We start from the raw sequence: 140,236 nt of genomic DNA, 5'->3' as shown, positions 1-140,236 counted from the left end.
TTATGTTTGTACAGAGCCTCACTGCAAGGGATATATGGAACAAATATGCCTTGATTGATTAATAACTACTGATTCCTTCTGGCCCTTAAAAATTGGAAAAGCTGTCCACCACTGTTTATCCTAAAATAAGGTCCACCTAGGAAGACAATAAGAAAATGGTTCACATCATGCGAGACACTTTGTCTAAGGACCCACAGTCAAAATCAGGAATTCCAATTAAAATGATTAAATGAGAAATATTGTTACATCTAGGCAAGAATCTCTCATAATTTGCATATGGATAAAACCTCTTTCTCCCTCCCAACCTACCTAAAAAGAACTTCAAGTTACCACATAAGGGTGACCCGCTGCTTTCTTATGCAAAGTGACCCATTGCACATTATGAGTGGATCAAGAAATGGTTGGGGAAGATGCACGGTAAGCAAATTAGAAATGTTGCTGTAAGACTGAAGGTCAAATTGAACAAAATAACTGTTACACCAAGAAATCCAAGCAAAATGTTCACCCCAAACCAGGGGTGGCCAACCTGAGCCTGAGAAGGAGCCAGAATTTACCAATGTACATTGCCAAAGAGCCACAGTAATACATCGGCAGCCCCCTATCAGCTCCCACCCCCGCTCCCAGCGCCTCCCACCCACCGGCAGACCTGTCAATCAGTGCCTCCCTGCACCTCCAGATCAGCTGTTTCGTGGCATGCAGGAGGCTCTGGGGAGGGGCGGGGAGGAGCGAGGGCATGGCAGGCTCAGGGGAGGGGGCGGGAAGGGGTGGAGTTGGGGCAGGGCCTGTGGCAGGGCCAGGGATTGAGCGGTGAGCACCTCCCCCCCCCCAGCACATTGGAAAGTTGGCGCCTGTAGCTCCAGCCCCGGAGTCGGTGCCGATACAAGGAGCCGCATATTAACCTCTGAAGAGCCGCATGTGGCTCCGGAGCCACAGGTTGGCCAGCCCTGCCCCAAACTATACATTGTTTTCTTTGTAACTCAAATATACTGTCAATAATCTGTCTTTCACCCCATATCAGAATTTGCCCATTTGTTTGCCTTGTGAGTCAGATCTACATCCTTCTATATGTGGAAAATGTAGGGTTACCATACGTCTGTATTTTCCCGGACATGTCCGGCTTTTTGGTTTTTAAATCGCCATCTGGGTGGAATTTTTAAATATCTAAAAATGTCCGGGATTTTGCCACATCGGTCGGGATACCCTTTGTTCCGATATTGGGAACCGCTCACCTCACTGTGCACACCAAAGTCCCGGGGCTGGCGGCGCTTCCTGGGGCAGCTCCCGGCGCCCGCCCGCTGGCAGGAGCCTGCATTGTGGGCGGCCCCTAGGCACAGAGGCGGAGCGGCTCTCCACGTGCTACACCGGCTCCCTCCTGCCCAATCAGAGCTGCGGGGGCGGGGCTTGCAGGCACTGGCAGCGGGCAGAGAGCCCTCCGCCCCCCGCCTCCCCCCACTCCAACCCTAGGAGCTGGAGGGACCTGCCAGATGCTTCCCGGGAGCCGCCCCAGGTAAGCACCGCCGGGACTCCCCACCTCGTCCCCCGGCAGGTCCCTCTGGCTCTTAGGGTCAGGTCGGGGGGAAGTTGGTAGATACTGGTGCAGGTACCCCCCACACCCCCGGGAGTGTCCTCTTTTTTGAATGTTCAAATATGGTAACCCTAAAAAATGTCTCTTGTTCTATGCCAAGTCCAAAATAATGTAAACTGCTCATGTACAATCAAAGAGTGTACGGAGTATGTCCTCCAAATTTAAAAGATTAAGGATTTTGTTGGTTTTCATTGTAAATAACTGTTGCACTTTACAACTAATAGGAATTGTCTGGCACAAGGAAAAAATATCAAAAAATATAAACCAGGGTATAACGTAAGAGCTGGAGGGGGGACATGCCGCTGCTTCTGGGAGCTGCTTGAGGTAAGCGCCGCCCAAAGCCTGCACCCCTGACCCCCCCCCTGCACCCCAACCCCCTGCCTCAGTCCTGATCCCCCGCCCACCCTCTGAACCCCTCGATCCCAGCCTGGAGCCCCCTCCTACACCCCAAGCCCCTAATCCCTGGCCCCACCCCAGAGCCAGCAACCCCAACCCAGAGCCCTCACCCCCTCCCGCACCCCAACCCCCTGCCCCAGCTCGATGAAAATGAGCGTGGGAATGAGGGTGGGGAGAGCGAGTGACAGAGGGAGGGGAGATGGAGTGAGTGGGAAGCAGGGCCTCGGAGAAGGGACGGGGTAGGGGTGGGGCCTCGGAGGAGGGACAGGGCAAGGGTGATTGGTTTTGTGCAAGTAGAAAGATGGCAACCCTACCCACTCCCTGGGTGGGTCGGGAGGGACTTGCCTGTGGAGCCAGGGCGGGGAGCTGCAGCCGCCCAACGCAGGTAGGAGGAGGCCCCAGCTGAGTAGAGGCTGGCGCCGGTGATGATTTGGCACCTTCCCCACCCGCAGTAACTGGACTTTAAGTGTCCAGTCAGTAGATCTGACCGAACACCATCAGGTCCCCTTTTCAACTGGACTTTCAGGTCAAAAACCGGACAGGTGGCCACGCTAGTCCTGGGGGGTGACATTAAGAGCAGCCCAAGCGCAGAGGGCAAGGGGCACTAGGACATTCCGGGGTGCAATCCAGACCAGTGAGGGGCTGTGTCACCACTGCCCTGCAACTTGGGGTGCCTCACAAAGCTTCACTGCTGTAGCTCCCCCGGGCTGCTCACAACCAGCCTGCCAGCATGCAGGTTGTAGTAGAAAGGGAGCCTGAGGGTATGTCTACACTACGAAATTAGGTCGAATTAATAGAAGCCGGTTTTATAGAAATCGGTTGTATACAGCCGATTGTGTGTGTCCCCACATAAAATGCTCTAAGTGCTCTAGTCGGCGGACCGCGTCCACAGTACCGAGGCTAGCATCGACTTCCGGAGCATTGCACTATGGGTAGCTATCCCACAGTTCCCGCAGTCTCCGCCACCCATTGGAATTCTGGGTTGAGATCCCAATGCCCGAATGATGCAAAACAGTGTCGCGGGGGGTTCTGGGTACATGTCATCAGGCCCCTCCCCCTCCGTCAGAGCAACGGCAGACAATAGATTCGCGCCTTTTTACCTGGGTTACCTGTGCAGACAACATACCACGGCAAGCATGGAGCCCGCTCAGCTCAGCTCACCGTCACCATATGTCATCTGGGTGCCGACAGACGTGGGACTGCATTGCTACACAGCAGCAGCAGCTACCTGCCTTTTGGTGGTAGATGGTGCAGCATGACTGGTAGCCTTCATTGGTGATCTGGGTGCTGGCAGCCGTAGGGCTGCATTGCACCAGCCCTTGCCTTTTGGCAGTAGATGGTTTATTACGACTGATATCTGTCGTCATTGTACTGCAGTGGGTGTCAATCATGGGCACCTGGGCAGACATGCTCAGTCCTATCGAACTGTCTTGACAATGATGGCTATCAGTCGTAGTATGCTATTTTCTGCCAAGCGCCCAGTATTTTCTGCTAAGCACCCAGAAGAGGCCGAGGGCGATCTGGGTGCTGGCAGCTGTGGGGCTGGCAGACGTGGGGCTGCATTGCTACACAGCAGCAGCCCCTTGCCTTTTGGCAGTAGATAGTATATTACGACTGGTATCCATTGTCGTCATACTGCAGTGGCTATCAGTCTTAGTACACTAACTGCCAAGCGCCCAGTATTTGCTGCCAAGCACCCAGAAGATGCCGAGGGCTATCAGTCATGCTGCACCGTCGTCTGCCAGCTTAAGATGTAAAAAATATATTTGTTCTGTATTCATTTGCTTCCCCCTCCCTCTGTCAAATCAACGGCCTGCTAAACCCAGGCTTTTGAGTTCAATCTTTGGGGGGGGCCATTCTGTGTGACAGTTGTTTGTGTTTCTCCCTGATGCACAGCCACCTTTGTTGATTTTAATTCCCTGTACCTGTACGCCATGTCATCACTCGCCCCTCCCTCCCTCCCTCCCTCCCCTGGTCCGTCAGATACTAGTTTCGCGCCTTTTTTCAGACCAGACGCCATAGCTAGCACTGGGATCATGGAGCCCGCTCAGATCACCGCGGCAATTATGAGCACTATGAACACCACGCGCATTGTCCTGGAGTATATGCAGAGCCAGAACATGCCAAAGCAAAACCAGGACCAGCCGAGGAGGCGATTGCAGCGCGGCGACGAGAGTGATGAGGAAATTGACATGGACATAGACCTCTCACAAGGCACAGGCCCCAGCAATGTGGAAATCATGGTGTTACTGGGGCAGGTTCATGCCGTGGAACGCCGATTCTGGGCCCGGGAAACAAGCACAGACTGGTGGGACCGCATCGTGCTGCAGGTGTGGGACGATTGCCAGTGGCTGCGAAACTTTCGCATGCGTAAGGGCACTTTCATGGAACTTTGTGACTTGCTTTCCCCTGCCCTGAAGTGCCAGAATACCAGGATGAGAGCAGCCCTCACAGTTGAGAAGCGAGTGGCGATAGCCCTGTGGAAGCTTGCAACGCCAGACAGCTACCGGTCAGTCGGGAATCAATTTGGAGTGGGCAAATCTACTGTGGGGGCTGCTGTGATCCAAGTTGCCAGGGCAATGAAAGACCTGGTGATATCAAGGGTAGTGACTCTGGGAAACGTGCAGGCCATAGTGGATGGCTTTGCTGCAATGGGATTCCCAAACTGTGGTGGGGCCATAGACGGAACCCATATCCCTATCTTGGCACCGGAGCACCAAGCCACCGAGTACATAAACCGCAAGGGGAACTTTTCAATGCTGCTGCAAGCCCTGGTGGATCACAAGGGACGTTTCACCAACATCAACGTGGGATGGCCGGGAAAGGTACATGATGCTCGCGTCTTCAGGCACTCTGCTCTGTTTCGAAAGCTGGAGGAAGGGACTTTCTTCCCGGACCAGAAAATAACCGTTGGGGATGTTGAAATGCCTATCGTGATCCTTGGGGACCCAGCCTACCCCTTAATGCCATGGCTCATGAAGCCGTACACAGGCAGCCTGGACAGTAGTCAGGACCTGTTCAACTACAGGCTGAGCAAGTGCCGAATGGTGGTGGAATGTGCATTTGGACGTTTAAAAGCGCGCTGGCGCAGCTTACTGACTCACTCAGACCTCAGCGAAAAGAATATCCCCATTGTTATTGCTGCTTGCTGTGCACTCCACAATATCTGTGAGAGTAAGGGGGAGACATTTATGGCGAGGTGGGAGGTTGAGGCAAATCGCCTGGCCGCTGATTACGCGCAGCCAGACACCAGGGCGGTTAGAGGAGCACAGCAGGGCGCGGTGCGCATCAGAGAAGCTTTGAAAACCAGTTTTCTGACTGGCCAGGCTACGGTGTGAAACTTCTGTTTGTTTCTCCTTGATGAACCCTCCGCCCCCCCCACCCGGTTCACTCTACTTCCCTGTACACCAAACACCCCACCCTCCCCTCCCCCCTTCGAGCACCGCTTGCAGAGGCAATAAAGTCATTGTTACTTCACATTCATGCATTCTTTATTAATTCATCACACAACTAGGGGGATAATTGCCAAGGTAGCCCGGGATGGGTGGGGGAGGAGGGAAGGAAAAGGACACACTGCAGTTTAAAACTTTAACTCTTATTGAAGGCCAGCCTTCTGATGCTCGGGCAATCATCTGGGGTGGAGTGACTGGGTGGCCGGAGGCCCCCCCACCGTGTTCTTGGGCGTCTGGGTGAGGAGGCTATGGAACTTGGAGAGGAAGGCTGTTGGTTACACAGGGGCTGTAGCGGCGGTCTCTGCTCCTGCTGCCTTTCCTGAAGCTCAACCATACGCTGGAGCATATCAGTTTGATGCTCCAGCAGCCGGAGCATCGACTCTTGCCTTCTGTCTGCAAGCTGACGCCACCTATCATCTTCAGCCCGCAACTTGCTCTGTTCATCCCGCGATTCAGCCCGCCACCTCTCCTCTCGTTCATATTGTGCTTTTCTGTAGTCTGACATTGACTGCCTCCACGCATTCTGCTGTGCTCTGTCAGCGTGGGAGGACATCTGGAGTTCCGTGAACATATCGTCCCGTGTCCTCCGTTTTCTCTTTCTAATCTTCACTAGCCTCTGTGAAGGAGAAACATTTGCAGCTGGTGGAGGAGAAGGGAGAGGTGGTTAAAAAAGACATATTTTAGAGAACAATGGGTACACTCTTTCACGTTAAATTTTGCTGTTCACATTACACAGCACATGTGCTTTCGTTACAAGGTCGCATTTTTCCTCTTATATTGAGGGCCTGCCGGTTTGGTGTGAGAGATCACTCACGCAGTGCCAGGCAACAGATTTCGGCTTGCAGGCAGCCATGGTAAGCCACAGTCTTTTGGCTTTTTTAACCCTCATAACATGTGGGAATGGTTTCAAACAGCAGCGCCCTCATTTCCCAGATCAAGCACCCATTGGGTTGGCCATTTAAAATGGGTTTGCAATGTAAAAGGAGGGGCTGCGGTTTCCGGGTTAACATGCAGCACAAACCCAACTAACCCCCCTCCCCCCACACACCCAATTCTCTGGGATGATCACTTCACCCCTCCCCCCACCGCGTGGCTAACAGCGGGGAACATTTCTGTTCAGCAGAGCAGGAACGGGCACCTCTGAATGTCCCCTTAATAAAATCACCCCATTTCAACCAGGTGACCGTGAATGATATCACTCTCCTGAGGATAACAAAGAGCGATAAGGAATGGATGTTGTCTGCATGCCAGCAAACACCGGGACCATACGCTGCCATGCTTTGTTATGCAATGATTCCAGACTACGTGCTACTGGCCTGGCGTGGTAAAGTGTCCTACCATGGCGGATGGGATAAGGCAGCCCTCCCCAGAAACCTTTTGCAAAGGCTTTGGGAGTACATGAAGGAGAGCTTTCTGGAGATGTCCCTGGAGGATTTCCGCTCCATCCCCATACACGTTAACAGACTTTTCCAGTAGCTGTACTGGCCGCGATTGCCAGGGCAAATTAATCATTAATCATTAAACACGCTTGCTTTTAAACCATGTGTAATATTTACAAAGGTACACTCACCAGAGGTCCCCTGTGTGCCCTCAGGGTCTGGGAGCATGCCTTGGGTGAGTTCGGGGGTTACTGGTTCCAGGTCCAGGGTGATAAACATATCCTGGCTGTTGGGGAAACCGGTTTCTCTGCTTCCTTGCTGCTGTGAGCTATCTACATTATCTCCATCCTCATCTTCCTCGTACCCCGAACCCGCTTCCCTGTGTGTTTCTCCAGTGAGGGAGTCATAGCACACGGTTGGGGTAGTGGGTCGATTAGAGTTTAAACATGGAAGAACTTTGGTTCATTTAGGCCTAGTGCAGGAAGGCTTCATCGACACTCATGGTCTTCCACCCTCCCGAGTTACCTAGGGTTATGCCTAATGACACCAACAAACTGCTGAGAAATAGGGCAAACACAACCCAAAATTTGTGGTTATTTTTTTATAAGATTTACTAGGGTTACCATATTTAAAAAATAAAAAAAGAGGACACTCCACGGGGCCCTGGCCCCGCCCCTTTCCCACCCCGGCCCTGCCCCAACTCCGCCCCTTCCCCAAAGTCCCCGCCCTAACTCCCCCTCCTCCCTCCCAGCCACGCGAAAAGGGCTGCCCAAGCACTACCGGCTTCACGGTTTGCCGGGCAGCCCCCAGACCCTGCGCCCCCGGCCGGCGCTTCCCCAGTGCAGCTGGAGCCCGGGAGGGGAAGCGCCCAGCCTGGGGTGCAGGGTCTGGAGGCTGCCCGGCAAACTGTGAAGCCGGTAGCACTCGGGCTTCGGGCAGCCCCCATGCCTCCGTACCCTGCGCCCCCGGCCGGGCACTTCCCCTCCCGGGCTCCAGCTGCTCTGCTCCTCCCCTGACTCTTCGGCTCTGTTTAAGAGCCGAGCTGCCCGAGCGCTACCGGCTTCGGGCAGCCCCCGTGCCTCCGGACCCTGCGCCGCCGGAGCAGAGCAGCTGGAGCCCGGGAGGGGAAGTGCCCGGCCGGGGGCGCAGGGTCCGGAGGCAAGGGGGCTGCCCGAAGCCAGAGCACTCGGGCAGCTCGGCTCTTAAACAGAGCCGAAGAGTCAGGGGAGGAGCAGAGCAGCCGCGGGAGGGGAAGTGCCCGGCCGGTATTTTTCCCGGACATGTTCAGCTTTTTGGCAATTCCCCCCGGACGGGGGTTTGATTACCAAAAAGCCGGACATGTCCGGGAAAAACTGGATGTATGGTAACCCTAGATTTACCAAACAAACCACAAAAGTAAACTCCTGTTTCACCACGCTGGCTAACAAGAAAACATAAAGGCAGTTTCCTCAGGCATTCCAGTTCTTATATCACCACCAAAAACACTGGATTCAGAGATGAGTGGTCCTTTACAACCAGTCTCATCAAATAATAGGTCCTTCTGATCCCAAAGGACCAGCCACACACCCAGGTCAATATGTAACTTAGATCTTACCCAAAAATCATGCTGGTGCCAATCCTTTAGCATCTAAAATCTAAAGGTTTATTCGTAGAAAGAAAGAAAGAAAGAAAGAAAGAAAGAAAGAAAGAAAGAAAGAAAGAAAGATGAGCGTTAAAATTGGTTAAAGGAATCAGTTGCATACAGTGATGGCAAAGTTCTTGGTTCAAGCTTGTAGCAGTGATGGAATAAACTGCTGGCTTAAGTCAAGTCTCTGGAGTATATCCACAGCTTGGATGGGTCATTCAGTCCTTTGTTCTGAGCTTTGGTTTGTAGCAAAGTTCCTCCAGAGGTAAGAAGCAGGATTGTAGACAAAATGGAGGTGTTTCCAGGGCCTTTTATAACTTTTGCAATGTGGTGGGCATCCCATTGTTCTTACTGTGGAAAATTACAGCAACAAGATGGAGTTTGAAGTCACATGGGCAAGTCACATGTTCATGCCCAATTTTCCTCAGCTATTGCTGGAAGCCATTACCTACACTCCAGACAGCACGTTTACATGACAGTCCACTCAGGGTAGATGGGCGTCTCCCATGGTCCATCGTCAACCAAGTGTTTCTTGAGGAACCACTTAATTTGAATAGTCCCTCCAAGATATGCTGGCTAGCTACCTTGTGGGCGGTACCCCAGGAGCCAACATTTGAAATCCAGATATAGAGCCAATACTTATAACTTCAAATACAAAAATGATACATGCATACACGGAGCATAATCATAACCAGCAAATCATAACCTTTTCATAGACACCTCACTTGACAAACTTCGTACAATATTTGCTGCAAATATAGAACAGTGATTGCAACAATGATCTATAGGGTCATATTTTAATCAGATAACATCACACAGGGGCAAGGGGGGAGAGAGTCAGGGGTGCACAGCGAGCCCACCATAGTCCCAGACTGCACACCGGGGGGATCTAGTCACATAGAGTGTTGGGGGTTCTTAAGAATTGGCTTGTTTTGGCCTTGTTTTGAAATGGGATTGAAGCTTGATTTTTGGCTTATTGTGAAAGTCAGGGTGCTTATTACCGCGCGAAAGTTGGCAACTGTGGGCTGGTATTGCAAAAACACACACATTCCTAGGAAGTGCTAGGCACCAGATACTCACACAAACACATTCCAGAAGGGTGGTACCAGAACACCCTGACACCAAGTATGGTACAAACACCCTCCCCAAAGATAACAGGGACACGTGGTCAAGATAAGGTCAAGATGACAGGGTGATGAATAGAGATGTTTTGAGTGATCGAACATGTAATGCAAAGCTAACCATGTCAGGGGGCAACACTTGTATCGGTATATAAAGAGGGAATGTCTTTGGCCAGCCAATCACTGAGCTGAGGCTATTGTCTGTGGCATACATGTATGAAGTGTACTTGTAGCAGTAGAAGCTCAGCGTTACGAACACCTCGGGAAAGGAGGTTGCTCATAACGCTGAACATAAGGTTGTGCTTTCAAAAGTTGACAACTGAACATTGACTTAATGCAGCTTTGAAACTTTACTATGCAGAAGAAAAATGCTGCTTTTAACCATCTTCATTTAAATGAAACAAGCACAGAAACAGTTTCCTCACCTGGTCGAATCTTTTTCTTTAAACGTTCCCTTTTTTTTTTTTTTTTAGTAGTTTATTTTTAAAACAGTACTGTACAGTATTTGCTTTTTTTGTGTGGTCTCTGCCGCCTGATTGCGTACTTCCAGTTCCAAGTGAGGTGTGTGCTTGACCGGTCGTTTCGTAACCCTGAGGTTCTCCTGTATAGGGCGCTAATACGGTGCTTCGTTGACAATAAACCAGTCTGGGTGCAGGGCCGCCCCGGGGGGGGGGGGGGCAAGTGGGGCAGTTTGCCCCGGGCCCCGCAGGGGCTCCCACGAGAATATACTATTCTATAGTATTGCAACTTTCTTTTATGGAAGGGGCCCCCGGACTTGCTTTGCCCCAGGCCCCCTGAATCCTCTGGGCGACCCTGTCTGGGTGCTGTCGCTGCAAACCAAGTCTGGTGGTCGTATTGGGCAGTTCGATCGGTGCCTGCTGTACGGGCTAGCTGGTTAGAGCCAGTGCAGCACCTTCCTCCTGCACCCCCGCCCCAGCCTCACCCCCTCCTGTACCCCCACCCCCTGCCCCAGCCCAGAGCCTGCATCCAAACTCCGTCCCAGAGCCTGCACCCCTCACCCCCTCCTGCACCCCTAGCCAGGAGCCTGCACCCAGCACCCAAACTCCATCCCAGAGCCTGCACCCCAGACCCCCTACCCCATGACAGTGCCTCATGTGCTGGGGTTGCTGGACTGCCCCGCCCCCCAGAGCTGCACCAGTGCCAGACGCAGCGATTTACGGGTTGTGGTTCACCGTGTCCAAGTTCACAAGACGTTCTGGGCAAATTTGCCTGCCCCTTGGCCAGTCCCCAAGATTCCCAGGGCGCTAGTCCAGAATCCCACACTGCTTCCTGGAGTCTATGCTGTTATCAGAGGCAACAGCCCTGCCGTTTGCACAGCCCAGAAACAGCCAGGGCCAGCAACTTCCCTTCGCAAATGGAGCACTTGCCTTTGCAAAGAAAATTGAGGCCCCTCTGATAGCAAGGCCCAGCGATAAGGGCAATCCAGACCAGAAAATGCTCCACAGGGTTTATACTGCCCACCACTGTTACCAGATTTGCCCGTTACTTTGGGATACGCTCATTTATTAGGTTTCAGAGTAGCAGCCGTGTTAGTCTGTATCCGCAAAAAGAACAGGAGTACTTGTGGCACCTTAGAGACTAACACATTTATTTGAGCATAAGCTTTCGTGGGCTAAAACCCACTTCATCGGATGCATGCAGTGGAAAATACAGTAGGAAGATATATATATATACACACAGAGAGAACATGAAACAATGGGTGTTACCATACACACTATAACGAGAGTGATCAGTTAAGGTGAGCTATTACCAGCAGGAGAGAAAAAAAACTTTTTGTCATGGTAATCAAAATGGCCCATTTCCAGCAGTTGACAAGAAGGTGTGAGGAACCATAGGGGGGAAGCAGGGCAGCGTGGCAGGGGAGGGTGCCGAGCCCGGCCGCGGGCCCGCAATCCCCGACCGGCCGGAGCACCGGGGGGAGGGCGGAGAGCCCCCGGCGGCCAGAGTGCCGGGGCGAGGGCGGCGAGCCCGGCCGGGGCCCCGCCGTGCCGCCCTCCTCCAGGCGCCGCCCCAAGCACATGCTGGGTGGGCTGGTGCCTGGAGCCGGCCCTGGGGGGAAGAATAAACACACCTTCTTGTCAACTGCTGGAAATGGGCCATTTTGATTACCACTACAAAACGTTTTTTTTCTCTCCTGCTGGTAATAGCTCACCTTAACTGATCACTCTCGTTATAGTGTGTATGGTAACACCCATTGTTTCATGTTCTCTGTGTGTGTATATATATATTTTCCTACTGTATTTTCCACTGCATGCATCCGATGAAGTGGGTTTTAGTCCACGAAAGCTTATGCTCAAATACATTTGTTAGTCTCTAAGGTGCCACAAGTACTCCTGTTCATTTATTAGGGTTACTTTCCTGGGGGGGAGGTTTCTGTATTTCTATCCATGTACTGCTTGTGTCACTTGTGTTCTCATACGGAGCTCTACTCCTCCCTACTGCAAGTCCCCTCCCAATGGCGCTCTCCTGCAGGACCTAGGTTCCCCAGGGCTCCGTTCTTCCAGCCCCTGAATCAGCCAAACACCCCCACACACATTAACAGAGCGTGGCTGAGAGGATCGGGTTAATCAGCACTCCCAAGCTGGCCCCTTATATGTCCCTGGACTCAGTAGGCTGGGTCGAGCAGCACTTCCAAGCTGCTACCCTCATATGTCCCAGGTTCAGCACGTCCCTATGCCCACTGTCACGTTACAATTGTTCTGGCAGTAACCCACTTGATGAGCAAACCCCACCGGATTTTTGGCCGCTGCAGGGATCTTTAGCTTAGGTACGAGGAGCGTTGCTGCAGAGCAAATGGGGAAGCCAAAAAAACACCAACGAGGGGGAGAGAAGCAACCAGCTTAACCATGAAAGTGATTTATTGCCAGGTAATAACCATAGGGGAGCCAACCAAACAAAACAGTTATAATATTAAATCTAACTTACATTTGATTATAAAAGTCAGGTTTAGAAAACTATAAGTGATCACACAAGTCAGGTCAGAAGGCTACACCTAAAGAGAGAGAGAGCTGGGTTCTCACCACTCCGTGAAGCTTGACTCGATCGGGGTTCCCAGGTGCGGTGGTAGCTGAGGGTCCAGAGTGCTGGAGACAGGCAGAGCCCCCAGCACGATCAGTCAGGAGCAGGGGTGGCAGGTTTGTAGAAATTTTGGTGGTGCCTAGAACACCCAGAGCCTGCCCCCCCAAACTCTGCCCCCCACCTGCCTAAGGCTCTGGGAGGGAGCTTGGGTGGGGGGAGGAGGTCTGGGGTGCAGGCCCTGGACTGGGGCAGGGGATTGGGGTGCAGGCTCTGAGAGGGAGTTTGGGTGCAGAAGGGGTGAGAGGTTGGGCTCTGGGAGGGAGTTTGGGTGGGGGAGGGTATCTGGGGTGCAGGCTCTGGGATGGAGTTTGGGTGCTGGGTGCAGGCTCTGGGCTGGGGGTGCAGAAGGGGGTGGGGTGCAGGCTCTGGGATGGAGTTTGGGTGCAGGATCTGGGCTAGGGTGGGGGGTGCAGGCTCTGGGATGGAATTTGGGGATGGGAGGGGTGCGGAGGGCTGGGGTGCAGGCTCTGGGAGGGAGTTTGGGGACAGGAGGGGGTATGTGGGAAGGCGGTGGGGGTGCAGGCTCTGGGCTGGGGCAAGGGGTGGGGGTGCAGGAGGGGGTGAGGGGTGCAGGCACCAGGCTGGGGCAGGGGGTGGGGGTGCAAGGGGAGGGATTGAGGGGTGCAGGCTCTGGGATGGAGTTTAGGTACAGGCTCTGGGCTGGGGGTGGGAGTGCAGGCTCTGGGAGGGAGTTTGGGGACAAGAGGGGGTGTGGGAAGGGGGAGGGGGTGCAGGCTCTGGGAGGGAGTTTGGGAGTGGGAGGGGGTGCAGGCTCTGAGAGGGAGTTTGGGGGTGGGAGGGGGTGTGTGGGAAAGGGGTGAGGGTGCAGGTTCTGGGAGGGGGTGGGGGATGCAGCGCTTACCTGGGGCTCCTAGGCAGGGTGGGCCGGGGGGGGGCCTCCATGCGCTGCTACCCCCAGGCACTGCTCCTGCATTTCCTATTGGCCGCAGGGGCACTTGGGGTGGGACACAGACCCACCCCGCCCAGGGGCCACAGGGAGGGGCCGGCAGCCACGTGGAGCAAGCAGGCAGGAAGCTGCTCAGCTCCGGTGGTGGGTGGGGGCCCCAGGCCGTTTTAAATCGCCCGGGGGATGCGCGGGGGTGGGGGGGAGCGCCCGGGGGCGGAAGGTGGGGCCGAGGGAGAGCCCCGGCCTCAAACATTGCTGAATATTCCCGGTGCCCAGGCACCACGGGCCCATGGAACTCGCCGCCCATGGTCAGAAGATGAAGTCCCAGTGGAACTGATGCATATTTTAGATCCAGGCATCAGAACACTTACTTGAGCATGGATGGGGGGAAAGGAGGGGGGTTTGGAGGGAAACAACAATGGTTGGAGGGAAAACACTAGATTTGTTTATGGCTGATGGCTCCAGGGAGAATACCAAAGTTGTTTTGTTCAGGCTAGACAAAACTGCTCATTCCTGGCTTTGGGCGGTGTTCCTTGGAGGGAGCTCACAATGCAATTATGTAGCTTCAGTATTTTGGATACCAATACAGGATTCATTACGAGAATTGGTCTGATAAGTGCTGAGCTGGGTGTGTGCAGGCGTGGGTTCATTAACATCTGGAGCAGAGATCCCCCAGAGTTCAGTGCAGTTCTTGCCTTGGAATCTCTGTTCTCCATTCTGTAAGCTAATGGGGATGTCTCTCTGTCCCATTCTTGATGCAACTGAGCCTAGGGGAGTTGCCTTAATCCTGCCACCCTTGTCCGGAGGGGTTTAGGTGTTTCTCCCATGGCCTTTTCATTGCTTTTTGTAAGTCTTTCTTCTGATCAGCTTTGGTTCAAGCAGAGGCTGGGGCGGGGAAGGTCTTTCGTGAGTCAGACAGGCCGGGTATTGCGCCCTGGTTCCCCAAGAACACAGAGCTGACAGGGAACACCATGGCGGACGCACAACGAGGGAATTTGGGAGTAAACGGACCATTTAAAAAGAATTTTATAAATACAGACATTACAGATAAAGACCCAGATCACCAGCCAGCCCCAAGCGAGGCCCCGGTTGCTGACCCTCAGTCCTCCAGGCCACGGAAAGCGTTCTGCATTTCCTCATTCAGTTGGGCATAATCGGCCTTAATCTTTGCTTCGCCATCCTTTACCGGATCCTTGGAAAGGAGAGAGGTGGAGAGACGAGCGTGGGTTGTTAGAAAACCCCTTCAACTCAAGCCAGACCGGAAAGGCCAGGGAAGGAGCAAAGGGACCTTGGGGCTTAGCTGTTGGGTCTCCATTTACTATTAGTACAGTAACTTCTCACTTAACGTCATCCCGGTCAGGGGCGGCTCTAGGCACCAGCAAAGCAAGCACATGCTTGGGGCAGCCCATTTGCAGGGGCGGCAGGGATCCAGCATGGGAGCTGAGAACCAACAGGGGGCCCTGGGAGCTGTAGTTCCTTGGTTAGCTCCCTGCCTATAGAGCCAGCCCAGGAGCAGGGAAAGAACTACATTTCCCAGCATTCCCTTGGCCACTACCAACAGGAAAGAGGGAGAGGGAGTGAGGAAGCTGAGACCTCATGCTGCAGCCTGCTGTGAATGGAGAGCTGCACTGTGAGTAGGGATACCATATTTTAACATTGAAAAAATAGGACACTCCACAGGGAGGGAGGGTAGCCCCACCCTGCCACCATCCACCCCCTCCGACTGCCCCCCACAGAAACCCCAAGCCATCCGACCCTTGCCCCAACTGCCCCCCAGGACCCCACCCCCTATCTAAGCCCCACTGGTCCTTGTCCCCTGATTGCCCCCTCCCGGGACCCTACCCCCTATCTAAGCCTCCCTTCTCCTTGTCCCCAACTGCCCCCTCCTGAGACCCCCCCAACTTCCCCTCTAGGACCCCACCCCCTACCTGTCCCCTGACAAACCCCTGGGACTCCCATGCCTATCCAACTGCTGCCTGTCCCCCTGACTGCCCCCCCCAAACCCCTGACCCATCTAACCCCCCTTCTCCCTGTCCCTGACTGGCCCCCCGAACCTCCCCCCCATCCAACCCCCCCTGCTCCCTGTCCCTTGACTGCCCCTCCCCGGAACCCCCTACCCCTTCTCCAGCCCCCCAGCCCCCTTACCGTGCCACTCAGACCAGCGTGTCTGGCTTTGCGCAGCGCCAGACACACTGCTGCATACATGCTGCCGTGCTCCCCTGCGGAGCCACCGCCCCCCCCCCACGCCCCCAGCACCAGCCTTCCAGATTTGAACACCTCAAAATTCAGGAGTGCTCAAGCTCAGTTTGGGCGGCTGTTACTTCATTTCTCCCAAATCAAATATACTGACCCACTGTAACTTGCTGTAGAAAAAGTAGGATAAAATTGAGCAAGAAATGCTTCCTAGTAGTTATTAGGACTGGAATTGCTATTTTCAACAGCCATTGCCTTGTTTGTTTGTTTGTTTGTTTGTTTGTTTGTTTGTTTGTTTGTTTGTTTGTTTGTTTAAAAGGAAGACAGTGATATTGCATTGGCAAATTCCCCATAGAAAGAAAGAGTGGAACAAAAGAATCATAAAGGCACCTCAACTTTTCCTCATTTATGTAGGACAGTCTTATAATATGCATCCAGATATCCTCCAATCACACAAGCTGAAAATTGTTCCACTTTACTGCAGTTCTGTAACCGTATGGGAACCAATCCTGTCTGTGTTCTGTGCACACCTAAAATTCCTGCTGAATGACCTGCCCTGGGAGCGAGTTACCAGTGACCCAGGGCTGTGATGGAAGGAGGATGCAGGTGGGGGCAGGCGAGAGCCCAGGGCTGGGGTGGCAGGAGGTGTGTGTGTGGGGCAATGGCGGGGGGGTAGGGGGGAGCCCAGAGCTGGGGCGGCAGGGTGTGTGTGTGTGGGGGGGAGCCCAGGGCTGGGGCGGCAGGGGGGTGCAGGTGGTGGGGGAGAGCCCAGGGCTGGGACGGCAGGGGGGTGCGGCGAGGAGCCCAGGGCTGGGATGGGGGGCAGCCAAAATTTTTTTTGCTTGGGGCGGCAAAAAACCTAGAGCCGGCCCTGATCCCGGTTAACGTTGTTTCGTTGTTACTGATCAATTTGAGAACATGCGCGTTTAAAGTTGGGCAATGCTGCCTTATAACGTTGTTTGGCAGCCACTTGCTTTGTCCACTGCTTGCAGGAAGAGCAGCCGGTTGGAGCTTGCTGGGGGGCTTGGAACCAGGGTGTACCGGCAGCCCCCCATCAACTCCCCTAAGTTCCCTGTGCAGCTGCCGTCCAACAGACCATCAATTGCCGGGCAGTTCAGGTGGCCCTCCCGACCAGGGCCGGCTCCAGGTTTTCTGCCGCCCCAAGTGGCGGAAAAATAAAATAAAATAAAAAGCCGATCGGCGGCACTTCGGCGGCAGCTCAAAGAGGAAGAGAGGGACTGAGGGACCCGCCGCCGAATTGCCACCGAAGACTCGGACGTGCCGCCCCTTTGTATTGGCCGCCCCAAGCACCTGCTTTCTTAGCTGGTGCCTGGAGCCGGCCCTGCTCCCAGACACACTTTCATCAGGTTCTGCTGGCGAGGTGCTGACAGGCCCCTTCCCTGAACTCTGCTTAGGTGGGTGCGGGGTTGGGTCCTCCCTCCTCTGGGACAGACCCAACTGCCTGGAGCCAGGGAGGATGGTCTGGGGGGGGGGGGGGAGACCTTGGTTGCCCAAACAGGGGAAGTGAGAGAACCCCGAGTCCAGCATGCGGCTCTTGTACATGTGCCCCACCCCCAACTTCCTAAAGCAGGACTAGGCCATGGCTTTGAGGTGGGGCCACAGCAAAGAGGCGGGGCCAAAGGGAACTCCCCCCATGTGGGGGGTGTGACTGAGGCCTTGGATGGCATCTCTGTCCTGGGAGGTGACAGTCCAGTCACGCAGCACTGGACTGAGTGACTCCAGCATGTCAGCAGGGAAGCGAGAGCGCGGTTCCTCAGGTCACCTGGTAGTGAGTGATCTGGAGTCACAGCCGGACCTCGCAGTGCTCAGACAGCAAGGGGATGGCTAAGTACAGAAACTGCAGGTGGAAGGAAGGGGGGTGCATGCAAGAGGAGTGGGAGGTGGAAGGGTAAGTGGGTGAAGGGCTGGCTGGCTGGATGGGTGGGTAGATGGTTGGATGGATGGGTGGAAGAATGGATGGACAGGTCAGTGGATGGACAGATAGGTTGGTGGATAGCTGGATGGATTGATGGAGTGTAGGTGGATGGATGGAAGGATCGATGGATGGATGAGCTGATTGGTGGAAGGATGCATGAATGGTCAGGCCAGTGGCTAGATGGATGGATTGATGGAGGGTGGATGGATGCAGTGTAGGTGAATGATGGGTGGAAGGATGGATGGAGGATGGGTGGACAGAAGGATGAGTTGGTCAATGGATGGATGGATGAATCAATGAAGTATGGATGGATGGAAGGATGGATGGATGAATGGAGGATGAGTGGATGGAAGGATGAGCTGGTCAGTGAATGGATGGATGAATCGATGAAATGTGGGTGATGGATGGAAGGATGGAGCGTGGATGGATGGATCTGAAAGCCATGCAGCACCAGCCCTTATGGAGCAGTTTAATTAGCTAACACACTGTTAACCCCTTCAGCCCCAGAGCCAACTGCCCATGCAGTAACATGCCGGCACAGAGCTAGGGCTGCCCAGTGCCTCACCTTGAACTTCATGGAGCTCAGCTTGTACATGATGTCCCCAAGGCTCTCACGGATCACGGCCCAGGTGATCTTGTTCTCAGACTGGGCCGTGGACTCCACTGCATGCCGGGCCATGTCATAGAAGGCGATCATGTTCTGCAGCATCCCCACCGTCTTGTAGAAGGGGCAGAACCTGCCACGGCAGAGACAGGAACGGCCCAGGGGTGTCAGGGAGCCTCTGGAGCAGCCCCCATGGACACAGCACCAGAGCTGCTCCCTGATGTCAGCCTTGCCCCAGAGCACGGCCGTCCTGGAGCAGCGAGCAGCTCGTGGGGTGGGCGGGGGTCAATCAACAACAGAGCGTGCTCAAGGTGGGGAGGGAGCTAGAGAAGGAGGCTCCCATCTGCAGTGAGGGACCCCATGGAGATCTTGGGGGGGCACCTCTGCCAGCCTGGGCTCCAGGGCTACCACAGGTGGGCCATACTCAACTCCCAGTTCCTCCCCCAGATCAGAGCCCTCCCCGGTCAACATGAGCCCATCACGGCCTCTCTCATCACCCCAGTGGGTCCCTTGGCCCCGGTCCCTGCTTCACCCCTCACACCCATTTCCACCCCATCCGTGCCAGTGGAAGCAAGAGGAGAGTCGCTCCCTCTCTGCTAAACCCAGCTGACTCTGGGGTGCGGCACATCAACGCCTGGCAGTCATTTAGGACAGGAAGTGAAGAATGCCTTCTTCAGCTGGAACCGCTGGGCCACCTGAGGTAGGGCAAAGGCAGCGAGCTCTAGAGATAACCCAGTGAGCCAGTGCCCAGGCGCTACTGTGACAGATGGAGGTAGGGCATGGGGAGAGAGCAAGAGATGGGGGGATACAGGGACAGAGAGCAATGGAGGTGTATGGGATGGACGGAGCACGATGGAGGTGGACGGGGATGGACAGAGCGCGATGGGGGTGGACGGGGACGGAAGGAGTGCGATGGAGGTGGACGGGGACGGACGGAGCGCAATGTGGGACAGAAGAAGCGCGATGGGGGTGGACGGGGACGGACGGAGCGCGATGGGGGTGGACGGGGAGGGATGGAGCGCGATGGAGGTGGACGGGGACGGACGGAGCGTGATGGGGGTGGATGGGGACGGACAGAACACGATGGGAGTGGACGGGGATGGACGGAGCATGATGGGGGTGGACGGGGACGAATGGAATGTGAAGGGGTGGACGGGGACGGACAGAGAGCGATGGAGGTGCACGGGGACAGACAGAGCACGATGGGGGTGGACGGGGATGGACGGAGCATGATGGGGGTGGATGGGGACGGATGGAACGTGAAGGGGGTGGACAGGGACGGACGGAGCGCGATGGGGGTGGACGGGGACGGACGGAGCACGATGGGGGTGGACGGGGACGGACGGAGCGCGATGGGGGTGAACCGGGACAGAGAGAGAGCAATGGGGGTGGACGGGGATGAATGTAGAGTGGCCAGGGGCTGTGGCTGTGGGGCAGGCTGGGGGCCGTGGCTGTGGGGCAAGCCAGGGGCCGGGGCAGCTGGTACCTGTCGTAGGAGGAGTAGCCATTCTGCTGCAGGAAGTCGTCCTTAATCAGCTTGGCCACCTCCAGCGTGATCTTGTCAGACTCAGCCAGGGAGGCCTGTGGGGACAGCATGGGGGGCATGATGGGCACAGCTCGGCCCTCCTCTCCCCCCATTCCCCTCCCCCATCCCTTCCCCTCTCCTCCCCCCTTTGCTCTCCTTTCCCCATCCCTACTCCTCCTGTCTCCCCCTCAGTCCCTGTCCCGGTGTGATGCTGCACTCCATATGTTTATGGAAATATGTTTATGAGTGTAAATATAATGTAAGTGGAATATGCTTGATGGCAAAAGGTCTCTTGTAAGGTTTCATTACAAAGCTTATAATCTACTGAGTGTGGTCATCCTAGTTGTAAGAATGTATCATTCTTGTATCTGAAGCTAGAAATATGAAGTATTACTCTGAAGTCCTACTGTAACTATGCAAAGTGTGGGCCATTAATGATGGCTTGGAATCTTGATGGCTCCCATTGACTAGGACAATTGGTTGTACACGGCTCTGTTTACTTGTAAGCCTTCCTGTGTTCCTGTGAGTCAGGCCGGGAAGAATGGAGGCTTGGGGTCTACCAGGACATGTGACCATGTCACCTGGTACTGAATCCATCTTAAACCTGGTGCTTTTCCATTTAGAAGGAAGGGAGGGGACCCAGAGAGACAAAGGATTCCCACCTTGTGCCAAAACTATAAAAGGGGGTGGAGCAGGACAAAGGGGCTGCCAGTCATGAGAAATCCCCTAGTTAGCACCTGAGCTGGAACTAACAAGGACTGTACCAGGGGAAAGGATTGGGCCCAGACTAGGAAGGAGTCTAGTCTGTGAAAGAAGCTTATTGGAACATCTCTGAGGGTGAGATTTACCTGTAATCAGTTTCTTAATGTATTAGGCTTAGACTTGCGTATTTTGTTTTATTTTGCCTGGTAACTTACTTTGTTCTGTCTGTTATTACTTGAAAACACTTAAATCCTACTTTTTATACTTGTTAAAATCACTTTTGTTTATTATTGAACCCAGAGTAAGTGATTAATACCTGGGGGAGCAAACAGCTGTGCAGATCTCTCTATCAGTGTTATAGAAGGGGACAATTTATGTGTTTACGCTGTATACATTTTATACAGAGTAAAACGGATTTATTTGGGGTTTGGATCCCATTGGAAACTAGGTGTCTGGGTGCTGGAGATAGGTGACATGCTGAGCAGTTTTTGGTTAAAGTCTGCAGCTTTGGGGGCGTGGCCCGGACCCTGGGGCTGTGTTGCAGCAGGCTAGCATGTCTGGCTCAACAAGGCAGGGTTCTGGAGTCCCAAGCTGGCAGGGAAAACGGGCTCAGAGGTAATTCCAGCACGTCAGGTGACAGCCTCAAGGGGGTTTCTGTGACCGAACCCGTCACACCCGGTCCCTGCCCCCTCACCTTGCCCACCAGCTGCACGATCTCGGCCAGGTCCTCCTCCTCCTGCAGGATCTCCTTGGCCTTGGTGCGCAGGGCGGTGAACTCAGGGTGGTGGCGCTCGTAGTGCTCGTCCAGCGCCCGCATGTACTTGCTGTAGCTGATGAGCCAGTTCACGGAGGGGAAGTGCTTCCGCTGGGCCAGCTTCTTGTCTAGCCCCCAGAAGACCTGGGTGGGGGAGGAGAGACGCCGCGGGGGAGGGGGGATGAGAACAGGACAGGACCGGGGGTGGGGGCGATTCCCAAGGGGGTCAAAGGCCCCAGGGAGACTCACCTGGACAATCCCCAGGGTCGCAGAGGTCACAGGGTCGGAGAAGTCACCTCCCGGAGGGGACACCCTGGGATGACATGGAGATGGGCTTAGTCTGAGCAACTGGCCAGTACGGACGCTAATCCACAGCCGGATTGTGCTGGCGCTAAGCCCCCCGGTGAGGCTAATGTACCACAGCGATGAGTGGGGGACAGACATGGGGATGGATGGGTGGACGGATGCAGGGATGAGTGGACGGATGCTGAGGTGGGTGGATGGAGGAATAGGTAGATAGATGTATAGGTGGATGGACGGATGCAGGGGTAGGCAGACCGATGGACAGATGGATGCAAGCATGGACAGATGCAGAGATAGATGGATGGATGGGGGTGTTGGGGGAGCAGGTGGTTTGGGGGTATTGGGCAGTATGGGGCTGTCGGGAATGTTGGAGGTGTCGGGGTTGTGGGGGTGTCAGGAGGTTGTGAGGTTGTCAGAGGTTGTGGGGGTGTCGTGGGGGGGTGTCGGCTGACATGGGGTGTTGGATGTTGTGGGGGTGCCGGGAGTCATGGAGGGTGTCAGCTGGCATGGGGGTGTCAGGGGCTGTGGGTGTGTCAGGGAGTTGTGGGGTTCTCGAGGGTTGTGGGGGTGTCATGGGTTGTGCGGGGGTGTCGGCAGGTGTGGGGGTGTCGGGGGTTGTGGGGGTGTCAGGATGTTGGGGGTGTCAGGAATCGTGGGGGGTGTTGGCTGGCATGGGGGTGTTGGGATGTTGGGGCTGTCAGGGGGTTGTGGGAGTGTCAGGAGTGGTGGGGGGTGTTGTCTGGCATGGGGGTGTCGGGGTTGTGGGGGTGTCATGGGTTGTGCAGGGATGTCGGCTGGCATGGGGTGTGGGGGTGTTGGGATGTTGGGGGGTTGTGGGGATATCAGGAGTGGTGGGGGGTGTCGGCAGGTGTGGGGTGTCGGAGGTTGTGGGTGTGTCGGGATGTTGGGGATGTCAGGGGGGTTCGGGAGTCATGGGGGGTGTCGGCTGGTGTGGGGGTGTCGGGGATTGTGGGTGTGTCAGGATGTTGGGGGTGTCAGGAGTCGTGGGGGGTGTTGGCTGGCATGGGGGTGTTGGGATGTTGGGGCTGGCATGGGATTGTGGGGGTGTCAGGAGTGGTGGGGGGTGTTGGCTGGCATTGGGGTGTCGGGGATTGTGGGGGTGTCGGGTTGTTGGGGGTGTCAGGAGTCGTGGGGGGGGTTGGCCGGTAGGGGGTGTCAGGGGCCTTTCCCCATATCGGCTCTGACTCCCCGCCTTGTCAGCGTCACGGCTGGCCACTCGGGGAAGGCAGGAAGGACTCACGCGCCGACGATGCTGACGCTCCCCTCCCGCTCCGGGCTGCCCAGGCACTTGACCCGTCCTGCACGCTCGTAGAAGGACGCCAGGCGGGCGCCGAGGTAGGCCGGGTACCCACTGTCTGGAAAGCAAAGCCACTGTGTGCCTGGGGGTGCTCGGAGCAGGGCGGGTCCCAGTGGCACCAGCAGGGGGAGCCCTCTGGACCAGGCTGAGTCAGGGGGGCAGGAGGTGGGGGATCCCAAGCCAATGGGCGGACAGCATGGGGGGCTGCAGAGCAGCCTGGCCAGCGATGTGCCTGGGGTCCCTCTCACGAGGGGGAGGGGGCTCCATCTCGGCACAGCCTCGCCCCTCGCAGTGCACTCGGCCCCCCACAGCCCAGGGCTGTAACCTCACCGGTCCCCACACCGGAGCTGGGAGCCCCTTTGCCCCCCCACAGCCTGAGCACACTGGGACCAGGGGGTGCCCCCGGGGACAGGACGACATCAATTGGGGGCTGCCTGGGGATGGCACCAATCAGTGCAGCAAGTGGGGGGGGGTGACCATGGAAAAGGGATAGAACCAATCATGGGCAGTGGAGGGGGGAAGACACGTCAGAACACCCATCAAGGCAGCACCCGTGGTCAGTGAAGAGGGCAGAAGAGAGAGACAGAGTCATAGGCCCTGCCAATGGAGCGGGAACATGCCTGGCCCCATGCCCCAGCGCTGGGAACCAGCTGTCCCAGGGAACGTGGCTGGATTCGGGGGGACGCAGACTCGTTGGGCCCCATTCTGCTTTCCGAGAGGGGTTCAGAGTTGGGGTTAATCCTGCCCTGCCCCCCTTCGGTCCCCCAGCCGCCCTCGGTGCAGGACCTCGGTTGCACAGCGGGCAGAGCATCACCTGCAGGCATCTCCGCCAGCCGGCCGGAGATCTCACGCAGCGCCTCGGCCCAGCGAGAGGTGGAGTCGGCCATCATGCTGACGTGGTAGCCCATGTCGCGGAAATACTCCGAGAGCGTGATCCCTGCGGGACACGAGCATCGGAAATATGAATCCCACGGACCCTGCCAGCTCCCCGCAGCTCTGCCGGTGCCCCTCAATCCCGACCCAGAGCCCCCTGCTATGCCAGCCCTGGGCTCCCCCTTCCACTGCTCTGCCAGTGCCCCTCAATCCTGACCCGCTGCCCCCTGCTAGCCAGCCCTGGGCTCCCCCTTCCACAGCTCTGCCGGTGCCCCTCAATCCCGACCCACAGCCCCCTGCTATGCCAGCCCTGGGCTCCCCCTTCCACAGCTCTGCCGGTGCCCCTCAATCCCGACGTACAGCCCCCTGCTATGCCTGTTCTGGGTTCCCCTTTCCACAGCTCTGCAGTGCCCCTCAATCCCAACCCACCCCCCCCTGCTATGCCAGTTCTGGGTTCCCCTTTCCACAGCTCTGCCAGTGCCCCTCAATCCCAACCCAGTGCCCCCCAGCCCCAAGGGCAGGGCAGGTACTCACCTGTGTAGATGGAGGCCTCCCGGGCAGCCACGGGCATGTTGGACGTGTTGGCCACCAGCGCGGTGCGCTTCATGATGGTCTCCGTCTTCCCATCCACCTCCATGGTGAGCTGGGGACAGAGCGCAGCACGGTCAGTTCCAGGGAGGGACTCTCGGCGCAGACACAACCCAGGCCCAGGAGACTTGGAGAACCCCTGGGAGATGTTCCCGTCCAGGGACAAGTGGGATGGACAGAAACAGACGCCTGTCTCAGCCCGGCCTTGACTCCCCCAGCCAGGGGGCTCCTAGCTGGGATAGGCCCAGTACACCACTACTGAACCAGCCAGGGAGCTCCCAGCTGGGACAGTCCCAGTACACCCCTACCGAACCGGCCAGGGAGCTCCCAACAAGGACCCGCCCAATACACCCCTACGGAACCGGCCAAGGGCTTCGAACTGGGACTGGCCCAATATACCCCTACCGAACAGGCCAGGTGGCTCCCATCCGGGACTGGCCCAGTACACCCCTACCGAACCGGCCAGGGGTCCCAGCTGGGACCAGCCCAGCCCAGCCCCTACCTGCCGGGCCAGGGGTCCCAGCTGGGACCAGCCCAGAGCCAGGAGAGTCATGACATCGCCCCAGGGGAGCCGCAGGTGTTGGTGACAGGAGGGAAACGGCTCCTGAGCCCCAAGCTTAACTGGAGAAGCCCAGAAAACCCATGATCCCCCCCAAGCCCACAGCACCCCCGGCTCATGAGCTGCCCCCAGCATAAGAAGAGGCCCCGCCATGGGCCAGGGTTCCCACCCCCACGCCTCCCATCATCCATGGCTCACAACCTCATCAGTGAGATACCGCCCATGTTCCATGATTCCCGGCCCCCCCAACTGGATTCACCCCCATGGCTCCCCCCCAGCTAGATTCACCCCCATGGCTCCCGCCCCCCCAGCTGGGTTCAGCCCCCACGCCCCCCACCCAGCTGGGTTCATCCCCATGACTTCCGCCCCCCTCCCCCCCACAGCTGGGTTCACCCCCATGACTTCCGCACCCCCCAGCTGGGTTCACCCCCATGACTTCTGCCCCCTCCCCCCCACAGCTGGGTTCACCCCCATGACTTCCGCCCCCCCCCCAGCTGGGTTCACCCCCATGGCTCCCACCCCCCAGCTGGGTCCACCCCCCGGACCCCCCCCCCCAGCTCACCTCAGGGAAGTCCCGCAGCACCTCTGACATCTCGTTGCCGCGCTCACCGCAGCCCACGTAGATGATGACGTCGCTGTTGGAGTACTTGGACAGCGACTGCGAGATGACCGTCTTGCCGCAGCCAAAGGCCCCCGGGATGGCCGTGGTCCCGCCCTGAACACACCTGGGGGACAAAGGGGCCCTGAGCCAGCAGCACAGGAGGTGCCTTGGGGCACAGCCCCCCCCACCCCCCCGCCCGGGGAGCTCAGAGCTTCGGCAGCTCCCCCCGCAGGCAGGGCACGTTCCCGGCCCGCACCTCCCTGTGGTCACTCAGGGCAGCCCCATGCTAGCTGGGAGGAGGTGACCAGGGCGCCCACTGGTGGCCAGTGACTATAAAAGCCTCCTCCTTATCCCTAAGCACCAAAGGGGGTGGGGGGCTATAGATGCCACGGCAGATCTCTTAGCAACCTAGCTTCCGATTGCTACCCTAGCCGGGACTCCAGCTGATGCTGGCTGGGGGCACATCAGGCTCACAGCTGTCTGCTTAGCCCCGTGAGCTCTCCAGCTGCAGCAGGGTCACTGGCCCCGGGGGCAAAGCGCGTGTGAAACGCAACAGGCTCTGTGTTTTACGCTGTGTAAACACCAAGAGCGGGGCAGGAGGAGTCAGGCCTGTGGGGTGGGGCACGGGGCTAGAAGCGGGAGCGACAAGGGGGGAGCGAAGGAAGAGAAAGGTCTGCCGTGCTGGCAAGAGGAGAAATTGGCATCGCCCCAAAATACCGAAGAGTGGGTGGAAAGTGATCTATATTCCCCCAGACTCTCTGTGGGACGGGGAGGAGGGAGCTGCTGGCCCAGGGAGCGGTGGCGGGGGGCGGGGGAGTGTCAAGGCATCAGAGAAAACCAAAGCCACGAAAATACATCCCGCGCTTTTATCGGTTATTGAGGTTCCAACTCTCCAACTGACCGAGGCAGGGCCAGGAGCTCCCCCCACAGCCAGCGCTCCTGCCCCACTCCTCACAGCGCCCCCTGCTGGGAGAGTCTGGGCCTGGAGTAGCCGGGAGCTCCCCGCACAGCCAGCGCTCCTGCCCCACTCCTCACAGCGCCCCCTGCTGGGAGAGTCTGGGCCTGGAGTAGCCGGGAGCTCCCCGCACAGCCAGCGCTCCTGCCCCACTCCTCACAGCGCCCCCTGCTGGGAGAGTCTGGGCCTGGAGTAGCCGGGAGCTCCCCGCACAGCCAGCGCTCCTGCCCCACTCCTCACAGCGCCCCCTGCTGCTGGACACTGGCAGACATCCACTTCCCATTGCTCTCCCTTGTCTTTGCCTTCGGTGGCAGGGGAGGTGGCGAAAGAGCCCCAACCCCACCATCTCCCTGAGGTCTCTCCTCCACCCCCACCTGCTGGCAGAGCTGAGAGTGGGGCCGGGGGCGTCACTCACGGGAAGAGGGCGTCCAGGACCCTCTGGCCAGTCAGCAGCGGGTAGTTGGCGGGGAGCTTCTCCGTCACAGGACGGATCTGCCGCACAGGCCACACCTGCAGCATGGTGAGCCGCTCCGCCACGCCCTCGAAGTCCAGCTCCAGCACCACATCCTGGGGGCAGGCAGACACGGCTGAGCGGGGCCCAGAGCCAGCCGCCACGGGGGGTGGGAGGCCCCAGGGCTGATTCTCAGCTACCCCATCCCTGCACTGGGGGGGAGAGGGCTAAGGGGTTTTAATCATCTTTGTGCTCCCTGTATTCTGGGCCCTGCCCAGCCGCTGGTGTCTCAGTGTGCCCACTCTATGCCTCAGTTTCCCTATCTGTAAGTGGGGGACAATACTGCCCATGAGCTGCCAGTGGGATTGTGTGGGCAGGGCGGGCACGGGCCATGAGTTGCCTGCAGAGGATTCCCTTGGAGAGAGGGACATTAGACCCTCGAGTGAGAGAACCACATGTCCAAGGGCTACAACTGATTGGACGAGCCAATTGCTGGGAGAGGAATGCAAACGGCTCATGAAATATAGGGGCTCTGGCTCAGTAATAAGCAAACAGGAAGTGACCGTCTGATTATGTCGTTTGAGACACAGGAAGCGCAACTCTGGACTCACCAAAAAAAAAAAAAAATCTAAAAATAAAACCAAAATACAACTGGCTGGAGATGAGCCCGAGCCCGACTCCTGGGTCCTCCAAACCCCCTCAAAACTTGACCCGGAGCCAAACTTCACACCTTAGGACCAACTGGATGAGAAGCACAAGCCCAGCCTCAAATCCCCCTTGAGCTCCAAGGCAGCTCAGATCCAGAAGCCCCATTGGTGTGGCGCTGGCCGGTCAGGCCGCCCTTTGCACCAGCGCTAAAGCCGCAGCTCCGGCATCAGCAGCACCCAGCACGATGGGAGAGCACCCACGGCCCTGGCGCCCCGCGGCTGCTGTATGAATAATGGGGAATACTCGCTGCCCACACCAGCCCCCGCCCCCAGCAGCGACCCTACCGAGATGTCATAGTGCCCCGGCGGGGCGACATAAGTCACGGTGCCCAGGCTCCGGGGTGGCACCATGATCTTGTGCTTGATGAGGGAGTTCTCGGCCACCAGGGCGTAGATGTCCCCACCGGTCACATGACTCCCGACCTGGAAAGGGGGAAGAGAAGCGTGAGTTACAGGACGGTGCCTCCCGGGAGACTGCAGGGCCAAAACAGAATCATGGAATCATAGGACTGGAGGGGACTTCGAGAGGTCATCTAGTCCTGTCCCCTGAACTTGTGGCAGGACTAATTATTATCCATCCCTGACAGGGGTTTGTCCAACCTACTCTTTAAAATCTTCAGTGATGGAGATTCCGCAACCTCCCTAGTCAATTTATTCCAGTGCTTAACTACCCTGACAGTCAGGAAGTTTTTCTTAATGTCCAACCTAAAGCGCCCTGTCTGCAATTTAAGCCCATTGCTTGTTGTCCTATCCTCAGCGCTTAAGGAGAACAATGTTTCTCCCTCCTCCTTGTAATAACCTTTTATGTACTTGAAAACTGTTACCATGTCCCCTCTCAGTCTTCTCTTCTCCAGACTAAGCGTACCCAGTTTTTTCAATCGTCCCTCACAGGTCATGTTTTCTAGACCTGTAATCATTTTTGTTGCTCTTCTCTGGACTTTCTCCAATTTGTCCACATCTTTCCTGAAATGCGGTGCCCAGAACTGGACACAATACTCCAACTGAGGCCTAATCACTGCGGAGTAGAGCGGAAGAATTACTTCTCGTGTCTTGCTTACAACACTCCTGCTAATACAGCCCAGAATGATGTCTGCTTTTTTTTTTTTTTTTTTTGCAAGTGTTGACTCATTTAGATTATGATCCACTATGACCCCCAGATCCCTTTCCGCAGTACCCCTTCCTAGGCAGTTGTTTCCCATTTTGTATGTGTGCAACTGATTGTTCCTTCCTATATGGAGTACTTTGCATTTGTCTTTATTGAATTTCATGCTATTTACTTCAGACAATTTCTCCAGTTTGTCCAGATCATTTTGAATTTTAATCCTATTCTCCAAAGCACTTGCAACCCCTCCCAGCTTGGTATCATCCGCAGACTTTGTAGGTGTACTCTGTATGCCATTATCTAAATCAGAGGTGGGCAAACTACGGCCCACGGGCCACATCCGGCCCACGGGACCATCCTGCCCAGCCCTTGAGCTCCTGGCCGGGGAGGCTAGCCCCCCCGCCCCCCGCTGTTCCCCCTCCCCCGCAGCCACACCACCGCTGGCTGCAAGCTCCTGCTGCTCTGAGCTGCATGGTAAGGTGGGGGTGTTGGATAAGGGGCAGGGGATTCTGGGGGGCAGTCAGGGGACAGGGAGCAGGGGGCGGTTGGATGGGGGTGGGGCCTGTCAGGGGGCGGGGGCGTGGATAGGGGTCAGGGCAGTCAGGGGACGTGGAACAGGGGGGGTTGGATAGGGGGTGGGGTCCTGGGGGGGGCGGTTTGTGGCATTGGGTCCCAGTAGGGGGCGGTCAGGGGACAAGGAGCAGGGGGGTGGATGGGTCCGGAGTTCTGAAGTGGGAGGGGGTGGATGGGGGTGGGGGCCAGGCTGTTTGGGGAGGCACAGCCCTCCATACACTTTCGCACCCCAATGTGGCCCTCAGGCCAAAAAGTTTGCCCACCCCTGATCTAAATCATTGATGAAGATATTGAACAGAACCGGACCCAGAACTGATCCCTGCGGGACCCCACTCGTTGTGCCCTTCCAGCTTGACTGTGAACCACTGATAACTACTCTCTGGGAATGGTTTTCCAATCAGTTATGCGTCTACTTTATAGTAGCTCCATCTAGGTTGTATTTCCCTAGTTTGTGTATGAGAAGATCATGCGAGACAGTATCAAAAGCCCTACTAAAGTCAAGATATACCACGTCTACCGCTTCCCCCCATCCACAAGGCTTGTTACCCTGTCAAAGAAAGCTACCGGGTTGGTTTGACGTGATTTGTTCTTGCACATGTCTGACCTGTAGGAGGTGCTGCTTGGCACAGACCCTCATAAGATTTCCAAGAGCTGCCTGCCTCCTATGGGGAGCATCCCCAACCAAGGCCGGATTCCCTGTGTCTCTCCTCACAGCTCTTCGCTCCTTTCCAACCCCCGGTCCTGGCTTATCCTCAGGGATTCGTCTGCCCCCGCAGCCCCTTCCCCACAGGAGGTCTCTGGCTGGGGCGTCATGGTGACAGACCCCAGTCGTGATGAGCTGGGGGGTGGGAAGGAGCAGCAGAAGCAGACAAAAGTGCTGGTTTACTTGCGTCCCTCGAGGCAGAGGAGTTTAGGAAACGCAGAAGCCAAATTTCAAGTTTTTCCAAGTTTTCACTAGTGGACGCTGGCCCCAGGCAGTCAGGGCTGAGCCCAACATCCCAGAGTAGCACTAGGGCATGCTGGGCTGCAGGGAGTGAGGGGGTCACTAGGGGGCGCTCTCCCCTGGCAGTCAGATACTAGGGGGTGCTGTGCTGCAAAGAAAGAGGTGGGAGCTCAGCAGGGGGCGCTGTGCTGAAGGGAGCAGGGTGGGGGCACGGTAGGGGCACTGAGCTGCAGGGGGCAGGGTGGAGGGACAGTAAGGGGGCGCTGTGCTGCAGGAGGTGGGGTGGGAGCTTAGTAAGGAGCACTGTACTTCAGGGAGCAGGGGGACACGGTAGGGGGCGCTGTGCTGAAGGGGGCGGGGTGAGGGCTCAGTAGGGGGCGCTGTGCTGAAGGGAGCAGGGTGAGGGCTCAGTAGGGGGCGCTGTGTTGCAGGGAGCAGGGTGAGGGCTCAGTAGGGGGCGCTGTGCCGAAGGGGGCGGGGTGGGAGCTCAGTAGGGGGCACTGTGCTGAAGGGGGCGGGGTGAGGGCTCAGTAGGGGGTGCTGTGCTGAAGGGGGCAGGGTGAGGGCTCAGTAGGGGGCGCTGTGCTGAAGGGGGCGGGGTGAGGGCTCAGTAGGGGGCGCTGTGCTGCAGGGAGCGGGGTGAGGGCTCAGTAGGGGGCGCTGTGCTGCAGGGAGCGGGGTGAGGGCTCTGTAGGGGGCGCTGTGTTGCAGGGAGCAGGGTGAGGGCTCTGTAGGGGGCGCTGTGCTGTAGGGAGGGAGGGTGTCACTAAGGGTTGCTCTCCCTAGCAGCAGGGGGCACTGTGCAGCTGGAGTGCCAGCCTGTGCCTGAGTCCCCAGGGCATGTTCCCCAGGAGCTGGTGCATGAGTGTTGTTGCCCTGCTGGGGTATTTTGGCATCTTCTGCCTCTGCACCTCTACGCAAGGCCAGACCCTTCTGGTCTCCTGGGTTCTCTCCTCCACCGGGCGAGCCTGCCGCAGCCTGAGCTGGGCGCAGCCGTGCCTGGAGCTGCAGAGACCCCTGCGGGGGGCTCTGGCTGGGTGCCTGGGAACCGGCTCGGAGAGGGCGAGACTCCTGCTGACAAAGCCTCCCTCACACCAGGCACTGCCCCTACCCGGATGCTCTGGCTTGGGGCGAAGTCCCACTTGACGTCCTGGGACAGGGCGGGGATGTTGATGCCACGGGGGATGTAAATGCTCTGGGTCAGCTCCGTGATGTCCTTCAAGGGGCGCTGGATGCCGTCAAAGATGGAGCCCATGATGCCCGGGCCCAGCTCCACCGAGAGCGGCTTCCCCGTCCGCAGCACTGGGTCCCCCACGCAGACCCCCGCTGCACCAGCGTTCAGGAGAGGGCTCCAGGCCCAGAGACATGTACAGGGGTGGGAGTGGGAATGAGCTCAAACATATTCAGGGTCCCCCCATGATAGATAGATAGAGGGGGGTGCAGATAGATAGGCATGGCCAGGTGATGAGGGAGATCAGGGGGTGTGAGGTGCAGGCCTGGCAGGGGGCACAACCGGGGGGGTCGGGGGGGAAGGTTCAGGGTACACGGCCTGGCGGGGGAGGGCAGGGAACGTGGCCTGGTGGGGGGGTTCAGAGGACACGGCCTGGGGGATTAGGGGGCACAGCCTGGGGGGGGGTTCAGAGGACATGGTCTGGGGGTTAGGGCAGGGAACGTGGCCTGGGGGGGTTCAGGGTACATGGCCTGGGGGGGGAGGGCAGGGAACGTGGCCTGGGGGGGCGGTTCAAGGCACACGGCCTGGGGAGGTTCAGGGTACACGGCCGGAGGGGGAGGGCAGGGAACGTGGCCTGGGGGAGGGGGGTTCAGGGTACATGGCCTGGCGGGGAGGGCAGGGAATGTGGCCTGGGGGGTGGGGTTCAGGGCACACAGCCTGCGGGGGAGGGCAGGGAACGTGGCCTGGGGCGGGTTCAGAGGCTACGGTCTGGGGGGGATCCGGGGGCATGGCCTGGCAGGAAGGATACAGGTCTCTTCGTACACCTGGATGGTGGCCAGGTCTCCCTCGAGACGAATGATTTCACCCACCAGCTCGGCGTGCCCCACGCGCACCAGCTCGTACATGGCGGCCCCGGCCATGCTGCTGGCGGTGACCACTGAGGGGAGAGACAGGAGGTTAGACCCCGGGGCGGCGCCCAGGGCTGGGCTAGGGGAGGGGAGACGCCTCTGACCCAGGGGCATGCATGGCCCTTAGCATCCGGTCCTCTCAGCAGAGCTCACCTGGCCCACCCTCTCCCTCACCCCTTGTATCCCCTGCACCCACCCCCTGTATCTCCCTACCCCCACCCCTCTCCCCGGCCCTACCCCTCTCTTACCCAAATGATCACTTGTGACTGCTGTGGGTTGTTATCGGGGCAGGAGTAATAAAGGGTTGTTATCCTTGTTGTGTGAACCGAGGGCAGCAGAACGGTACCTGGCCTACCCCAATGGAGGGACTCACCCTCAACTGAACAGCACTCGCTAGGCAGGGGACATGGGTTCCAAAGCCCAATGACCTGAGAGAGGGTTGGGACAGGTACTTGTACCTGGGGGTGTGGGCCCTGTTTAGGGGTCTCAGAGACCCCTTCACCCTGCCTCTCTCCACTGTGTAATAACAGAGCTAATTTAGACTCAACTGAGAGTCTTGTTACATGCTGCAGGTCTAAGGAGTAGACCTACTTCAGGACAGTCTCTCTCTTGTAAGAGACTGCCCAGTGTGCACCAGCAGTGAGGTTCCCCCACTAACAGCTGAATTCACCGAGAGCTGAAATCACTGACAGCTGTGTTAAGTGGGGGGCCCTGGAGACATCTTGGTGAGTGGCCAGCAGGGCCGGCTCTAGGCACCAGCGTTCCAAGCATGTGCTTGGGGCAGCACTTTTCAAGGGGTGGCATTCCGGCCCTTTGGGGGTGGCACTCTTTAAGGGGCGGCACGCCGGCTTTTTTTTTTTTTTTTTTTCTTGGGGCGGCAAAAAACCTAGAGCCGGCCCTGGTGGCCAGCCAGGTGGCTGGTGGAGAGGGCCAGAGCAGAGCCCTGCAGAGGGGGGCAGCAATCGGCAGTTGGGGCGACAAGCGAGTGCCCGAGCAGCGGAGCGTGTAAGGTGCCTCCTTACCCCTTCCACCCAGGGTGAGAGGTGAACTCTGCAGATGAACCTCTGAACTCTGGGGCTGCACTGGCCAAGGACAGCAACTGTGAGTGGGGTGCAGAAAAGGGACGGGCACATTAAAGGGACTTTTGGGTTGCTGGAGTTAAGACCCTGAGGGGAAAAGGACACTGCCCAACTTACTTGGAGGTGGGCCGTTTGCTCATGGTTTATGTTTATGAGACCTAGTTGCAGTGTTTTCCCAAATGAATGCTGAGTTACTTCCCTCCTTTTATTAAAGGTTTTTGCTACACTCACTCTGTGCTTGCGAGAGGGGAAGTATTGTCTCATAGCAGCACCGAGGGGGTGGTGTGTAATTGTCCCAGGTCACTGGGTGGGGGCTCGAGCCTGGCCTTTGTTGCTGCTGGCCCCATCTGGCAGAAAGGTCACATGTACTTAAAATTAAACCCATGGATAATTAAATCCAGGATAAGCGCCTGAAGCTGCAACTGGATTTTTACTAAAGATTTTCCATGAGCGGCATAAAATCTTTATCGCTTCCAACCAAAACTGCTTCCACATGGGCCGTGAAGAGCGCTGGGGACTCTCGACACGTTAACAGAGTTACTGGGAACGTTTTTAGACCCACAGGCTGGCTATCGGAAGGCAGAGCTGCCTGTCACCAGAGCAGGGGCTGCGTGGCTATCCAGGGAGTGGCGGGGGGGAAAGGGGGTGCGGTTGTCACAGGAGGACTGCTGATGTGTCAAACTTCTTGGTCCAGAAAAAAAAAAAAAGCAAATGACCTCTGAGAAATCTGAAATCTCGCTAACAGCTGGGAAAGTATTTAAAGGAACAGGTCGAAAATATCCACCGTAGCTACGGACAATGGGAAGAAAGTCAAAAATCACCCACGGGGAAGTAAATAACTGGATAGACATTTAAACCAGCCCTTTAAATTACATAATATTAATAATAAATGCTTAAAATTGTATTTTAAAAAAAGGAAAAAATCCAGATTTCTTTCCTCTCCCCTTGTTTCGTGGCCAGACGTGCTTCTTCCCCAGCGTGCCCAGGAAATGAGTTTGCAGCCAAGCCTCGTGGCCGGCATCCCAGACCCTCGGGTAGATTGTCCTCAGATTGTCCCAGTTGGGCCTGCCAGGCCTGGATTGCTAGCACCGTATGGGCCATGGCTGCACCCTGCCAATGTCTGCCTGCCCCTTGGAGCTGCATCCCGGTCACCTACCTGGCCCGGAGACGCCATGGACAAACCCCAGCACGCTCTCCTTCTCCACATCCTCTATCCTGGGCAGCTTGGAGAACTCCATGGATCCGGTGTGGCAGGGAACCAGCTCCGGAGTTTGGTGGCAGCTGAGTTTCCAAACAGAGACACGTTTAAACCAAACCAGTCACTGGCTCTGCGGGTGCCCTGCAGACCCAGCCGGCTGCCCGCATGGGCACCAGTACCAATGTCCCTACCTGGACTTATTGCCACAAAACGCAGCATGGTTGGTTTAGAACTCACACCCTTCTGGGCAAGAGGGCAGAGCAGGCCCCGTAATGCGGAGGGGAAGGCTGGGCAGCTGGGACTGGAACAGGTTTTAAATCCCTGCTTCTGAGCTGGGCAACCCAGAGGCAAACAGCCAAGGATTCTGGGTACGTAGCGCCCAAAGGGATGGGCACCCCCCTAACGTCAGTACTACCAATCCCAGACCGGCCGCCCCTTTGGCTGATTCAAACCCCTTGAGAAACGCACTGCGCCCTCAACTCCTGTCCAGGAAGAAAGGACAGGAGGTGGAGGGGGGGCTGAAAAAGCACTCAATTTTAGTGGGACCCACTGGAGAGAGACACATGAGTGCCCCCTGCTGGTTCGGCAGCAGATTACTGCATCCTGCTCAAGGCCAGAAGGAACCATTATGATCATCCATTCCTAGGGCTCAGCTCTTCATTCTTGTTCTCCGGGAACTCACCTCTCTGGGGAGGGAGGGGGCAATCTCACGGAGAGGGGATTTTCCAGCCCCAAATGCCAGAGCCGCCTAACGGAGTAACAGCCAGGAGATAGCACGTAGTCGACTGTATCGGCGAGTCCTCTTTGCTCCAACCACTAGGCCCCACTCCCCTCTCAGAGCTGGGAACAGAATCCAGGAGCCCTGACTCCCAGGATAGGAAAGGGGGGTGGCAATGGAGGTGTGTCACTGGATGAAGTCAGTGTCTGGGGACGGTAAAGGAACCCAAAGGAAAGGACGTTTCTGCCCGTGCATCCTGGGGAACTCCCTGCTGCAGGTGCCTGAGTACCACACTCTGCGACCGGGACTGGGAAATTGGGTGATGTTTACAGCTGTGCTAATGCAGACGAGGCCATAGGTGCTGGAACTAGGGGTACTGGGGATGCTGCCGCACCCCCGGCTTGAAGTGGTTCCCATCATATACAGGGTTTACAGTTTGGTTCAATGGCTCTCAGCACCCCCACTGTACACACTGCTCCAGCACCCCTGGACGAGGCTGATCAACCCTCAGGCTTCAGGGCACGATCATGCCAGTCAGGTCAGGAAGGGGACACAGAGTATTGCACAACTGTTCTGTGATGCGCTGTAGGACCAGGGTCACCTTCCCCTGAAGCACCAGCTGTGGCCCGCTGCCAGGGGCACCAGTCTGGGGTTGACAGGCTAGCTGCCTGGTTTTCACAAACTTTGCACCCACCTCCACACTGCCCTGCATGGACACCCCCACCCCCAGGTGTGGTGAGCTCAGTCTCTATGGCCCATCCATTCCTTGGCCAGCCAGGGCAGGACCAACAATGCCGAGGTGCTTCGGGACCCATGGATACCCTGTTGCTGCGCCGAGAACCCACCAGCTCGTTTCACACAAGCCCCATCACCCCCTGCACTATGCAGCGGAGGGCAGGAGGGGCAGCTCAGGGCACTTTGCTGGTAGTCCAGGTGGGCAGGGCCGTGCCCCGGGCCGATTGTGTCGAACCTGCACTGTGGCACGCCAGCCCCCTCTAGTGGTGGCTGGAACACGCACTCAGTGGGTGAGGAGAGCCTGGGCTAACAGAAGGGAGTGTTTTAGCTCAGGCCGCGGAGCCTCGGGTGTTTCACATCAGCCGGCCCCTGTTCTGCTCTCATTGCTGGCGATGCACAGGCAGCCTGGGCTGGCAGGGACCTGTCATGGGCAGACGCAGCAAAGGGCATGTTTGGGTTTCATTTGCCTGCTGGGCGGGGAGGAACCAACCTCTGTGCCAGCCCGTGCGGGGAGCCCTGCCCTGCAGAGAGGGGAGCTGCAGCTGCCAAAACCCCTGCGAAGCACAATCCCTGCTAATCAGAGACTGTGCAGAGCTAGGAGCCAGCCCAGTGCGGCCTCTTTCCTGGAGCCCCAGGCAGCCGTGGAGAAGGAGGCTGACTGGATGTGCCGGAAATCTGCTAGCCAAGCTCTGGGGTGGCTCGGTGGGTTTGCACCGCCTCAGCTTCCCAATGGCTCAGCTTCAGAGCCCATGTCCTCATGCAAACCTGAGCCGGTGGGGTTATCCAGGAACCCAGAGGCAGCGAACGAGCAGTCAGAGCACCTGGGTCCCAGCCGCTCCCAGTCAAACACCTATCGCCCAGGGCAGGGCTGCAGATAGAGTCATAGACTTTAAGGTCAGAAGGGACCATCATGATCGTCTAGTCTGACCCCCTGCACAACGCAGGCCGTAGAATCTCACCCACCCACTCCCGCAACAAACCCCTAACCTATGTCTAAGCCACTGAAGTCCTCAAATCATGGTTTAAAGACTTCAAGATGCAGAGAACCCTCCAGCAAGTGACCCGTGCCCCACGCTGCAGAGGAAGGCGAAAACCCGCCAGGGCCTCTGCCAATCTGCCCTGGAGGAAAATTCCTTCCCGACCCCAAATATGGCGATCGGCTAAACCCTGAGCATGTGAGCAAGACTCACCAGCCAGACACCCAGATGAGTGCGGGGTGGCGTGAAGTGAGCTGCCCTTCCCCACGGGGCAGACAGCTGAGACTGGCCAAGTGCCATCACTGAGTGAGTGGATCACTCCCAGGCGTGGGGGAGGAGAGCCTGAAGTGCCCCTTGAATCCATGGCCTGCGGTGGGTTCAGAGGAAAGGACCCGGCATTCCAGGGCTCCAGGCACGCCCTGGGCTAAGTCAGCAGCGCCCATGGACACCAGTTAGCCAGGCTGGAAAACTCCAGGGGTAATAAATGAGTCTCAGTGCTGGGGACGGGGCAAGGAGGGGGCAAACATGAGGCTCAGAGGGACGAAAAATGGGGCCCCAAAACTGTGCTTCAGGGAAACCACCTCTCCGGGTGGGAGGGGGAAATCTCCCTGAAAGGGGATTTTCTGTGGCCTACTGCCAGAGTCTGAAGGGACTGGCACGTATGTATGTTTGCAAGTCCTCTTTGCCCTAAATCACACTCCCCTCCCAGAGCTGGGGCTAGAACCCAGGAGTCCTGACTCCCAGCACCTCCAGCTCCAGCTCTAACCACTAGCCCCACTCCCCTCCCAGAGCTGGGGCTAGAACCCAGGAGTCCTGACTCCCAGCACCTCCAGCTCCAGCTCTAACCACTAGCCCCACTCCCCTCCCAGAGCTGGGGCTAGAACCCAGGAATCTTAACTCCCAGCCCTCGCTGCTCCAACTACTAGACACCACTCCCCTCCCAGAGATAGAAGCCAGGAGTCCTGATTCCCAGACCTCTCTGCTCCAACCACCAGATGCCCTTTCCCTCCCAGAACTGGGAATAGAACCCAGGAGTCCTGATTCCCACTCCCCTGCTCTTAAAGAGCCGGCTAGCAAGTGGTGTTCTTCCTACCTGCTGTTCTCCGGCTCTGCCTGTCCTCTGCCCCCGTGGCTGGCAGGCTGTGAGCAGTCACCCGGAATGTGCCCTGCCTTCACATGGGTTTATACAGCAGGGAGGCAGAGAGGACAGGGCCAGGGCTGGCTCCCTCCTGCCTTGAAACCAGTTCCAGCCCAAGCAGGTTCTAGGGAGCTGGGGAAGGGCCTGGAGGTCACTGGAAGGGGAGTCAGGAAACAGAGAACTCAGAACCAGCATCAAACAGCCAGCAGAGCTGTGTACAGTAAACAGTCCCCGCAGCTCCATGTCCCGCTGCCCTCCATGTCTGTCTCTATCCAGCTGCTCCCTCTCACCACTGTCTAGCTACCACCATCCCACTGCCGCTCAGGCAGCACGGCATCCATCACCCTGTCCCCACCCACCGTCAGTCCCCTCCACTCACCCCAGACCGGGCAGCCTGAGCCGCCCTCGACGTCCTTTTCCATATGTTGGCGCACTCACTGCAGCCTCCTCTGGGGTGGGACGCAGCAGCTGTTAATACTTCGGGGGGCTCAAGACACAAACACACCAGGCTCATTTTCCCGGATGGGATTCCCCTGGGACTGCCCCTCCTCCACCATCCCCTTGTGCCACTTCCTCCTAACTCCTGGCACACCCACTGCCTCAGATCACTGCCCTCCCTGAAATGTGCTCACCCAGGACAGTCCCCAAAGGAATTCCTCAGTCCCAGCTCTGTTCATCCCAGGAGCCTCATCGCTTGTGCTTTTCACAACTAGGCTGGACCAAGCCCTGGAGCGTGGATCGCAGGGATCAATCTTGCATCGGACAAGAGGACAGGCTATGAGAACACCAACCATTTCTCTGGCCCTTTGTGAAGTCCTCCTCTATGTAGGGATGCAACTGCATCTGGGGTGGAGTGCAACAGGGGGCACACAGGATGCTGCATGGTGGAGGGGAAAGGGCAATGTCAGCAAGGAGACCAAGGCAAACTCTTCCTCTCCCCAAAAGGGTCTTTAATGGTCTGCCAGGGCACCTATTGAGACAGGATCTCAGCTCTACGCATTTAGAGGCCAGGGTGATGGGGACCTGCGAAATGGCACCGACAGGCAGTAAAGCATGTCATAAACCTCACTGGATAGATCCTCACAAGCCCCCTGAGACGTGGGTTAGTTACACCCATTTTACAGCTGGGGAAACTGAGGCACGGGGCAAGGAAAATCCTCACACAAAGTCATGGAGCCAGAGGAAGCCAGAAGTCCTGACTACTATACCCCACACCTCAAAGCTGAGAGCAGAACCCAGGAGTCCTGGCTCCCAGCCCCCTGCTCTAACCACTAGCCTCCCACAGATGGGGATAGAACCCAGCAGCCTGGACTCCCAGCTCTAACCACTCATCCCCCACACAACCTCCTGTGGATGGGGACTGGACCCAAGAGCCCTGACTCCCCAGCAACCTGCTTTAACCACTAGATCCCCACTCCCCATGGAACCTTCCCATTGAAGGGGACAGAACCCAGGAGTCCTGGCTCCCAGCTCTGTACCCCCCCCCCCGCCCGGGCATTCCCCGTTGCTAGGCACCCACTCCACATCCCCGGTGCTGCCCCTCTCCTGGGTCCTCTAGGACACCGTGTGCAAACGGGTCTCAGGCTGGCAACCTGCGTCGCCCTCCCCCTGCCAGGTCTCTGGGCTGCTTGTTCCCAGGCACCAGGCTGAACCAGCCCTTTCAGGCAGGGCCGGTGTCATGTTAGAACCTGCTGCCAGCACAATGTGTTACTCCAGCACTTACTGGGGTTCTCTTTGGCTGACCTGTCCGGACTGCTAGTCCGGGGGATCCAATTCTGATGGATGGGGACCATTCCCATCACAATGTGCTACCTCTCCCCATTCCCCATCCTCTACCTTTCCCCCTCTCCCCGTCCAGGGGTAGCAAGTTGTGACGGGTGGGGGCGCTCCCATCACAGTTCGGTACCATTGCGAAATCTGTAATTTCAGTCTGGACACAAGTAAAGAAGGGATTTTTGCCATTCGGAAAAGCATCCTACAGCGTTACACCTCAGGGCTGTTGTCTGTAAAACCCTGAAACTCTTTCTGTGGTAGGTCCCAGAGTTTCTATAGTAAACACACCGTTCATGCACACAAAACACCGGAGATGTGGAAAGCGCTGTAAACAGTGTTACCTCACCCACTTTGTCTCGCTAATATCCTGGGATTGACAGGGCTACAGCTACCCTGCGGGAAATGGCATTTGAAATAGTTATGAAAGCCTTTGCTTATGCTCAAATAAATTTGTTAGTCTCTAAGGTGCAACAAGTACTCCTGTTCTTTTTTTAAACACAAGTAATTTGGCAGGACATCTACCATAGAATAGCAGGGTTGGAAGGGACTTCAAGAGGTCATCTAGTCCAACCCCCTGCTCAAAGCAGGACTACTCCCCAGATAGATTTTTGCCCCAAATCCCTAAATGGCCCCCTCAAGGATTGAACTCACAATCCTGGGTTTAGCAGGCCAATGCTCAAACCATTGAGCTATCCCTCCCCCCAATTTTTATGATTGTTCCTAACAGTGGCAGGTTAGCCACTGGGCCAACGGGCCCCATGCCCAGGGACCCCAGCCAATTGGGGAAAGCGCCATGACCCGCTCCGCCCGCCCAGTGCTCCTGCCAGGGAACGAGACAAGCCCCCACGCCACGACCTCATTTCCCCGGCTGGAGCACCAGGCGGGGTAGGGGGACTGTGGGCGGAACGGGTGGGGAGGGACCCCCATGTGCTCTGGCCCAGGGCCCCACAAACCCCTAATCTGCCTCTGGTTCCTTGTACAGCCCCCCCCCCCCCGGGTCACTGTTACACATTTTGTACGCATTTTCAACACAATTTGCACTTCTGCCCATAATCATCTCCTCTGAGGGGATCGTCTGTGGAAACATTTGCTCAGTCTCCTGCATGCCCTGTAGGAAAAAAAGGGACCCCCCCTCTCGCCTCCAGTTTGGAGCAAGTGCCCCATGGCTACTAGCTCCACTTGGGGGGCACATGGCTCTGCTAACGGCTTCTTGGGGAGCGCAGCATCTGTGTCTTTGCTTCCCCTGCCCTTGCTGCTGTTCTAATCTCCCTTTGCTTTCCTTTGATCCGTTTCCTTTACCACCAACCCACAGAACAGGAGAAATCCTGCATCTTGGTAGGGGGGTCGACTAGATGACCCTTGTGGTCCCTTCTGACCCTATGGGTCTATGATTTTAAAGCTGGAACCTTTCTCTCCCCCCCGCCCCCCACCTTCTCACTTGAGAATCATTTACAAATTATTCCACCAGTGCTTAAAGTGTAAACCTCCGTCCGACAGCAAGCTGTCTGGAAATCTCTGCCATGGGGACACTTTGGGGTTCAACCTGGAGTGGGAAGGGGCTGTCGCTGCCATCCCGGACGCCAGGCTGAGGTCAGTGTGCTGTACACCAGGGGTTGGCATCTGGGCTCTGAACCAAAGCTCCCCAGAACAGGGCAGGCGGCGGCGGCACAACCCCTAACTGGTCTGGGCTGAACCCCAAATTATCACAGAGGGGTGTGTCTGAAGCCCCACCCCTCTCACAGAGTTTGGCACCTAAGTCCAGGCTGCAAGTCGCTTTGCCTAGCGATCCACAGATGGAAACCCCTCTCCTGGAGTTATGTTTTCCTGGGAGTTTCTTGTGAGAAAGAACTAGGCAAACGCCTAACTGCCCGCAGAACCGCCAACATCTATTGATTTAAATCAAATCCTGACAAACCTGGTTATTGCATTTCCCCCCTTGAGCTCTGAGGGGCTCAGGAATCAGGTGAGTAAACAGGGAGTTACCGGCCAGGTGATTTGCCTACAATGAAAACATCCTATACAGCTTCAGAAATAAATACAGAGCCAGTCTAGTTAAACGCCACACCGTTTCTGGATGTTTCTGGGCCAGATGATCAGCCCTGCGCTCTGCACGGGTGCTGAGGCAAGGCATCACAATGTTTTAGGTGAGCTGAAAATATTTTTGTGGCTCCGATCAGACTGTGTCTTCACACCTTTGTGGCTACCGCAGTGGTGGACTCCTTCCATCAGAATGGCAGAGAGGCGTAACAGACAATGCTGTGTTTGTCATAACTTGTGTTCTCCTGGGAGCACCTAGTTCGAAAAAGATACGGTTTATATCAGGAGTGTTTAGTGGGCAGGTAGAGGCTGAGATCGAAGAGGAAACTTTACAGTTAATGCACCATAAATGTGGGTCAATGGGTTAATTCTAATGGGACAAGAGTGCCCCCACTTTGCATGGCTTATAGAGGGGATTCCTGCCCAGCTAGATCAACACCCACTGCATGCACAGCAAAATCAGGCCTTCATTCTCCTGCTCATCAAAGATGTCCTGACCTGCGCCGGGCAGAGAGAAGGAGCGAGATCACCTTCCATTTTAACCTTACCGCATTTATTGACATTTTGTCAGGCCAAAATTGATACCTGTGAAATATTGTCAAGACTTTTCTAACAGGGCCACACTCCGGGAAGTTCAGAGGAGTGCCCCACTGCTTCGCTCCTTCTCATTAGACTTGGAAAAACCAAATGGGGGATACACCTGGACTATACAGGTGTTCAAGCCAGGTCAAAGGCAAGGTGTTTGGGGGAAGGGTTCCTGCATTCTCTTCTATGATTGCCCTGACTGCCACTGTCAAAACTAAGACCACTTTACTTCTGAACCAGCCTGGTTTAAGGTCCTGTAACTTACGTGCATTAACTTCACACCTGTAGTATCACACCGTGTAGATAAGCCCCTAATGAGGGAGGGGAGATAAGGGATATTGAGAGGGGAAAACCTCTGTTAATTCCTTCAGTTTCCAACCCTGATATTCTATGATTTCACATATAGTGCCTCTCTGTCATTCCTATCAATTTTTGTACCCTGGTATTACCAGGTCCCATTCATTATCATTGTTTCTCTGATGCCTATTATCTCAATAGCCTCATTTAATACCAGGCACTCAAGTTCACCCATCTTAATATTTACACTAATTGCATTTGTAGATGTAAGCAGAGTCAGGATGAGCTCTACCCTGACATCTGGTGGTGAATTATGGCGAGTGTGGAAAAGAACTCCAGGGGCTAATCTTGTTTGCATAGGCACACCCACTCGCCTGGCATGAAACAACAGCAACTGAAAGTGGTTACTTTGGCTGGTGTGGGATCCCCAGTTTCTCTGTTATTGGGGCAGGAAGAATAAAGTTTTGTTACCCTGATTCTGTGAATCAAGGCCAGTGGAACTGTTGTATGACAGAAGGACTGAGTGAGTCCTTCACCATTACCTAAGTAGCACTTGCTTGACAAGGGGCATGGGTTACAAAACCCAGTGAATGGAGAGAGGATGGGGACAGGTATTTGTACTTGATGGTATGGGCCCCCTCTGAGGGTTTGAAACACCAATTGCACCATCTCCTCTCTCCACTGTTGAATGTCAGAACTAACTTTGATTCCATTAGGAGTCTAGTTACAGGCTGCTGAGCTGAATTCACTTTGGGCCAATGGTGCACCAGCACTGGGGCTCTCCTACTATAAGAGCTAAAATCACAAGAGAGCTAAAGTTATTAAGAGCTGAGATCACTGAGTGCTGTGTTAACTAGTGGGGGAGCCTGAAGCTATATTGCTAAGCAGCTGGCGGAGCAATTTGTGGGGACGACTGGAGGAGCAGCGAGCGGTGTGGAGCCTTGTGGGGCCGGTTGGAGTGGCCCAAGGAACGGCGAGCAGAGCTGTTTGCGGGGACGGCTGGAACGGCTCACAGGTCGGTGAGCGGAGCGGAGCAGCTTGTAGAGCGGAGCAGTTCGTGGGATGGCAGGAAAGTGGACTGGCTCGTGGTGAAGGCTGCGGCGGAACCCCCACGGGGAAACAGACGGCTGGCCAGCCTCGGATCACGTAAGGTGCCCCTTAACACCCTGCGTGCCCCCCCCCTTTTACTCTGGGGCTGCACTGACCAGGGACAGAGACTTTGGGGGTTGTTGGACTTTTGGGACTTTGGGTGGTTGCTGGACCCAAGAGACTTTGGGGGTGTTGGACTTTGGGGACTCTGGGTGATTTTTGGGTTGCTGGATTCAAGAACCAAAGGGAAAGGACACAGCCCAATTTGCTGGGGTAGGTTTTGCTCATGGTTTGTGTTAGGAATCCTGTTTGTGGTGTTTTTCCAATTTTATGCTGATGTCGTTTACCTCATGTTATTAAACATTTTCTGCTACACTCAGACTCCGTGCTTGCGAGAGGGGAAGTATTGCCTCTTAGAGGTACCCAGGGGGTGGTATGTAATTGTCCCAGGTCACTGGGTGGGGGCTCGAGCCGGTTTTGCATTGCGTTATTGAAACGGAACCCCTAGATACAGAACCCGGCCCTTGTTGCTGCCAACTTAGATGGGCAGAAGGGTTACATATACTAGCATTTTTAAAATTTGTCAGTATTTAATTGTCTGCCTTCATGTGATGTAATTGAATGGCACTCTCTCATTTGACTGTTTCTTTTCAGTTCCTACCTGTACATTATCAACGTCTGTCCTCTGCTCTTTACTAGGATACACAGAATCCCCTTTAATAAATCCTCCCCTAAGGGACTCTCTGTCTGAACCATGTTTTCCTCCCGCACCGGTCGGCTTTCCCCAGCCCTTAGTTTAATTTGACATGCCAGCAATCTGGTTCTGTTTTGGTTTAGGTGAAGCCCATCCTTCCTGCATAGGCTCCTCCTTTTCCAAAAGGTTCCCCTGTTCCTAGTAAACCTAAAACCCTCCTCCCTACATCCACTGGGACCCTGCAGTTCTGCCTGTCAAACTGATCCTGTGCATGGAACTGGAAGCATTTCAGAGAAAGCTACCATGGAGGTCCTGGACTTTAATCTCTTTCCTACCAGCCTACAGTACTTTTGGCCTCTAGGACCTCTCTTCTACCTGTCTCTATGTCACTGGTACCTACATGTACCATGACCACAGGCTCCTCCCCAGCACGGCACATAAGTCTGTCTAAGTGTCTCGAGAGGCCTGCAACCTTTGCAGCCCGCAGGCAATTCACCATGCAGTTCTCCTGGTCATCGCAAACCCAGGTGTCTATATTTCTAATCATCAAATCCCTCAGTATTGTTGCCTGTATCTTCCTATTAACTGGGGTTCCGTCCCCCAGGGGGGTATCCTTAGGGTGAGAGGATATCATGACACCATCTGGAGGGAGGGTCCCAACGATGGGATCATTTCCCTCTGCTCCAGCACGATATTTCTCCTTCCCCAAGACTTTCATCTTCCTCAACAGCACAGGTGCTATCAGACTAGGAGTGGGACCGCTGTACTATGTCCTGAGAAGTCTCTCCTGTGTACCTCTCTGTCTCCCTTAGCTCCTCCAGTTCAACCACTCTGGTCTCAGGATCCTGTACTCAGTCTCTGAGGGCCATGAACTGCTTGCACCGAATGCACACATACACCACCTGCTCACAAGGCAGGTAATCGCATATGCTGCCTGCAGTGCAATAAACCGGATGCCCCCACGTTGCTGGACTTCTGCCTGCATTCTTTTTACTCTTGCAGGGGTTTTATGTTTGTTCGTTCGTTCTTTGGGTTTTTTGTGCTTGTGCTGGAGGAGGGGTGGTTATTGGCCTAAATTTAGAGAATGTTTGTTAGGTGTACCTGCCTCTTGTACTCCCTCTCTAAACTCCCGCGCAAAACTGCCCTGTTCGCTAGCTCCTTTGGTCACTTAGGAGCTGGCTTTGTACACCCCTGTTCTCCCTGAGTTAGCCCTGTGCCCTGGTCGAGGGATCCTAACGGGATGAGGGATCAAAGGATGGCAGGCTAGACGCTCATTAAGAAGCTTTCAGCCTTGCTTAGTAGACCACTAGGCTCAGCACACAGCCCCAAAACAGACCACACTATAAGCTTCAATCAAGCAGGTCGGTACACGGCAAGCAAGCAAGCACAGTAGTGCATATTACATATTTTGCATTTGCAAAACTGGTATTTGCATATTTTAGGCATTGTCAACCATTTTAGGTATATGGATACTTTGGGAGAGGTAACAACAGAAGTACGGAGCTCTTGTACCCTAAGGCTCAGAAACAAAAAGGCAAATTAAAAGAACCCCACGGGTATTTTTTTTTTTTAATTTCGTGCATCGCTCAGGACTTTTTAATCCTTATGGTTAAGAACATAAGAATGGCTGTCCTGGGTCAGACCAAAGGTCCATCTAGCCCAATATCCTGTCTTCCGACACTCATGGTCAATGCCAGGTGCAGGGGCGGCTCTAGGCACCAGCAAAGCAAGCACGTGCTTGGGGCAGCCCATTTGCAGGGGCGGCAGGGATCCAGCCTGGGAGCTGAGAACCAACAGGGGGCCCTGGGAGCTGTAGTTCCTTGGTTAGCTCCCTGCCTATAGAGCCAGCCCTGGAGCAGGGAAAGAACTACATTTCCCAGCATTCCCTTGGCCACTACCAACAGGAAAGAGGGGGAGGGAGTGGGGAAGCTGAGACCTCATGCTGCAGCCTGCTGTGAATGGAGAGCTGCACTGGGAAGGGCAGGGATACCATATTTTAACATTCAAAAAATAGGACACTCCACAGGGAGGGAGGGTAGCCCCACGCTGCCACCATCCACCCCCCACAGAAACCCCAACCCATCCAACCCCCCTGCTCCCTGTCCCCTGATCACCCGCTCCTGGGACCCCTGCCCCTAACTGCCCCCCAGGATCCCACCCCCTATCTAAGCCTCCCTTCTCCTTGTCCCCAACTGCCCCCTCCTGAGACCGCCCCAACTTCCCCCCTAGGATCCCACCCCCTACCTGTCCCCTGACATCCCCGGGACTCCCATGCCTATCCAACTGCTGCCTGTCCCCTGACTGCCCCCCCAACCCCTGACCCATCTAACCCCCCTTCTCCCTGCCCCTGACTGCCCCCCGAACCTCCGCCCCATCCAACCCTCCCTGTCCCTTGACTGCCCCCCCCCGAACCTCCGCCCCATCCAACCCCCCAGCCCCCTTACTGTGCCACTCGGACCAGCGTGTCTGGCTCCGCGCAGCGCCAGACACGCTGCTGCATACATGCTGCCGTGCTCCCCCGCAGAGCCACAGCCCCCCCCCCCCCCCCCCCCAGCACCTGCCTTCCAGATTTGAACACCTCAAAATTCAGGAGTGCTCAAGCTCAGTTTGGGCGGCTGTTACTTCATTTCTCCCAAATCAAATATACTGACCCACTGTAACTTGCTGTAGAAAAAGTAGGATAAAATTGAGCAAGAAATGCTTCCCAGTGGTTATTAGGACTGGAATTGCTATTTTCAACAGCCATTGCCTTGTTTGTTTGTTTGTTTGTTTGTTTGTTTGTTTGTTTGTTTAAAAGGAAGACAGTGATATTGCATTGGCAAATTCCCCATAGAAAGAAAGATTGGAACAAAAGAATAATAACGGCACCTCAACTTTTCCTCATTTATGGAGGACAGTCTTATAATATGCATCCAGATATCCTCCAATCACACAAGCTGAAAATTGTTCCACTTTACTGCAGTTCTGTAACCATATGGGAACCAATCCTGTCTGTGTTCTGTGCACATCTAAAATTCCTGCTGAACAACCTGCCGTGGGAGCGAGTTACCGGTGACCCAGGGCTGCGGCGGAAGGAGGGTGCGGGTGGGGGGGGGAGAGCCCAGGGCTGGGGCGGCAGGAGGTGTGTGGGGGGGGCAATGGTGGGGGGGAATGAGGGAGCCCAGAGCTGGGGCGGCAGGGGGTGTGGGTGGGTGGGGAGAGCCCAGGGTGGGGGCAACAGGGGGGTGCGGCGAGGAGCCCAGGGCTGGGACTGGGGGCAGCCAAAATTTTTTTTGCTTGGGGCGGCAAAAAACCTAGAGCCGGTCCTGGCCAGGTGCCCCAGAGGGAATGAACAGAGCAGGTAATCATCAAGTGATCCATCCCCTGTCACCCATTCCCAGCTTCTGGCAAACAGGGGTTGTATATGTATATGAAGTAAACATTACACTAGAAATGTGAAGGTTGTCATACAAGTATAGTGACCTCAGGTCCAGATTTTTAAAGGTATTTGGGCAACTAGCTGGATTTTCAAAAGCATCGGAGTGCTTTCAACCTTTAAAAAATTGCCTTTAATGCCTATTTGGGCAACACGTTCTACACAAAAGGAGTAACATGGGAAAGAGCATGAAGGTGCTGGATAGGGAGGCTAAATAACAGTTGACAAAGGCCACCCCCATTGGCGGATGAAAGGAAATGGAAGACGTTTTCACACCAACCCAGGAAATCAGTCAATCAGCCTCAAAGCCACATGATCCCAAAAAATAAACATGTGTATATAAAAAAAGATCAAAATGTTGGAGTTTAAAACTAACAGGAAAGCGCTATGCCACAGCGAGATGCAATTGCTGAAGCTACTCGCAACTTCATATTTTCAATGATTAGTTGCGCAGTGGTGCAGTGACAGCCATCTGCACAATGTTAACGAAGGCGAAGGACGACGTGCTAAGAGTAATAAAAATAACATTTTAAGAAGTAAATGATTTAAAAGGGTGAAACTCCATTTGAGTGGCTGATGAGAAACATTCAGGCAACCAGTGACACTCAGGCCTCAGTGGTTCAGGAGGCAAATTAGCGCTCAGCATTATATATATATATATATATATATATATATAATTCTCACAGCAAAACGACTGACCAATTGGTTAATAACATAGTAAAAGCATCCTGACTGGTTAATAACTTAGCCTGGTTAATAATTAAATCACGCCGTGTTTTAATATCAGGTGCTGCCAAGAGCCGGGGGAAGCAACATTAAGGCGCCACTCCGGAGGATCAGCGGAGATAGCCGTTCAGACAAATGGATGGACCGCTGTGGGGCTTTCTGCCCGCCTATAAACTCATAGGGATTCTTTTCAACACCAGCATTTAGAACCATTATAATGTTCGGAGGCGGGATTAGGGGAAATAGTTCAGGGAATCCAGCTGTCTGGGGCAGCTCAGGGCCTGGGCTCAGCCAGGGAAGAGGGGTCTCGTCTGGATGCCCTGAGCCTGGGAAGTGGGTGCGGAAGCCCCTCTGCCCCACCCCTATTTTTGCAGCCACTGCAGGGGGCTCACCCCAGCTGGGTCAGGGCCCCCCCCCCCGCACTCTGGGCAGTGAGTGGCGTGACAGCGCACGAGGATTCCCTGCAGGGTCCTGCTGTGGCCGCAGGCCGGATTTTTAAAGCGATTTCGGCCACTAGGGGGATTTTCAAAGGCCTCTAGCGGCGCTTGTCCTCGGCGGGCCCCTGCCCCGAGAGCCGGGCGGGGAATCCGGCTGCGCTCAGCGCCGCCAGCGGCCTGGGGGCTGCCCCTCTCCCAGCTGCTGCAGCAGCCCCGGGGCGGGCGGAGCCGCAGAGCGCGTCGGGCAGCGGAAGGTGACCCGGCCCCGGCCGTTGCCAAGCCGCGCGGCGGGTTGCTAGGGGCGGGCCCCTGCAGCGGGGGCGGCCTGGGAAAGCGAGAGCGGGTCGGGCCCGAGCTGCCGCTGACACCTTCACTGCTCGTACGGGGGGCGTGTCTGTTCTGGGGAGGGGAGATGTGTGGGTGTGTTTGTGGTGGGGTGTGCACGCGGGTGTAGGGGAGCTGTGTGGGTGGGTGCATGGGGGGAGGATGCACGCGGGCGTAGGGGGGTGGGGAGCTGTGTGGGTGGGTGCATGGGGGGAGGGTGCATGCGGGCATAGGGGGGTGGGGAGCTGTGTCGGTGGGTGCATGGGGGGAGGGTGCATGCGGGTGTAGGGGGGTGGGGAGCTGTGTGGGTGGGTGCATGGGGGGAGGGTGCATGCGGGCGTAGGGGGGTGGGGAGCTGTGTGGGTGAGTGCATGGGGGGAGGGTGCATGCGGGTGTAGGGGGGTGGGGAGCTGTGTGGGTGAGTGCATGGGGGGAGGGTGCATGCGGGTGTAGGGGGGTGGGGAGCTGTGTGGGTGAGTGCATGGGGGGAGGGGTGCATGCGGGTGTAGGGGGGTGGGGAGCTGTGTGAGTGGGTGCATGGGGGAGGGTGCATGCGGGTGTAGGGGGGTGGGGAGCTGTGTGGGTGGGTGCATGGGGGGAGGGTGCATGCGGGCGTAGGGGGGTGGGGAGCTGTGTGGGTGGGTGCATGGGGGGAGGGTGCATGCGGGTGTAGGGGGGTGGGGAGCTGTGTGGGTGGGTGCATGGGGGGAGGGTGCATGCGGGTGTAGGGGGGTGGGGAGCTGTGTGGGTGAGTGCATGGGGGGAGGGGTGCATGCGGGTGTAGGGGGGTGGGGAGCTGTGTGGGTGGGTGCATGGGGGGAGGGTGCATGCGGGTGTAGGGGGGTGGGGAGCTGTGTGGGTGGGTGCATGGGGGGAGGGTGCATGTGGGTGTAGGGGGGTGGGGAGCTGTGTGGGTGGGTGCATGGGGGGAGGATGCACGCGGGCGTAGGGGGGTGGGGAGCTGTGTGGGTGGGTGCATGGGGGGAGGGTGCATGCGGGCATAGGGGGGTGGGGAGCTGTGTCGGTGGGTGCATGGGGGGAGGGTGCATGCGGGTGTAGGGGGGTGGGGAGCTGTGTGGGTGGGTGCATGGGGGGAGGGTGCATGCGGGCGTAGGGGGGTGGGGAGCTGTGTGGGTGAGTGCATGGGGGGAGGGTGCATGCGGGTGTAGGGGGGTGGGGAGCTGTGTGGGTGAGTGCATGGGGGGAGGGTGCATGCGGGTGTAGGGGGGTGGGGAGCTGTGTGGGTGAGTGCATGGGGGGAGGGGTGCATGCGGGTGTAGGGGGGTGGGGAGCTGTGTGAGTGGGTGCATGGGGGAGGGTGCATGCGGGTGTAGGGGGGTGGGGAGCTGTGTGGGTGGGTGCATGGGGGGAGGGTGCATGCGGGCGTAGGGGGGTGGGGAGCTGTGTGGGTGGGTGCATGGGGGGAGGGTGCATGCGGGTGTAGGGGGGTGGGGAGCTGTGTGGGTGGGTGCATGGGGGGAGGGTGCATGCGGGTGTAGGGGGGTGGGGAGCTGTGTGGGTGAGTGCATGGGGGGAGGGGTGCATGCGGGTGTAGGGGGGTGGGGAGCTGTGTGGGTGGGTGCATGGGGGGAGGGTGCATGCGGGTGTAGGGGGGTGGGGAGCTGTGTGGGTGGGTGCATGGGGGGAGGGTGCATGTGGGTGTAGGGGGGTGGGGAGCTGTGTGAGTGGGTGCATGGGGGGAGGATGCATGCGGGTGTAGGGGGGTGGGGAGCTGTGTGGGTTGGTGCATGGGGGGAGGGTGCATGCGGGTTTAGGGGGGTGGGGAGCTGTGTGGGTGGGTGCATGGGGGAGGATGCATGCGGGTGTAGGAGGGTGGGGAGCTGTGTGGGTGGGTGCATGGGGGAAGGTGTGCATGCGGGTGTAGGGGGGTGAGGAGCTGTGTGGGTGGGTGCATGTGGGAGGGTGCATGCGGGTGTAGGGGGGTTGGATGGGATTGGAGTGTGTGGGGGTGCATGCGGGTGGGGTGGGGAGGAGTGTGTGTGGGTGCACGGGGAGGGGAGGTGTGCATGTGGGTGTGGGGGATGTGGGTGCATGGGGGTGGGGAGGGGTGCATGCGGGTTGGGTGGGGAGGAATGCGTGTGGGTGCATGGGGGTTGGGTGGGGAGGTGTGCGTGCAGGTGCATGGGGAGGGGAGGTGTGCATGTGGGTGTGGGGGGTGCGGGTGCATGGGGGTGGGGAGGGGAGCTGTGCAGGTGGATGCATGGGGGAGGTGTGCAGCATGCTGGTGCATGGGGGTTGGGTGGGGAGGAGTGCACAAGATGGGGTGATGCACAAGTGTGTCTGGTAGGGTGGAGCTCTGACTGCAGGGGCAGGTGCGATCTGGGTCAGGACAGTTCTCCAAAATTGGCCTTCCCAGCAGCACCCATTGCAACGAGCGCGATTTTAGGTGTCTCATAGGGACTCACAGGGCAAAACCCATCCACACCAGAGGGAGAGTTTAAAACCTGCCTCCAAATTCCTATAGCGTGAGGGAGCCTTTATCTGAGATACTGCAGGGATGGGCGAGAGAGAATCGCCATGAGCTCTTAGCAATGTAGTGCCTATGACACACAGTTGACCCATTGTGATTCCATCCAGCAGAGGGCGATGCTGAACATGTACAATGTACACAGTACAGTACTGACAGCCCCTCTGTAGAGAGATGAGAGGTGACTTGTCTGACATCACCCAGCAGGCGAGGGCAGAGCTGGGAACAGGACCCAGGAGTCCCTACTGCCAGACCCGCTCACTAACCCCATTGCTTCCTTTACAGGCGAATCCTTTCGCTGCTGGCACTTTGCCCCTGCGGGTGGAAGCCGGCACGATGGCCACGGCCAGCAGCTGGGCGTGGAAGCCCATCGCACGGGACGCCCTGCTTGCACGCGCCTACCACTCATGCGACGTGGTGCGAGGGAAGCTGCTGCTCTTCGGGGGGCTGAAATTGGGCAAGCCCAAGGAGCCCCCACTGGGGGACTTGGTGGCCTTTGACCCCACCCTGCTGACGGCTGAGACAGTGGGCCCCGACGGCGGGTACCAGCGCAGCCACCACGACACGGCGGTGCTGGCCGACCACTGGCTGTGCGTGGTGGGGGGCTGGGACGGCGCCCACAGGGTCTCGGCCGTGTGCTGCTGGGACACCGAGCGGGGACAGTGGGAGCGCTGGGCCGAGGGGCCCTCCAACGACCCCCCCGTGGGGCTCAGCAGCCACACCTGTACCAAGGTGTCGGAGCATGAGTTGCGGGTGGTGGGCAGGGAGGGCGGGCTTCGCACCCAGCGGCGCTTCGCCAGCATCTACACCCTGCGCGTCAACCCCGCCACCAAGACCTACTGGTAGGTCCCTTCCTCCCCGACTGGGCTCTGTGGATGGGCCCCCCCACCACACTGAGAGAGGCGCACATGGGGGCGGCTGGGCCGAGTTGCTCACCCCCCTGCAGGGTGGCATCTGATTGAAACTGGGTAGCGGGTTTGAATTTGGACGCACCCCTTAGAGGGATTCACCTGTGGGAACCCCAGAGCCCTGGGCTGTCCCCCTGAGATCCAGGCTATGGGGGAAGGGGCCATCGGGTCTGTGCCCAGCACTGGGGAGGACTGTGCCCTAGAAATGGCCATTGCCGTACCCACTGGGCATGAGATCTGGATTATCAACTCCCCGATGCCCAGGAGAGTTGGGATCCAGGGTTTTGGTTCGGCCCATATGGATTCCACACCCCCAAATTTAAGGTGCTCAGGTCCTAGGGCCCCATGTACTGGGATGCTCCCCTAACTTCCCACCCCTGGGCACTGTGAGTGGGCTGGTTGGCCCATGCCAAGCACCCGTAATGCCTCTCTGTGCTCTAGGTACAAGGAGGAGGAATCGCGGACAGCCTCTCGGGCCGGACACTCGGCCATGCTGCTCCGTGACGCAGGTGGCTACCAGCTGGTGGTGTTCGGGGGCCGTGACTCCTCCGACTGCGAGGTGGCCGGGCGCTGGGACAAGGGGAAAATCCACGTGAGTGTCTGGCTCTGGACTGTCACTTCCCCAGAATGAGCCCTTTGCTCCTGCCCCACTCCCCTCAGAGCCCCCTGGTGGAAGAGGCCAGGGCTGGAGTACAGTAGCAGGCAAATCCACAAACTGACCCTCCTTCTTCCCTTTCCTTCCTCCTAGGTAGAGTCCATCCATGCCCCCAAGCTGACAGAGCAGCTCTCCCGTCTGGTTGGCTCCGAGAATGGCTCACGGCAGGCTCCGAAAGGCCTGAGGCACCAATCCTGCACGGTGGTGGGTCCCTTTGCGGTGGCTTTTGGTGGGGAGACCCTAACGAAGGGGCGAGACACCGTCTGTAATGATCTCTATGTCTACGATACAAGTAAGAGAGGAGAGCACAGGCGTGCGCGTGTGTGTATGTACTACTGCCCTCCACTGGGTGGAATCAGAACGGCTGAGTCCGTGTGTCACAGCCCCCGTACTGCACAGAGCTAATGGGGAGTCTCCTTTAGCTCAGGTGTCAGGTGTTCATACTGGAGACAGGAATCCTAGTGTCACATCACTACACCCATGGGGGCAACCTTTATGTCCCCGCAGAGCTCCCCGCCCCTCTAGCCTCCCTCTAGCCACTTTCTCCTTGATGCTGAAGTGCAGCCTCTACAAACTACAGTTCCTAGCATGCATCACTCCATCCTGCTCGCCATTGTGCATTGCCTCTTGGGAGCTGTAGTTTCCACAGGCTGCCCCTGGGGAGTGAAGATGAACCTGACCGCTCAGGCTGTCCTCGCCTGTCAGTCGGGGCGGATCTTGCAATCCGGTCGAGCTGGCGATCCAGACCTGGGCTGGGCATAGTGTGCAGCCTCCGTTCTCCGCCAGCCTTTCCCAGCCATGGAATGACACAAGGGGAGGATTTCAGAGCTTGGCATTCGCTGATTTGGGTCTGGGTTCCAGTGTTGCCACCTCTCACGATGTTATTGCGCGTCTTGCAAGATCTGGTGCTTTTCTCAAAGCCCCGGCTCCTGGAATCATGAGATTAGAGGCGAAACACACCTCTGACCTTGTAAAAAAGTCAGTCTCTAGCCCTCCCAGCTGCAGAGACAAGTGTGTAAACGTGTGACCCCTGAAAGCCTAACAGTGAATAGGAAGAACCCAAATTGTATTAGGGTTTTTTTTTTTTTTTGAATGTCCTGATTTTGGGGCCTGGCTTGGGATTTTTGAATGGTCAGGGCTGGAGTCCTACTTCTTTACGCTAATGCCCTGTTCACCACGCATTGCCGGGGCCCCGAGTGTGACCGAGAATTGTGGTCTTCCTGTGCGAATCACGAACTCCAGGCTGGTTATGCAGCTAACTGACTCCATCACCTCAAATGTCACAAACCCAGCCAGGAGTGGAAGAATGGCCTGGAAGGAAGGCTGGCCCAGTGGCTAGTGGGCTAGCCGGGGCCCTAGGAAACCTTGAATCAGTCCCCGTTTGCCACAGATGCCCTGGGGGACCTTGAGCAAGTCACAGGGGCCTAGATTCACAAAGGTACTTTTAGGCACGTAGACAAGCCCACGGGCACATGCTGCGATTCCCAAAGCCACCGCTTGCCCCCAGGGTCCCTACATGCCCAATGGGGAGAGTCATCTTGGACTGTCATCCGCAAAAGCCAGCCGGCTAGGAGTTAGGCACCTAGGCTAGCCAATGGGAGATCCTGACAAGAGGGGTGTGTCTTAAGCCCCACACCGCGATCCACAGCCAGGACCCCTCTTTGGAAGTCAGCACCTTCAGCTCCTTGTGGCAAGGGGATGCGGCAGACCCCTCCCTTATACCTCTCAGCCCAGCAGTCAGGCAATGTGGGAGACCCCAGTTCACGTCCCCCCTCCGCCCGATACGGGAAGGGATTGGAAGAGCAGTCTTGCACCTCTCAGATTTGCATCCCAAACCGTTGGGTTACGAGCTATTCTGATGGGGGGCTCCCTCCACCTCTCCTGTTGGACCTGTTCATTGTGAGTTGGTGTAACGATGCTGGCTTTGGTGGGACACTTCTGAGAGTGTCAATTCAGGATAAATTGCTCAAAGCAGGGCAGTTACAGCCCAAGGCAAACCAAACCAGCCAGACCGAGAAGACTTTGGTTTTACCCCACTGGCTAACCATAAGTCACACAAGCAATTCCCTTAGACACTCCAGTTTCCCAGTATCACCACCAGTGCCACTCGTTATGGGGACAAAAGGTTATGAAAACCAATACCCCAGTAAAAGAAAAAAGGTTCTCCCGATCCCGAAGGACCAAGCCCCAGGTCAATATACAAATCAGATCTTACCCACAAATCACACTGTTGCCAATCCTTTAGAATCTAAAAGTTTATTCATAAAAGGAAAAAGATATAGATGAGAGCTAGAATTGGTTAAATAGAATCAATTACATAGAGTAATGGCAAAGTTCTTGGTTCAGGCTTGTAGCAGTGATGGAATAAACTACAGGTTCAAATCAAGTCTCTGGAGTACAGCCACAGCTGGGATGGGTCATTCAGTCCTTTGTTCAGAGCTTCGGTTTGTAGCAAAGTCCCTCCAGAGGTCAGAAGCAGGATTGAAGACCAGATGGAAATAAGGTAGCTGTCTATTATAGTGTCTTCCAGGTGTAAGGACACCTCTTTGTTCTTACTGTGGAAAATTACAGCAAAATGGAGTTTGGAGTCACCTGGGCAAGTCACATGTCCATGCATGACTCCGTTCTTTACAGGTGGCAGCCATTGCTTACATGCTATCTTGAAAGTTCCCAGGAAGACTTCTTATGTGGATTGGAGTCTCCCAAGGGTCATTGTCCATTAAGTGTTTCTTGATTGGGCACTTAATTTGCAAATTCCTTTCTCAAGAAGCTGACCAAATGCTTTTACTAAGGCTACTTCAGAATCAAAACACATTGATACACAAGTACATAGCCAATATTCATAACTTCAACTACAAAAAGGATACACACATACAGATAGCATAATCATAACCAGCAAACCATAACCTTTCCCTAGACACCTTACATGACAACCTTTGTACAATATTTGCTGCAAATATATAACAGTGGTTGTACCAGTGATCTATACGGTCATAGGTTATATTAATAATGTCACAGTTGGACCACAGAGAGAAAGTAGAAGCATGAGGATGGCTGTGTAGCCTGGTGGTTCGAGCACTCACCCAGGACGGGGGGATCCAGTCCCCTGCTCCACTGACTCTTTAGTTATCAGAAGTGCACCAGCCACACCAGGAGAGATTGACGAGCCCTATCTCAGACTGTCCCATAACCCAGTGGTTAAGGTACTCGCCTGAGAGGTGGCAGATCCCTGTTCAAATCCCTTCCTTTACTGGGGGAGGAGGGACTTGAGCCAGGGGTCACTCACGCTCCAGGTGAGCATCCTAACCACTGGGCTAAGAGTTTTAAGTGGGGGGAAGGGGTGTCTTGCTCTTCCAACCCCCCCCCCCCCAGCTGCTGTGTGCGAACTCACCTCCAGGGCCCCCTCTGGTAGGCGGCCTCGGAGCACGCCTGCCGGATCAGATCCTGCTTGCGAGGTAGGCGGCTTGACGTCTGTCTTCCCCGGTTCATGAATCGCTGCGGGGCTCAGATGGGAGATGGGCGTCTGCGCAACTACAGGGGTCAGCAATGCCTGTACCCAGAGGCAGGAACGCAGACGCCGAGAGAAATTTTGCCTGCAAATATGTCGGTGGCAAGCATAGTCGCCTACGGGGCCAGGGGGAATTTGGTGATTCGCAGTGGAGCCTTAAACTGGGATTTAGGTGCCTAAATACAGATTTAGGTGCCTAAGTCTGGGGTTTAGGCACTTTTGTGAATCTCAAGGCTATAGTCCCTCCATTCCTCACCTGTACAATGGGAGTAACAGCCCTGCCCTGCCTCCTGGGGGTGTTCTGAGGATAAATACATCAAACATTGGGGGGGTGCTCAGACATACGGGGACGGGGCCAGATAACAAGAGCTTCAGAGAGCTAGAGCAGAGCCAAACGTGCCTCAAAACACACACAGTTAAATAAAACGTTAATATTTTTCCTGCAGTCAATAAAGGCTTATTTTGTGTAGGGTTTCAATAAAAGCCAATTTCTCTTGCTAATAACCAATGAAAGTCTCCCTTGCCCTCCCTGGAAGCTGCTGCTGGTCATTTTCATAAGGCAGCATCTTTAAAAAAGAAAAAAGGAAATACTTTCCATTGCAATGTTATCATTCCCCTGTGGAACTCGCTGCAGTGGAGGCAAATTGATTAGTGAGGATTACAAAGAAGGGATTGTAACATTGATACAGCTGAAGACAGCCCCTGCGGTCACAGTAGCCAGGAGAAACTTCTAAGGGTTTTCAGTCCTCATGCTTCAGGGCATGAGCTGGTTGGCGGTCAGGAAGGAATGTATTGCATGGCACAGGTGTGGTTTGTTTGGCAAGGGGAGGGTCCTGGTCATTAATATCTGCCTCTGTAGCTTTTGACACTGGTCGCTGTCAACAACGGGAGACTAGACAAGATGGGCCAGCTGGAGGAAGCAGGGTACTAGTCCCTGCTGCATGGTGCCTCTGATCATTTGAACTGTAACCGCTCTCCTATGAAAAGAGCTATCATCCCCATTTCACTGATGGAGAAACTGAGGCACGAGAAGGTCACCCAGGGCAGGGCTGCTGTTAGTCCTGGTTCCCACTCCTCCCTAAATCCCATTCTCCCCCTGTTTTTTATTTAAATCCTGGAGGAGTCCCAAGCCCATATCTGTTCTGTATGAGCTGTCATCTTCGATGTGCAGTAGCTGTGACCTGGAGAGCGGCCTGGGAGCTAACACAGCAAGAGGGGCGGAGGGAGCTGGGCATTGACTTTGGCCCGGCCAAAGCTGCTCCTTTCCTATTGTGTTTTCCAGGATGCTCGCCACCGAGCTGGTTCCGCTTCCCCTGCTCAGATCGGGGCCAGAAGAGAGTCGGGCACCGCACGTGCCTTTGGAACGACAAGCTCTATCTTGTGGGGGGCTTTGGCCCAGATGGGAAGACCCCCTGCCCTGAGATCTGTGTCTTAGAGATCCCCTAGTGGGGAAGAGGAGAGAGATGAGGATGTCCCCCTCCTCGCTGGCGCCCTCCCCACCCTTTCCCTGGCAATCGTGCCGCTCCTGCAATCAACCTTGAGAGCCAGCTCTGTGTATATGTAATAAAAGTGCCCCTTGTTGGCCCAGCTCCCCCTCCTCTTCGCAGGGAGCTGCACGCTGGCATCAGGGATTTAACTCAAACACAGAGAGAGATTGGGGAGAAAAAGTTTCTTTGTTAAAGAGTCAGACACCCCCCCACCCCCCCCCCGCCGGTCTCTAGGAACACGCAGTCGGCTCTCTACAGCCTCCAGCACAGCCAGGAGAGGCCAGGTGTGGTGGTGCTGACATGTCGCAGGGGGAAAAGAAACCAAACATGGCTGAATAGGGCAGGTCCTGGTGATCTGCCGAGAGCGGGGGAAGGGCAGGGAGCTGTTCTCTTCCCCCACGGATCACCGTTAAAATAAAGCCTTCCACCCTCTCGAGAATTCATCAGAGGAAATGACTGGCCGGCCCGGCCCTTGTCCGAGGCAGGGCCGAGAAACAACCTGGTGCTAGACAGCCTCGCTCCCCTAGTTCGTGTGTGAAATGAGGAAAGCGAACGGGCGAGTGCCTGCACCAGCAGCCCCAGGAAGGCGGCTGCACCCTCCAGCACCCAGACTGGTTTCTCTGAGGTTTCAAGCCGCGCTGTCGGCAGATCGCTTAGTACGACCAGCCCGGCCCTCAGCTCATGCCAGGAGAAAGGACCTTGGCTTCCATACAGCTCTCACGGCACCACAGCCAGAAACTTTCCCACATTCGTATGCCAAGTGAGCGCCTTGTAAAATTAAAGAGTCCTCTGCTGAGACAAGTCCCTGGCCAAAGGACTTGGCATTAATCACCTCCTAAAAATAACTCGGGCCCGTGTTTGCTTCCCCCTTCAGCGCATGATATGATGGGACATCACAGCCTCTCGGACTCTTCTGCCAGCCACGTGGTCCTGCAGATGTACCCCACCCTATGGGGGGCCATATGTGCCCACCGCTTCCCTTGGGGGGCACACTCAGTAAAGGGCCAGGGATGGGCTGGTCTCGTTTCTGCCCCTCCCAGAAGGTCAGAGCTGAGGCACGGGGGTTGGGGCGTGAAGGGCAGCTTGACGTTGCCTCCTCCGGATGCTGTAGAGGAGCAAAGAGAACCAACCTTGCTGGTTGGAGGGGCGGGGGGGGGGGGGGGAGGATTCCTGCTCTAACATGCGCATGCCCACGCCCAGCTGCGCTCACCCTCTGTATGTTCCAGCCCTTTCCACCAGCCCCAGGGCTGGCTTGTCTAGTTACGCTGTAAGCTCTTTGATGCGAGGACTGTGCGGTGTGTGTGCAGCATCCAGTACAGGAGCCCCCATCTAAGCTGGGGGTCCCCTTAGCACTACTGGACTACATGCACTAACTGTTTCAGACTCTCTGCAAACTCAGGCGGGCATCTCTGCAGCGGAGGTGGGTTTTCTTTGCACTCGTAACACCTAGAGATTGAGTTTTTAAAAATATCTTCTGCTGAGACTGTGGAGAAGGTGGTCTGTGCGTGCCCCACCCCCTCCATAGGGTTCTGGAATCAAGCCCCAAAACACTGGGCTGAACTGCCAAAGTCATCTCCCAGCAATCACTGGGGTCACTTGGCTGGACTCTCTGGGGTCACAGCTCCCAAGTCCTGGCCTGGAATCAGGAGCGATTAGTGCAGATTGGGTCCAGGCTGTGTCTACCCAGCAGGTCACAGAGAGTTTGTCTCCAACTCCTGGCTTAGCTCCAGTCATCCATTCTCCTCTGGCAGTGCAGGAGTGTTTTATTTCAGGCCCAGGGATTGCAGTTTCAGCAGGGAGCAGGAGTTGGACTGGTGAACCTCAAGCTATTGCAAACTGGGTTTTGCCCTGGAAAAGCAATGGCCTGGAAAAGCCAAGCCCTCTGACAGCCAGCACCTGAGTGGGCTGGGAGGGTAGGAACAGAAGGATGGATCCTCTGTGGATATAAAGGGTGCAGCACCATGCATCCATCAGCTAAGGAGCTGGACTAGAATATATAGCACCCATGGTTCTATTTCACCAAAAACTGCACCACAGCTAACTTTGTTCTGCGGTGGGGCTGGATGGGCTGTAGAGCAGTGTGTGGGGGGGGTTTCTGGCCACCAAGCTGATGCCCGTGACCCAACGGAGCTGGGGATGAGGGGTTTGGGGAGTGGGAAGGGCTCAGGGCTGGGGCAGAGGGTTGGGGTGTGGGGGTGAGGGCTGTGGGATTTGGGGTGCAGGAGAGTTCTCTGTGTTTGTGGGGGCTCAGAGCTGGGGCAGGGGGTGCAGGCTCTGGGGTGGGGCTGGGGATGAGAGGTTTGGGGTGCAGGAAGGGACTCTGGGGTGGGGGGGCTCAGGGCTGGGGCAGGGGATTGGGGCACAGGCTTGCCACAGTGGTGCAGCAGGGGTGCTAAGGCAGCCTGTCCTGGCACCGCGGATCACGCTGCACCCCAGAAGTGGCCAGCAGCAGGTCTGGCTCCTAGGCGGAGGCGCGCAAGTGGATCCGCGTGGATCTCACCTGTGGGCACCACCCACCTCACCCCCTCAGCTCCCATTGGCTGGCTTCTGGCCAATGGGAGTGCAGAATCAGTGCTCGTGGCAGGGGCAGCACGTGGAACCCTGTGGCCGCCCCGCCTAGGAGCCGGACCTGCTGCTGGCTGCATCCAGAGCTCAGCGCAATGTCAGAACAGGTAGGGACCGACGGGACTTTTAACCGCCTGGTGGGCGGTGCTGACCGGAGCCGCTGCGACCCACTGCCTTCCATTCTGCACCCCAGTACTGGGTCGCGACCCGCCGTTTGAAAACCACTGGTGTAGAGCAGCGGCAGTGATTCAGCCTAGAGCAAACCAGCTGCAAATTCTCCAACCTAGGATGCACCCCAGCCTCCCGCGTTCTTGTGCTAACACTAACGGAGCCGCCAGTTGCAGGATCTCTGCCGCTGGAGGCCAAGCTGTTGAAATTCAAGTCCTCTCTCCAAAAGCCCGTCAAAGCTGATGGCCGAGCATGTTTGATGCCCTGCAAGCAGTCGAGGAATCCGTGGCGAAGGAGAGGGATTGGTTCCACAAGCAGAGAACCCCACATATGGTTACCGACTTTGGCTCTAAAGTTAAGCCAGGACTAAAAAGCAGGAGGTTTAGTGGCATCCCAGCAAACAGGGAAAGAAAAACAAATAAGGAGGATAGGGATAAGATAGAGATAAGAGGGAAGGTGCTCTCATGGATTGGTAACTGGTTAAAAGATAGGAAACAAAGGGTAGGAATAAATGGTCAGTTTTCAGAATGGAGAGAGGTAAATAGTGGTATCCTCCAGGGATCTGTACTGGGACCAGTCCTATTCAACATATTTATAAATAATCTGGAAAAAGGGGTAAATAGTGAAGTGGCAAAATTTGCAGATACAAAATTACTAAAGATAGTTAAGACCCAGGCAGACTGTGAAGAGCTACAAAAGGATCTCACAAACTGGGTGACTGGGCAACAAAATGGCAGATGAAATTTAATGTTGATTAATGCAAAGTAATGCACATTGGAAAACATCATTCCAACTATACACATACAATGATGGGGTCTAAATTAGCTGTTATCTCTCAAGAAAGAGATCTTGGAGTCATTGTGGATTAGGGTGACCAGATAGCAAGTGTGAAAAATCGGGATGGGGGTGGGGGGGTAATAGGAGCCCATATAATAAAAAGCCCCAAATATCGGGACTGTCCCTATAAAATCGGGACATCTGGTCACCCTATTGTGGATAGTTCTCTGAAAACATCCACTCAGTGTGCAGCGGCAGTCAAAAAAGCGAACAGAATGCTGGGAATAATTAAGAAAGGGATAGATAATAGGACAGAAATATCATGTTGCCTCTATATAAATCCATGGTACGCCCACACCTTGAATACTGCGTGCAGATGTGGTCACCCCATCTCAAAACAGATATATTGGAATTGGAAAAGGTTCAGAAAAGGGCAATAAAAATTATTAGGGGTATGGAACAGCTTCAATATGAGGAGAGATTAATAAGACTGGGACTTTTCAGCTTGGAAAAGAGATGGCTAAGGGGAGATATGATTGAGGTCTATAAAATCATGACTGGTGTAGAGAAAGTAGATAAGGAAGTGTTGTTTACTACTTCTCATAACACAAGAACTAGGGGTCACCAAATGAAATTAATAGGCAGCGGGTTTAAAACAAACAAAAGGAAGTATTTCTTCACACAACACACAGTCAACCTGTAGAACTCCTTGCCAGAGGATGTTGTGAAGGCTAAGATCATAACAGGGTTCAAAAAAGAACTAGATAAGTTCATGGAGGATAGGTCCAGCAATGGCTATTAGCCAGGATGGGCAGGGATGGTGTCTTAGCCTCTGTTTGCCAGAAGCTGGGAATGAGCGACAGGGCATGGATCACTTGATGATCACCTGCTCTGTTCATTCCCTCTGGGACACCTGGCACTGGCCACTGTCGGAAGACAGGATACTGGGCTAGATGGACCCTTGGTCTGACCCAGTAGGGCCATTCTTATGTCAGGTCTAAAAGCGAGTGAACACCAAATACAGTCAGTTTGCATTAAGCAAGAGCTGAGTGATGAATGCTTGAAATTCTGTACCGTTCCCAGCTGTCGACTTGTTTGTCCCACCGTGTGTCCTATTTCTAGATGCATCCTGGGGGTTCAGGATGTCAAACCCTTCAATCTCCTTCCTTGGACAGTTCGTTGCACCACCAAGTCTAGGCTGATCCAATTAAATCATCATCGGGATGTGGGCCATGCCGCAGCTGCAAACTTTCCTGCTTAGCGCTGTGCTTTTTGGCTGTACATTTTAAAAGGTCAACATGCTCAAGTTTCTGGCTAGGGTGATCTTCCCAGTGGCATCTTAGGGAACTGGACAGGTTTGCATTAGGCCAGGGATTATAGTGAACTGGGAGATGTCCCAAACTGCGATCTCCCTTCAGCAGCGGGGGCAGCAGAGCTGTGAAAGCAATATCCTTTCACCGGGTAATGGAAGTGGGAGCTGCTCTGGGCTAAGTTATAAACCCTGCATGCTGGTCTGGCGATTGCGACGTTACTGGAGGACTAGATTGGTTTCGTTTAATGAGGGTGCAGCTGTAAGGAATAACAGCTCCAGCTAAGCCATTTCTCAGCAAACACGTGAGAAGTCACGAGACAGCGTCAGGCTGGGAAGAGGCCTGGGAACCAGACGGTAGCAGCTTGAAAAGAGACCAGAGTCCTCAAGTTCAAGGCCAGATCAGCTAGACCCCTCTAGCACAGGCCATTAAACGCAACACCCGCACAACAAGCCGACCCCCAGAATCAGACCATTGCACGTGGGCGTTGTGGGGGAGCTGTTCAGGGAGGTCTTTGGGGGAACTGGTGTGTGTGAAGTCAGGCCTGGCTTGGGGAGGGCAAAGCCTTAGGGGGCTGGAGCACATGACTTATGAGGAGAGGCTGAGGGAACTGGGATTGTTTAGTCTGCAGAAGAGAAGAATGAGGGGGGATTTGATAGCTGCTTTCGACTACCTGAAAGGGGGTTCCAAAGAGGATGGATCTAGACTGTTCTCAGTGGTAGCAGATGACAGAACAAGGAGTAGTAGTCTCAAGTTGCAGTGGGGGAGGTTTAGGTTGGATATTAGGAAACACTATTTCACTAGGAGGGCGGTGAAGCACTGGAATGGGTTACCTAGGGAGGTGGTGGAATCTCCTTCCTTAGAGGTTTTTAAGGTCAGGCTTGACAAAACCCTGGCTGGGATGATTTAGTTAGGAATTGGTCCTGCTTTGAGCAGGGGGTTGGACTAGATGACCTCCTGAGGTCCCTTCCAACCCTGATATTCTATGATTCTATGAAGACAGGCCTGGGTATAGACTGTCTGTGATTTGAAATCCATTCCCCCCCAAACACTTTGTTAAAATAAACAGGTCTGGGGGAGAGGGATAGCTCAGTGGTTTGAGCATTGGCCTGCTAAACCCAGGGTTGTGAGCTCAATCCTTGAGGGGGCCACTTAGGGATCCGGGGCAAAATCAGTACTTGGTCCTGCTAGTGAAGGCAGGGGGGTGGACTCGATGACCTCTCAGGTATATCTCCATATATTTATTTATTTAAAGAAGCAGCTTGGTCACTGTATTCAGCACTGGGCCCAGCTGCCGAAGGGAAGAACCAAACCCAGCAGGGTGCTGAAGCCCAGGGCCCAGGCGAAAAGTGGGACAATCCCAGGACTCCGCGGCAGGAGAGCTGACGGCCTGAGGGTGGGGGCAGTCAGAGCGAGCTCCGAGATGCCTCTAGACCTGTCCCCGTGACACCGAGCTCTGCTAGAACCGAGCAGCCTCCACTGATGAGCCGCCGGGGAGAGAATGGCCACAGATGGGGAAATCAGCTTCATCCATGAGCATCCGATGCATCCAGCAGGGATCCCAGAGCTGGCCTCGATTCAGACCTTGGCAAGCTGCTGCCAAGACCATCGGGTCTCGTGGGGTTTTAAGGACACGGGGGGTGCTGCGGGCAGGGCCAACGCTCTCATCCTTGGTTTGGTTTTCGTGCGTTCGGTTCCTGAGCCCGCAGGTGGCTGGGAGCTGGGCATGGACTTGCTCGTTCTCACTTCTGGAAGGCAGCAAGTCGAGGCAGTTCAGCAGCTTGCAGATGCAGGGCGTAGCTGCCTGGCAGCGTCCGAGGCGAGAGTTTCTGCAGAGAGCAGACGTCGCGACCGAACACAATTCTTCACAAACCCCCTGATTTTCCATAAAACCGTGGATGGAAAAAATTCTCCACCCGCCCGAACGGGAAGGCTCCCGGTGACTTTCCCTGCTGGCGGCAGGGACCAGCCGGGAGAAGATTCCCATGGAATGAAACAGGTGCGATGCAGCCACCCTGACTCCCATTCCTCCACATGGCCAATACTGCGGCCAGGCAGCCATCTGGCTCCACTTGTTGCCAGGGGGCTGATTAGACTCATTTGTCACTCGCCGCCAGCCGGGGCTCTGGAACAGGAGCCTCTCCCCGAGACAGGAGCCTCCCAGGACCTCTCCCACAAGCGGGAGGGTCGGCCGGCTGGAGGCCCTGGTGGTGGGCCGCAGATCCTTGTTCTTTCTACCCAGCAGCTCAAATCCAGCTATGACATGGCCGCGAGGGATGCCTGCTTGCTGGCGTACGAGAGCTGCGCCTCAGTGCAGCTCCTGGGAGCAGGCATCCGCATAAAAACCCCAGTGTGGCATCTGGCTCCCACACCAGCAATATCGGCAGAACTCAAGGACTCATCCCTTCCCGGTAGCTGGTGCCCCTGCTCGGTGGGCAAAAACTAACCTCTAGGGGGCCAGTCCAGCCCCTCCCCCAGCCCCACATTCACCTAAGCTCGTGACAGAAAAATGTTTATGTAACAACAACAAAAAATATTACAAGAGCGACACCAAATAATAAAGTTAAGCCTCAGAGGTCAGGGAGGGGGAGGGATGCAGAAAGTCCTTTGGGTAGGGGCCTGGACACAATGGTCTCCCTCCTAGGAGACCAGGACCCCGGCAGAGCTGGTCTTGGCTCCCGCCCCGTCGGAGCTCTCCTTGGGCGGTGGCTTCTGGTCGTCCTCCCCCATCACGCGGATGTTGTGCTTCTCCCGGAATTCGTTCAGCTCCTGGCCCTTCGCCTGCAGCTGCTGGGTCAGGGTCTCGATGATTTTGTTGATCTGCAGGGTTGGAAGCAGGGAGGGAGGGAGTCAGTCAGGGCTGGGGTGCAGGGCGGGCACTGGCACGCACCTCCCTCCACCCCCCTAGGGTGGGCACACTTTTTGGCCTGAGGGCCACATCTGGGAATAGGAATTGTATGGCGGGCCATGAATGCTGACAAAATTGGGGTTGGGGTGCGGGAGGGGGTGAGGGCTCTGGTTGGGGGAGTGGGCTCTGGGGATAAGGAGTTTGGGGTGTAGGAGGGTGCTCTGGGGCTGGGACCGAGGGGTTGGGAGGGCAGGAGGGGGATCAGGACTGGGGCAGGGATTTGGGGCATGGGGAGCGCTTACCTCAAGCAGCGGCATGTCCCTTCTCTGGCTCCTACGCGGAGGCGCAGCCAGGCGGTTCTGCACGCTGCCCCAGCTGCAGGTACCACCCTGGCAGATCCCATTGGAGTGCATAGGAGCTGGAGCAGGGCCATGCCGTGGCTTCCAGGAGCCGCATGGGACAGCCTCCGACCCAGCGCCCTGGCTGGAGCGCCGGAGCGGGGCCGGGCTGCATGATGCGGCCCCCGACCCAGCTTGAGCACCGGAGTGGGGCCAAGCCATGTGGTGCGGCCCGTGACCCAGTGCCCCGGAGTGGGGAAAGCCCCAGACCCCGCTCCCCAGCGGGAGCTCGCAGGCTGCCTTAAAACGGCTCTGGCTGGCGGGCCATAGTTTGCCCACCCCATGTCTATTGCAATCCCAGGCTGAACACTGCCATCCGCTCCTCCCCATGTATGATGGCAGGGTCGCTTAACCCCAGGCCAGTGTGCATGGCCAGAAACCCCTTCACCACCACCCCAGGGAGGAGATCAGGGCCACACTGGCCAGGAGTGGGACATCGCAGGGGAGCGTGTGGCAGCGGGTCGGTCAGTTAGCGAGGGCACAGCAGCTGTGCTCACCGTGAGGCAGGCACTGCTGCTCCCAGCTCCCTGAAGGGGAAAGGGAAGCAATCAGCACAGCCCTGCCGGAGATCAACAATTAAAATTAGGAATTGAGAAGAGCCCAAGCACAGGAGCCCGGACGCCTGGGTTCTATTCCTGTCTCAGTTACTGACTCGCTGTGACAGCCCGGCCTGGGAAAACGTGGGAACTGTAAGATTTTAATGAAAAATACACGCGACTCAGTGTCCCCTCACACTCTGTGCTACCCCCTGGATGAGAAGGGGTTAATTGCTCCTTTTGGACAAGGGATGGCTTGGTAGGGTCTCTCTGGAACCCAGGGCTGGGAGGTTCCACAGGGGCCAAACTCCCCCTGAAATCCAGCGGACACTGATCCTCTCCAGCTCCCTCACAGAGCCCAATGGAGAGGGGTCCAGCACCTCCCCACTCCCAGACACAATGCCCTGTCCACCTCTGCACTAATCATGTCATGGCCCCTCCAGCAAGATGGAGAAGACGCTCCATCACCAAGAGAAACAGGGTGCAGTCATACCAGTGGGGCTCAGAGCGTAGCGGGATTCCACAGGAGAGCCTGTGTGGCCGCCTTTGGGGGCAGTGCCCTCCCCAGATCCTGGCGGTGCCCTGCACCCGCATTACCTGCTCTTTGTTGCTCTCCAGGGCAGGGAGGACCTCCTTGACGGTGCGCTCCACCAGCACCCCGCCCACCATGCGGTAACACTTGCGGGTGGGGTCCACCTCTCGCAACGTGTCGATGACCAGGCTGTGGGAAAGGCAGACGCTGCTGAAGTCCCTCCAGACCCCACAGAGACCGTACGGCCAGGGCTGCAGATCCACAGGGCCTGGCCACGCGGGATAGTCTCAGGCCCAGCTTACCCGATACCCAGGGCCCTGAGTTCAGAGTCACGATGGGATCAGAGCCCAAAGCAAGCCCCACATGCCAAGGCCAAAGCCCTACATCTCCATGGGATGCCGCCACCATCACCCTGACTATGGCTGGTAACGCCCACTAGGCCAGCGATTATTTCCAACAGCGCGTTGGTTGTTTGGGTGCCTTCTCCCAAGGTCTCAGCTCTCACCATGATCTCCAGGCAGCCTGGCCCAGAACCTCCTTCCCTCCTTCCGCCCCCCACCAGGGTGGTGACTCATTTCTTTGGCTGCTGTGCTTTCTCCAGGCCCCCTAGCTCACCCGCCTACAGCCCCCAACGACCCGGACTCCAGCTCTGCCCCCCTCCCTTCCCCGTCTGGCCCCACTGACCAGTCCAGGGAGCACACAGTGGAATCCAATTCAGGATCCCCTGCAGGGAGAGCTGGCGGGCAAGAAGCAGCAGCAGGCAGGTGCCCGCGGGGAGCTGAAAAGGACGGCCCTCTTGGGATGCCAGCTGGGACTTGGGAGACCCCAGTTCAATACCTGACTCCACCAGAGTCCCTGTGCGACCCTGGGCCAGGCCCTCAGCGTCTCGGGGCCTCAGAGATTGGGGTTCTCTGCAAGAGCAGGGGCGGGGCCCGTCTCACCGGGCACGGCCCAGACACAGAGCCACCAAGATCAGGGCTACGCCATGTCCGGCTCGGCCCCTGTGTGAGCCGCGGGGGATCTGGGAGAAGGGCCACGTGCTGCGCAGCGGGGAGCCCCCCAGGGCGCAGTTGGGGTCCAGGCGAGGCCACAGCAGCTGCCCCAGGGCAGCTCCGCGCGGGGAGGAGGGGTCCGATCCTGCCCCACCTGTGCTCGTTCAGCTCCAGCTCCAGCTCCGCCGCCTTCGAGGCCAGGCCCCGCTGCTCCTGCCGCAGCCGGTTGAACCCGGCCACCACCTGCAGGGGGAGGGGAAGGTCAGTCGGGGGGGGGGGGGAACCCCACTCAATATACACCCCCCTTCGGGTGCGATGGACCCGCCCGAAATACACACACTCCCCCCCCGCCCCAATCGGGTGCGATGGGCCCGCCCGGCACACACACACTTCTCCCCCCCCCCCATTAGGTGCGATGGGCCCGCCCAGCACACACACACACACACACGTGTCCCCCCCATCGGGTGCGATGGGCCCGCCCGGCACACACACACACACACGTGTGTCCCCCATCGGGTGCGATGGGCCAGCCAGCCGGGCACACACACACACATTCCCGCCCCCCATCGGATGCGATGGGCCCGCCCGGCGCACACACACACTTCTCCCCCCCACATCAGGTGCGATGGTCCCGCCCGGTACCTGCTCCGCCGTCAGGGCTTTGCCGGTGGATGGAGCTGTCGGTGCGGTCTTGCTCTTCCCACTGTCCGCCATCTTCCCGCCCGTTCTGCGCATGGTCCGTTCCTCCCAACTTCCGGGGTCACGACCTCCACCGGACGGAAAACGGGGCCTTTGGGCGCCATATTTGTTCGGGGCACGTCCCCCTAGTGACGCTCCTGGGCCGCCCCCTTCGTTAGGGGCCCTTCCGGCTCGCTGGACCTTGCTCCGGGCTCTGCCCCCCGCCGGCTTCCGGCCGCATCGGTCCGGGGGAACCAGGAGCTGCCTCGCCCACCCCGCCGGCGGCCCTGGGCCTGAGGAGCCGAGTCGCCCCGTCCCCGCGGCCTGCTCCATGTAACGGCCCCGCTCGCTGTGGGGGCCGGGCGGGGCGGAGCTGGGGCTGGGGCTGGCGGGCGGGCGGGGGGGCGGTACCGGCTCTAGGGCTCTCGCTCTGGCTCACCCTGGGGGCTGGTGCCTGGCAGTCAGCCGGGCTGGGGACGGCCAGTGGGGGGCGCTGCCCTGGGAAGGAGGAGCGGGGGGTGCGGGGTACGAGGCGACAGGGCTGGGCTGGCCCAGGAGCCCCTGGTAGGGGAGCGGCCTCTGCTCCCGCCGGTTTTGTCCGTCGGGTGCTGCCCGTTTCAGAGCTTGAGCCCTTTCCTGGGCAGTCAGGAGCGGGTCTGATCTCGCCATTGTATTTCTGTCCATCCAGAGACGGAGATTTCGGTGCCGCAAAATATAGGGCCTGGGCCTGGGTTTTTCCATTCAAAACTCCGCTCCTGTGGCGGCCGGCAGCCCCTGGGCTCACTGCAGAGCTAGTGTCAACCCCCAGAGCCCCCCAAGTCAGAGTTGAAAGGGGAAGGGACTTGGAGTCCAACTGTGTAAAGCTCAGATTTGTGTTGACGCCATTTTGACTTCAACAGCAAATGCACATCTTGGCTAACGGAAGCCTTTATTAACGCTACAACACCCCTGCCCTTTGATTAAGTTGTTCGAGCTTTCTGTTCTCCGTAGATTCTTATGCCGTCATGCTCGTCGCCGGCGTAGGAGCGCCTTCCGGTCATGCATTAAGCAATTGCCTGGCATCTGGCACGTGTGGTTTGTTCTCTCACCCTCTCCCTTGGAGAATAAGTGTGTGCAGTGGATGGTTTTGCTTTGATAAGGTTTGTTCTTATGGTTGGAGGCAGGTTGTTGGGGGTATTTATTTGTGTTGGAGAAGACAAGCTCAATGTTCGCTGAGCAAATATCACTGTGCCCTCCCATAGCTCCTTCAACCAACCCCGGGGAGGCCAGACTTCACCTTCCTGCTGTTGCTGAGAGAAACCACTGAGCAGCAAGAAACTGGTTTCTTGTCTCTGGCTGCCTGAGCCACCTTCTTGGGACCAAGTTTCTAGGATGGTCAGTCCAGGAAGCCTCTCAGGTCAGATGTTCAGAGAAAGTGGCGTCAAAAGGGACATGAATCTGGATGAAGAAATATTGGTGTTTGTTGGCACAGGTATTTTGGAAAGCTTCTCAAGGACTGTGCCAAGCTGTGATGCTGAGTGCCGGGCTGGTGTGTTGTGGTAGGGTTGTTCATGAGCATAGAATCATAGACGATCAGGGTTGGAAGGGACCTCAGGAGGTCATCTAGTCCAACCCCCTGCTCAAAGCAGGACCAATCCCCAACTAAATCAAGCATTGGGCTGGCCAGGCTGGTGTGTTGTGGTAGGGTTGCTCACGAGTGCTGGGCTGGCCAGGTTGGTTTGTGGTGGTAGGGTTGTTTCTGAGCACCATGCTTGTTCGTTGTGGTAGGGTTGTTCCTCAGCACTGTGCTGGTGTGTTGTGGTAGGGTTGTTCCTGAACACCAGGCTGGTTTGTTATGGTAGGGTTGTTCATGAGCGCTGGACTGGCTGTGCTCGTATGTTGTGGTAGGATTGTTCCTGAGCTCTGTGCTGGTGTGTTGTGGTAGGGTTCTTTGTCAGCACTGGGCTATTCCTATTTCCCATTATTATTATTATTATTATTTATTATTATTTATTTATTTTCTATTGAAAAGGGAGACACTGATCTTCTTTTAAACCCCCCCCCCCCCCCCACCCATCACCCCAGGCCGCCATCAGCAGGCAGCATCAGGCCTCCGAGGAGTGGGGTTGGTCTGGGCCTCTCGCTGCAGCGGTTGAACAGAATCGTTAACCCCCCTTTCCCTGCGCATCCCCCAGGCTGAGAGCAGTGATCCAGACCCACCTGTGCCCGCTGCACCGGGCCTTTCGCCAGGCTCCCGGGAGGCAGCTGCGAAGGATCCCATCCTGCACAGCCAGCCGCAGGTACGATGGGCAGGGTTGTGGGGAGTTGGGCACCTGGGGAGGGTTGGAGGAAGCTGATGCCTGATTCTCTAAGGCCTATGCATAGGCGTCCTGTCCAAGGCCGTCTCTGGAAGGACCCTTTACAACACGGCATCCCTACCGGGACCATAGAAAGCTGGGCTGGAGCCCAGAAGCTGCAGCCGTCTGCCTCTCCTCGATCAGTCTGTTCCACTCTCCTCTTGTTCCTGGCCCCCAGCCCTGCCCTGCTGTCCTGTGCCCCTTGGCAGCCTGGCATCATGGCTGCCATTGCGCTGAAGCCCCTCATCGCCGTGTGCCAGCTCACCTCCACGCCCGACAAGGAGCAGAACTTCGCCAGCTGCTCACAGCTCATCCAGGAGGCAGCGCACCGTGGCGCCTGCATCGTCTTCCTCCCCGAGGCCTTCGACTTCATCGGCAGCGACATGCAAGAGACCCTGAGCCTGGCCGAGAGCCTGGAGGGGGCCCAGATTCAGCGCTACGCTGGCCTGGCCAGGTACGGTTCTGTACGACGGAAGAGCAGCACAGGCGGCGCTGCGAGATCTCTGCCAGGGCAGGATTGGGCCCACTTGCTTAGCCCGGCCTTGTTCAAATGGCCTGCGTGATGGGGCTCCTGCCCCATCCCTGGGGAGCTGCCCCACGGCTGTACTCTGCTTTCCAGCCAAACGGTGATCCCGCGCTTCGTTTCGCCCTGTTCTCACTATTCCATCCCCGTGTACCGCCCTGTCTATCCCTCGTCTGGCTGGAGCTTGCTCCCCTCGCTTTGAATCTTTCCCCATTGTTCCTAAACTCCCTTCTCTCTGTCATAATCGCTCTGGAAGCAAGGGACTCGGTGTGGGACCCGGGTGATGGGAGGGAGCAGGAATGAACTACCCTAGGTAGTGCCAGATCTCTGAAGGGTCAGACCCTCAAGGGGGAGAGGTTGAACGTGACCAGAACCCCATTTGGAAGGGCCCTGGCGGGGCTGATGGGGCTTGTGGTCCCTTCCCAGGCTGGGTGGGCAGGGGATGGCAGGAGAGGCAGCAAAGCGAAGCTGGTTAGGGTTCACCGCAGGCCTCCCAGCCTCGACAGCATCTCTCTAAATGGCAGCGTGGACCACAGCTGCTCTCGTTGGACAGGCTGTGGTGCCCGTCTGCTCTGGCTGCTGGTTCGGGCACTGTCCCCATCCCGTCTGCTGGGCGGGGTTCAGTCCTGTTCCTGTTGGACAGACGTGGCTGGCAGTAGCCGGCAGACGGGCCAAGCGCTGAGTGAGCTATGGAACCAGCGCTATCCGCTGATGGGGCCTTGGCAGGGCGGGTGCGTGCAAGCAGGGAAGTGTGCGAGGGAAGCTTGCCCTGGGCTGCAGCCGCTCTGGGGGTTGAATATCAAAGGGGTAGCCGTGTTAGTCTGGATCTGTAAAAGCAGCAGAGAGTCCTGTGGCACCTTATAGTCTAACAGACGTATTGGAGCATGAGCTTTCGTGGGTGAATACCCACTTCTGGGGGTTGAGGCTGTCAGGCTCCAGAGCCATTGCTTGGGCATGTGGGGGGCAGTGAGGGCCCAGACCAAGCTCCTGTGTAACGCGGGTGCATCTCTGCCTGGCAGGGAGTGTGGAGTGTGGCTGTCTCTGGGTGGCTTCCACGAGAGAGGCGAGGACTGGGCCAGCACCCGGAGGATTTATAACTCTCACCTGCTCCTGGACCCCACAGGTGAGAGCGTCGGGTGCCGCGCCGGCCCCTCCCTGCAGGGAAATCTCCTGGCACTGCCCTGGCTCCGAGCCCCTGCCATTGTGGGATAACTGATGGATGTGAAGGGGTCACTGCTCTCTGCCTGTTGTCGCCGTGCCTGGTATGGGCACAGCTGAGAGGGCCAATCTCAGGTCAGACTGTCAAAAACTAGGTGGATGCTCCCACACTCGGGGTATAGTCTAGAATTAGATTTAACCAGAGCTGTAACAAATGTGTGTTCCTGCATCGCCATAGGTTTCAGAGGGGTAGCCGTGTTAGTCTGTATCAGCAAAAAAACCGAGGAGTCCTTGTGGCACCTTAGAGACTAACAAATGTATTTGGGCATAAGCTTTCGTGGGCTAAAACCCACTTCATCGGATGCATGCAGTTCTCTATGTATAAATATCTTCCTACTGTATTTTCCACTGCATGCATCCGATGAAGTGGGTTGTAGCCCACGAAAGCTTATGCCCAAATAAATTTGTTAGTCTCTAAGGTGCCACAAGGACTCCTCGTTTTTTTTTGGATCGCCATACTAGCTTAACCCGGAGCCGCAGACAGTCCCCTTAGACATTCCAGCCTATATCGCCACCCAGGCAGACTAGACTTCTGTGAGGAAAGGTTATTAAAACAGATCAGTGGATGCTCAGGACCTTAAACCAAAGACAACACTGCAGCCAATCCTTTAGTAAACTAACGAAAGATTTATGAACTAAGAAAAAGGAATGAGAGTTACTAAAAGGCCAAAGCAAATAAAAGTTGGATCAAACTATGTTATACAAAATGATAGCAGGATGTTAAATCTGCTAGTTATCTATAAGTCTCCCTGGGTTGGCCAAATAGTTTTGGGGACCTCAGTCCATTTATTTGAAATTTCCCCAGTTAGAATTCACCAGGCCTGAGATGAGGTAGGAAAGAGGTGGTGAGGGGCCTTTGGTCTCCTCTTTATATTTTGAGCCTTTGCAGGAAAAATCCTGGCTGTGTCATGAGTCAGACAGTTCCACGGCGTACGTTCTTTGCCATCAGTCCTGGATGTGAACTACAAATTTTGCTGGCACCTCCTGTGCACATGCAGTCTGAGGGATCTTTGGGGCAACATGCAGAGGCCCCTATTTACAGTTCTTTTGTTATACCTGAAGAGCCAGCCTGTGGGCGTTTCTCAGATATACAACATGTTTGAGTTACAAACATATACCAGAATTTCATAACTCCACACACAGTGTCAATACACACATTATAACAGGATACTAATACTCAGCGGCTTACAACTTTTCCAATGATCCCTCACAATACATACTTTGAACAAGATTTATCACACTTCTGTAAAAGTGGTGACCATATTAGTATAGACTGTCACCTTCCCCTTTAGACAGCATCACACACATGCTGGCAGCTCGGGGCCAGGGCATGAACCAGATCCCCGATTCATCCAAGCTGGGAAGAAGGAGGCAGTGTGGGAGTCAGGACTCCTGGGTTTTATCCCCAGCTCTGTCCTTTGCTGGGGACGTCCCTTCCCCTTGCCTCCAATGGGGACAATGCTGCTGACCCACCTCCTAGAGGCTGTGGGGAGGAGTCAGTGGTGGGGTTGCAAAGCACTTGGAGATCTCATCTGGCCAGCGCCGCAGAGCATGGGGTGTTGGCCCTTTCCCCTGACCCCCCTTCTCCTAGAGGCGGGGGAATGCCCATGCTGCCTGCAGTCTCCTCTCCCCCTCGTCCCCAGGGCACGTCGTGGCCACGTACAGGAAGACCCACCTCTGCGACGTGGAGCTGGAAGGGCGAGTGTCTATGAAGGAGAGCAAGTTCACCAACCCCGGGCCTGAGATTGTGCCGCCCGTCAGCACCCCTGCTGGGAAGGTAGGAGCCCGGGTGCGGTAGGGAGGGGGCGCTGGGCAGGGTGAGCCAAGATCTGAGACTCTCAGGCCAAGCCCCGTGCTGTCGATCTGGAGCGACGGCGCCGACAGCGGGGGTGACTCTGGACTTAGCTGAGAGCAGAGCAGGGCTCTTGCAGCCACTGAGCCTGAGCCCTTATGGCTGCCGAGACAGCCCTCAGCATCTCCCCTTCCTCTGGGCAGCTCAGGCTGGGCTGGAGACAGGTTTCCCCTCTGGTGAGGATTTCTGAGAATTCAGAAATGTTTCCGTTGGGAGTTGGGGCCTGGCTGGGTCATTGCTCAGGGCCCCTGGCCACTGCCTGCCCCAGGTAGGATTGTTTCATGGAAAATGAGAGTTCAAAGTGGGGGGGGGGGGGGGGGGAGAAGAGTGCTCTTGCAAACGGGGGCTGGGGGAGCCCTAGGCCCAACCGGGAGCCCCAGTAACCTGTGCTGACTTCCTTGATTCCCTGCCACAGCTGGGGGGGAGGGAAGGCGTCTCACTGGGCTGATTATTTGGCTGGCGTCACCATATTTGGTACAGGTAACCGCTTCCAGATGCAGTGGTGGTATCAGGACCAGTTCCCTGATTTCACTAACGCATGACAGACCACTGGGGCAGCATGCCCAACCCCTCCCCCAACAGTGACCATGATGCACCCTGGTGTGCAGTGAGGCTTTATGCCTGGCCCCCAGTGACCCCTGGAGCATGAGGACCGATGGCCCACGTCATTCTGATTCCTGCTAGTATCAGTGTAGGTGTCATCCTGGCTCCCATCCCCTGACTGATCCCTGCCAATGTCTGCTGCAGTGAAATCCTGCAGCAGTGAGTTCCGTGGGTCATTCTTGCAGCTTTCCATGGGTGGCCTGTACAATGCATCTAGCGCCCCTGGGTGTTTGGGCACAGGGTAAATGGGAGCCCAGTTGGCCTTCTCTCCAGTGAAATAGCCCTAGTCACTCTCTCCTCCCATGGTTCCCTGCCCTCCCTGTGCCAGGCCTTCCTTGCAATGAGGTGGCCCATGCTGAACATGCTGATTGACCTCTGGGTTTCCATTGAAGCAGGCACAATCAGGCCCTCGGATCCCTCCCCCACTTTGGTGGCAGCTGTTGTGCAGACAGGGCCGGAGCTGCCCTGGGGGTGAATTCTGGAGCCTAGGGCAGCTGCGGCCCTTGCTTGGTTGAGGCCCATCACTAGCAGCACCCATGGGGATCTGTGTCATTCGCCGGCTCAGAGAACCCCTCTTCCTCCTCCAGGTTGGCCTTGCCATCTGCTATGACCTGCGTTTCCCAGAAATCTCTCTGGCGCTAACCCAGGAGGGGGCAGAGATTCTCACCTACCCATCAGCCTTCACGGTGACCACAGGCTCCGCCCACTGGGAGGTGAGTCCAGCTGTGACGGGCAATGCAGAGCCTGTGTATATGAGACCACGGCGCACTCTAGTGGGTGTGCAGACATGTGCGCACATAGCCATTAGAACTGCTCCTGACCATTAGAAGAAGTGTCAGGCAACACGTCCAGCTGAGACCCGCTGGTGGGATGATATGGGGGAAGCCTGGGCTCAGAGCCTCCTGCCAATAGCCCAGAACTAGCCCAGGGGGGTTGGCTGGGTTGGAGCTTGGCGGGGAGCATCCGTGGTGAGCAGCCCTGCCCCTTTGTCCGCCCTGCTCAGGTGCTGCTGCGAGCCCGCGCCATCGAGACCCAGTGCTACGTGGTGGCAGCAGCTCAGACCGGGAAGAACCACGAGCGCCGCACCTCCTACGGCCACGCCATGGTGGTGGACCCCTGGGGCTCCGTGATCGCCCAGTGCCAGGAGGGGCCGGGCCTGTGCTACGCGGAGATCGACCTGGGCTACCTGCGCCGCATCCGCCGGGAGATGCCGGTCTGCACCCACCGGCGGGCCGATCTGTACGGCAGGGTCACTATGCTGAAGAAACCCCCGCCTCCCTGAGGGGCTCTCCCCACCCTGGAAAATCCACCACTGCCAGCCAAGCCCTGCAACGCTCCGTGATCAGGGAGCAGAGACCCCTCCCGATATCACCTCCCCACCCCACACGGACCCAGTGATCAGTCACTGATTCATTTAGCAATAGGATGACTGGCTGAGCTGGCCAGAGGGCTCTCCAGGGTGTGCTGAGCAGAGGCGCCCTCTGGGGGACAGCATGGAACTGCAGCACAATTCCTGCTCCAGGCCCTAGCGAAAACAGAGCATTTCCCAGGGGTGAAGGGAGCAGCTCCCGCTGAGCCTCCGGCTTCTCCAGGCAGCCGTGACCGTCGGCCCCCAGGCAGCCACCCCGTGGAAGGAGCGTTCGCAGTGGGCTCCCGCGGCTGAGCAGGTAGAGGGAGGAAGCGGAAGTGAGGCAGCTGCTGGTAACCCCGGCTCAGCGGAGAGGTTCCTGAGGCTGAGCTTTTTGTCACAGCTCAGTTCCCCTCTCAGCAACCGCTCGAGTGTACCAGCTCCTGAGGGGTCCTGCCTGCTGCCCTTAGCACTACTTCCCTGCCCTAAAACTGGCCATGGGGCTCTTCCCACCCCCCTGCCTGGGGTGGGGTGGGGTGGGGCCTCCATTTCGCAGCAGGGGGGTGGGAAGAGCCCCATGGCCAGTTTTGCTCTCCACCCAGCATCCAGAGATGCTCTCCACCCTGAGCAGTTCCCCTGTCATTTATAACTAGTTAGGAAGTTCTAAGAGTGCAAAGTCACTGCTACTTCTGAGCATATAGGGTGGGCCTGATTTCCCCCCTTGGGCCTCAGCAAGGGATGGATTGGCCTGGGCTACTTCACCTTTAGAGTTCATGGGGTCCTGGAGCAGGGAACTGCACCTTGGTTATAGCCCCTACAACATGGCTCTGAGACCTTGGACAGGTCCTTTCCTCAGTTTCCCCATTGTCCTATGACACTCACATGCTCCAAGATCTTTAGGTGAAAAGCTCCATGTTAGCATGACACCTAGGCAGCTGGTGAAAGGACAAATGACACTTAGTAATTGAAGTAATGGGCAGCCTAGAGGGCTAAATGCTGGCCACAACCCTGGTGTGAAGCAGGAGAACTGGATAATCTTCCCGCTATACCTCTCCCCCAGGCTCAGGGCCCCCTGCCTGCCATTATCTCCCCTCCCCATCCCAGTGCTTTGCGGTAGCTCTGCCTTGCATCTAAGCTACTGGCTTTCGTGTGTGTCACTTTCTCCTCCAATCCCACTGGCCCTATGGAGAGCAAGGCCCAAAGACCAACAGTTTAGCAGGAAATATGTTCCCTGCCCCAGTAAAGGGACTGTCTCTCAAGTGGTTAGAGCAGGAATCCTGCCTTATATTCCCAGCTGGTAATGACTTTCCTGGCCTCTTTTATGTTACCTCCAGGGAGCCTGTCTGTTCAGGCAGGTGCACCCAGAGTGAGACCTTTGGGACAGTACTTTTGCAGTGGCCCTCGAGTTTGCATCTAGAAACCAGGGCCAAGGCTGGATTTCCTCACAGGAAGAGCAGGAGGGTTCAGTTAAGTCATAATAGAGAATTGTGAGTTGTATGGGGGGAGGGGGAGAAAGAGGGTCCAGCCCTAACCTAGCTAGGTCTATTTGCTGAGCCAGTGCAATTAATCAAGGCCCCACTTACATCATCTACAGGCTGATTTAAATCCAGTGGGGCAGTTCATGCCTGGGGGAGCTAGTGGTTCAGGCTGGCTGCTGGCTGCAGACTCAGGTAGACGTTGCTAGATGGTTCTGGCACTGAATTCAGCAGTGAAGAGGGGCATTCTCTAGCCATGCAACCCACAGGGCCCCTGCTACTCAGGGCTCCTTTTCCCCAGCACAGCATCTTTAATTGAAGTGCAGCTATGACAATAAGGAGGATTGCACCTTTACCAAACCGAAGAGGGGGAACAGCAGCCCCCCACTGAGGGCAGCCAAGCACACCCGTGGCCCAGCACGGCAGCTTAACGTCGCTCTGGGGCTTAGCTGAGCCAGGCCAGTTGGGATCTTAAAAAGAAGATAAACGTTACCCTGCCCAGGCAGATGTGCTTCTGCAGGGCTCAAGGTCACCCCGGAAGGAAATGGAAAACCAGAGGCCAGATGAGACACTTCAAAACAAAACACCCCAAACAACTGGAAGGGAACGTACGTGACCCAGCAGCCGAGCAGTAAGGAAGCCGACGAGATGCAGTAGATGTTTATTTCAAGAAAACTGAAAGCTACACGGGGATTATGACTGTTATATTGGAAGTTTAAAAAATACAGAAGAGTCACAGAAATTACACAGTTTGTGCCAGAATTGTCCTTAAAGAGGGAGGTGTGTGTGGGGAGGGGAGGGGGTCTACACGCTCTCAACTGAGACAACCTGTGGATAGAAAATGCATCAACACACACACACACCAAACAATCCCATTGAGGCATGAGGGTTGCAGCCCGCAGGGCTATCACATGCCATCTTCATTGGATGGGGACTTGGTAAGCACAACGCCCTTTCTTGTCCCTCTGCCCATGCCTGGGTAGGGCAGCAACAATTCATAACAAACATTCCTCCACCCCGTGTGCACTGATCTGGCTTCCAACAGTCTTTCAAGGCACAGATCCTCAAGAGTACTGAGGTGCGTATCTCCCCTTGGGAGTTGGGCACCTACATACCTTTGAGCATCTGGGCCGATAGGGAAAACATCCTGCAGCTCAGCAGAGATTTGGGAGGGTGGGAAGAAGAAAATCAAATCCAGAAAAATAACCCTCAGCCCCATTTGTTCTCCCTTAACTCAGTGTGGAATTCTGTGGAGCTGCTTTAGATTTGAGGCTCCTAAATCCTTGAGTGTCTACTTGAGTTGAACTGGGGAGGAAGAGAATTTTCCAATTAAAATGCACTCGTTGCCCCTGGAAGATTGGTACTCAGCGTGACCATTTCAATGACAAACCCACTCAGCCTCCAGGTCTGGCCCCAGGCCCAATGGAGCCTGGACATCATGTTACGAAGTGGGCATGTAACTGGCTCTGTCTGTCCTGGCACCAAGTTCTGGGCTTGAGAGGAGGGAACAAGCCCAGAGGCCTGTTACCAAAAGGTAACAAGTCATCCCAAAATTTAAAATATGCAACTAAGCCGGCCACCGGCCCCAGCCCGCTCAGTGGCCTCCGGTGTCCTGCGTGCGGGGGGGAGGCGCTCAGACCACAGCCTCTAGCGTGTTCTTGCTTTATCCAGCTCAATCCCCATGCTGGGCGAGGGCTCTCTCAGCTGTGGGGATCATAAGGGAGGGGCAGGCAGAGGGCCAGTTCTGAGACTGTTTGTATTACAGCAGCCCCGAGGTGCCAGGCGCTTTGCAAACAGTTTGCTGGCCCCAGGCTGTAACTAGACAGGACAGCACCTCCTACTCGCGCCTGTTGGGAGCAGCTCCTTCCTCCGGGGATGTCCAGTGCCAGCAACAGACAGACGACCCAGCGCCAAGGAGCTGACCGGGAGCAAACCGGCAATACCACCCTGATGGATTTCCCCCCACCTCTAGGTTCCCAGCTGGAGCCTGTACATCTGGGCAGGGGGAACAAATTAATCTCACAAACCTTCCATTATGGGGTAGGGTCAAACAGGAGCCCCCTTCTTCCCAGTTGGGAACAGGCCCTGTGCCAAAGCGTTACTCTGCAACCTGCCCCACTGCATCCCTCCCCACTGCACAGCCCAGCCCACCCCTGCGTCCCACAGCCAACCCCACCGCACCGCCACTGAGCCTGACCTGGTAGTAGCAAGAGGGAGACATTGGAGCATTGTCTGTGACATGGGCCAGTTGGGCGCTCCCCACCCCAGACCCTGCTGCTGTGACACTGCCCCGGAACATCCCAAAAGCCCAGCCCTGCCCACCTGCGCCCCCACCCTGCAGGCAAAGGGAGTGGGGATGCACATCTCCCTGTGCAGAACTCTCCTGTTGGGCCTGCAAGCATCTCTCAGCTCCGGGGAGAGAGCAGCTGTGGCTGGACCAGCTCTATGCATCAGACAGCAGCAGGGCAGGGCGCCCCTTGCTCAGGTTTCCTCTCTGGGGTCAGGGATTGTTGGGAAGGGGATAAAGGCCTGGGAGCTGGGAGAAGGGAACACTGACCCCACAGTTAGCTCAGCACGAGCTCCGTTGGTGCAGCTGTTACTCCTGAAACAAGCCCGCCCGGCCTCGAGCAGACGATGCCACAGGGCCACGCCAGCAGTCACCTTAGCTCAGCCTCCCTCCCAGCATCCCACACTGGAAAGACACCCAAACCGGCTAAGGGCACACCCGGCAAGATCACCAGCTGGACTGGTGGAAACGGGCTCCCATCAATGGAAGGCTAATGCCACAGGCCCCAAGCCCCACAGGCTGTTCATTCCACACGCACACAGCTCCCGCTGCGCTCGCTCATTTTTATTAAAGTGAATAATCAAGAGCCCCACCGCGCTGGCCCATCTCCGCCCTGCGTCCCCCACACGCACGGGGCCCCGGCCCCACAAGACAGTTTTGCCTTTTTTTAAAAAGAAGACCGTATAAAAGAAAAACCAGCACAAGAGAACCCGGGGCAGAGGGGGGACAGGACAGAACGCGTGAGCACCCAGCGCTCCTGCCCGCAGCTCTCCCTTCCTACCGCTGGGCGGTTCGGCGTCCTCCGGCCAGGCTCCCGGAGCAGAGGGGGAGTTGCTCTTTGGGTTGCCCCAGGTATCATGGGCTCTTGGCCGGGCTGGGGCCACCAGAGAGCTGGCTAACTCCTGCCGCTCAGGCAGGTCCTACAGTTACACAGCGCTTGGCAGGAGTTTGCTGGGGGTCGGTGGGTTTTTTAATGATTTTTCCTTTTTAAAAAAACGAAACGAAACGATTGGCTCCCAAAGAGCAGCCAAGGCCAAGCCCGGGGGAGGGTCAAGGGGCCGTGTGCAGCATCAAGTTCCGCAGGAGTTTCTGGCGCCCAACCTCATAATCCTCCTCGTCCACGTTGACCAGCAGCTTGATGGCCTCATGGCCCACGGCTTGCTTTAGCGAGTCCGTGATGAAGACGCCCTTGAGGGCCTCCAGCAACGAGCCGTTTATGTAGTCGCGCCAGAAGGCGTCGAGGTAGGTGAGCTCTGAGAATTTTATGTCACAGATGATAGAGCCCAAGTCCCGGGATTTTAAGATGGTGTTGGCCTGGTTGAAGCGCTCAAATTGCCGCTCCAGGGGATCCTGCTTGTTGGAGAAGACGTTGCCCTGGAGCGCTGTCTCGTGCTGGCAGTACTCGGCTCGGACTCGCAGGCGGATGTCTGGGGGCGGAAGGCAGGGCAGGACAGTTAGCGAGTTCACTGCAACCCCCCTCTGCCTGAGGATCCCAGCGCTCCGCGCCCCGGGGAAGGGGTAGCTGCCCTGTCCAGATGGCACAGAGGGGAGGGATGTAACCCAGGCAAGCGCCAGCAGTGGAGCTCAAACTGGAACCCAAGAGTGGCCACTAGCCCCCACCTCACTGCTCCTTCCCCACTTCACCATGTGTGTCACCGGCTGTGGAGAGGTGGCTCTGGTGGTGGGTGGGGAGGCGGGACCATAGGTCCTGGCTATCGGACCCAGTCTTGCCTCTCCCGTGTGCTGTGTGCCTAGATGTCATGGCAACCAGCACCAAACCCAAGAGCCAATGAACAGTCACAAATATCAATGACAGCTGGTCTGTTTCCAGCTGACAGGGCAGTGCCTTGTGCCCAGCCCTACACTCATTGCCAGCAGCATCCCCACTGAGCAGGAGCTGCTGGACGAGCCCTTCTCCACAGGCGCCTAAGTGGGTGCTGAGCTCTTCCGAAAACCCAGTCCAGAGCGCTCCGATTCCCAGCTCAGTATCACCACCCAGCGCGCTGCAGAGATGCCAGCCTGTCTCCTCCAACACCCAAACCCCTTCTGCCTATTTGTATCAGCTGTGCAATCCAAACCTGTGCCCCGTCACTGGCATACGGACACTGCGCTCTCACCAGACAGACCAGGTCAGCGGGACTGCCAGCTCGGGGCGCTAAGTGATCACGAGCGCACTGAGCGGGCCTTGCTGTAGTCGAGCGCAAGGAGCTTTCCCTCCACGGCAGGCACCATGGCCAGTTTTTTCTTGGGAATTAAAACATGGGCCCAACTCTGAGGGTGGCTGCTGCCCTCCACTCCCAACTCCTGTTCGACAAATGGAGAAGGCTGCTGGGAGGACGTTAGGGGTCTGGGCCAGCTGTAACAGCTCTCAGAGTCCGGCAGCCTCCAGGCTCGGGCGAGACAGGCACATGGCTGGGAATAAGCTGCCTCAGTCTGGCTAATGGAGCCATGTGGCTGGTGAAGGGGGGGTGGCAGCGGGAGGAGCGATGGGGTCTCTGCCTGCTCCATGTGTTGCAGAAACACAGTCATCCCTTGCCAGAGGCCAGGACTCTGGGCTGCTCTTGGCTTTGCAGGTAGCAGTGGTGGCTCAAACAGGTTTATCTGTGGGTGGCTAAGAGGCCAAGGTCTTTCCCTGCAGACACACTCCTCACCCATCAATCCCTCCAGGCGGGAGTATCCCAACAAGCTCCCATCTAGAGGCACCCGCTGGCAGGAGCGCATTCTCCTGTGCCAGTCCCAGGCAGTGTGGGACCCACCTGGCCTAGGGACCACCTCTCCTCCAGGCAGTGCTAATGGCTGCGAACAGCAGAGGTCATTCTGCTGACAGTCCCTAGATGGTGATCATGCTTGAAGAGTGGAGGCAGCAGAGGGTCCCCGGCTGGGGAACCAGCTCCTTTTGGCAGCCTGCCCACCAGTGCCTTCAGAGCCCAGGCTGGGCTCACTGCTGGGAGGTGGGTTTGGATGGTACAGGTGGGGGTGCTATTGGTGCTGTCTCATGAGGGCCATTTAAAATCACGTGCCCAGATGCCACAGCACCAGGGAACTGGAAGTCATGACCAATCAATCAATCTCACTCATCACAGAAGCTAGCTCTCTGCACAGGCAATAGAGGAGAAGGCCGTTCAGGGTCATCCGGAGGGGATCAAAGCAGCTGACTGGTTTTTGCACCTCACTTTCAATGGGAAAGTTTGGAATTGAGTCCTGCTGTCACAATCGAAGGCAGCCTTTCCAAGCCCCTCGTGAAGAGCTGAAGCGACAGACCTCACGGCCAGGAGCCCCTCCCAACTCACTGATCTCCAAGGAGACTGTCATCCCCACGACGAAGCAGAGTAAAGAAGTGGGTCTACTAATGCCAAGGCTTCCAAACTTGACCATGCTGTAAGTACCCAACTCCCAGGACACAACGTTGAGCATCTCAATGAAGACCTCCACTGCTTCTCAACCCCTTGGAGAGATTCCTCATTGAAACCAAGACTAAAAAACCCTTTTGAGGGGCCGGGATTATACAAACGTTGATTTCTTGCACCGGCAGAGATTCACCATCTCTATTATTTGTATTCCAGTGGTTTCTATAGGCTCCAAGCCAGACCAGGACCCCATTGTGGGTAGGCTGGGTAAAAGGGATATAACAAGCAGAATGAAGAGTGACAGTTGGCGAGTGTCATGTTAGTCCCCAATGTATTATTTGTTTAAAATAAATAATCTAGCCCCTTTGACAGCTAGAGACTCCTAGAAACAGGGCTGGAGGGGACCTCCAAAGGGCATTTGGGCCCTCCCTGCACAATGGGGCAGAGTCAAGTAAAGGAGACCAGCCCTGTCAGGTGTTTGTCTAACCTGTTTTTAAAAACCTCCAAGGATGTAAGGTTTAAAAACCTCCACAACCTCAAGCTGCTGATCAGCGTAACTGCTCCTCCTATGATGTCCAATACCCTTAAGGTGCCTGTGACCTCAAGGGTTTGAATTGTGAGCATCTGCACGACGGATTCTTTCCGGTCTAGGAATTCCATTGAAATATTTAGTTTTACTAAATTAATTCTTTGGACTTTCTCTTTCTCCTCCTAAACTGGCGTCCGCAGGAGGCAATAGTCTGAGGTTTCATTCCCGCCTGTCCCCCCCCGCCAAACTAGGCTGATGATCCAGCTGCGCCCACAAAAATGGGCTTGGGTTGTTTAAATCAGACTGTTGATATTTTTCTTAAATTTCTTCTAATGCAGCCTTTGGAAGATGGGGGCCAAACTATCAAGCTCAGGTACAAGATCAGCCAGCCCCACCCTTCACACAAGGAGGGGAATAAAATTTAACTCACTAGTCCAAAAAAAAAAAAAAAAAAAAAAAAAAAAAAAAAGCCCACCCCCAACCTACTCCCCTCTGCCCCATCAACAAAATCACAATACAAAGGTTTTGACCAGTTCCAGGTTGGGCTAGATCCCAATAGGTGGCTAACCTTGTAACAGGCTGAGCCAGAACTCCGGATCTGAAGCAAAGCACAATTTTGTCAGGCTGTTCTAATGCATTTCTGCATCTTTTGGATGCTGGTGGATGAAAATACAGAAATCAAAATGCTCCAAAAATGTTTCAAGACCTCAGCACGGTGTTCAATTCTGCCACCCCACCCCCCGCCCGCCCCTCAAGGAACTTAGTATTAATTTAGATTATCTGCAAAGTAAAAATAATAGAACTCTGTTTCCAACCTGCCCCACCACTGAGCCTTTGGGTAAAGTGGGGATGAAGAGCTTTTTGCCAGCCATGCGAGATGACTATATGAAGTAAAACCTGTCCCTGGAAGGAGGAAGAATGACCTTCTCCCAGCACCCCAGTGGTAACCCACAAACCCACCACAGCAACAGACAGGCCTAAGAACATAAGGATGGCCACAGTGGGTTCCACCTAGCCCAGTGTCTTGTCTCGGACAGTGGCCAGTGTCAGATGCTTCTGACAGTTGGAGGTTTAGGGACACCTGGATATGGGATTGTGTCCCTGACCATCTTGGGTAATAGCCATTAATGGACCTTCCCTCCAGGAACTTAGGCTCTTCACAAGTTCTTACCACAAGTCTGTTTCTCTTTAGGATCCGGCGTCATTGACTTCCTCCTCTTATGCTGGCTACTGAGGAGGGCTCTCCCACGGCCAGGCCTCTTGGTACAGATCGGAGGTCCAGCGGAGGAGCGGCAGACCACAGGGTGATGGGGAGGCACTAATGCAGCAAAAGAGGAGCCAGGGGTTAGAAAGGCAAAGGTAGACAGAGCCCAGGATCACATCACTTCTCCAAGGGGGAGCAATATCACACAAAGTAAAGACAGATGAAGCCTCTCGGCTCCCATATATTCCTTCCCCAGCCACTGCAGAGCCCTTGCTGTGGGAAGTTTTGTAGGTCTCCAGTGATGGGGATTGCAGCCTCTCCTTTGGGAAGCTGTTCAGTTAGCCCTGACCCCTGCAGCACCCTAGAGAATTCCTCACCCTCCTTGCTGTGCACAGCCTCTAAAGATCAGCAGATGTATGCCCCAGCCTAGCCCGGTGCTTTCACTCAATCTCCTCCTTGTCGCCCCCACCCAGCCAAACCCTCCACCCTTCCCAAATGATTTTGCTGCTCTTCTCTTAACGCTCCCCAGTCTCTCTCGGTCTTTCTGGAAACATGGCACCAATACCCAAAGACGGTATCTCAGGTACAGCTTCACCTGCGCCAGAGACACGAATGGTCACTTTCTTGCTTAGTAAAAAGTAACGGAGTCCTGTGGCGCCTTATAGACTGACAAAGTGGGTATTCACCCACGAAAGCTTATGCTCCGATACGTCCGTTAGTCTATAAGGTGCCACAGGACTCGGTCGCTTTTTACAGATCCAGACTAACACGGCTACCCCTCGGTTTCTTGCTTAGTGATACCTGTGCTCATGCCGTCCAAAGTCATCTTTTTTGGTCAAATATTACAACACAAACACCAGTCTAATTTACTGTCCAGGATCACTTTTAACCACAACTTAAATGCAGCTGCCTCTTGGGTGGGGCATAGTAGCTGTTTAATAACTCACAACATTGCCCACCAGAGCATTCTTCACCTCTGATCCCACGTTACCCCCAATTCAAACTGCAGGAGGAATTTAAGGAAGCAGAATTTATGGCATTTGGCCAGATTAACACTCCAACTCTTACCAACGGTGCTAGAACATATTTAATGGCCACATATGGTCAGGACCGCAGTTTGGCATCTCATGCAAAAGAAACTTCTCCAGCAGCACAATGCTTCTCACAGCATGTTGGGGCTCACGACCCACGGAGGGAAAAGCACCCCGTACCGAACATTTAACATCACTGTCCCAAGCCTGCAGAGTCTGCAAGCTCCGACAAGATCACAGCACAGGCTGGGATGGCTGCAGATGCAGACATTAGCAAGTGCAAGGGGACAAGAAAAATAATTCCGGCTAATCAAGGGCAGTAGCACGTACCAGAGCCACTTGCTGCTCTGGAACGAAATGACACAGGATTTCAGAGACAGGCCTGAATGTAGCATGTACCCACACACAGCCTGGGTGTGTGAGGCTAAGACTTTGCTCAATGAAGTCAATGCATGGTGGTTATTGCAGTTAACCCCCCATTGAGGTGTTTGGGCTCAGTGGGCTCGGAGACAGTTACATTTTAAAATGAGCGCCTTTAGCTGTGTTGCCAGGGAACCGGCTTTGACGTGGCACAAGCACCCTCTAGTGGCAGGCTCCAGTACAGCAGCAAGCAAGCACATTTTGGAAGCAGCCTATCTACAAGGAGTTGCTTTATTGTTCCTATGCAGGGTTAAAGCATATTTTGGCCTAAGATCTATAGTCAGAGGAATATAAACCTCTTGAACCCAAGGAGTGCTTGTGTGTGATCTTTTCGAAAGTGGCCATGTAAAACCACTGCTACCTCATTCCCTGCGTGGGTCAGAGTTATAGTGCTAATTTTAGCAACGGTATGAACAGACAATAGTAAGGATGGTTTTGCCCTTAATGTTCATTTAATCAAAACCCAAAGAAGAATTCATACTCTGGCTCATCCTTTGGGAGTCTCATTGCTGAGCACAGCCAAATGCAGTATCATAATTGCTGGACAAGGTCAGAAGAAGCAGCAGCTTGATTTTCAGATGCCATGTGGAGTTTGCAGTACCAGCCGTTAGAAGTTTTCCCCCCCCTCCCTAACTTGTTAATAGAGCACATTTGGTCTGGGATCACAGAGGAGTGACATGGAACCACACTAGGTCCTTTTCGGAGGGTAACAATATGTTTTGATTTAGAAGTAGAGATTCGGTCATAATATTTTTCCACCATAAACTGTGCTGGGATAGGCAGGGCTATGTCTGAGCTGAAGTCTTTTACGGTGTAATGGATGCCTCCGACAGCTCAAGAACAGCAGCCCACTGAAGAAAACACTCCCTTTGCCATGGAAAGAAGGGCTTTATAACCTCACTTTAAAAGTTAGTGAACCTTGTTCGTTGAGCATGTTCTGCAAGCTGAAAAGTTAATTCTCACCCTGAACAACGCTTGAAATCACAGCTGTGAGCTGGACGTGTAACAAGTGAGCCAGAAATTACTGGCTTGAACTTTTCCAGGAAACAAGTGAGTATTTGGGACAACCTGGGACCACAGTTTGGGAGCCCAAGACTCCAGCTTGCTGCAAGCGCTGCTGCTAAAGAGTACTTCCTTTTTCTAGAGCCTTCCTCACAAGGTCTCAGTTGGCTTTACAAACGTTTATAAATTCATAGATTTTAAACGCAGAAGGGACAGCTATGATCACCTCATCCCAGGGCCGGTGCTACCATTTAGGCCAACTAGGCGGTTGCCTAGGGCGCCAAGATTTGGGGGTGCCAAAAAGCGGTGCCCCCAATTATTATTTTTTTTTTTTAAAACAGCAGCCGCTGTGCTGGGAGGCAGGCAGCCCAGGGGGGTTCCCCGGGTAAGCGCGCCGTGGGCAGGCAGCCCAGGGGTTCCCCTGGGTCAGAGCTGCCGCACGGATCCCCGGGCCGGGGAGTGGGGAGCTGCCGCGGGGGGGTGCCTCAGGGCAGGGGGGAGCTGCCGCACAGCTCCCCGGGCTGCGGGGGGGGGGGGGGTGGCGCGCCTCAGGGTGGAGGGGGGGCAGGGAGCTGCGGCAGCCTAATCCAACCCCTGCATAACAGGGGCAAGAGAATTTCCCCTCAGCAATTCCTGCCCAAAACTTCAGGTTAAACTAGAGCACCTCTAAACAGGGTATAATATGCATCAGCTTCAACATGTTAAGAGTTCAGTGGCATGGAAGTAAAGGGACGCAGACAAGGGAAAATAGGACTGTTCCAATAATCCACATTTAACCTACAACACAGTGATGCATAAGCCTTAGGAGATCCCAGCTGTTTATGACCAAGGATTCCAGTGAAACCCTGGTATTAGACAGCAGTGCCGAACTCTTACCTGATTTGTGGGGGTGGGTGAGACCATGCTCTGCGTCGCTGTGAGCTCGAGGCATCACGTAACGAATGGACGTCTCTTCTAGGTACTTGTCCACGAGGTCTGGGCACACTGGAAAAGAGGGAAAGAATTTTTTTTTTTTTTTTTTTTAAAAAGAGGGCAGAGGAAACCATTACTGATATAGCAGGTGCCAACATGAAGGCAGAGGGAACTGTTAAAAATCAGGGTGTGAAAAATTTGACATCTACCTGCCAGAGGCCAACATGAAAGATTTTTCAGGGTGAAGGAGGGGTTCACACAAAGGAAGTCCAGAGGCAAGAGCTCCAAAGCAGGGACTGCCTTCCCAAGATGCTTCAGAGTGAAACTTAACATCGTTCTTGTCACTTTCACTGTTGCCCACTGGGTTCTGAAGAGCAGCAATGGAACTGTTGTCAGTTTCACTTTGCTGCTTGAGAAATCTAGAAGCAGCGGTTGAGGCAGTGGACCTGCTAGCAGGAACAGGACTCTGCACTCATACACATTTTGAATGGTTTTCTTCCGAACCGTAACGGCTAGATTTTTTTAAATTAAAGCTTAGATTCTAAAAAAGTTGACGGGTTGGACCCCAGGGACAAGTCAATTTTTCTAGCCCTGACTGATGATCTGACATTTATTCCCAAAATTAATTTAGTTACGTTTGCAAAATGACAGACATCACCTAACAGAAAGCGGCACAACCCGTTTTCAAATTAAATAGCACATCAAGAACTGCAGTGTGTAGAACTATTAATTGTTCTTTAAGATCAGACTCCCTTTGGCTGGACATATTTTAAACCCAAGTACTCAACATGTGAGAGCAAACCAATGACTTTGTAAAACAGAACTTACAGAAACACTTGTTTGGATTTCCCACCACTATTACTTGCATCATCTCAACTCATTAGAAGCCGGAGGGCCTAATGATTGGTCAGACTTGACTGGGCGTTACATGTCACACACGTATACGCACAACCCTTTGTTAGAAGGTTAACAACCGTAACCAGGCAATGCAGTGTCTGAAAAAAGCACGATCATGAGGTATGCAGATGACCTAGCCCTGTGCAAGGCTTCAACCACTGACGCACTCAAACTAAGACTCTAACGTCACAAGGGACCATCGTGATCATCTGGTCTGACCTCCTGCACATTGCAGGCCACAGAACCTCCCCCACCCACTCCTAAAATAGACCCCTAACCTCTGGCTGAGTGACTGAAGTCCTCAAATCATGGGTTAAGACTTCAAGTGACAGATAATCCACCATTTACGCTAGTTTAAACCTGCAAGCATCCCATGCTGCAGAGGAAGGTGAAACCTCCCCGCCCAGGGTCTCTGCCAATCTGACCCGAGGGGAAAATTCCTCCCCGACCAAATATGGTGATCAGTTAGACCCTGAGCATGTGGGCAAGACCCGCAAGGCAGATACCTGGAAAGAATTCTCTGTAGTAACTCCCGTTTCTGCCCATTGGGGATTTTTACAACCGGCAGTCACTGATGAGCCACATGCCATTGTAGGCAGTCCCATTATACCGTCCCCTCCATAAACGTATCAAGCTCAATCTTGAAGCCAGTTTGGTTTTTTGTCCCCCACTGCTCCCCTTGGAAGGCTGCTCCACAACTTCACTCCTTGGATCCTAATTGAGCCTAAACTTGTTGATGACCAGTTTATAGTCACTTGTTCTTGTGTCCACATCGGCGCTTAACTTAAATAACTCCTCTCCCTCCCTGGTATTTATCCCTCTGATGTATTTAGCGAGAGCAATCACATCTCCCCTCAGCCTTCTTATGGTTAGGCTAAACAAGCCAAGCTCTTTGAGTCTCCTCTCATAAGGTAGGTTTTCCATTCCTCGCATCATCCTAAGAGCGCTTCTCTGCACCTGTTCCAGTTTGAATTCATCTTTCCTAAACACAGGAGACCAGAATTGCACAGAGTATTCCAGATGAGATCTCACCAGTGCCTTGTATAATATTAACACTTCCTTGTCTCGACTGGAAATACCTCACCTGATGCATCCTAGGACTGCATTAGCCTTTTTTCATGGCCGCATCACATTGATGGCTCAGTCATCCTGTGATCAACCAACACACCCAGGTCCTTCTCCTCCTCTGTCGCTTCCAACTGATAAGTTCCCAGCTTATAGCAAAATTCTTGTTGTTAGTCCCTAAGTGCATGACCTCGCACTTGGCACTATTAAATGTCATCCCATTTCTATTACTCCAGTTTACAAGGTCACCCAGATCTTCTTGTACGATATTCCAGTCCTCCTCCGTACTGGCAATACCTCCCAACTTTGTGTGTCATCCACAAATTTTATTAGCACACTCCCACTTTTTGTGCCAAGGTCAGTAATAAAAATATTAAATAAAATTGGTCCCAAGACTGATCCCTGAGGAATTCCACTAGTAACCTCCCACCAGCCTGACAGTTCACCTTTCAGTATGACACATTGTAGTCACCCCTTTAACAAGTTCCTTATCCACCTTTCCATGCTCATATTAATCACCATCTTCTCCAAATTAACTAATAATTTCCCACATGGAACTGTATCAAATGCCTCACTGAAATCCAGGTAGATTAGATCTACTGCATTTCCTTTGTCTTAAAAAAAAAATATATATCAGTTAATTTCTCAAAGGAGGAGATCAGGTTGTTCTGGCACAATCTACCTTCTGTAAAACCATGTTGTATTTTATCCCAATTACTGTTCACATCTATGTCCTTAACTACTTTCTTTTTCAAAATTTGTTCCAAGACCCTGCACACAATTGAGGTCAAACTAACAGGCCTGTAGTTTCTTGGATCACTTTTTCCCCCCGTTCTTAAAAATAGGGACTATATTAGAAATTCTCCAGTCACGGGGTACACCCCCTGAGCTTACAGATTCGTTAAAAATCCTTCCTATTGGGCTTGCAATTTCATGTGCCAGTTCCTTTAATATTCTTGGATGGAGATTATCCAGGCCCCCCGATTTAGTCCCATGAAGCTGTTTGAGTTGGACTTCCACCTCGGATGTGGTAATTTCTACCTCCATATCCTTGTAGCCATTAGCCACCCTGCCACTACCCCTAAGCTCTTCATTAGCCTAATTAAAAAACGAGGCAAAGGATTTGTTTAGGTGTTGGGCCATGCCTAGATTATCTTTAATCTCCACCCCATCCTCAGTGCTTAGTGGTCCCACTTCTGTGTTCTCTTATTTATATGGTTATAAAACCTTTTATTATTAGTTTTTATTCCCTTTGCAAGCTCCAACTCTGCTTGACTTTTGGCAGTTCTCACTTTATCCCTACACTTTCTGACTCCAAGAAGTAGCTTTCCTCACTAATTCCTCTCATCTTCCGTTTCTTGGAGGTTTCTGCTTTCTCTCAATAACCCGTTTGAGATTCTTGCTCATCCAGCTTGGTCTGTAACCCTTCCCTATGAATTGTTTCCCCTTGCTTGGGATCCAGACTTCAGATAGCGTCCGCAACTTTGACTTAAAGTAATTCCAAGCCTCCTCCACATTCAGATTCCTGAGTTCTTCGATCCACTTCCCCAACTAATTCCCTTCATTTTTTTAAGTTGGCTCTTTTGAAATCAAGGACCCTGGTTTCAGATCTATTTGTGGGTATCCTTCTCTTTAGTTTACGCTGAATTAACTCATGATCACTTGAACCAAGGTCATCCTCTACAACCAGTTCTTCTATGAGGTCCTCACTACTCACCAATACCAAATCTAAAATGGCATCACCATCTCGTTTGTTCAGCAACTATTTGATGAAGAAATCTGTCAGCTATCACATATAGGAAAATTTGGGCCCCACTATTATTAGTAGCATTTGTCCTCCAATCTATAGCTGGGAAGTTAAAGTCTCCCATAATCACACAATTCCACGTAGTATTTATTTCAGTAAAAAAATAAAACGTAAAAACATTAAAGAGGTCTCTATCCAGATCCGAACTGGATCCTGGTGGTCTGTAACACACCCCAACCACTATATCAGGGGAACCTCTAGAAGTTTTCTTCCCCAAAGTGGTTTTGGCCCAGACAGACTGTCTTATCCATTCCATCACTTCTAATTTCTTTACAGTCTACCTCAACATTAACATACAGTGCTACTCCTTTATTTGTTTTTCCTGAACAGCACATACCCTTCAATACCTGTACTCCAGTCATGACTACTATTCCACCATGTTTCTCTTATCCCTATAAATCTGGTTTCACTTCCTGCACCAGTAGTTCTAGTTCCTCCGTTTTGTTACCAGGCTCCTTACATTGGTTTACAAACATCTGAGCTGTTGCTGCTTGGTTTCGCCCACATTCCTCGCCTAATTGGGTACAGTCATTCCACTGCCAGTATCACCTGACTGGTATCAGCACTATCCCTCTTAAATGTTCATTCTCCTACCCACGTCTGTTCCTTTCTTCATTGATACATCTTCTCTTACTTGATTTTCCTCCCTCTCAACGTTAAAATCAGGCGTGGAGGTTACATGAGCATCTCCCAACAGCCTCCCGAGTTCCTAGTTTAAAGCTCTTTTAATGAGTTGTGCCAACCTCCATCCCAGACATCTATTTCCCTCCCTACTCACGTGGAGTCCATCCCTTGAGAACTGTCCTCTGTCCATGAATGCCTCCCAGTGGTCAAACATCCCAAAGGCCTCCGTACAGCCTAATTACCTGAGCCATCTGTTGATCACCATAACAGTCCTCTCATTTAAATCTCACCCAGGTTCCAGTCTTACACTCGCGAGGAATCACTAATCAAAGCTTTCCTTGCTTCAGGGCATGACAGTTATCCTTCATTTGCAGGTGCGTATTGTCCAGAAAGCAGGATGTATAGAACACAGCAGTCTAGTCTCACAGGTGCCCAGCTGAATGAACCTTTCATCCCTGATTTACGCTCCCTACGTTTGCTGACCAAATTTTGTATTAATTTCCCAATCTACTACTTACTTAGTAGTTGTGTTCCCTCTGTATCTTAACCCAGTATATTCCAGGCTACTCCCAGAGGTCAGACTTCGCCAGCCATTTGGCTTGTCCACATTACAACCTGAAATCTCAGATGAAAGACTTAATTCTGCTCAACAATCGCAGAACTCTTCTTTATTTCTCTTTGGATTGCTTGATAAATGGGCGCAAACAATATGCATTTTAATATGCTAAATGTATATGTATACACCGAGGGACAAAGAATGTAGGCCATATTTACAGGATAGGGGACTCTACCCTGAGCAGCAGTGACTGAAAAAGGTTTGGGGTCATGGTGGATAATGAGCTGAACATGAGCTCCTAGTGAGACACTCTGGCCAAAAGACCTAATGAGATCCTGGGAGAGACAAACAGCAGAATCTCAAGTAGGAGCAGAGAGTCTATTTTACCTCTGTATTTGGCATTAGAATACTGTGCCTAGTTCTGGTGCCCACAACTCAAGAAGAACGTTGAATAACTGGAGAATGTTCAGAGAAGAGCCATGAGAACTGTCTTATATAGTGACAGACTCGAGGAACTCAATCTATTTAGTTTAACAAAGAGACGGTTAAGCGGTGACTGGATTATAGTTTATAAGTACCTATATGGGGAACAAATATTTAATAACGGCTCTTCAGTCTAGCAGAGTAAGGTATCCAATGCGTGGGAATGAAGCTAGACAAATTCAGACTAGAAATAAGGTATGCATTTTTAATGGTAAGAGTAATTAAGAACTGGAACAACTTACCAAGACTGTGGTGGGATTCTCCATCAAGGACAATTTTTAAATCAAGATTGCATGTATTTTCTAACAGATCTGCTCTAGGAATTATTTTGGGGAAGTTGTATGACCTGTGTTAGGTAGGAGGTCAGATGAGATCATCATAATGGTCCCTTCTGGCCTTGAAATCTATGAATCATGCAGCAGTGGACTGAAACATAGTAAGATCATGAGTCTGGGGTCAGTGGTGCACAAACTTTTCCAGTTGTGTGCCGCCCCCGCCCCCCCCCCCCACTATTAATGGAATCTGTCCGCACCCCTCTCATCCCGCACATTAATGCACAGCCAAGGCTTCCTCAGTAGTGGAGCTTGGGCCTGTGGGCAGAGCTGGGCCTGTGGGCAGAGCTGGGCCTGTGGGCAGAGCTGGGCTGAAAGTATGGCACTCGCTCTCCGTGGGGGCGCTGGCCTGGGCCCCACCGCGTGCCCCCATGAACATTCCTCCACGCCCCACAGTTTGAGGACCACTGGTCTAGGCATTTGATTCCAGCCAGCTTCAAACTTGTGTTAAAGGAGACTGGCAGGAAACTGCTATTATGCAAGATCAAAGTGCAATCACTGAGCATAGTTATTATCCTCTTATGCCAGTGAAAGAAACCTGGAGACTGAATAAAAATTGATGAAAAATTCTGATTTTTAAAATTCAAATTAAATACACTTAAATGACGACATCCTTTCTTAAGATCTAAACTTATTTTAATCTATTAAATCATTTAAATTAAATAAAAATAGTATTCAAGCAGGACAGGTATGCTGTCAAAGTTTTAAAGAAAGTCCAACCCCTGAACCGGTGGAAATCACAGGCTCAGCATCTGGAAACCACAGGCTGAATATCTGGAAACAGAGTTCGTTGACGTGCTAAAGCAGCTTTTGTCAGCAGCAGCAGCAGCATAGACTATTTCCTTCATTTCAGTTTATCCAACCAGTTCAGTTCAATAGTTAGTTCTTTCCAAGTGAGAAACTGACTAGAAGTTTTAATAAAAAAGCGTGTTGCCCTCTTCCAACCTATAAATAAAAATGAGGTGAGAGAGGATATGGTCTACTAAGTTCTAAAATATTGCAGGATAGGGTGACCAAAACCAATCCGTTCGATTCACTAAAATATAAATACTTCCTTTGTTTAATAAATCAGTTTTAAATGGTAAGAAAAAACGTATCGAAGCATTTATGTATGCAGCACATTTAAGATAATTTTATTCAACCAATAATTTGAAAATGCTGGTTTTGTGCATTTTTAATTCCATTCCAATTTCCATCCAAATGCAGCTCAACAATCGTCAGTAAAAAAAAGTTAATCTAGTAAATAAGAAATGCTTCACTGTTTTCTAACAATAAAAAAAACAGAAATTAAGAATCTGAATAAGTTTATGTTAAGCTATATAACTGCTTAAATAAATGTGTATAGATACAGTGTTGTGCTGGTGAACAAAAAAGTAATAAATTACACCAACCATTGAGAATCTTTAGGAAAAAGGAGTTTAAAAAGTACAAATGCAAAATTAGGTTGAAACTGATTATTTAAATCAATCCACCATGCAACAGGACATGGAGATGAAGATGAAAATAGAAGAAGTGCTGTTTGTACAAATGTAAAAGGTTGAGAACTTATGTGCAAATTCATGAGAGAGAGAGAGAGAGAGAGAGAGAGAGAGACACCATCAGTTTAGATTTTTTTAAAAATAAGAATCACGCGTCACTGAATTTTTACCTACTATTGACACCAGAGACCCCTGTATGCCTCAAAAAAAAAACAGGAAAAAATCCTTTTTTGTTCTCAGCATTTTTCGCACACTCAATTTCCCAATTACCACTTATTTGTTTGGATTTGTCACACAAGAGGGAAGAGAAAAGCATTTAATGAAAATATGAAAGTTATTGTAATGCTCAAAAAACTGGCCAGGGAGTTCTGGGACACATGAATTATCTGAAACTAATGAAATCATCATTTAAAAAAAAAAAAAAAAAAAAGAGAGAGAGAGAGAGAGAGAAAGTTATCCAGGCATCTTCAGGGAATCTCAAAGCAATATTAATTCAGTCACAATATGCGTAAGTGTTTGTACTGTTAATTTATGTACCATATATATCTAATATGGTTAACACTACTGTGGGAAACTAACTCTGGATTTCAGTCTGCTTCAGTTCTCAAACTTTCCTTTTTTCCTTTTAATGCTGTTGGTTAAAACCCAAACAGGGGAAGGAGAGAAGAAATATAAATTGAGTGTGGCTGCACATTCAAGTCACTGGAGCCTTTATGTCAGGGCTTAAAAGTTTGCCAGTCACTCACTAGCCAGGGGATGATGCATGAGCAAATGAGGAGGGCCCCATCCCCAAGGAAGTTCAGGGAAGATGCGTGGATGAAAAGCCCAGCCCTACCCCAACTGCTTACTGCTTACCAGGTTGCTGACTATGGACCCAGCTTATGGGTTCTATCATGAGCCTCTGGCTAACAGGTCTCAACATTTGAAGGTCACCCCATGCTGGAGGAAAGATGCTTGCCCTCCTATCAAAGCCCCTCCTGACTTAAAGAAAAGGTGGATTCCAGATACTATAATGAAGGAAGACTTAAAACACATCTGATTGATAAAAAACGGAATTCTCTTACTTTCTTTAGAGGCTTTCTATGGCTCTGTCCTTCAGCACAGCAATGTCTGAGCACCTCACAAACACAAAGAAGTTTATCGTCACACCACCATGACCAGGACGAAAAGCCTTAGTCTCACTTTCCAGATGGAGAACTGAGGCACAGATTAAGTGACCTGCCCAATGTCAATGTCTGTGACCGTCCGGATGAGAACCCAGATATCCAAGTTCCAGTCCAGTGCCTTGATCACCGTCATCCCTTCCTCCCAAAGGTGCAGTAAAGTTAGCTCTTCTGTTCACTTTCCAGGTAAATGCAAACCTACTTTTATCCGTATAACAATTATGTTGTTAGAACGCTACATGGCAAAATACCAATTAAAAAAAAAAATAGTGTTGACACTCTGCTCATCTGTTTTAGACAGCTCTTTGATTCACTTCCAGGTTTACCATGCATTATTGAGGACATGAAATTGTCTATTACACTGACGACTACTTCCAACATTTTATTGTTGAGAAAAATCAAGAGAGTTGGCATGCATGTTCCTCCCAACCTCCTCTTCTATTAGGGTTTGTCTTCACTGCAACGGTTATCTTGAATTACTAATACCCTCCAGTCACACCATTCAAGCTAGTTTAGCTCAAGTGAGGGCAACCAGGAACTACACAGAATGATTGGATTAGCAGCTGAGGAGCTGTAACTCAAGTCACTGAATCCCCAGCTCTAGATTCAGCAGCACGCCAACTCCAACTCTCATCCCTGTCAGGGCACCTAGCTTGAGGTTAAAGGACCACTTAACTCAAGCAAGACATTTGTGGGTGTGGGCAGGAGTTGGGTGAGAGACAACACTTAAGTTATATCTTGAGCTACCAATGCTGTGAAGACAAGTCAATGACAGAACAAGGAGTAATGGTCTCAAGTTGCAGTGGGGGAGGTTTAGGTTGGATATTAGGAAAAACTTTTTCACTAGGAGGGTGGTGAAGCACTGGAATGGGTTACCTAGGGAGGTGGTGGAATCTCCATCCTTAGAGGTTTTTAAGGTCAGGCTTGACAAAGCCCTGGCTGGGATGATTTAGTTGGGATTAAGTCCTGCTTTGAGCAGGGGGTTGGACTAGATGACCTCCTGAGGTCCCTTCCAACCCTGATATTCTATGAACAGAGAGCAAATGGGTGTCCTTCTCAGAGAAAGGTAATATACTCTGATTTATAGGGGATACCTTTTAAATTGTCAACATTTACCTACAGCTGCCATATAGATAAGACAACACCATAGTATGATAACTGGAATGCCACCAATTTTTAATGTTAACCCTTGCCTAAACACTAAAGGAAGGAGGAGGATTCTTTAGGGTGCTATAAGGTGACACAGCTAAAAGTAATCAGATTAAATTAAGAGACTAATATAGGCAGCAGCAAGAGCTATTCAACAGCTATGGCGAACCCAGGTGTCAGGTTCTAGGAGTTTTCATGAGGATGAATAGCTATTCTGATTCACCCTAGTTACCAGACCAGATGGGTCTCCTTAGCTCCAGATCAAGAGTATCAAAGTTTCTGAGGCCGAGCATTGGAATCCTGGCATGCTCTAAGGCAGTACACAGCCAGTGGATGCATGGCATTGATCCAGGAAGGTTTGGAAGCTGGAGAATTGGTACAGGGTTGCGGTGTGGATGAGACCCCACAGGTTAGTTTGCTCAGATCCGAAAGGGAGAATCACTGTACCGGGGTGGTTATTGAAATGTTCAATACATCAATAAATCTCTCAGAGCAGTGCTTTGCAGAATGCTGAGTGTGTGGAGCACACAGTGTATGAAAGCAGGTTATGGGACAGGGCAGGGGAGAAAGCAGAAGGGTCATTAACCCCTTCTGAACAGATTTTTTGTGGGATGAAGGAAAGAAGGAGGGATTGAGAAACAGTCCTACCCCTCCTCTCCCCCCCACTATCTCGGACACTGGAAGAAGCCAAATGTATTTTTGAAGCCTCACTCCCGGGGAGATACACCCCTGCACCCTAGTCTATTTCAAAGTTCACCCTGATTTACTTACAATGTGCACATTCCCAAGGGCTCAGCAAGGGGAGGGCATAACCAGGACATGTATTAACATTTCAAAATGTTTCCCTCCCACAGTGTAGTGAATATCAAGTCATCATCAAAGACAGCAGTTATACAGTGCACTGGAGGTTGTAACACCCAATTTTGAATTGAGTGCAAGAGAAGTGAAAAATTGAATCAAGAAAGCTCCCAAGCATGTGCTTGCCATTCCTATCCTCACCTTACACACAAGCATCAAAACCAACTGAACTGATTCCATTTTTCCCAGAAGACTTTCACAACTGGGCCAGCACCAAGGGAGAGACTTCAGTCTAAAAAGGAATCTTTTCCCCCAAAACGTCTGTAAATAAATGAATACGGTAGTTTTGCTCTGTCACTGAAATCCTGCATGGTATTGCTATTGGTAAGCAAAGAAATGGAGGAAAGGCAGGCATCTCCATCACAGCTCCCCCACGTTCCTTGTCTGAGCATCTCACACCTGTACACCAATCTCAATGTCCTCCATCATCCCCATTATGCTTATAGGCTCATGGGGACCAGTGGCGATTCCTTTCAGAACACTTTACTGCCGCTGCTGATTGATCTGATCAACTTCATAATACAGTAGACCCTCAGAGTTACGAACACTTCGGGAATGGAAGTTGTTCGTAACTCTAATCAAAACATTATGGTAGTGCTTTCAAAAGTTGACAACTGAACATTGACTTAATATAGCTTTGAAACTTTACTAAGCAGAAGAAAAATGCTGCTTTTAACCATCTTAATTGAAATGAAACAAGCACAGAACGTTCCCTTACGTTGTCAAATCATTTCTTTTAAGCTTTCCCTTCTTATTTTTTAGTACCGTACGTTTAACACAATACTGTACCACATTTGCTTTTATTTTGGTCTCTGCTGCTGCCTGATTGCATACTTCTGATTCCAAATGAGGTGTGTGGTTGACTGGTCAGTTCATAACTGAGGTTCTACTGTATGGTCTTCCCCCTGCCTTCTGATGGGACAGGTTATCTTAACAGACCTCGGCACTCAACTAGGTTGTCCCACACGGCAGCACAGACCGTTACCCACATTGTTACTGGACAGCCACAGACAAGCTTTTATCATCTCACTTCTCAGCAACGCAAAGCAGCAACAGCAGCTTTCACACTTATACAGAGTTCTATAGCTCTCAATAGAGCATTAAGAGCAGCCAAGGACACAGGTCAGATGACTTACCAGCCCTTCTCCTCTTCAGCGTGACATAGGGCAACAGGTCATGGCGCGTGATAATCCTCAGCAGCTGCAGCACCTGGCGGAAGTTGGTCTCATCACAGCGGCCCTGCCTTTCTAGTGCCAGCAGGAAGTCCCGGCCGCTGCGGATCATCCCCCTCTCATAGTCATCAATCACATCCACAAAGAGAAAGGACAACACACGTACGTCCCGGTGGGTCAGGTGAGTGCCCACAATGTCAAACATGCGGTGCAAACTATAGAGTCCATGCTCCCTGTCCCCCGTCTCCTCCGGCCAGGCTTGCGCTCGACTCCGTTTCAAGGTGTCCATCCTGCACGATGGCCGATCCCGCCACGTGCCACCCAATTCCAGAGGATTGGGGGGCTGTTCCCAGCACTGCAACCCTGGAAGATAAAGAGGGCCAACAGGCTGTAATCAACAATTTTGCTGGTTTGTTCCCTAATTACTCTTAGCAAGATACTTAAATGAAAATCGTTGTCTGAATTCCCGCATCAGGAGCAGTCTGTACTCAGATCCTCCTTATCTAGAGTCATAATATTCGTAGTAATTCATTCTCTCTCTCTATACATACACATACATACACACACACACACACACACACACACACACACACACTAATTAATTCTCTCTCTCTCAAGTGAAAAGCTCTAGAGAGAGAGCGCTTTTCACCTAAGAGTCCCTATGGCGGTCAGTCAGGATTATATTTCCCCCCCATCTGGAAAGTGGGGTTACATAGGCTCAGAGTGTTCAAAGGTCAAACAACAAGTCTGTGTCAGAGCTGGAAATAGAAACCAGGAGTCCTGATCACCAGCCCTGTATCTGATCTCCTCTGCCAACTCCTCCTACTATAAAGATGCTGGAAATCACTCCATCTTGCTGTTCACTAGAGACCAGTCTACTGGCCTTCAAGACATAATGCAAAACACAATGTTTAACCGGCTTTGTACTGGGTATTTACAAAGGGGGGGGGGGAGAAGAGAAGCTTTCCATGAGGTATCTAGCCAGGTACTGACACTGCTCCCATGGTATCTGAATGACCAGCATGAACATATCTATGGACCAATATAAAGTGCTATATATTATTTTTCATTTAAGGATCTCAAAGTACTTTAAACATTAATTCAGCTTCACAGTTTCCCTTCTGAGGAAGGTGCAGTCTCTCTTTTACAGAGGAATACTCTGGCACACAGAGGGATTAAGCGATTTGCCCAAGGCCATCCAATGGCTAAATGGCAAATCTAGGAAGAGAACCCAGGAGCCCTGACACCTAGTTCCCCACTCTAAATACTAGCACAACCGAAGCATTTCATTTATGGAGCTTAAGGTGGTTTAACTTTTCCTCCTCCCACTCACACCACGTTGTTCAATTCTCATCCTGCTTGGTAATTTGTCATCTTGCCACCTGCACAACATGTGTAAGACTTAATTTAAGAGAGAGAGAGAGAGAGAGACTTGGTGCAAAATGTATGGCACAGACTCTATCCAACCCTTCAAGGGGTGGAATATAATTAATTGTATGCAGGTCTTTCATCTGTCATCAGGCCGCCCCACCTGGAGTGCCCTCCTGTGACAGGTTGTGGCATGACAGGCACACCGGCCTCAGCTTCCCTCGTTCAGAGTCCCCAGAAACAATGCAAAGACTCTCTTCGTTCCCATAGCCCTTGTACATTTCATTTATTACAAGAGAAACACACACACACACACACCTGGGCACATAAGTCACAACACCACAGTCTAGACAAAGCATCAAATACAGCTTCAGCAGCCTTCAGCACACCCCAGCTCCCTAGCATCTCTCACCACGCCCTGGCTCTGTCAGTTCTCTCCTGTCCTTGTACCAGAATAGCCACCGTAATCCTTCCAATTGGAGAACACCCCTGTTCTTCCCAGTGGGAACCCCTACAACCTTGTTACTGGGGAGCCTTCTTGCCAGGGAAGCATCCCTCACTCCTCTGGGTCCAGCTCTCTGGCCCTGTAAGCCCCTCCACTACTACCCTGCTTTCAGCCCTCCCCCCACCCCTCCAATTTAGAGCCAGCAAGCAACTCTCTATGATGCTCCTTCAGTTCTGGCTCTCTCTGGCTTGGGGATGCCAGCCAGCAAACCCCTCTTGCTGCTCTCCCTGCCTTCAGCCTTTCCCCAGGAAATACCTCCTGCTTCCTATCAGGACTCCTCCAGTCCCCTCTCACCTCCAGTCCAGCTCTCACCTACCCTCCTGACTGAACCCGTCTGCTCTGACTCACGGGGACTCCCCTTCCTAATCCTGAACAGCCGCAGGTACTGCCCAGCCCTCTTAATTAGCCAAATGGGAGCACCTGTCCTGGCACAGGGGAGCTGAACCTACTTCATTTACAGGGACCAGCCTTCCTGTGACACCATCTTTAACGATTATGGTCCCAAATGCCTTCTGGCAAGCATATCTACAAGTTACAATGCCCGAAGTGGTTAGTGCCGAATACAGAAAGGAATTCGAGCAAGTAATCAAGGGAACAGTTAGCTTTCTCCATCCCAGCAATGACCCCTGCACCTAACAGTAGTGCATCCAGGCCTATGAGCAGGGTTTTTATGATAAAGGCCATCAAATATATAAAAACCGTTGAGAGCAGCCATTGGTATCACAATGAAACAGCAAGCCCAATACATCAAGTATTAAGCAAGAACCAGTTTGGGTACTAAGCAGGCCCAAACCTGTTTCACTTTTAAAATGAGATGGGAACAGGCCAAGTCAGACTGGCTTTCATGACCCCTCCTTGCTTCAGTGAATCTCTAAACTAGCCTACATTACCCATATACCATTCAGTTACGCACACTCACCTGCTATAAAACTGCCCCAAAAGGCTGGGAACTATTGGCCTAGCAGTCAAAAACTTGGCATGCCAGATACCTAAATCTGATGCCCAGACATTACTCCCACGGTGACAGGGGCTGTTAGTGTAGAGCAGCTGATTTGGTAGGTGTCTGCATTTTAGTGTTCTCATACCAATAGCTGATTAAAAGTGGCATTGACTTGTTCAGCAAGGGAGTTGTATCAAGCCCTCAATCTGGGAGCAGGTGGGGAGAGAAGAGGGAATTCTCAGAGCTTTGAGAACATGAACCCTATCCACCTACACATGGTCTGAAAGTGATGAAAGAAGAGGATACCTGGACACTAACATAGCTAAGGAAAGTTGCCCATGGTAGGTTGTTCAGCGTTAAGAGATCTTGTAAAGACAGGCCCTATCAATATTTAAGTACATTAATGTTTTTTTTAAACAAAAGTAAGTTTTAGGACAATTTTGAGTTGAAAAGTTCTCATACGCCAAGACAGCCATAGCTGTGAATTTCTGAACTTACTATTCCCTTTATATAGCTGTTACACCTAACACGAAGTTTGCATATCATCAGCATGGATATTTATAGGCAAGGTAGGCTGCTCGGGGTAGGCAGAGAACGCTTTGCATGCCCGATTTTGGGTCACACACAGTGCAATCTCTGCCCCCTGCTGCACCAGGGCTCTGATGAGAGGCATCTATAAGATTTAGTTTTGCCTACCTCCTTTCAGAGATCGTCGTCCTCCATAGTTGCTAAGCTACATGGGGGGGAAAAAACCTGCATATGTCTGAACTGTTTTAACAGACTGAGCTAGATTAGAAGCAGGCACTGCACAGCACAAAGCACACTGTGGGAACACAAATAATGCTATAAGAAACTGACAGGGGAACATTTTAAAGATGTTAAAAAGGCTTTTATCAAAGGCTTCTGGGTTTCGGAGTTTATTAAATTAATTTGGGGGGGGGGGGATTGTTTGTTTTTTTTACACTAATTTTTGAGTTCCCTGTAGCTATCCAAAAATCAGTGGGTTTCGGGGATCTCTCTTTGTATATACGCGTAGTCCTGTTTCAAACAGCACTATGTTACGAGAGTGCAACAGTAGGGCCTATACAGACCAATTCACGTGGAACACCTTAGTGCACTTTAGAAATCACATCCCCGTAGTCCGCATTACTGCTCTGCGTAGACAAGCCCTTAGATATAAGCCAAGGAGGGGAACATCACATATATAAACAAACTGCACTAGGAAAGAGACGAAGTCAACATGAATTGAGTAACCATTTCTGGTGTTTAGTGGATAAATACTGCACTTGCGTGTATATGGGGGGAGGGGTGTTTTACTAGTTAAAATCTAAAATCAGAAGCCGTACTTAGATCTTTTGAAACACAGCTTCTCCTGAAGGAGAAGTCCCAACCAAAGGATTCATAGATTCTAGGACTGGAAGGGACCTCGAGAGGTCATCGAGTCCAGTCCCCTGCCCTCATGGCACAACCAAATACTGTCTAGACCATCCTTGATAGACATTTATCTAACCTACTCTTAAATATCTCCAGAGATGGAGATTCCACAACCTCCCTAGGCAATTTATTCCAGTGTTTAACCTCCCTGACAGTTAGGAACTTTTTCCTAATGTCCAACCTAGACCTCCCTTGCTGCAGTTTAAGCCCATTGCTTCTTGTTCTATCCTTAGAGGCTAAGGTGAACAAGTTTTCTCCCTCCTCCTTATGACACCCTTTTAGATACCTGAAAACTGCTATCATGTCCCCTCTCAGTCTTCTCTTTTCCAAACTAAACAAACCCAATTCTTTCAGCCTTCCTTCATAGGTCATGTTCTCAAGACCTTTAATCATTCTTGTTGCTCTTATATATATATAGCAGGGGTAGGCAACCTATGGCATGCGTGCTGAAGGCGGCACGCGAGCTGATTTTCAGTGGCACTCACACTGCCCGGGTCCTGGCCATATTTAAGAGTAGGCTCTGCATTTTAATTTAATTTTAAATGAAGCTTCTTAAACATTTTAAAAACCTTATTTACTTTACATACAACAATTGTTTAGTTATATATTATAGACTTATAGAAAGAGACCTTCTAAAAATGTTAATGTATTACTGGTACGCGAAACCTTAAATTAGAGTGAATAAATGAAGACTCGGCACACCACTTCTGGAAGGTTGCCCACCCCTGATATATAGGTTGCCAATTAAAATCTTAGAAAAAAGACCTCCTCCCCACCCCCTCTCCGCCTTCTTCCACCTCGATGACATTTCAAGGTCCCTTCCAGTTCTAGGAGATAGGATATCTCCATTAATTAATTAATTAAAATTTATTTATTTATATATTTATCCATCCTGCTCCTGTCTCTCAGGGCCCACCTCCAGCAAGAAAATGACCATGCTGAAGCACAGTTGCATAACAGTTGGGGACTGATAGCTTTATATGCTTTAACTGTCAAAAATCTGTACCACAGAGGAGCCCCTCTGACTTTTCATGCTGTCTGGGAATTAATCTCTTCCAGGGCTGCTATGGAATTCTCACGCTCCAATTAAAAGTGCACGTGTGCGTGCACACACACACACACACACACACTTCAAATAAAGTTAGTGTAAGTTAACTCATTTCTGCACTTCAACTGTAGGGTCTTCCATTTCTCCCATCAAGGTCAGTGACACCCCTACCATCAGAAATGTCTACACAGATGTCCTCACTGCACAATTAACTCCAGTGATCAGCACCCAGGCCTAGTCAGGGTGTGAGCAACCAAAGCCCTGCTCAAGTCACTGCACCCTCACTGGTGCTGAACTCACCCACGTGTCAGGTTTCAGAGTGGTAGCTATGTTAGTCTGTATCAGCAAAAACAATAAGGCGTCCTTGTGGCACCTTAGAGACTAACAAATGTATTGAGCATAAGCTTTCGTGGGCTAGAACCCACTTCATTGGATGCATGAAGTGAAAGATACAGGAGCAGGTATAAATACATGAAAGGATGGGGGTTGCTTTACCAAGTGTGAGGTCAGTCTAACGAGAAATCAATTAACAGCAGGATACCAAGGGAGGAAAAATAACTTTTGAAGTGGTAAGAGAGTGGCCCATTACAGACAGTTGACAAGATGGTGTGAGTAACATTAGGGGGAAATTAGTATTGGGGAAATTAAGTTTAGGTTTTGTAATGACCCAACCACTCCCAGTCTTTATTCAGGCCTAATCTGATGGTGTCCAGTTTGCAAATTAATTCCAGTTCTGCAGCTTCACGTTGGAGTCTGTTTTTGAAGGGTTTTTTTTTGAAGAATTACCACTTTTAGGTCTGTTATTGAGTGACCAGAGAGGTTGATGTGTTCTCCTACTGGTTTTTGAATGTTATGATTCCTGATGTCAGATTTGTGTCCATTTATTCTTTTGCGTAGAGACTGTCCGGTTTGGCCAATGTACATGGCAGAGGGGCATTCCTGGCATATGATGGCATATATCACATTGGTAGATGTGCAGGTGAACGAGCCCCGGATGGTGTGGCTGATGTAGTTAGGTCCCATGATGGTGTCCCTTGAATAGATATGTGGACAGAGTTGGCACCGGGCTTTGTAGCAGAGTTTGGTTCCTGGGTTGGTGTTTTCATTGTGTGGCGTGTAGTTGCTGGTGAGTATTTGCTTCTGGTTGGGGGGCTGTCTGTAGGCGAGGACTGGCCTGTCTCCCAAGGTCTGTGAGAGTGAGGGATCGTCCTTCAGGATAGGTTGTAGATCCTTGATGATGCGCTGGAGAGGTTTTAGTTGGGGGCTGTAGGTGACGGCTAGTGGCGTTCTGTTACTTTCCTTGTTGGGCCTGTCTTGTAGTAGGTGACTTCTCGGTACCCTTCTGGCTCTGTCAATCTGTTTCTTCACTTCACCAGGTGGGTACTGCAGTTTTAAGAACGCTTGATAAGAGATTCTGTAGGTGTTTGTCTCTGTCTGAGGGATCGGAGCAAATGCGGTTGTATCTTAGAGCTTGGCTGTAGACAAATGTGTGTCACTAGGACTTTGAGGGGCATATCCTATGGTTCTTTGGGCAGCACTAAGCTGAGCCACTATATTCTTTCCCAGTGAACTTGTCTGTCCTCCTGGGCACACAGAGGGAAATTGTGGAAAAGCATTGGAGGTCTGTCACCGCTCGAGTGATTTAGCTTGCGTCCTCACTGCAAAGCGGGCAGGTTATCAGCCCAATTGAAAGCAGCACACAATTCTAACCTACACTTCCAGCCAGCCCAAGCTGTGAAAGCACCAAGCACACATGAGAAGGCTGTGGGGGGGTGGGGGGGGCAGAAGGGGGGTTAGGGAAAACACCCAAGTAACAGCCTGAATTAGCTCTGCAGGGAAGACATATCCTAAGTCAAGAGATAGGTGTCCGAGGTTGTGACAATGTAAAAGCAAGCAGTAAAAAAGTCATGGGAAAGAGTCCTCTCTCAAATGAGGGGTGGGCTGAAGAGAGCCAGCATTTTAAAAGAGAACAAGAAATGGTGAAACTTCAAGAGATGTTCAATTTGCCAGCTTGGGGAGATCCAGCAGCTTCATTTAATCAAACCGCTTTTGTTTCCTTCTAAGAACGCAGGCCCTTTACAGTCTGTGTCCAAGATTTCCTCCTGTTCTTTCCTGTGACATGTCAAACCAAGGTCCTGAGCAGTCCTTTCACAAGAGTCAGGATGTTAACTATGGAGCCTCCCTAACTTGGATTGAAACCACAAGGCCAGACACAGCAACATTTTCTTGCCTGGGAGAGCAGGCCTAGAGACATCCAACTAATGTAGAGAATGGGAAAGAGCAGTGGAGGCAGAGAAAACTGCAGAACCCTGGATCCACTCCTCCATCCACTGCAACCTGTTCCCCTGACTGCAGGTGGGTGGCCCCCACTGCAGCTGGCCATTGAAGCAGCTCACACACAGGGCTGCAGGCAGCAGCTGACCTGATCATGCTTCCCTTCCATCCCCCAATCTCTAGTCCCGTGGCACTTGGCTAAGAAAACAAGGTCCAAACCCAAAGAGTCAGTGCATGATCACCCTGAGTAGCATGTAGCCTTTTAGAGAATGGAGGCAATGGAGACAACTAGCAAAAAAAGGAGGGAAAGAAAATGGACAGAACAAGAAGTTAATCATGGCATGGTACAAAAAGGGGATATAGAAAGAGGGCACCCATCTACCAACTCACAGAATGGGAGGGCTTCAACAAAATAAGGCTGGGCACTGCCGAGGTGCGTTATTTTGAGAGGTAACATGGCCCGATGGAATAAGCATGGATGGAGAGACAGGAATCTTTTAAGTTCTATTTCTGGCTCCATCAATGACTCACGTCTGGCCTTGGGCAAGTGACTGAGGAGGACAATACTGACCTACTTCACAGTCTGTTGTGAGGCTTAATGAATGTTTGTGCAGCGCTTTGAAGATATAAGAGCTGTAAGTGCTAAGCCTCATTCACTTCCTGCTCTGAAGTGCTGTGTGCTGTTGATGCAGGATGCTGAAGTGCACTCATGTTCCACCCCAGAAATGAGTGCATTTCAGCAGCAGGCAAAGCAATCTCTATATACTTCTTCCATAACTCACAGGACACCATGAAGGTTTAACTAGCTAAGGCAAAGTGCTTTGAGATCCTTGGGTAGAAGGTGCTATAACAGCGTGAAATATTAAGACTGCAATGGATAGTGATTTTTTTAAATTCCTGTAACAAAAATGGCCAAAAACATTTTTCAAAATAAGCAATCAATGTTATATTTAGACGCCAACAATATATTCCAGTCTTTAGGCCTGGACTACACAGGTTTTATACTTGTGTAACCATTTTGGTCAGGGGTCTGATTATTTTTATCCAAAATAGTTATAGCACTACACCCCCTAGTGTGGACACAGTTATAACACTATAAAGGTACTTTACACCAGTATTGCTTATTCCCCTTTCCACACAGGGATTGCTACATGGGTATAAGCACCTTTATACCAATACAACCACATCCACCGAGGAAGGTTGTACTGCTTTAACTACAGCAGTTTAAGAACTACTTAACGTACATTCATTAACGTACATACCCTTTCCACATGCTGGATGTAGCATAAAGTTTTCTGTCTGCTGCATTCGGGCAAGCCAGCCCTTTGCTTGTTTGGTGACAACTTCTCTTCGTGACCAAGTGGCTTAACTATAGTAGTTCCCTCTCTCCTGCCTGCAGCTAGTACAGAAGGCAGACGTGCCCAGCTGGCAGGAGCTGGGATCATATCGCCCCCATCCCATATTCTTTACTTTGGCTGTCTATGAAATGATAGCAAGCAGCAGGGATCCACACCCACTCGCTTCATGACCTTGGGCATGTCACTTAGGATCTGATCCCAACCCAACTGAAGCTGATGGAGTTGCTCCACTGACTTCAGTGGGTGTAGGCTCATAATCTGTGACTCAGTTTCTTCCAGCTACAAAAAGGGGAGAATGATACTTGCCTTCCTCAGTCGTGCGTCTTAGTGTTTGTGAGATGCTTTGAGATGACACCAAATTAGTGCCAAGTATCATTCAGCTGAATCCATTAGCTAGACTGCGCCTGGAAGCTTATACAGTAACACTTTCCTCCTTCCCACACTTCACCAGTAGCAGCAATAACACAAAAAAGACTAGAGTGGCAACACTAATCATTTTAGATATGGGAACAGCCCGTGCAACCAAAGTTCTATCCTGAAGCACCTGTTGTATATAATTTGCACTCCTCAGCCCTCCACACACAGTTAAAGGGGCACTATCAAGAAAAACTTACCTTCCATGTTTTAGAAATATATTTAAAAAAAAAAAAACTCAAAGTCTAGTTTGCTTTTCCCAATTTATGCTGTTTGTTTATTATGGGCACTTCAGTTTCACTTGGTTTCTACTCAAGTTTCACTTCCTGGTTCCCAGGCTCTAGGCCTGATGCTGAATCTGGGAATCCAACACTGCGGGGCAAGGTTTGAATGCCAAAATATACATATGCATACACACAATTCGTTTAAATAAGTATTTTTATTTTCATGAGTCATTTCTAGGGACATTAGGATTTATAAAACCTACACTTGAGGTATAAACTAAATTAACACAACCCCTTACTCTAGAATTCTAAGGCGTGTGTGTACATTATGTATATAGTACCAAACACCTGGAAAATGAAGTGCAAAGTTTAAAAAAATAATAAGCATCAGGCAATTCTATGCTGTACACTCTGGACAGAAACGAGAATTCAGCACAAAAACTCCAGTGTCTTCAAGCAGGCAGCTTCTCATTGCTGCAACACCCCAGAATGATATTTAAGTCTGCTGTATTCAGGCTTCTTTAATCAGGGGCTTCCATTGTGTACAAGATAGAAGACACTCCACTTCTCCTCCAACTCTGCTCTCCTCCAATTTCAAAGTCACCCAGCCAGGAGAACCCAACCTGTTTTGTTGTAAAGTAGCATTAAAAAAAAAAAAAAGAAGGACTAGAATCCTTTGAACTTTTAGAGCTGCTCTGGGATTGAAGGTGTGGGTGGGAAAGAGAATCTCTCACTGACAGGGGGAAAAAACAGATTAAACCCCTGTCTACAGGACAGTTCTTAACCTGAGTTTGTAACAAGCAAGTGGCATAACGGGGGGGAGGGGAGAGTGGGTCCAGCTCCTCAGTTGGTGTAAACTGGAATAGTTTCCTCCCAATACAAACCAGGTGAAGATCTGCTCCATTGTTTGTGTCCACACCCCACATAATTAAAGGGACACTGTCAACTGGAGAGGCAGCCAGGCTCAAAAATTTAATTACAAAGTAGTTACGTGTCTTACACCTGTCCCAACTCTTCCAGCCAATTTTAGAATTTAAAAAAACATGTTTCTCTCTCTCCTGCTGATGCATGAAAGACCCACACAAACAGGGGAAGCGGACTATAAACACTGCTGTAAAAAACATGAAGCAAAACAGCGAGGCTCAGTGATCTTAGGTGTTTTATTACTTGTAACAAAAGTGGATAAAAATTGCATACAGAAGGGTGATTTTAAGTTGATGGTATCCCTTTAATATGCTGTTGGCATGCTTGGTTGTTTTCCTGTAAACAGTTCATAGCACTTATTTTGCAGTGTACACAAGACCACTGGCAGTGAGCATGTACGACTGGTTTGGCTGTTTCCCCCTTCCTCCCAGCTCTTCATGCTGTAGGAGCACATTGTCCACAGGCTGCTGACACTGCATGCACATATCCTTTGGGCACTCTATCCCTCCGAGGCACTAGACAGCTGCCCAGGTTCTCCCAGAATGCACTGACACAAACACACACAGGTGCATGTACTTGCAAGCATTTATCTGAGCCACATGGCTATAGTCTGAAGAAAGCGGCTGTACAGGTACAACTCAACTGTGTTCGTTGTAACCGAGTAAGACAAGCCTGTTATGGCGTGGCTACAAAGATACCACTGCACCTGCACACTCAGTATAAAGTACCTGATCACTCTAGCATTGCAGCCTGGCTAGCTATTACTGAGTTTAATAGCCAGTACACAAACATTTATCCCCCCCCACACACACACATATCTATTCAAATGAAGGCGTTTGGGGGGGGGGGGTTGTTATTTGTTTTGTTTCACACTACTCAGAAAGATATAGGTACAATAAGTTTAACTTGAACAGCAAAAAAAAAAAAAAAAAAAAATCTACTTAAGTCCCATATGTTCTACAACAGATCAACTCAAATAGTATTGGGATACAAGATTATTACCAAACACACATTCCTTTCACATTTTCTCAAAATACTCACTTTTTTTAAATTAAGACAATGGCCAAAAAATTATTCCATGGAGTAACAGATCGACACTATCCTTTATGCATAAAAATTGCACGCATACACTACATTAAAAGCTATACAAGTGCAAACCTTAGGTTGAGATTTTGCATAACACTCAGAAAATGCAAGGTTAATGTTCCAAAGTCAACCATAACCCTACCTCTTGCAGAGTAAATTGTATTTTTTAAGTCTTGTTTTCATAATTCAAGGATTTACTAGGGCCACCATCAACTTTGAAATCTAATCAAAGTTTAAACAGCTTCAGCTTCTCCACCAGTCCTGAGTCACCCCGGCCTATTCTTGTAGTTTTACAATCACACTTAATGTGTTTAAAAAAAAAAAAAAAAGGCAGCTCTCTCCATCTATTGTAGAGTGAAAGACTCACAAAACCAGAGGAAGCCCACTATACAGGGGAAATACTTCAACTAACACTAGACAAAGTACTGCTATATACACACCCCACCCACCCCGTCCCTATCCCTTTCCCTTTCAGTAATAGCAATCTTAGGTCTCAATCCTTCAGACTTATGCACATGTTTTACTTTACACATTGCAAACAGTTCCACTAATCTTCAGTGAAACTACTCCCAGTGCATGAGGTTAAGCAAGTGGTAAAGTCTTTGCAGGATCAGGACCGTAAACCCTAATTCTGCAAAAACTTAAGCATGTGAATAGTCCTGTTGAAGTCATATGTCCAAACAGATACTCACATACTTAAGGTTTTGCAAAACTGTTTTGCCCTTACATATTACTTGAAACAAGAGAACATGAAAAAAGCCAAACCCCGGTTTGAAAATTTGATTAAGTTGACATTGTCTTTTTAAAAAGAGATGCCCTTTCTCTTTTAAATTCAATTAACTATATGAGTACAAAATTCTGGAGGGACAGAAGCAATTATTTATTCTTAAAATACTAAAAATGCCTCTTTCCTCGAGGATTCTTTTTTTCTTAAAGTTCCCAGACCATCACAACCACCATAAGCTCCCTAATTCTTTACTCAAAGGGACCAATACCATATTTTTTGTTTGTATCTAAGTTCCATAAGCTCCAGCACCAAGAATCCTCCTTCTCTTGATTCCATATTACGAATCAGCATGTCTTTCCAGTGCTCCGCTTGAAAGCTGATTTATGGCATGGGAATGACACCCCTTATTTGTCTGGGTTTGTGAGCCGTTGACCAGTGACCCAATTTTTGTGTCTCTGGCCCCTTCCCATCCAGCATCACTGACAGCCAGTACAAATAAAGACACTGTACAGTTAGCATTCCCAGTCTTTCTAAAGCAAAACTTTTTTTGGGGGGGGTGGAGGAGGGGCTAACTTCAGGCCTTCTATATAGATCATAATACAGGGGGAAATAGCACAGCTTGTTTAAAAAAAAAAAAAAAATCACTAGAGCCTTAGAGTGTCTATATACAACATATTTAGGCTTGACAAAAATCTGATTCTTTTTGTAATTTTGACAATTAATATTGTTTTTTATTTGTAAGGCTTGACAATAATTGTTTTTATTTGTAAGAATTTTTTCATTTTTAATCATTTTAATTTTTGCAGTGGCAGGAAATTAAGGGGGGGTTGGATTAGTGCAGCATGGACAGCGGGGCTGCAGAGAGCTCTCAGTGCTGACAGCAGGGCCAGAGACACCCAGGCACAGGAAAGTCTGTGGAGCAGTGACCCCAGGCCAGGCTCATGAAGAGAAGGACAAGCTCCCAGCCACTGGAGAGACCACCCTACTGCTGAATATGCCCCAGACTCCCAGCCATGAGTGAGCGAGCTGCCAGAGTCAAGACAGGGGACTGCAGAGGGCTCCCTGCATAGCCCCGGGCCAGGGACCCCGAGGTGTTGTGGAGGCCATGCTTGCTAGCTGTTATTGATGGATTTTTTTTTCTGATTTCTGTGTGTCAGGTGAAATTGACATTTACCAACAACTAATTATTTAAATTGAATCCTGCCAAGCTTAAACATATTTAACACATGGCTCCTAACTGTGCATGTGGCATAACGTTTCAACCCTGCACATGAGATGAACAACACCATGATTGTCAGGCCTGCAATCAGGTTCTTGGGTAGTTCTGCTGCTGCGTAGACTGGAATACTTAAATGCATGTATAACAAGGTTAGCAAGTCTTCTTAATTCCCAGGCTACTGAGCACCGGATACCCCAATGTGAACTACATCATCTGAAAGATACCCACAATCCTCTACCTATGGCATCAGGGGAGGGAAGATGGGAGAACTGCCTGATTTTTGCCAGAATGCAAACAAATGCAACTGTGAAGCATGGTACGTATGAACAAGCAAATACAACTGACACAAAAATTCAATAAAGAACCAGACATGTATACAGATAACAAGATCAGGCACATGAGATAGGATTATTTTTAAATATCAGGGGTATAAACACTCTTGCTTCAGGGCATAAGCCAATCACTAATGGGAGTTTCAAAGAAACCTGTATTATTCCACAACTGTCTACTATGGAGTTTCTTGCACCTTCCTCTGCAACTGGTATTCGTCACTGCCAGAGACAGGACCCTGGATCGCAGGAACCATTGATCTGATACACTATGGCGATTTCTGTATGTTGGCAGAAATGCCACTGAGTGGTTGCATTGGACTGGATTGAGCCCAATCCACACAAGAAAAACATGTAACAGTTTTTAGTATGTGTGTTACACAGCTAACAGCTGAAACTGTATTACTGGGGTTCTAAGCTGTATTGCAGATAGGACATGGGCATTTGACATCAGCTACTCCTGCTTAGTGACTAGTTATTAAAAAGCCTTGTGCTATACACCTGCCAAATACTGTTACAAGTTTTCTAATATAGCTGGGAATGTTTACCAGGTCATGAGTGTGTCAGTAACCTGTTACAATCAACGTGGCTCAATCTATAGCATAGACAGGGGTTAGAGAAGGGCTCTTTGAGAAGGAACTAGTATAGCCAAAGTTTTTAAACATGGTTTACACTGTTAGACAAACTGATTGTAACCCTGTTGGGGTGACCCAGGTTTTAAATTAGTCCTTTCAACAGTTTCTTCTTCGGTGCAGAGACGGCTTTCAATATGACAAGCCCATTCCATGGCTGACTCCAATGCCAAATAGCTTAGAATATTGTCTACACTAGAACGACAGCCATGGTTTTGTATCCTGGTCATGGACACCCTTATCTAACCAAGTTACAACTAAAATGGTTGTGGCTACGCAACAGGCTTTTTTCCCTACAGCACAACCACATATCCATCCTGTTTGCACATCCATGCTACCATGCTGCCTACCAGTGTTTGTATCAGTGCATCCTGGGGAAACTAGGCAGTTATCTTTTCAGGTATTTATATCACTAATCAGCACAGTATCCAAGTGCTCTCCTATAATGCCTTAGCAATGGATGGAGTGCCAAGAGGACACACACATAGAGGCAGGGCCGTAGCAACAAAGAACGTGGCCCCCTCCGAACGGTGGCCCCCTCCGAGGCGGGGCCCCTTACAATGCAGAAACTGGAATGCGATATTTATTTTGCCACTTTTAGGGGCCCCCTTCCTTGCGGGGCCCCCTCCGGTCGGAGGGCGCTCGCTACGCCTCTGCATAGAGGAGTAAGACATACAGAAATGCACTCAGATATCCTCCCAGTTTTCTGAGTGGTAGGAAGTAAGACCAGCCAACTCAGATGCACAGGCACAGTGAGGGAATCCATTTACAAAACAAATTAAGTTTGTCAGAACAGTTAGAGAAAAACAGCCATGCAGTAGCCCAGGCTGCTGGCAAGGGCGTTAACAGCTACCAGAGTTATTAACTGTAATATAACCATGTTCGGCATGGACACAAGCTATGTTTACAGCCAAACAGACGGCTAGTTACAAACTCAGTGAAAAGTTATAGTGTAGGCAGGGCCTAAGGAGCCACAAACAGCAGAACTAACCAAGTACGCTAGTTTAAATGAGTGGGCTTCAAAGCTGGATCTAGCCAAATGTCATGCTCAAATCAGGTTTGGAACCCAAGTCTAAGGCTAGATGAAAGTTCAACTAAGAATCCAGAGTTTCTTCTGAAAAATAAGTGTTCTAAACAGTGCTTTGGCTATTTCTACATGACTGAGCTCTCACACAGCACTGTCCCAATCCACCGACCTCAAAGAAGGTCAGTATCATTATCTCCATTTTACAGATCGGGAACCTAAGGCACAGAAAGGTGAAGCAGCTTGCCCAGAGTCACACGGCAGGTCAGTGTCAGAGCCAGGAATCTGACCCATGTCTCCTGATTCCCAGCCCAGTGCTCTATCAAACTTCTCACGTTTAGCCAACCTTATCCAAAAACCTGTTTACATAAGCAAAGAGGTCAGAGATGTCTGTTCTCATCCACTCTCCCTTCCCATTCATCTCCAGGAGAGAATTCTCTGCTATATATTTGTCTAGAGCAGCGTTTCTCAAACTTTTGGAAGCTGAATCCCACCATCAGGAAAATGAAACTAATCATAGAACCCTGCCATGTGTTGTTAAAGGCCTACCTACCTTAAGGTATACGTCTTCTTCCACACATATGTGCACACAGCATCAGACAACCCCAGGGAGGCATAACAGTGCACTTTAGGAAATGCTCATTTAGAGCACTATCCAGTCTAGTTTTAAATGTTTCAAGTCATGGAATTTCTAGCATTCTCCTGTATTCTATGATTCTAGAAAGCTGGCAAGAAGATAAACCAAGGGCAACCGGACTCAGACCTAGCAATTAGTATCATGTCTTGAATTGAGAACCATACTCGCCCCCCTCCCTCAAATCACATGTTCAGTTTTAAATGAAGGTTTTAAGGCTTACACAGTGTGAGAAACTTTTACACATTAGCTGGGCAGTTGGAGGCTAAGTCAGTTCACACAACAGAAGCCAGCACAAGGCACAATATCTCCACTTATGGTATAATAGAACCTCCCATGAAGATAAACTGAAGTGGATGAATCACTAGCATATTATAAAATGATATATAAATACAGACAAAATAGAGACCAACCTTAATTTGAAGCTCTTCTTGTCTTGTTTATATCCGCTCTACTGCACTGATTCGAACACGGGGCTGAACAAGAATTTTTAAAGAGTCTTCTATTCCTCCCTTTTACTTTACTTTTTAAATAAACAAAAAACCCAACAGAACAGCTTAAACTCTTTGTGAATGATTTTACAATATGGCTCTCGTGTCAGGGAAGCCTAACTTCTAAAGTTAGATCATCAGATGTGATATTAAAGAAGGTAGACTTGCCTAAAGAATTTTCCTAATAACTCCAATGCCAAAAATCTCTCCATCTACCTCACCCCACCGAGAAAAGGAAGGGGAGGAAGGGAAGATCCAAAAATCTATCCTGCACCCTCTAGGTCATTTCTTTTAAAAACATCATTTTTCTAAAGCTTTGACGCTACTCTGTTTCCTTATTATTAGTAGCTCCTTTACCACTTTTGCAAATACAGAGTGGATCTCTTTTTAAAAAGGAGGTTTTGTCTACTTTCCTCTGCTCCCAATTTATTTTGTTCTAATTTTATTATAACTAACTAAATTTCTGGGAAATTTAAGTTAGAGACTCTACCACAATAACCAAGAAAAAGTCATTAGAATCTGCAAAATACTTGAAAATTCAACCTGTACTTTCTTCTTTATTTTTAATTGTGATGGTTACTTTTAGTGCTTGTCTTCCCCCCCACACACACTTCTCGTAATACTACTTTACCCCAAAGAACAGATCCCTCTCCAAAAGCAGGAGATTTAGAAACTGGGTGTTAAATTTTCAGAAAACTGGCTTGCCACACAGCTGTTCAACTTTAAGGCTCTTCCCCACGCTGCACAGCTGTGTCTTCCTACATTCTTTTTAAATATTAAAAAATTAAAAATCTGACTCCCCAGAAATTAAGAATAAGCTCCCAAAATATAACTAACCCGCTAAAATAGGGTTATCTGAAGATGCTTAATGTCATCACACAGCTTGCTTTTTGCCTGTGATTGCTTCTTTCCTCCCTTTCTATTAATTAATATTTGCTAGAACTACTTAGCAGTTCCCACATTTCAATATGCAGTTCTAGTCCTGTTTTCCTGTCCCTGACCCCCTTTCCTCTCCCTTCCTAGGCCAGGGAAATTTGGTTTACTATGAAGCTGAGAAAAGGCTTTTTAAAGTGTCTTGTTTTAATTTCCTGCAACTCTCTCCCCCAGAGACGACCCCCTTCTCTCCCACACATCAATATACACATTTAATCCTGCCCCCCAAGTAAAAAATAAATCAGGAAAACTGGGTTTATTAGAAGCTGGAAAATGTGTATGTTTTTAACTGGCTTATTCCCCCCCCCCCGAAAAAGCCACCCTGAGACTCCCCACCTGCCTGTCACGCTTCTCTCTCCACCTCTATTGCCCCCTTCCCACCCCCAACAAAAATAGATCCCAGGGAAAGAGGGCTGATGGGAAGCTAGAAATGAATGGCTCGCTCCTCCCCAGCAATGATCAACCCAGGGACCCTCCTAGCTGCCTGCTCTCTACCCTCTCTTCCCCATCCCCCCCGTACCCCAGGAGGTGGGGCTCAGTGGGAGCTGGCACAGGGGGCCTATGGCAAGTGCTCCCCCCCGGATCAGCTAGAGGCTGCCCCTCCCCCCAGAGAACAGGACACCCAGGGACCGGGGGGGTGGCAGGAGCTGGGGGGAGCTTGGACCTTTGCAGGGGCTGGTTCCCCCCGCTCCTCCTTTCCCCGCCCCCAGGGGCGGCTGCTGCTGCCGGGCTGGGGGGCTGCCCCGGGCTCCTAGGCCTCTCACTCTCTCCTCAGGATCAGGGCGGCCATATTGGATCCGTCAGCTTCTCTCCCCGTCCGAGGGAGGCGGCCGCTGCCGCTAGAGCAGGAGCAACATCCGGGTAACCGGCACCTCCTCCCGAGTGGGCGGGGGGTGGAGGAGGGGCTGCCTACATCCGGGGTCCCGCCGCCTTCCTTCACCGCCATAGGAAGGAATGGGGCATGGCCGCCATTTTTGTGGAGGGCAGGCTGGCAGCTCCATCCGGGTTATTCATGGGTGGCTTCAATACCATTGGGAAGAAAGGGGAGGAGGCTGCCATGTTTGTAGAGGGTAGACGGGCAGGCACATCCGGGATCTGACTTCACAGCTACTGAAGAGAATGGGAGAGTGCTACCATCTTCGTTATGGACAAATGGGCACGTGGGAAAGTAGGGTCCGCTGTTGAAGCAGCGCAATGAATCCAGCTGATGAGCGTTCCCTTGTATTTATTAGTATCTAAATAAAACATGCGTAGTGCCGAACACCAGTAAAAACCGGGCCAAGAAAAGCCATGCACAAAAATATGTTGTTTTAATGCATTGGTTTGCTTGATGCAGGTTTTCTCCCTTGCTATTGCCTGTATTACCATTAGGAATATTGTTATTAATTGCTGTTTATAAAGAGGGCTGATGGGTGATCTGGGAGTGAGGAGACCTGGAGTCTATTCCTGGCTCAGCCATTGATCTTGGGCAGGTCATTTCCTCTGTACCTCAGTTTCCCCATCTGTAAGATGGGGATAGTTATTATTATTTATTTCTATTCTGGGACTGTCTGGTGGCCCCAAGCAGGGTTCAGGGTCCCAATGCACTACGCTCATAGTCACACTGATATAGACAAGATGATCCTTGCCTTAAAGAGCTCACAATCTAATTCTCTAATCCTGCAAAGACACGAGCTTAACTAAACTATATAATTTAACTAAGCTATATAAGCACTACGCATTATTGTCATTAGGTACTGCGAGCAGTCCTCATGATCAGCTAAACCTAAACCATCCCTTACAGGTTGGACAAACCCCTGTCAGGGAAGGTCCGAGGTTTACTATGTCCCGCCTCAGCACAGGGAGGTGGACTTGAGGACCCTTCTAGCCCTCCATTTCTATGATTCTATAATCTACAGTTAAATCTTTGTAGGATCAGGCCCTAGGTAGATGATAAATAACATTTACATTAATTTTCTTTTGAAAGCACTTTGAGATCTACAGTTGAGAAGTGCTAGAGAAGAGCTAAGAATTATTATGTAGATCCATATGTATTTCTTTTTAAATGCATATTTAAATATTGTGGTCAAACATTAGTTGTTTATAACAGAGATCCAGCTCCATACATGTGACTCCTGCTGGGTCTAAGTTTGTACTAGTCAGTTCTAGCAGGATCAGGGCCTTAAGGTCTGCATTGTCATGAATCTACTGTGAGAATGTGTCATCACCTCAGAAATAAGGAAAACATAACCAGGGTTAATACGTACCAATTGGAAAGGAAGAAGAAGAAGAAGCAGCAGCAACCCGGTGCAGTGGCAAATCACCATTTTAGGGCTGCTGGCATTTGGCTCTGTCAAATTTAAAGGGCTAGCTCCTAGAAAAGCATGCTGGGAAAAAAAGTTCCTCTGGTTTATAGGGATGAGGCAGCTACAAAGAAAGGTGCTTAGAAGCTGCTTGTGTGTGTTGTGTATTGTATTGTATAAACGGCAGTTGATGTCAGACAAAGGGACATGCCTCTCTGGAAACCACTGGTATTTAGACAAATAACTTCCCTGCTCTGTGACTCTGTTTCACCTTCCACTCTTTATCTGTCTTGTCTATTTAGCTAGTCAGCTCCTTGAGTCTGAGGCTGCCTCTCACCATATAATTGTACAGCACGTAACATAATGGGGCCCTGATTTGCTTGGACTCTTCAGATGCTCCTGTAATATATTAATAATCAACTGGAGAAATTCTGCTTTTCACTAGCCCTATAACTCAGCAGGGCAGAGAAAAATTAAAAGCCTCATTCTGGCATTCTAGAAGAAGTAGCTATTGTCCACGGCTTACTAGCTCAAAACTCCAAGTGTTGAGGCTACAGAATGACTTAAGACATATTTCTTCCAGTCCCCACTACCTACAAAGGGTGGTAGAAAGATCAGAACAGTTTGCTAAGAGGATTCTATGACAAAAAGACCCCATGTTATCCCTGATGTCAATCCAGCACTAACCCCAGCTCAGCTACTTATGTATGGGTGGAGTGACAACCCAAAACAAATATGCTAACTCTGACAGGTAAATTTTTGCCCTATGTGCCTCTCCTTTAAATGGCATGAGGTTGAGAAACACCAAATCAGGTCTTCTTTAACTGCTAAAATGCAGCCCAAAGCTGTCTACCAATATGACACACACCACCTTCCCATTCTATCTGAGCACCTCACAACCTTTAATGCAGGGGTAGTCAATAGCCGGACCGTGGGTCAAATCTGGACTGCCAGACGCTTTTGAACGGACCCCAAAATCTTTTCATTTACTTACTATCATTATCATTGGGTTTGTTTTTAATTATTATTTTCTCTGGAGACTGGACCTTGACTATACCTTTGACCAAGAAATTTGCACCTGGACAAAAAATAATTGACTACCACTGCTTTAATGTGTTTATCCTCACAACACTCCTGTGGAACAGGGCCATGCTGTTCTCCTCATGTTACAGATGGGAAACTGAGGCACAGAGAGGTTAAGTGACTTATGCCAAGCAGGATTGAACCTAGGACCTCAGTTCATGAACCTCTATTGCATGAGCTATAAGCCAACTAGTTATTAGCTAGGGTTGTAGAACAAACTAATTTTCTCTCTCTCTCTCTCTAAGTTGTCTCAGTGCCACTAGATGGGACAGAACATCACACCCAGAAGGTGTGTGGGTTATACAAGGTCACACAGGGAGTCTGACATTGCAGGGAATTGTCTTGTCCAAGTCCTAGGCTAGTGTTCTAAGCACTGGACCATCCTTCCCAGGACCGGCTCTAGGCACCAGCAAACCAAGCACGTGCTTGGGGCGGCACAATTCCAGGGGAGGGGTTTTTTTGTTTTTGTTTTGCTTGGGGCAGCAAGACCCTGATCCTTCCTCTCCCTTAAACTCCCTCAGGAGACCCAGTCCTTATAAATCTGAATGAGAAACAATACTGAACACGAGTAACAACTCCCTGCTCTGCCACACACTGCCCTGGGCCAGTCCCTTGCCTCTCTGTGCCTTGGTTCCCCCTCTGTGCAATAGCGATAGTAGCCCTGGCCTGCCCTGCCCTCTAGAGGTGTGAGCTGTTATCCAGTGGACATCTCTGCACTCTGAGATCATTGCTAAGACCAAGCAAGGTGCTTGGTACAGGATGGAAAGAACGAGTAGCCTCTTCCGGGTGGTCCAAGCCCAACTGAACTGAATTGCTCTGTGATCCCTGTAGCTCTGTTACACACAGCACTGTCCATATAAAGGGAGAAGATCCTCTTGAGAAGGGTCTGAGAGGAACCTACCCCTATTGGATTTGACAATCCCAGTGAATCAGCTGGACAAGCCCTCCTCCAAGCCCTGAGCTGAGGAGATCAGAGTGAGAGGAAACCTTTCACTGATCTGTAAATATTTATCAACATTTATGGGGGCAGAATGGGGGAGGGAAGATTTGAAGATAAGGACAGACCTCTTGCGCCCACCTCATTTGGGGGAAAGTCACTCGTTTTTGTCCCCCAGTTACCTCCGTTCCGCACAGAGCTGTTGTTCTCTCACCTTTAACACTGAAAGTTATTTACATCAATTCTTGGTTTCCGAGGGTTGAGTGTAGCTGGACTCAACGTTCTGGAAGGCGCTTGGTGTTCATGAAGTTTGAGAGCATTTCATTTACACTAAAGAAATGGATCCCAAATCATATTATGTTTCCTGCAAGAACAGTTTTTGTGTCCCTCATTTTGGGTCTTTGTCGCACGTTAAACTCTGCATCTGGGCCTTCGCGGGTTGAGAGAGAGATGGACACATGTACTGTTTCTTTAAATCTGGAGCAGGGACCCAGGCAGAGGTGGGGCTGGGGAGTCCACATGGGAGAGAAGTGCCATCAGTGCACATACTGTAGGAAAAGTAAACTGGAACTTAGTGCTCATTGGATCACTTGATGATTACCTGTTCTGTTCATTCCCTTTGGGGCACCTGGCATTGGCCACTGTCGGAAGACAGGATACGGGGCTAGATGGACCTTTGGGCTGACCCAGTATGGCCGTTCTTATGTTCTTAGTTATGCCCATGAGGGAATCCCACCTGGAGAGAAACCCTGTCAAACTGCTGCCAAGGGGAAAAGCAACTCAACACTTAGGAAGAATCAGAGATGCCACATGGAGGAGAAAGTGGAGATGCGTTTCCATTTGGGGTCTAAGTCCATGCACAATAATAAAATGGGATGGAGTGATGGGGGGGAATAGAGCTGGGTGCTGGGGGTAGTTATTGTTGAAGGACCAGGAAGAGATGAAAGGAGGGGAGGAGGAGAGAGAGCAGGTTCATGGGGATCCCCAAGGTAATAGGGGTTGGGAACCAGAAAGGGAGGGAGGTAGGGAATGGGGAATGACCAAGGGGATTGTGACATAATGTTACCCTTGTGTTCACACCCTACACACTGTTGTGATAATTTTTGTATAAAGTATGCCTTGTGAGGTATCATTTGAAAACTCATAATCTGCTGATTATTATTGTCCTGGTAAAACACGTGTGGCAACATTGTATGTAAAGTTATAAAATACCGCTGTATGGTGTTGTTAACACATGTTCCAAACCCCACAACCCTGCCCAAAATGAGGTTGGCAAACAGGTATATCCTAAACAAAGGAATGTGTGCTCTGCTTAATTTGCATTTATGCAGTAAACAGAGTCATCAAGCAGGAAGGGAAACAAAGAAAGCTCAAACAGGTGAGAAAAAAAGCAGCAGGGAACATCCTTCCACACAGACTCTTTGTCCCCTAGTGCCTAGCTGGAAATGTTTTTCAAGAGAGGGACTGAAATTATAAAAAGGAGGGACAAACACCCAGAGGGACTCCTCTCCCTCCTGTCCATCGCATTCACTGCATCTGAAGCAACAAAAGAAGCATTTGTTGAACTCTGGGAAAGGAGTCCTGACCTATAGTTTGGCCAGTAAAACTGCTGAAAGCATGTGGTGAGAAATGTTGCTTGAATCTGATATAGTTTGTTAAGTTAGATGTTAGTAAACCTCTTATCTTTATTTTTTGTAACCATTTCTGACTTTGATTCCTCATTGCTTGTACTTACTTAAAATCTCTGTCTTTGTAGCTAAGCAATTTGTTTTATTGTTTTATCTAATCCAGTGTGTTTAAATTGTGTCTGAGAAAGTCCATTTGGGGTGACAAGTTATGTGCATGTTTTCTATTAAAGCAATAACTGATTTTATATAAACTTGTATTGTCCTGGAGAGGGCTGGGCAGTACAGGACATATATTTCTGGGGGGAAATCTAAGACTGGGAGTGAGTTGGGGTCACTCTGCAGTATAACCCAGGCTGGTAAGAGCACACAGACATAGCTGGGAGTGACTTGCATGCTGGAGGCTGTTTGTGAGCAGTCCAGCCTGGAGGTTACAGCAGCAAAGCAGTGTAAAGGGCACCCCAGGCTGACACAGCTACTCATTGGTCTGGATTGTACTCCAGGTGTGTCACACCTCCACAGGAACAGGGGAGGCATAGGGGGCGTGCCCAGCACTGACAGACACTGCTATTCAAAAGAACCTGATTTTGCATGCATGAGGCATTTGCACATGTGCAGCGGGATCCACAGTGACAGTAACTAGAAGAAGCAGAGGCACTGTCAGGGGCCAGGGAGGAGAGGCAGTGGAAAGGAGCTGAGGACTCTGTGGAGACCAAGGATACCGGTGGTTGGAACCAGAGTGGGGAGCTGCATAGTAGGTGGAACTGAAAGCATTGGAGCCTGGTTATGGGAGGGCACCAGGGATGGTTGTGGGGGAGCCAGAGTAGAAGGGACCTGCAGGCCAATAGCTTAGGGAGACTGTGCAGATAAGCAGGGTGTAGGAGGCAGTGTGGCCTAGTGAACAGCACACTAAACTGGGACTTGGTAGACCTGGGTTCTATTCCCATCTCTGGCCTGCTGGGTGATCTTGAGCAAGTCACTCCCTTGCTCTGTGCCTCAGTTTCCCTGTCTGTAAAATGGGGATAATTAGAAAGCACTTTATGATCTACTGATGAAAAGTGCTATATAAGAGCTAACTATTTGCTGATCTAGTATTTGGGCTATGCAGATCAATGATCTCCAATCCGTTGGCTGTGTGAGAAATGCTACAAACCATAGTGATTAGAGCTGGACATCTAGCATAAAATGCCCATGGAAAGAGATTGCTCTGCTGACATCTAGATATGGAGCCTTGTTTGAAATGAAGAGCCCCTGAGGCTTCCGACTGTTCTGAGCCTTGGGGGGGAAGGCCTGATTTCCCTGCTGAACCTCAGAGTCTAAAGGCCTGAGACATTCCAGAGCCATGCCAGCATGGACTGCACTTGTTCTCCCTCTGCTGTGAGCTAAGCTAAGCAGAGGATGGACCTTCAGTGCAGCAGGGGGTATTGTGTATGGGAGTTTCCATTTTGCAGCTATGGGACAATGCCCGAGATTCATCTGCGCCATAAACAGAAAATTAGAAATGTGGATATGGAATCAAAAAGCAGGTGATTTCATTTCTCCTGATAACGCAGTTTCCTCCCATTTCTTATGCAAAAAAATATCAGCTGCCCATAGTAGGTGGCAGTCCAATTCCACACCAGCAATTAGACCATACGTGGACAAATGACCAAACAGTACCACTAGGAGGTCTGGTTAAAAGATTTGATAGTGACAGACACCTTGCAGGCAATAGATACAAATGGCTTAATTCTGTAATGTCTTGTAGTGACAGTGGCAGTAGGTAAGCCAAGATTGGGCAGGACACGAGCAATATATCCAGTGCGGTGAATTTATTGAGAACAACATCTTTTGCAAGGCTTCGAAGGCTCCAGCTAAAGCAGGTTTCGCTCAGTAGCCAAAATGCTGGGAAGGCCATCAACCAGCAGAATTGTTTTCTGCCCCCTACTGGTGTGTTCTCTGCAAAGAGCTCTCCACTGTTCTGCTGCCCAGATGTGTTCCTCCCCAGAAGTCTGCGTACTAGCATTAGCAGATGAATTAAATCTTCCACTGAACAGACGTGTCTGTGAGTAACCAGATGTGGAACGCTCAGGGGATGGAATTTTAACACTGCCCCTGAGAGATCCTGGGTACGAAGTCTCCTGGATGGGCTGGGAGGCTCGCAGTTATGGGTGCCTGCTCCCACTGTCACTTGTTTTCATTGACAGAGCAAGGGAGCTATGCGCGGGAGGCAGTGTAGGCTACAGCTCTAGGGTTAGTGTCCTGGAGGAACTGCTCCAGGACTCTGAAGCATACAGATCCTTGGGAATAGGCCAAGACTTTAGCCACAGAGACCCTGCGTGCAGCATGGTCACTGTCAGAGAGAGGATGCTGGAGCAGATGGGTGGGACTTAGGGACCCCTTGATGCTGACTGGAAGAGGGGGTGCATAGGGTTTTACAGGGATCCCCTCAGTCAGATAGGGATCCCCTGCTGAATATCAGGTATCTGCCAAAGGGTGGCACATGAGGTCTCTACAAGAGCCAGTGATTGCCATAATCATTGAGAAATGTCTGTTCTGATACTGTTTAAGGAGTTATGAATCTGTGCAGAACATTGTGTTCTTAAGGGCTTGGAGTCCACAAGGGGATGTATCTCCGAAATGTTCCTATCTGGTAGGAGGTAACTGACACTTATCTCCCTGTCTGGCCATGATGGGACTGTGTTGTCCGCCTATTGGCACACTGAGACAGATGCGAATTGAGAGATTGTGATATCTACAAGAGAACCAAGCAGGGGGCGGGAGGGTCCCGTTTATGAATAAAGACAAAGGCTTGGTCTGGTCTGTCTCAGCATGCAAAAGGATGAACTGAATCCATCCCTGAGGAGGCAAACTTACAGCGTGCATGTCTCTTGGAGGAAGGTCACAGGTGTAAAACACTGCAAGGATTTTGGGTGAGCAATATTTTATTAGGAATGAGATTTGCATGAGCAATACTTTGTTAGACATGATGCTAGCTTATTAATCTAGGCTTTAGAATGTGTGATTTTATGTCATACGCAGCCATGTGTTTCCAATCTTTCTACTTGCTATGACCAGAGTCTCTGTGCTTTGTTAAATAAACTTAGATTTGTTTAGAGTGACATCAAAGTCTAAGAGCTGTGTGTTAAGCAGAGCAGTGATGTGGGGTGGAGTTGGTACGCTGGTGAGTAGTTTCTTTGGAAGCAGCTGATCAGTGAATACTGCGAGTGTCCAGTGGAGCAGAGGCTGGATGCTCCAGGGAGATACTAGGAGGTCTTGGGGGTTGGTCTGTGGCTATTGCTAAGCAGCAGAGGGACAGTGGGGCCTGTGTAGACCTAGAGGGGAGGGCTGACGGAGTTGGGGAGCAGAGCTGACCCTGGCAGGCACAGACAAGGCTGCTTTGTGCTAAGGGCAGGGGGTAGCAAGGTGCCCACAGCCCTGGTACCCCCAGAAAGCATCACAATGGGGCCTGGATCTGATTCTGCATGGCTCCTCCCGTCCCCATTTCTGAGCCCAGCTGCATTTCCCTAGGGCTAGACCCCCCCATTTCCTGGTCAAGAGCGTCCCCCAGAAATCCACACCCTCCCACCCGGAGTCACTCCCCAGCCCACGCCCCACAGCAGCAGGGCACGGGTCAGGGAGTCACTTGGGCTCAGAGCCCTCAGCCCTGTGTAGGCAGCTGCTGCTCCTATTAACCCTTTGGGAGCCACAGCCAACCCCGCTGCCGCATCCCCCAGTCTGGCAGTGTGGGAAGTGTCAGGACGGATTCAGCACCACAGTGGAAGCTCCTCTCCTCTCAGTGCCGTCTCTGCTCCCTCGCAGCGAGGACATTCACTGTGAGGATCCCAGCCAGCAGGGTTCCCAGCACCCCCAGCACAAGGATCCCCTTGGCGTGGCAGTAGGACAGTGACGTGGCCTGGGGCGGGGTGGGACCTGAAGGAATAAATCAATGGTTAGGGGATTTCCTCAGTCTGGAAAACCCATATCCGCACCAGGGGCTGGGAACTCCGACTCCGAAGAGCCTGGATGGGGATGGGACGCAGATGCCCAGCTGTTCCTGTTGGGCCAGATGCAGCACAATGCTTAGTACCCCCAGCCATAGATTTTCCCGCCCAGCACCAGGATGGGGTGTAGGAATTGGGGAGTAGCCCTTTAAAAAGCCTGCAAGTCCACTAGTGGTGCTCACTGTGCCCTAGAACCCAGCCAGAGCAGCAGTGTGTATATATATGAGCGAGCCCTGCACAGGCCGTTCCGTGCTGCATGCGTTCGAGGGGGAGGGATGGAGCGAGCGTCACCTTCACAGGCCGCCTTGGGAGAGGCGCTGGCCGAGCTGTTGCTAACGGGGTTCATGGCCGTGCAGGTGACGGGCGAGTCCTCATCTCCCAGTCTGTGCTGGACCAGCAGGGATTCCTCAATGGAGAAAACAGGGGCCCCTGCTGGGCGCGTCCAGATGTATTTGATGGTCTCATTCCCCACCCCAGCGCTGCAGGTGAAGGTCACGTTGCAGGTGCCGTTCCCAGCCATCACAGAGTGGATCCTGATCTCCGGCTCCGACAGTCGCTCTGGGGCCCAGGTTGGGGGTGGGAAATACAAAATAACATTGTACAGAGGCTGCTGTGGAGAGAACCCACTGCAGGTCCCTCCCTGCGACAGCCAGAGGCTACAGTGGTGGGGAGTGCTGAAACCCAAGGGTTAATGGCCTCCCACTTAGAGACCGATTCCCACGGGTGAGAACAATGCCAGCCTCCCAGAGCCTGACCCGGGTAGGGGTTAGCTGAGCCCCCCTTCAGTGGCAGACCCTGATTCTGTAGGACTTTCAGTGTTAAAAAGTAAAAAAAAAAATCATTATCCGTCTGCGTTTTCAGGTGAGATCTTCACAATGCTCTGAAAGGTGCAAATAGCTGCCATGGGGGGGCGTTTTGATCTACAATCACAGATCCCCTTAAATGCAGTGGAGGCCGAGCATCCTATTTCAGGCTCCACAGAAGGAGCCATCCAGCCCCTTTATATCGAAACCCCCTGCTACAAACAATAGAGGGAATGCCCAAGGAAGGTCAGAGCTAAGCTGTGTAGGCCGGGGGGTTTCTCTGCTTGTAGAGAAGGGACTAGGAGACTGGCAGTAGGTGGGGTGCGTTTTACACACTATCTACACTAGAAAGACTTTGCCGCCAAGGCTATATCGGAAGAAGTCCGCCGGCAAGCCCTCCTAGCAGAGATGCGGCTTATATCAGCGAGAGTTCCTTTGCCGGAATAGCTTATACTAGCTTACCCGACGAGCTAAGCTATTCAAGCAACAGGACCTATTTGCTGGCATAACAGCGTCAATGCGAAACCTTTTGCCGGCAATGCTATGGCAGTTAGGAGAAGGGTTTTTCACACTCATGACCGACACAAGTATGTCAGCGAATCTTTTAAGTGTAGCAGCCTGAGCTGCACAAAGCGAGGAGGAGAAGTGAGCGTGACAACCCTGAGAGGGAACAGAGATATGGGGCTTCTTGGGCACGTAGTCCACTGGAGGGGCAGATGTGGGGGTTTCTGCTCTTCTGTATTTCTCCTACAGCCAGGGAGATAGGACTATGAATGTTCTTTGTAATTAAGCAAGATTGCACCAGAGTACCCCTCCCTTGGAGCATTGATTTTTCCTCCTAGCAGAAACAGCCCAGGATGTTGGCAACCCGCTCAGGCCCAAGGGGCAATGCTCCATATAGCACCCAGACATTATAATTGTCAAGGTGGGGCCCTCTCTGCTCTGTGAGGGCATTACAGAGCCTGGATGTAAGGACTTGTGGGACTAGGGGTACGTCTTCACTACCCGCCGTATCGGCGGGTAGCAATCGATTTATCCAGGATCGATATATCGATATATCGATCCCCGAACTTGCTCACCGTCGACTCCGGAACTCCACCAGAGTGAGAGGTGGTAGCGCAGTCGACGGGGGAGCCGCGGCCATCGATCCCGCGCCCTGTGGACCCCAGGTAATTCGATCTAAGATATTCGCGTAGCTGAAGTTGCGTATCTTAGATCGATCCCCCCCACCCCACCCCCAGTGTAGACCAGCCCTAGAACCCAGCTCTGCGGAGCCCAGGACAGCTAATGGTCCTACATTGCCACTGGGAGGCTGTAGAGAGCCATTTCCAAGGTGCACTAGGGAGATTGGAAGTACCAGCCAAAGGGACTAGAGTGATAGCACCCTGCAGACTTCTGATTGGTGCAGGCTCACTATTTAACCTGAGGGTGGACTAGCAAGTTGTCTGGGCACCTACATAAATTTCTGGCTTGCTGTGATGTCACACCTCACCTTGCTTTCTGATCTCTGGTCTCTGACCCTGGCCTGACCCAACACTCACCTTCTGATTCCAGTCTGGTAACTATCTCTGATCTCCACTCTCCAAACCTGGCCTGACTCTGACTCTTGCCTATAATGCCCAGCTTCAGCATTTACTCTGATCCCTGCTTGCTGATTACCACCTCATGGATATTCTTGACCTGTGGGCACTAGCCCAGCTGTGACCACTAGGCCAGATCGCCTACACCCTGGTCCTTTGCACTGGGCCACTTTCTATAAGAGCTGACCTTGCTCTGCTGTACCCAAACTAAACTTCTGGGGCCCAGTTGCCAGCTATTGCAATGTTATGGCAAGTCTTACGATTTTTAGTGTTCGTTTTTTTCATCCTCCCAGTGCAGGAGGATCTCAGATTTCATTTAAAAAAGAAATAAGTCTGTAGCTTTCATAGCTGCAGGGCAAAGCTTGGTAGCCTGAAGCAAGTGAGACCCTAAAGGCCCCAAAGCCAGAAGGCAACTAACCCCCCTCTCCAACATTTATTATTTTTAACATAATCTCATGATCTTGGGGGCCTGACTCATGATTTTTGAACATTTGGGCCTGGCGATACTGTCAAAAATCACTGGCAATTTTAAAATCAAGATTGGATGTTTTCCTAAAAGATCTCCTCTAGTTAACACGCGAATCCTTTTGGGACAGGTTATCCAGGAGGTCAGACTAAAGGATCACAATGGTTCCTTCTGGCCTTGGAATCTGTGAAAATTTTATGCCACCTGCAAGCCCAGCCCTGCCCAGCTATCATCTTGACGCTGGGGTCTATTTTAAGCATAAATTCCCCACCACCACCACCACCCACACACTCACTGTGGATGTGCAGGTCATAGCTACATAAGATATTGCTATCTGCACTTGCTGTCTCACAGCTGTACATGCCAACGTCTCCCAGCGTCAGGTCACGGATCTCCAGCAAATAGCTCTGGTTGTGGAGTCTTGCTGTCCCTCGATATCTCTCGTCCTCCATCGAAATGTGGGGCAGCGCTCCAGGGGCCCCTGGGGTGATAACTGCTAAAGGCCCATGTGACGCATAGGCTTCAGCGTTGGCAGGAGAGGGGCCGTCCCAGGTGATGCTTTTGAAGGCTCCAGGATTGAGTAGAGGGAAAATGATGGATTCTCCCAGAATTCCGTTCACTGACACCGGGGGACAATATACTGTGAACGGACTCGCATCTAACACAGAAGACAAAGGAGACTTGAGGAAACTGACCAAGTCCCGTCCCCCCACTCCCTTCCAGCCCTGGTATCCCAGCCCTGTCACTTGAAGGGGGATTTCTGTACAATCGTAATAACCCCCAGCCCTTCTCTAGCGCCGCCCAAGCTGGAGTCCCGAAGCCTTTCACTCACAGGAGTGATTTGGGTCTCACAGCCCTGCTGCGCAGCAGAGAATTACAGTCCCAGCCCTTTACAATTCCCCCTTCTGTGCCCCCTGCACAGGGACTCATGGTATTCAGTGGCATCAAGTCACCACACCAGACAGCAGAAGCTTCAAAGAGCCAGTGGCAAGCTTGTATCTCTGTTTAGCAGAGGAGGAAACAGAAGCTGTGTGGGGGGCACAAGTCGCTGGCAGAGCCAGGAATAGGAGCAGCTGGGTTCAGTGGCTGAGTCCAGGCTTTGCACCTGCCCCATGCTCCCTGCTGCCCGTGCAGGGGTGTCAGGGCTTCAGAGAGGCAGCACATCTCCCAGCATAGCCCTCCTGGCTGGCTCCCAGACCTGCGCTCTCTCCTTCTTCCCCCTAGGCTTCATGAAATACTCTAACTGTGACCACAGAGTCTTGTACACCCGGTCATCCGAGCTGCAGCCTGTTCCTCCCTATGCCCAGCCATCGGAGACACACCCCATTTCCCATCTACCCAAAAGCCCAGGCTGGATCTCAGGGATGGATCACTCGACGATTGCCTGTTCTGCTCATACCCTCTGAAGCCCCTGACAGTTGCCACTGTCGGAAAACATGATACTGGGCTAGATGGACCATTGGTCTGACTCAATATGGCCGTTCTTATGACCTCAGGCCAGCTAGCAATGGGAGCTTCTGTGCTTCTCTTTCTTGCTATTAACCAGAGTTGACTTTGGAAATAATGTCTCCCATCCCCTTGATGTAACTCCCCCAAGGGGTGGATATGTCCCTCCGTCACTTACCTCTGGGCTGGGAAACCATAAGCAGGAAGAGAAGGAAGGCACGGGGAGCTCCCTCCATCGGTGGAGGGTGGGCTGCAGAGTAGGGAGCAGTCGAAGGCAAGTGCCCAGGCTGATCAGTTAGAGACTGAGGTGATCTGAGCATCTGGGTCTGGATGACAGGGATTCTGGGATGGCCCCACTGAGCGGTGAGGCTGTGCGAGAATAAATTGAACGTCAGCAGCTTCGAAGCTTCCTTCCCATCATATCTTGATTTAAGTAAGGCTTTTGACAGTCCCACATGACAGTCGCATAAGCAAACTAGGGAAATATGATCTAGATTAGATTACTAGAAGGTGGGTGCACAACTGATTGAAAGACCATATTGAAAGAGTAGTTATCAATGGTTTGCCATCAAACAGGGAGGCAGTATTTAGTGGGATCTCACAGGGGTCAGTCCTTAGTCCGGGTACTATTCAATATTTTCATGAATGACCTGGGTAATGGAATGGAGAATATGCTTATAAAATTTGCAGATGACACCCAGGGCCGGCTCCAGGCACCAGCTTACCAAGCAGGTGCTTGGGGCGGCCACTTCGGAGAGGGGCGGCATGTCCAGCTGTTCGGCGGCAATTCGGCGGATGGTCCCTCACTCCTGCTCGGAGCGAAGGACCTCCCGCTGAATTGCCGCCACAGATCGTGATCGCGGCTTTTTGTTTGTTTGTTTGTTTGTTTTTGTTTGTTTGGCTGCTTGGAGTGGCCAAAACCCTGGAGCCGGCCCTGATGACACCAACCTGGGAACAGTTGCAAGCATTTTGTAGGACAGAATTAGACTCCAAAACGACCTTGACAAATTGGAGAACTGGTCTGAATTCAACAAGATGAAATTCAATAAAGACAAGTGCAAAGTACTTCACTTAGGAAGGAAAAATCAAATACACAACTACAAAAATGGGGAACAACTGGCTAGGTGGGATTACTGGTGAAAAGGCTCTAGGGATGATAGTGGATCACAGATTGAATATAGATCAACAATGTGATGCAGTTGTGAAAAAGGCTAATATCACTGTGGGGTGTATGAAGAGTGCCATATGTAAGACACAGAAGGTAACTGTCCCGCTCTACTCGGCACTGATGAGGCTTCAGCAGGAGTACTGGGTCCTATTCTGGGCACCGCACTTTAGGAAAGAGCAGGACAAATTGCAGAGAGTCCAGAGGAGAGCAGCAAAAGCGATAACGGTTTAGAAAACCTGACCTATCAGGAAAGGTTAAAGAAACTGGGCACATTCAGTCTTGAGAAAGGAAGACTGAGGGAGGACCTAGTAAGTGTCTTCAGGTACATTAAGGGCTGTTATAAAGAGGACGGGGATCAATTGTCCTCCATGTCCACTGAAGGTAGGACAAGAAGTAATGCACTTCATCTGCACCAAGGAAGATTTAGGTTAGATATTAGGACTAACTCTAAGGGTACTTCAGCTCTGGAAGAGCCGTCCAAGGGAGGTTGTGGAATCCCCGCCATTGGAGGTTTTTAAGAACAGGTTGGACAACCCCCTGGCAGGGCTGATCTAGGTTTACATGGTCCGGCCTCAGCATGGGCAACTGGACTACATCATGTCTCGAGGTCCCTTCCAGCCTGACATTGGTATGATTCTCTATTCTGCCCTGCAGCAGGACACAGGTTATATGCCTGATCTCCCCATCCCTTCCTGCCTGCCACTCCCTGCAGCAGGTCTCCACCTGGCTATAAAGTCCTGTGGCATGGGGCTCTGACACCACCCCTGGGGAGATGGTATCCCCAGATGGTTCATAACCCACCAGGCCAGCTTCTCTGAGAGTCAGCCTGGACATGCCCTTCCTTGGCACCCTCCCATTGTTCCAGGGACTCTCAGTGGGTCATAACGTCTTTCCCTCCATGGTGCTCAGGGCCTGTCAGATCTTTGCAGGCTCCCACGGCGTCCCCGTCTCAGTTGTCACGTGAGCATTCCCTCCAGATTTAGCTCTTTTAATCTTTCCTCCCTCCAGCCCACTGACCCTCCCCATTGCTCTCCTCTGAATCAGCTCCAGATTGTCCATCTGCCTCTGGCCAGGGCACAGGGCCAAAGATTGAGGGGCAGACCCCCAAGCACACGCACTGGGCGTCGTAAACCAGGACAGATCTATTTACAGGGGGATGGGGTCTGCTGCTCCTCAAGAGCCTGCAACAGCCAGGGGTTCAGCTGAAAGCACCGGGGCTCCAGGCTGGGAGGCAAGGGTGAATGGACAGAACTCTGGATCAGCTAGTCTCTTGCCTGGAGTAATTATAAAGGAGAGGAGGGCAGCGGTGAAGGCATTAGACCAGTTTCACAGCCAGGGCTTCCCCCCCGAGGGAGCTTTCGGGCTCTACTCAAAGCAGATCATCCGGGGACTATCGTTTGCCAGCCCCTGAGGCCTTTAGTTTTCCTCCTTGAAGGGAGATAATCCAGAAACCGGGACCCTCAGCTGTGCTCCAGGGTCATCCCGTGGGAGCAGGGACCGTGGGGAAGAGGAAGTGACCTCGGGAGCGCAGGAGAGGTTGGGAGTTGTCTCAGATTCACAGGGTCCGGGCTACGCCCCAGCCTTGAAGCAGTCTCCTGGACGTCACCCCTTTTGCGGTCTGTACCGCATGGGCCCACGCTGCTCCATAAGGGTAGCCCTGCAGCCTCAACTGTTCCAGCGAGCCCTGGTTCTCTCAGGGGCTCCCTGCAGTGAGTCCTGCCAAAGTCAGACCCCCGAGACAGACTTCACTTCTTTAGTGAGTGATGCAACTTCTGCGAGTATTTGCAGGGACACCAAGCAGCTGTGTCACATTAACAGAACATTTATTAGTCACCTGGAATACATCTGGAAGTCTTTAGGTTAGCGGGAGAGAGGTGATCTTGAGAGAGAGCTCATATCGGTGGGAGCCATGTGGCCTGAGATCCATGCTCTGCTGAATCCAAGTAGTCTCTTCTTGTCCCTTGTGTGTGTTCCCAATCCCAGCAGTAACCTTAACATTCAGCCACCTCTTGGCTTTGTTCTCCAGGTTGGGGCTTTTTGCTGTGCTTCCCCGCAGAGAAGTGGTGGTGGTAGTGGGGGAAGTAGCTTATTCTAGGAGTTAACGTTCACTCAGTGTGGCTCTGTAAGCGGGCACAGTGCAGACTCACCCCTGCGGCGCCGCCTGCTGGTCGTCCGTGGGAATTAGCTCACCAGCCCCCTGGAGCGCCCTCTGTCAGCTGGGGATTCGCTACTGCTGGGCCCCTGTGTCCCTCCCGGACCCCAGTGCCCCTTTCTCTGGGGGTGCTGCCCCCCCCGGCAGTACCCCCACACTCTCAGGTTCTGGGTCTCCCCACCCAGGGGAACCTCCACCCACTAACCCCACCTCGCCTCAGTGTGGGCTACTGCCAGTCACCATCTAGCCCCACTCCCTGGGGCAGACTGCAGTATAAGCCACTCATCACGGGCAAGGGGGTTCGGACCTGCTGCCTTTCTCTACCACCCAGTACCCTTTTAGGCCTTAAACCAGGCCTTGCAGCCTGGGGAGTTGCCAGCCAGGAGCTCCCCTGCTCCTCTGGCCTTCCCCAGCCCTGCTTCACTCCTAGTACCCTTTCTGCTAGGCAGCCAGGCCCTGCTCCCTCTCAGACCAGAGAGAGCCTTCTGAACACCTGGCTGCCCTGACCTTTATAGGGCCAGCTGGGTCTGTTTGAGGCATGTCCTCCAGCTGAGGCTGCCTCCCAATCAGCCCAGCTTTTCTCTCAGCCCTCTCCCAGGGGTGGCTTTAAGCCCCTCAGGGCCAGAGCGGGTGTCTACCCCTCTACAGGCTCCCATTCAAAGGTGTTGATTCCAGCCCAGACAGCCCTCGGGCCTCGGTATCTCAACCTCCTAGTCCTGATTTTCCAGGGAGAACATGAATTCTTTCCCCACAAGGGGTAGCGATACCGAGGGGGGTGGGTACAGAGCCACAAGAGAGTTCACAACAATATTACCAATGATTTCTACATTCATCAGAGGAGGCCAGCCATCTTGCAAGGTTGAACCTTGGACTTCCAAAGTACAGGGTGGGTTGGAATTTCTTCCCACCCTTCCCCAGCACAGAGGGGGCACAGGAGGACGATCCCCTGGCAACCAGTAAGAAACATTATCACAGAAAGAGAGTCAACATGTGCCGAGCACAGGAAACAAGATAACCAACCCCAGCTACACGGTGCCTGGGGACTTATCTTTATCACCGGCAGAAACCATCACTGAATGCTGAGTCCAGCTCTGGTGTCCACACTTTAAAAAGGATGTTGACAGATTGGGAAGGGTTCACCAAAGAGCTACAAGAATGACTGAAAGTCTAAAGAATCTCAGTCTATTTAGTTTATCCAAGAGAAAGTTAAGGGGTGACTTGATCATGGTCTCTCGGTACCTAGATTTCAGTCGGTGGAGGGCTCATGGGTGGTGCGTAATGGAGGCTGGGGAAGGCTAAGCCTTCCCAAACCTTGCGGGGTGGGAGGGGGCAATAGCGGATTATCGCACTGGCCCATGGGGACCATGCCCTGGAGCCCCGGCCAATTTGGGGCTCCTGGAAAAATCTCCCTCTGCCATGGTCCCAGACGGCAGGGGCAAAGAGCTTTTCTGGTCTCAGGGCCACAGCGGGGCAGTGGGGGAGTGGGGCGGAAAGGAGCAAGTGGGGGGGGGGGCTCATGGGGAAGAGGCGTAGTGGGAGCAGAATGGGGGCAGGGCCATGGGCAGATGGGGGCAGGGCTGCAGGGGAAGGGATGGAATGAGGTAGGGCCATGGATGGGGTGGCAGTCATGGGGTGGCGCTGTGGTCCCAACTGCAACCAAGCTCTCAGCCCTCCCCTCCGGCCAGAGCCACGGGGCGCTGAGAGCAGCGATCGGGGGTGTGGCCTTAGCTAGAAGGGGCGGGGCCTCACCCGGAAGAGGCGGGGCAGGAGGGCTAGCCTTCCCAAGGGGAAGCTTCACCTGCTGCCCATGAGAGGACTCTTTAATCTAGCACAGGGGTTCTCAAACTTCTGACAACAAAAATTACTACATGACCCCAGGAGGGGGGACTGAAGCCTGAACCTGCCAGAGCCCTGCTGCCCTGGATAGGGGGCCAAAGCCCAAGTTCTACCACACCAGGCGGAGGGAAGCAAAATCCCAAGGGCTGCAGCATCCCCCGTGCAATCTGCTTGTACATGTTGATATTTCTGTGGCTGGCCCGTAGTTGCACTTGCACAGCCTCTTCTCTCCACAGGCACAGGAGATCCAATGCTTTTAGCCTGCTCTAGCATCTCTGTGTGTGCCTGGAGCCAGCATGGTTAGCTGGACGCAAACAAAGGTGAGGTGCTAGGTGTGCTCACCAAGGGGAGCAACCAGGAAAAGACATTTCAAAAACACGCAGGGTTTTTAAAGTGGAGGAGGCAGGCTTCCAGTCTCTGTGACCCCTGGGCAGTGGAGTTTAAAATTGTGAGCAGAGCAGTAACTGTCATGGGGACTGGGGAATTGTGGGGCAGTGACTGAAGGACCGTTAGGGTCGACACAGATCATGTAATGTCCACACGCGCACTGTGGTGACTAAAGTAGTTTGACCATGGCGTGGCACCATTCGGGGAGGTGGTTTTACTGCATTACCAGAATGGGCCACTTATGTCAGTCAGAGACAAATTTGAGCATAAACACATGCACAAATAGGTCCATGTATGGCTTCATACGTCGATCTAACTGTAATGTAAACCAAGCTGGAGTTAACTAACATGAGGTACAATCCTAGTGAAGATAAGGCAGTTTTATGATTTTCACACAGGTAAGCCGTTTGGGTTAAAGCTATGGGGGAGCCTAGTATTTACCTTAACCTTCTAACTCATGGGAAATTAAGAACATCCCTACTGGGTCAGACCAATAGTCCCATCTAGCCCAGTATCCTGTCTTCCGACAGTGGCCAGTGCCAGGTGCTTCAGAGGGAATGAACAGAACAGGCAATCGTTGAGTGATCCATCCTGTCGTCCACTCCCAGCTTCTGGCAATCAGTGGCTATGGACTCCTAGAGCATGGGGTTGCATCCCTGTCCATCTTGGCTAATAGCCATTGGTGGACCTATACTCCATGAAGTTATTTAGTTCTTTTTTAAATGCAGTTATACTTTTGGCCTTCACAACATCCCCTGGCAAGAAGTTGCACTGGTTGTCTGTGTGCTCTGTGAAGTACTTCCTTATGTTTATTTTAAACCTGCTGCCTATTAATTTCATTGAGTGACCCTTGGTTCTTGTGTTATGTGAAGGAGTAAATAAAACTTCCTTATTCACTTTCTCCACATCATTCATGATTTTATAGATCTCTACCACATCCCCCTTCACTCATCTCTTTTCCAAGCTGAAAAGTCCCAGTCTTTTTAATCTCTATTCATACAGAAACTGTTCCACACCCTTAATGATTTTTGTTGCCCTTCTCTATACCTCTTCCAATTTTAATATATCTTTCTTGAGATGGGACGACCAGAACTCCATGTAATATTCAAGGTGTGGGTGTACCATGGATTTATAAAGTGGCATTATGATATTTTCTGTCTTATTATCTATTCCTTCCCTAATGGTTCCCAACATTCTGTTGGGATTTTTGCCTGCCACTTCACATTGAGCAGATGTTTTCAAATTGTGTTAATCTATGTGTCTGATAATTCTGTTCTTTCCTATAGTTTCTACCAATTTTCCTGGCATTGAAGTTAGGTTTACCGGCCTGTAATTGCCAGGATCGCCTCTGGAGCCTTTTTAAAAAATTAGTGTCACATTAGCTATCCTCCAGCCACCTGGTACAGAAGCTGATTTAAGCGATAGGTACATACAACAATTAGTAGTTCTGCAATTTCATATTTGAGTTCCTTCCAAACTCTTGGGTGAATACCATCTGGTCCTGGTAACTCCTCACTGTTTATCAATTTGTTCCAAAACCACCTCTACTGACACCTCAATCTGGGACAGTTCCTCAGATTTATCATCTAAAAAAGAATGGCTCAGGTGTGGGAATCTCCCTCACTTCCTCTGCAGTGAAGACCAATGCAAAGAATTAATTTAGCTTCTCTACAATGGCCTCATCTTCCTTGAGTGCTCCTTTAGTTTTTGAGTCTTTGGCTAGTTGCTCTTCAAATTCTTTTTTGGCCTGCACTTTTGCATTTGACTTGCCAGAGTTTATGCTGCTTTCTATTTTCCTCAGTAGGATTTAACATCCAATTTTTAAAGGATGTCTTTTTGCTTCTAACCATTT

General features: G+C 52.5%; 6 protein-coding genes across 6 annotated transcripts; 2 read left to right on the top strand and 4 right to left on the bottom strand.

The window, feature by feature from the left end:
• Positions 1 to 14,662: 14,662 nt before the first annotated feature.
• Positions 14,663 to 34,646, bottom strand: LOC135892371 (V-type proton ATPase catalytic subunit A-like). The gene is made up of 14 exons (XM_065420138.1): positions 34,565 to 34,646; positions 32,230 to 32,358; positions 31,362 to 31,576; positions 27,918 to 28,055; positions 26,890 to 27,041; positions 25,481 to 25,643; positions 24,306 to 24,414; positions 23,713 to 23,835; positions 22,842 to 22,956; positions 21,527 to 21,590; positions 21,218 to 21,421; positions 19,783 to 19,877; positions 18,258 to 18,429; positions 14,663 to 14,755 (listed from the first exon to the last, which is right to left on the bottom strand). The coding sequence occupies exons 1-14, from the start codon at positions 34,644 to 34,646 to the stop codon at positions 14,663 to 14,665; spliced, it is 1,854 nt and encodes a 617-aa protein (XP_065276210.1).
• A 17,567-nt stretch (positions 34,647 to 52,213) lies between these two features.
• On the top strand, positions 52,214 to 58,556 carry KLHDC9 (kelch domain containing 9). Its single transcript, XM_065420558.1, has 4 exons — positions 52,214 to 52,881; positions 53,389 to 53,539; positions 53,696 to 53,894; positions 58,393 to 58,556. The coding sequence occupies exons 1-4, from the start codon at positions 52,214 to 52,216 to the stop codon at positions 58,554 to 58,556; spliced, it is 1,182 nt and encodes a 393-aa protein (XP_065276630.1).
• A 7,357-nt stretch (positions 58,557 to 65,913) lies between these two features.
• PFDN2 (prefoldin subunit 2) lies at positions 65,914 to 69,466 on the bottom strand. Its single transcript, XM_065420240.1, has 4 exons — positions 69,366 to 69,466; positions 68,878 to 68,966; positions 67,797 to 67,920; positions 65,914 to 66,237 (listed from the first exon to the last, which is right to left on the bottom strand). The coding sequence occupies exons 1-4, from the start codon at positions 69,456 to 69,458 to the stop codon at positions 66,058 to 66,060; spliced, it is 486 nt and encodes a 161-aa protein (XP_065276312.1). The 5' UTR covers positions 69,459 to 69,466; the 3' UTR covers positions 65,914 to 66,057.
• Positions 69,467 to 71,945: 2,479 nt separating this feature from the next.
• On the top strand, positions 71,946 to 77,745 carry NIT1 (nitrilase 1). Its single transcript, XM_065420258.1, has 5 exons — positions 71,946 to 72,191; positions 73,280 to 73,383; positions 75,122 to 75,255; positions 76,521 to 76,646; positions 76,937 to 77,745. The coding sequence occupies exons 1-5, from the start codon at positions 71,956 to 71,958 to the stop codon at positions 77,213 to 77,215; spliced, it is 879 nt and encodes a 292-aa protein (XP_065276330.1). The 5' UTR covers positions 71,946 to 71,955; the 3' UTR covers positions 77,216 to 77,745.
• A 4,288-nt stretch (positions 77,746 to 82,033) lies between these two features.
• On the bottom strand, positions 82,034 to 118,475 carry DEDD (death effector domain containing). Its single transcript, XM_065420036.1, has 5 exons — positions 117,626 to 118,475; positions 101,037 to 101,435; positions 89,453 to 89,560; positions 86,091 to 86,237; positions 82,034 to 82,470 (listed from the first exon to the last, which is right to left on the bottom strand). Exons 2-5 carry the CDS (start codon positions 101,359 to 101,361, stop codon positions 82,094 to 82,096), a joined length of 957 nt encoding a protein of 318 aa, XP_065276108.1. The 5' UTR covers positions 101,362 to 101,435; positions 117,626 to 118,475; the 3' UTR covers positions 82,034 to 82,093.
• A 9,863-nt stretch (positions 118,476 to 128,338) lies between these two features.
• Positions 128,339 to 133,077, bottom strand: LOC135892633 (SLAM family member 9-like). Its single transcript, XM_065420431.1, has 4 exons — positions 133,020 to 133,077; positions 131,691 to 132,053; positions 128,838 to 129,104; positions 128,339 to 128,475 (listed from the first exon to the last, which is right to left on the bottom strand). The coding sequence occupies exons 1-4, from the start codon at positions 133,075 to 133,077 to the stop codon at positions 128,339 to 128,341; spliced, it is 825 nt and encodes a 274-aa protein (XP_065276503.1).
• Positions 133,078 to 140,236: the final 7,159 nt, after the last annotated feature.

Source organism: Emys orbicularis, chromosome 20, assembly GCF_028017835.1.
Source record: "Emys orbicularis isolate rEmyOrb1 chromosome 20, rEmyOrb1.hap1, whole genome shotgun sequence".
Classification (NCBI taxonomy): Eukaryota; Metazoa; Chordata; order Testudines; family Emydidae; genus Emys; species Emys orbicularis.
Note: the sequence above shows the minus strand (reverse complement) of the source record. Positions and strands in the feature narration are given on the sequence as shown.

Coding starts and splice junctions, on each gene's coding strand:
- NIT1 (XM_065420258.1), top strand. CDS start 71,956: ATGGCTGCCATTGCGCTGAAGCCCCTCATCGCCGTGTGCCAGCTCACC. Junction 72,192..73,279: donor CGCTACGCTGGCCTGGCCAG/GTACGGTTCTGT, acceptor TCTGCCTGGCAG/GGAGTGTGGAGTGTGGCTGT. Junction 73,384..75,121: donor CCTGCTCCTGGACCCCACAG/GTGAGAGCGTCG, acceptor CCTCGTCCCCAG/GGCACGTCGTGGCCACGTAC.
- KLHDC9 (XM_065420558.1), top strand. CDS start 52,214: ATGAGAGGTGACTTGTCTGACATCACCCAGCAGGCGAGGGCAGAGCTG. Junction 52,882..53,388: donor CCCGCCACCAAGACCTACTG/GTAGGTCCCTTC, acceptor TCTGTGCTCTAG/GTACAAGGAGGAGGAATCGC. Junction 53,540..53,695: donor GGGACAAGGGGAAAATCCAC/GTGAGTGTCTGG, acceptor CCTTCCTCCTAG/GTAGAGTCCATCCATGCCCC.
- LOC135892371 (XM_065420138.1), bottom strand. CDS start 34,646: ATGGAGTTCTCCAAGCTGCCCAGGATAGAGGATGTGGAGAAGGAGAGC. Junction 27,042..27,917: donor CGGGGCACTATGACATCTCG/GTAGGGTCGCTG, acceptor GCCTGCCCCCAG/GATGTGGTGCTGGAGCTGGA. Junction 19,878..21,217: donor TCGTGCAGCTGGTGGGCAAG/GTGAGGGGGCAG, acceptor CTGTCCCCACAG/GCCTCCCTGGCTGAGTCTGA.
- DEDD (XM_065420036.1), bottom strand. CDS start 101,361: ATGGACACCTTGAAACGGAGTCGAGCGCAAGCCTGGCCGGAGGAGACG. Junction 89,561..101,036: donor GCTGAAGAGGAGAAGGGCTG/GTAAGTCATCTG, acceptor CCTCTTTTCCAG/TGTGCCCAGACCTCGTGGAC. Junction 86,238..89,452: donor CACCCACCCCCACAAATCAG/GTAAGAGTTCGG, acceptor TTGCTGCATTAG/TGCCTCCCCATCACCCTGTG.
- LOC135892633 (XM_065420431.1), bottom strand. CDS start 133,077: ATGGAGGGAGCTCCCCGTGCCTTCCTTCTCTTCCTGCTTATGGTTTCC. Junction 132,054..133,019: donor TATGGTTTCCCAGCCCAGAG/GTAAGTGACGGA, acceptor CTTCTGTGTTAG/ATGCGAGTCCGTTCACAGTA. Junction 128,476..128,837: donor TCCCAAGGCGGCCTGTGAAG/GTGACGCTCGCT, acceptor TTATTCCTTCAG/GTCCCACCCCGCCCCAGGCC.
- PFDN2 (XM_065420240.1), bottom strand. CDS start 69,458: ATGCGCAGAACGGGCGGGAAGATGGCGGACAGTGGGAAGAGCAAGACC. Junction 68,967..69,365: donor AAGCCCTGACGGCGGAGCAG/GTACCGGGCGGG, acceptor CTCCCCCTGCAG/GTGGTGGCCGGGTTCAACCG. Junction 66,238..67,796: donor TGGAGAGCAACAAAGAGCAG/GTAATGCGGGTG, acceptor CCAACCCTGCAG/ATCAACAAAATCATCGAGAC.